Below are 141,410 nucleotides of genomic sequence, written 5' to 3'. Positions count from 1 at the left end.
ATGTCACATATCTCAAAGCGCCATCATCACCTTTCTTCGAATTTCTTTTTCTAACTGGAAAGCCTACGCTATAAGCATAACTTTTGTAAAATTCAAATAATTCATTAACATCATTAAACTTCATCCCAACTTCCGGGATAATCTGACTATCTTGTACTAAGGTTTCATCATTGTGTACATCAAGATTTTCTATGACAAGCAATTTGTCAGGGACTTCATAACATTCATCTTCTTCATTAGTGTTGACGTACGAGAACCGTCAACCAGAGTTCGAGAACCCACAATGCGATAACAGGTGCCGAAGAGTAAGGAACAGAAGCAAAAGAACAAACAAAAAGCACACAAGATTTTTACGTGGTTCGGCCCGAATGATGCCTAGTCCACGACTGTTCTCTGGTTATTCCGGCAGAGTCACAGTATGTAATTCAATCATCCATCCTCTTACAGTGGCGTATCCTTCTCTATAAATAGAATCGTGTTATTTACAATTCGAATCAGTTCTAAGTATGGAATGAGTCTATTCCGTTGATGGCGTTTTCCTTATCGGCTTCGGAATATCAGGGATAGGTTCCTTGTCTTCAGGGATTTGAATTACTTCTGATAGGCAGGTGTATATCGCTTCTGATTATCTCGCGGTCTTCTAGCTATTCTAATCTTTGGCGCGTCTTTCGGCGAAGCTGAAGTCGTGATGTTGTGATGCTGGGATGTTGTTTTGAGCGAGCTCGCTATCTTCAAGCGACCTGACTTTTTACCGTGAGACTCTTCATTGGTGGTTCTCGATCTCTGGGCTTAGTGATTAGTGGTTAATTTTGTAAAAATTTTGTTATAATTATACCCTTCTTTTGATCTTAAAAATGGTTTAAATTAGATATTAATATATATTTTATGGTTATATGCAAGTTTAAATTGAAAAATGAATGAAATGAAATTTTAAAGTAAAATTTAATAATAATAATAATAATATATAAAATTATATATAATACATATACATCATTATATGCATGCATGTAATATATATATAATATAATCTAATATATATATATGTGTGCCATGTGTAATACATATATATAATATATAATTTATTAATAACATTAAATTATTTTTTTTTTAGGCATGAAGAATTCAAGCCCATGAAGATTTAAAGTCCATGAAGACATCAAATCCATGAAGAAATCAAACCCATGAAGAAATCAAGCCCATGAAGATTTAAAGTCCATGAAGACATCAAATCCATGAAGAAATCAAGCCCATGAAAAATTCAAATCCATGAAGAATTCAAGCCCATGAAGAATTAAGGCCCAATTTGAGCAACCCATGGAAGATATTATTTGGAGAAGGCCCAAGGATTATTTTTAATCCTAATAAAGATTAAAAAACCAATTTATAGAAATCTATTTTTATTTTTTATGTGAGAGCTTTATTAGGTATGTTTTTTAGCTAAAATCCATTTAACTATTAGGTGGATATTATAGCTAAAATCCATTTAACTTTATGAGTGCTTTATTAGGTATGTATTTTAGCTAAAATCCATTTAATATTAGGTGTGTATTATAGCTAAAATCCATTTAACTTTAAGTGTGTGAGTGCCCATTAGATATAATTATGTCTAATTGAATAATTGAAATTGTGTGGTTTGTATTGCATCTTGTGGCCTATAAATAGCTCACTTGATTGCATTTGTAAGTGTGATTATTATTCTTGAATCAAAGTTTAGTTATTTCCTTAGAATTCTCTCTTTGAGAATTGCTTTTGTTCTCTCTCATTTTCTTTAGTATTTTCTCTTGTGATCTTACTACCTTCATTTCTTTCTTCTTTTAAATTCTTATGTCATTTATTATTACTTTATTATTCACCGCCTAAATGGACGGTTAGTTTATGCCTTTAAATTCTTGCAATTTTAATTCTTGTATTTTAATTGTTCACCGCCTAAATGGACGGTTAGTTTCTTGCCTTTAAATTCTTGCAATTTTAATTCTTGTATTTTAATTATCTACCGCCTAAATGGCCGGTTAGTTTCTTCTATTTTAATTCCTGTCATTTAAATTCTGTTATTTAAATTATGTCATTTAAATTGTTGTCAATTAATTTAATAGAGATGAGTAGCTAAATCTAATCTTGGGTTAAGGCAAGGACAGTGTCTAACGCCAATGATTCCCAAAGAAAGCTACGCTTTAAATGAGTAACATTGGTTTAAACTTCAATATGAGTGTGTTTTGATTATTGAAAAATCACTAGGTTTGGATTGGAGCGTAAGCCTAAGAGCTTTCATGTCATGCATGAGAGTTACTAGAACTGGAAACGCTATCATACCCAAACCCGGATGATTAATTTAGTTGTTTTGTGTATTAATTGTAATTGAATTTATGGTAGTTTCTTAAATTAGAATCCCGCATATCATGTATGGGGATTGCTTAAACTAGAGCTATCATTATCTTTAATTGCATTTAATAACAAATCCTCATATCTGAAATTAAATTAATGTTGCTAATCTTTTATGCTAATATTTGGGAATCAACGGGTTGGCACTGAAATTGTCTTAACTCAAGTACTTTCCAATTTCATATTCTCACGTTTAGTATTTATTTCAACTTCTGTCTTGCTTTATTTTCTAGTATTTGTTATCTAAAAAAAATCATAAAAAATCATGTTATCAATCCATCTAAATGCGTGTGCGTGTGTGTGACATTCTTTTTTTTCTTTTGCCATAAATAAATCTCTCAGTGGACGACCTGGACTTATCCAGAAAGTATAAATTTAAATTTGAACTACAACTGCACTCGTACACTGACGAGTATAAACCTCTCGCCTAAATAAATAAATAAAATATAAAATTTTTATTGTGTTTTGTTTTGTGTTTTAATTGCAGGGTGAGAGTGCAGTCAAATTTTGGCGCCGTTGCCGGGGAGATTGAGGCAAAAACAAAAACAAAAAAAAAAAAAAAGAGAAAGAAGAAGCATCTCCTGATAAATTCGGTAACTCTGTTTCTTTTTACTTTATTTTTGTTTGTCCATTGTGTATGATACTTAGGTCTGGTAGAACTGTAGAAAATCAATCGCTCATGTCTCAACACAATGAGAACATACCACTTGCACACAACATGTCTGCACGTGGTAGTGACCACGGTGACCCTGATCCCATTGATCAGGAGATGATCAGACCCCTCAGAGAGTATCTTCATCCTCCTAGGCAGACAACCCCCTCTTGTATTATTCTTCCCATCAACCACCATAGGTTTAACTTCAAACCTGGCACAATCCAATTGTTGCCAACTTTTCATGGCATGGATTCTGAAAATCCATATACTCATATGAAAGAATTTGAGGAAGTATGTAGCACTTGCATGGGCCATACAGTAAATGAGGATGTCATCAGATTAAAACTCTTTCCATTCTCACTGAAAGATAAGGCAAAAATATGGTTAAGCACTCTCTCACCTAGATCTATAGGAACTTGGAGAGAAATGCAAACAACTTTCTTAAAAAAATACTTCCCTGCCAACAGAACTGTTACTCTTCAAAGACAAATCATGAACTTTGCCTGTAAACCAAATGAGAATTTTGCTCAAGCGTGGGAAAGGTTTAAAGACCTTCTTCACACTTGTCCGCACCATGCTTTTGAGCAATGGAGAGTGGTCAGTTTCTTTCATGATTCACTCACTCCACAATTGAAAATGCTAGTTTCTACAATGTGCAATGGAGAATTCTATGAGAAGACTCCAGAAGAAGCTTTCCACTTCTTTGACACATTGGCTGAGAATACAAGAAACTGGGAAGTTGGTCCAACATCTGCTCTTGATTCAAGAGAAAATCCACAACCTAGAGGGAGATACCAACTAAGTGAGAGTGATGATTTAAATGCAAGACTAACTGCTTTAACAAAGAAAGTTGAAAACATGCAACCCAAAAAGGTGCAATCTGTTAATCAAGTGGAAGTAAAGTGTGTTGTGTGTGATGCAATAGATCATTCAACTGAAGAATGTCCTACCCTACCTGCTTTCAAGGAGGTATTGTATGGGCAGACTAATAACAATCATTCACACAACTTTGAGGGGAGACAAAATCAAAATCAGAGTGGAGCCTATTATGGGAATAATCAGAACTACAATTCATACCATCCCAATAATAGAAATCACCCCAATTTTTCTTGGAGAAATGATTTTGGAAATCATTCTCAACCTCCCTTCCCTGCACAACAGCACACTTTCCAACAAAATCAAGGTTCTTCATCCAATACTTACCAACCTCCTCATAGGAGATCTTTGGAAGATACCTTGCACCAGTTCATCCAAAGTCAAACAGGTATCAATAATCAGGTTGCTCAGCTTGTCAAAAATCAAGACCAAACAAATAGAGCTGTAGAAGACATTAGGAGCCAGTTGACCAAGATAACACAAACATTGAGTGTGAGAGAACCCGGAAGGTTTCCATCCCAAACTAATCCTAACCCAATTAGACAAACCAACCAGGTAGAAGCTTCAAATAGTGAAACCAACACTCATGAACAAGTGCAAGCAGTGACTGCCCTAAGAAGTGGAAGAATAATTGAGAAACCAACTGATCCTAGGATAAACCAACATGTTGATGAAGAAAAAGAACCAAAAGATTATGAATCCACCGTGGAAAAAAATGAAAAAAATGAAAAAAATGAAAAACAAAAAGAAAATGAGAAAGAAATTCAATACAGGCCCAAACCACCTTTTCCACAAAGGTTGAATCATTTGAAAAAAGAGCAACAAAATACAGATATATATGAAGTGTTTAAGCAAGTGAGAATCAACATCCCGCTGTTAGATGCAATCAAACAAACACCTTCATATGCAAAATTTTTGAAAGATTTGTGCACTGTCAAAAGAAAAACAAATGTGCATGAAAAGGCATTCTTGACTGAACAAGTCAGCGCCATTCTCCAATTGAAAACTCCTCCCAAATACAAAGACCCAGGCTGTCCAACCATTACATGCATCATAGGAAGTCAAAAGGTTGATCGAGCACTCTTGGATTTAGGAGCTAGTGTCAATTTGTTGCCATACAGTGTGTATCAACAGTTGGGATTAGGTGAGCTTAAACCTACTAGAGTGACCCTTCAGCTGGCTGATCGATCAGTCAAAGTTCCACGAGGAATTGTGGAGGATGTTCTGGTACAAATCGATAAGTTCTACTTTCCAGTAGACTTCATCGTTTTGGACACCCAGCCGCATCAGGGGCCTCAACCTCCTGTGCCAGTCATCTTAGGTCGACCATTCCTTGCCACATCAAATGCCATCATCAACTGTAGGAATGGTGTGTTAAAGCTATCTTTTGGGAACATGACTGTAGAAATGAATATCTTCAGGGTAGCCAAACATCAGGACACTGAGAGTGAAGTGGAGGAGGTAGACTTGATCCAAACACTGACCAATGACTATTTTGAAGAGTTCATGAGAAGACCCAAAGAAGGAAGTCAAGATTTTGAAGAAATAAAAGAAATGGAAGTCATAAGCAAAGAAAGTGAGAAGCCTACATGGATGCCTGGTTTAGAGCCATTAAGGAACTTGGACAGTAAGCTCATGGCTCCTGATAGCCATCAGTCCACGCCTGAGAGAAAGCCATTGCCCAGTGATTTGAAGTATGTCTTTCTAGGAGAAGGGGAAGCATTCCCAGTAGTGATCTCTTCAAGTTTGACACCTCAGCAAGAGCAACAACTGATAAAAGTTCTAAAAGCACACAGGAAGTCATTAGGATGGACCATTTCAGATTTGCAAGGTATTAGCCCTTTGATCTGTACTCATAAGATATTCTTGGAAGAAGGAGCAAAACCAGTTAGGCAAATGCAAAGGAGATTAAATCCCAACATGAAAGAAGTTGTCAGAAAAGAAGTGCTGAAGCTATTGGATGCTGGAATAATTTACCCAATCTCTGATTCTAAGTGGGTAAGTCCAACACAAGTAGTACCCAAAAAGTCTGGAGTCACTGTTGTAAAAAATGAGAACAATGAACTGATTCCCACACGCATCCAGACAGGATGGCGTATGTGCATTGATTATAGAAAGCTCAATTCTGTGACAAGGAAAGATCATTTTCCTTTGCCTTTCTTGGATCAAGTTCTGGAGAGAATAGCAGGTCAAGCCTACTATTGTTTCTTAGATGGGTACTCAGGGTACAATCAGATAGAAATTGCACTAGAAGATCAAGAGAAGACAACTTTCACATGTCCATTTGGGACATTTGCATACAGGCGCATGCCATTTGGGTTATGCAATGCTCCAGCCACCTTTCAAAGGTGTATGATGAGCATTTTCAGTGAAATGGTTGAGCAGATTGTTGAAGTATTTATGGATGACTTTTCTATTTATGGAAGTAACTTTGAGGCCTGTTTGGAGAATTTGAAAAAGGTTTTAGCAAGATGTGAGGAAACAAATCTGATACTCAATTGGGAAAAATGTCACTTCATGGTGAAACAGGGCATAGTCTTGGGGCACATCGTTTCATCTAGGGGGATGGAGGTAGACAGATCAAAAATTGAAACAATTCAAAAACTCCCCATCCCTAGGAATGTGAAAGACATCAGAAGTTTTTTGGGACATGCAGGGTTTTATAGGAGATTCATTGCTTCCTTTAGCACCATAACAAGACCCTTGTGCCATTTGTTGTCTCAAGATGTTCCGTTTGAATGGAGTCCTGCCTGTCAAAATGCTTTTGATAAATTGAAAGATGCACTCATTTCAGCACCTATCATTCAGTCCCCTGATTGGTCCCTCCCGTTTGAACTTATGTGCGATGCTAGTGATTACGCGGTAGGAGCTGTGTTAGGGCAGAGGAAGGATAAGAAACCTCATGTGATATACTATGCTAGCAAAACTCTTAATGAGGCACAAAAGAATTACACCACTACAGAGAAAGAGTTACTAGCAGTTGTCTTTGCCCTGGACAAGTTCCGATCTTACCTCGTAGGGTCACTAGTGATCATTTTTACTGATCACGCTGCTCTGAAGTATTTGTTCACAAAGCAAGATGCAAAACCCCGTCTGCTCCGATGGATCTTACTCCTGCAAGAGTTCAACATTGAAATCAGAGACAAGAAGGGAGTAGAAAATGTGGTGGCTGACCATTTGTCAAGGATTCCAAGTCAAGATCTCACACAATTTGATGAACCAATTCATGACAATTTCCCTGATGAGCAACTGTTTGAAGTGAATGTTATTCGTGCATCATCTGTTGTCCCTTGGTATGCTGACATTGCGAACTACCTGGCAACTGGTCTGATCCCAGACCATTGGAGTAAGCAAGATAGGCATAAATTTTTCAGAAAAGTCAGAACCTTCTTTTGGGATGAGCCCTACCTCTTCAAGTATTGTCCTGATCAAATCATCCGTAGATGCATACCCGATCATGAGCAACAAAGTGTCATCAATTTCTGTCATACTCTTGCATGTGGAGGCCATTTTTCTGTCAAGAAAACAGTTGCAAAAATTTTTCAGAGTGGATTTTATTGGCCGACATTGTTCAAGGATGTGTACAAGTTCTGTTCAAATTGTGATCGATGTCAAAGGTTAGGAAGTCTGTCAAGGAGAAACATGATGCCATTACATCCGATCCAAGTGTTAGAAGTTTTTGACTGTTGGGGTATGGATTTTATGGGCCCATTTGTCAATTCATTTGGTCATGAATATATCTTACTTGCTGTTGACTATGTGTCCAAATGGGTAGAAGCAATCCCGGCCAGAACAAATGACCATAGGACTGTCGTGAAATTTTTGAAAGAAAACATATTCAGTCGATTTGGGATGCCACGAGCAATCATCAGTGATGGGGGTTCCCATTTTTGTAATAAAGTTGTGGCAGGATTAATGAAGAAATATGGTGTACTGCATAAGGTTGCAACACCATACCATCCCCAAACCAATGGTCAAGCCGAGCTAGCCAATAGGGAGATTAAGCGCATATTGGAAAAGACTGTTGCTGCTAATCGTAAGGATTGGTCCTTAAGACTAGTAGACGCTCTTTGGGCATACAGGACAGCTTACAAAACAATTTTGGGAATGTCTCCCTATAGGCTAGTATACGGTAAATCTTGTCATCTGCCGGTGGAAATTGAGCATAAAGCATATTGGGCAATTCATAAGATCAACAAGAGTCTAACTGAAGCAGGCTTATCCAGAAAGCTCCAATTGAATGAACTTGAGGAAATTCGGAATGAAGCATTTGAAAATGCACGATTGGCCAAGGTTCGCATGAAAGAGTTACATGATCGGCACATCATTCGAAAAAGCTTTCAGGTAGGGCAACAGGTACTCTTGTACGATTCTCGATTGCATCTATTCCCAGGAAAATTGAAGTCTCGATGGGTCGGCCCTTTTGTAATCAAGTTCATCTCAGGATATGGGTCATTTGAGATAGAAAATCCGGAGTCAGGACAGCTTCTAACAGTCAATGGTCATAGGTTGAAACCATACCAGGGTAGTGTTGAGGAGAATGAAGGAGTTGTGGATTTGGATGATCCACCATCATCTGATGAATAAGGGAAGTTTCATGTCGTCTGGGAATCTGACGTTAAAAGACCACCTTTCCATTTAGGTTAAATGGATGTTTATAGATCTGAAAAAAAAAAATAATAATAAAAAAAAAAAATAATAATAATAATAATAAAGAAGTATATATATAAGTTGTTCATTTTCTGCATTACTTAATTAACTTTGATTCAAATAGTGTTTCTCTGTATGCAGTCTAAATAAAAATTTTTCCATACGAGTTCATGTATTGAAGACCGTCAGGTATGCCTATCTTCTATCCTTTTATTGCCGATTGAGGACAATGCGCAATTTAAGTTGGGGGGTAAGGTGTACTTATTGATTTATTAGTAAAATAATTTTGATTTATTAGTGAAATAATTTTGATTGACTTGATAATATTGTCTTGTGTGATATATATGATTTTATTGGGCCCCTACTAAAAAAAAAAAATAAAAAAAAAAATAATAAAAATTTACCACAAAAAAAAAAAAAATTAAAAAAAAAAAATTTGAATTGAGAGAGACAGAATTGACGCTGGTGGTAGCTATCTTTTCTTGGGCAGTGCAATCACACTGCCCTATAAAGGATAAGGCACACTGCCAAATGTTGAAAAATGAGGCACCAAGCGTTGAAAAAGAGACGCCAAGCCTGACCCTGTAATTGTGACATGTCTCGACTCGAGTGTAGAATAGTGATGACCGTTGCTCTATAAGAGACTCCATATCTGTATGAGGCAAGTCACCCTTCTTGAGCTCAATCTTCTCTCCTTTGTGTTATCCTCCGATCAGGTACTCTCATCCCTTTTGCAAAGTTTATAGTTCTTTACTTTCTTTTCAGTATAGTTATTTAAAAAAAAAAAAATGGATTTTTATCTCTCAAAAATTCACAAATACTATCCATCTCTCCCACAGAATGATTTGAAAAAGATTTATGCTGCTAGGTGTGAAAGACTTAGGCTGTTGATGCATAATAACATTCCTGAAGATATTCGTTGGCTGATCGAAGCAAAAGTTCGATTAGCTGGTGAAACTTCACCGAGTTTTAAGCACTTTCCAGGTTTAGGGAAGAGTAGTTTTTCGAAGAAAAGAAGAGCGAAAAGAGTGAATGGTTGTTACAAATGTGCTCGATGGACCTGTAACACACGATGCAAATCTGTGGGGTTTACGTCCATAAATCGAGAAGATAAAATTAGTTTCATAAAGGATGGACTGAGTAAGGAGTCTTTGGATGATATCCGATTGACTCTTGAGACGCATCCATGTGGAATAGTGCAAAGAGAACTTCTTGCTTTATGAACCCAGTTCAGAAGTGACCACCAACGCTATAGTCTTGGGAATCTGACTAAAAACGACCCTGTTTGCCAATCTATAAGAAAATTGGATGGGAAGCTTATCCCCGCTTCATAGAAAGTGTTTAAGCCGTTTCTGGACGTAAAACCAGAGGAAGATGTGAGCCACAATCACAACTACTTATACATACGCATGATTTTTGTTTGTATTTATTTCTTGTTGAATTGTTGTATAGCTACTTTTGATCGCTAAATCTCTTTCCAGGGCATACAAAAGGAACAAACATGGAAGGTCAGTTAGTTCGTCGAATCAAAACCATATGTGTACTTTGTGGCTCTCAACTTGGGAGTGATATTTGTTACGCACTTGCAGCAAGCGAACTAGGCAAAAAATTAGGAGAGAAAAAAATTAATTTGGTATATGGAGGGGGAAGTCGTGGATTGAATGGTTATGTTTCACAAGCTGTACATCTTGGAAATTCATCTGTGGTAGGTGTAATGCCATTCCCTTTAGCTGAACCACATATTTCTGGGATTACACGCGGTCAACTTATAGAAACGACTTCTATGTCTGAGCGTATGGCTTGTAAGATTTATCAGTCAGACGCCTTCATTGCTTTACCAGGAGGTTTTGGAACACTTGAAGAAATGTTTTGTATAATCTCCTGGGCCAAGAGTAATCTCCATACCAAACCAATTGGACTTTTAAATGTTAACCATTTTTTTGATGGGTTGCTCTCTTTTCTTGATCAGGCTGTGGATCAAAAGTTCATTTCTCTTTCAGCAAGAAAGATTCTCATTTCCGCATCCACCATTGATGAGCTGCTAGAAAAATTACACACTTATGTTCCACAGCACGATCCTTATGAGCCTTGGATAGACTGGTCTAAGGCAATTAGTAACAAGCGCCAAAGGGGTCCGATTAATTTAGATTTATCACTGTGAGAAATGCTCTTTATTAAGATGGCTGAGTAAGGAGTACTTTTTGTACTCTTGAGACGCATTTTAAGTATTGAACAACTTGCAGGATTTTTCTTGGTTGTGTTCTTAAAAAAAAAAAAAAAAAAAAAAAAAAAAAAACTGTGGAATGTTGTTAGGCAAAGTCTTTGATAAGATGGCTGAGTAAGGAGTACTTTTTGTACTCTTGAGACGCATTTTTTTTATCTTATGACTTGCATGGAATTTTTATTTTGGTGTGAAAATATAAATATATATATATATGGTATGCTCATTTGTTGTTTAAGTTTTAGCAGTTCACAGCAAATCTATGGACTTGTGGAGTTACAGGTATTCCTAACAACCCTAGTTTATTACTGCAATTCAAGTTGGGGGGTGTAAGGTCTAATTATGAATTATCTGGTTCATATTTAACTGTGAGTTTGCTATTGCTAGTTTGTAGTATTGTGTGATTTTGATTATCTTTATCTGCTCTTATTAAAAAAATAAAAAATAATAATAATAAAAAAAAAAAAAATTATGTGTTTTAAATAATGCTATTCCTAAAGCTTGAAGTTATGCACTGATAGCCGGTTAAGTTTGCAATACAAAACATGAATGCATTGATTTCTTATTTGAAAACGTATATGCATTAGAATAAGTAATTTGCATTCATCGGGGATTCAAAATTTAAAAATTAGTTATCGGTCATAAAGTCAAAGGTAACAGTAATTAGCTGATTAGTACACTGTATGATCTCTCAACAAAAGTGGAGACTATTACCCAAGTGAGTGTTTGAGCCTAATAACCGTTAATTCTGAGTGAAATAACACTTACTCTAAATATGTTTTATTGTTTATCTTATCTTTTCAATGGCTTCAAAACATCAATTCGCATTGAATGTCTAGTATGATAACGGATAAGTTTGACTGGTTTCAAACTCTGAATTAGATGACTGAGTATCATCGTTTTGTAGAAGCATGATAAGGGGATCAATTTCTTTCATTTTGAGCTTATTAAACCTTTTTCTTTCTTTAAATTAACCTCCTTTGGTAGCCCTTTTGAGCCATTTGTAGTACAACTTTCTTCGCTACCTTCGTTTTACCCAAAACAATATGAATTTTGACCAACCTGGTGTGTTTTTGGGAATTAATCTGTCTATCTATTTTCATATTTAAAGAGAAAGAAAAAGAGAAAAAGAGAGAAAAAAAAAAAAAAAAAGAGAGAAAAAAAAAAGAAAGAAAAAAAAAAGTGAAAAAAAATGGGGCAACTTCTCTTAGCTATTCAGCATAACTGCTTAAAAAAAAAAAAAAAAAAAAAATCCCGACACACACACTTTCCATAATCTACCTTTTCTTTGACAACCCGTATTAACCTCATAGCCCCATTACAACCCAGTCTGGTCCCATTTTATGCTATAAATCATGTGATCTCAGAATTCGAGTTTGGAGTAGGGAATCATGTTTAAATTCAGAAGTTACTCATCTAGAGCATTATTCCAATCATGAAGCTATATCAATTTCCTTGTTCTTTCATGAAAATACGTTCCTTGTATTTGGGATGACACTGAGTTTTGAACTTGTTCTGCATTTACTCTTATAACGGTGCACCCCCTTGTGTGTACACCTGAGAAATCCTTTTTATTGGAGGGAAAATCCATAGTGAGATTTGAGTCAAAACTTCAAGAGAGTAAGTCTGTGTGTTGGTCATCCTAATTGCTATTCCTGAGATTGTATGATCTTTAACCAAAAATCTGATTTAGAATGCTAAATTATTTATTCAATTTTATGCATTTCGATTTCAAATTTGAAATTTTTACATTCATACAGTTATTAAAACTTGGCATGTGTATAGTCTGATTGCTAAGGGACTAGCAATGTTTAAGTTGGGGGGTATGATTAGTGGTTAATTTTGTAAAAATTTTGTTATAATTATACCCTTCTTTTGATCTTAAAAATGGTTTAAATTAGATATTAATATATATTTTATGGTTATATGCAAGTTTAAATTGAAAAATGAATGAAATGAAATTTTAAAGTAAAATTTAATAATAATAATAATAATATATAAAATTATATATAATACATATACATCATTATATGCATGCATGTAATATATATATATAATATAATCTAATATATATATATGTGTGCCATGTGTAATACATATATATAATATATAATTTATTAATAACATTAAATTATTTTTTTTTTAGGCATGAAGAATTCAAGCCCATGAAGATTTAAAGTCCATGAAGACATCAAATCCATGAAGAAATCAAACCCATGAAGAAATCAAGCCCATGAAGATTTAAAGTCCATGAAGACATCAAATCCATGAAGAAATCAAGCCCATGAAAAATTCAAATCCATGAAGAATTCAAGCCCATGAAGAATTAAGGCCCAATTTGAGCAACCCATGGAAGATATTATTTGGAGAAGGCCCAAGGATTATTTTTAATCCTAATAAAGATTAAAAAACCAATTTATAGAAATCTATTTTTATTTTTTATGTGAGAGCTTTATTAGGTATGTTTTTTAGCTAAAATCCATTTAACTATTAGGTGGATATTATAGCTAAAATCCATTTAACTTTATGAGTGCTTTATTAGGTATGTATTTTAGCTAAAATCCATTTAATATTAGGTGTGTATTATAGCTAAAATCCATTTAACTTTAAGTGTGTGAGTGCCCATTAGATATAATTATGTCTAATTGAATAATTGAAATTGTGTGGTTTGTATTGCATCTTGTGGCCTATAAATAGCTCACTTGATTGCATTTGTAAGTGTGATTATTATTCTTGAATCAAAGTTTAGTTATTTCCTTAGAATTCTCTCTTTGAGAATTGCTTTTGTTCTCTCTCATTTTCTTTAGTATTTTCTCTTGTGATCTTACTACCTTCATTTCTTTCTTCTTTTAAATTCTTATGTCATTTATTATTACTTTATTATTCACCGCCTAAATGGACGGTTAGTTTATGCCTTTAAATTCTTGCAATTTTAATTCTTGTATTTTAATTGTTCACCGCCTAAATGGACGGTTAGTTTCTTGCCTTTAAATTCTTGCAATTTTAATTCTTGTATTTTAATTATCTACCGCCTAAATGGCCGGTTAGTTTCTTCTATTTTAATTCCTGTCATTTAAATTCTGTTATTTAAATTATGTCATTTAAATTGTTGTCAATTAATTTAATAGAGATGAGTAGCTAAATCTAATCTTGGGTTAAGGCAAGGACAGTGTCTAACGCCAATGATTCCCAAAGAAAGCTACGCTTTAAATGAGTAACATTGGTTTAAACTTCAATATGAGTGTGTTTTGATTATTGAAAAATCACTAGGTTTGGATTGGAGCGTAAGCCTAAGAGCTTTCATGTCATGCATGAGAGTTACTAGAACTGGAAACGCTATCATACCCAAACCCGGATGATTAATTTAGTTGTTTTGTGTATTAATTGTAATTGAATTTATGGTAGTTTCTTAAATTAGAATCCCGCATATCATGTATGGGGATTGCTTAAACTAGAGCTATCATTATCTTTAATTGCATTTAATAACAAATCCTCATATCTGAAATTAAATTAATGTTGCTAATCTTTTATGCTAATATTTGGGAATCAACGGGTTGGCACTGAAATTGTCTTAACTCAAGTACTTTCCAATTTCATATTCTCACGTTTAGTATTTATTTCAACTTCTGTCTTGCTTTATTTTCTAGTATTTGTTATCTAAAAAAAATCATAAAAAATCATGTTATCAATCCATCTAAATGCGTGTGCGTGTGTGTGACATTCTTTTTTTTCTTTTGCCATAAATAAATCTCTCAGTGGACGACCTGGACTTATCCAGAAAGTATAAATTTAAATTTGAACTACAATTGCACTCGTACACTGACGAGTATAAACCTCTCGCCTAAATAAATAAATAAAATATAAAATTTTTATTGTGTTTTGTTTTGTGTTTTAATTGCAGGGTGAGAGTGCAGTCACTTAGCGGGCCTCTAAGGAATTTCGACCGGCCTATTGGGCCTTGGGTATTTTGGGTTCGCCCTGCGGGACCGGGTCCAGCCTGTTAGCTGATTCCCGGAGATCGCCTATAACAATTAGGAAGTACGTTTCCTGGATTAGATAATATAAAATAATTTTACAAGCAATTCTTATATAGTGCATCTATGTGTTAATCTGATAAACATTTCTTTGAAATTAATTGGCTATGAAAAAAGAAAGATCATGGGATGTAAAATAACCAACATTATTACTTTTATCTGTAATGGCTATTGAGACACTGTATATTGTAAGTGATGACTTTGCTATCAACAGTGCTACAATTAGTCAAACCCAATATAATTGGCACCTAAACTTACATACATAAAAAAAAACATATTAACTTTTTCCCCCCAATATGAAAATAATTACATTACATGAATTTTAACTTTTCAAATACTAAATTTACACACCCAAATAGCAAAATTTGATCAGAATTACAAGAGAATCATATCTATATTTTTTGTTTTCAAAGAAACGAATGAGTGAGGCTTTCCTTGCAATATGAAACGGGTGACCGAGACTTTCCTTACAATAAGAAATAAGAAGTTAAAAAATAAATACATCACAAGAATTAAATGTTACATCAAGTACCATATGGTTGCCACCAATTGCAAAAGGAAAATTAAGAAGCTTTTGCCTATACAAAACAAAAAGCAGGACAACCACCCTCAAATTATACACAAAAGCATAGACTTCTGCCAGCAGGAATTTATATGACTTTAGACTTACAAATATTTATAGTTTCCTTTACTTAGCTAATACAAAGTAACAATCAAGCAATTTAGGAGTATAAACACAAAGTGTTGTTGGGTATGTATCAGCAAACACATAACTTCTCAACAAAAGCATACTAGTAACTTGGACTGCACTACTACGCAGATTTAAGTACGCGCTCTGGCGAGACAGAACCCACAAAATGAAGGCAGTAAAAGTAACTTAGATTAGCAGGGAAGAAGGCTCAAATGTAAGCAAATCAAACTTAGGGTTTTTTTTTCTTTTTCAGATTATGAAATTTACCTCCAGCAACGATCTCAGCTGTCGAACTGGAATCTCTCTTCTGAATAGTGAAGGCGAACGGCGAAAATGGGGAAGGCGACGACGACCGAAAAATCGAGAGGGTGGCGACGACAACAGAATGGGGCATTAACGGCGGGGCTGGGTCAAGAACGGGGTGACGGGTCACAGGGGAGGGAAGGGCATCGACAACGGGTCACGGGGGAGGGAGACGGAGAGGGGAGAGGGCGACAACGGCGACATGAACGGCGGAGGTGGGAGGCAAGGGGTCGCGGGGAGAGAGAGAGAGAGAAAGAGAAAAAAAAAAGGAGGGGAAGGGGGAAATTTCCAGGCGGGAGAAATTAGAGTGGGTGGGGTGGGGGAGGAGGGGTAGGGGGGCGTTAATGTCGAGAAATAAAAATTAAAAATTAAAAATAAATTAAAAAGTTTTCCTGTAAAACTCTTTGTAAGAGTTCCAGGACGTGTAGCATAATCCTTAGTTTTATAGATTTTGACACAGGATTGAAGTGACAATTCAACACTTATTGACGATTCAAATAAAAATGAACCATAAGCACTTAATTTTTTTTAAAGAAGAAATGGATTTTGGCCCATTTGCTCAAATAAAGAGGGAAGCCTATGAAACCTAAATCCTTAAACTCATTACCCTTTACCTTAGGGTTCCCATATATAAGGGATTTGTTCTCTTATTTGTGCCTTGTGTGTGATGGCCAATTGTGTTTTCCTCTTTTTATTTCTTCTTGGTCAATTATGCCTTGCCTCTTTCCTTGTATGGTCGATTCTTCGTGGGTTGTTTTCCGTCTTGATTCGACAATCCTTTTTTTGTTGAGTGTTACACTTTTCCTTGTTTGTCTTGGACGATTTGTCAATGGAGTGTATTTATAGGGATCGATCACCTCTTCTACAAAATGTGATTTCTTGGCCATTATTGAACCTATATCTTTGTGACTACTCTCCATTCTTTAGTGGATCCTACATTGTGTGGAAGCTTATGTGGCTTGAGCGAAGGGTGTCGATAGGTTAAGAGGCTTGGGGGTTAGAGGTTTTTGATTCTTGGGGGATTTGGGCTCCTTTGTGGCTTGATGTCCTTATTTTTTGAGTTACCTAATTGGTGTTGACGAACCCAGAACTAAACCTTAATCTATTGTCTTCGTGAGTGTCATTCATTGGTCAAAACAATGAGTTTACTTCAGGTTCTTTTTGTTGCTGTTATCAATTTACTCTTTTGATTTTGGTTATTGTGCACAAACCTTATTTTGTAGGTGCTTCTGCCCCAACATCTACTGACATCCACCGCATATATATATGATATATATTGCAATAGTAGGCGCACGGCTTGCTTTCCTTGTCTCGGCTCCAGTATGTATTGGATACATATAAATATGGAGGAGGCAGTAGTGAATGCGTCGGCAGCTCAGAGCGATGTCCGATCTTTTCCTCGTTGATTGTATCTTTGGGTATGGAAAAGAAATCTATTAAAAATAGTTGCAATTGTCAGACGCTCCAGGGACGGATAGAAGTTCGTGGTCAAAAAAATTAATAGTCGGTTGAATGGATGGTAACGTGGGGATTCGACGAATGGGTTCATAGTGATCGTTGTAAGAGACCAACATGGACAGCTAAATATAGCATCTCTGGTGTGACAAGAGTTGTCGGTAGCCGTGAGTGGATAGTTGTAGGCAGCTCATGGCAATAGTGATTTGTTCTTCGGCGGTACCAACAAGCAAGATTTGTCAGTATTGCTGTTGTGGTTTTTGACGAGTTTTTGGCAACTGTCCGACAAGAGTTTTCTAGAGATGAATTTATAACCGCGGCTCCTTTGTGATATGTCGCGGCCCTTTTGTTGAGACGATCTTAACATAGGTCCAATGAAGGGTTTTAGAGCGATTTACGAGTGTATTGATTTGGTCTCTTATGATTATGGGAGTGGCTTGGTTAACCAATGACAGGTATGGAAATGCAATTAGTGAGCTGGTATGCGATGGGATCATGGGAGCTCAATTGAGAGACCAAAGAGTTTAAGTCAAACCCAGAACATAAACAATTGGCATATTCTTTTTGCACGAGGTCTCATTTATTGTTTTCTACAATTTTATATTCTGTGGTTTTGTTTTATATGCTATAATTGTGTTATGTAAGGAGTTACTCAAGATTACGGCCCTTGCAAGGAGTTACTTGTTTCTGCTATTTGTTTATTTGATTTTTAAAAAAAATTTAAAAATCGATTTGTCTCCTTGTCGCTTAGCGTTTGTGCGTGCCTCTGGTGGGATATTTTCATCTACAACAATGATCGAACAGCTAGAAACTAAATATCATTAATGACTAAGTCAATGACTTAAAATCATAGAAAAAGTTGGCGGATGAGTGTCTTGAAAAGACTCTATAACTATTAAGTTAAAAAAAAAATCAAAATGATGGTAATAATAATGAAATAATAAGGTCATGTTTTTTTTTGTTCTTTTTGTTGTTTTTAGTTTTTAATTTTTTAAAATAGTAAAAATGTGTTATTTTTATATTTTTAAGAATAAGAATTTTTTTATAAAACAATAAATTCAAAATTTTAAAAAAAATTAAAATTTGAAGAGAATAATTCCTAAGCTTGTGGTTGTAGTTTTCATTGACTTACACAATATCCTCATATTCATGAAATCTTCAACCCAAACGTTTAAGGTTGGAAGAAGTTAAAGGATTTACATCACCTTTAGCTTATTGGGTACAATTGAGATTCTACTTTTGTTTTTAGCATTTACTAATATCGCAAGAATTTTAACATTATTGATATCCCACAATATTTTTTCTAATAGTGTGATTTTACAATGTTTAAGACTTTGTGTAAGTCAATATTTTCTTCATTAATCAGTCTTGACTTTATTTTTAAAATAAAATACAAGTCTAGCATATGTAATATTTAATTTTCAAATATAAGTGGGGCCTCCCATAAAAGATACCAAACAACAAGTTATATCTCTTTTAATCTATGTATCCTCATCTTAGTGACATGTAATTTAAGTTCGCACCAAAAACTTTAATAAAAAAATGAGTTCTTTATATTTATTTATTACAAGTTGAAAAAAATGATAATAATTCGAGATAGTAAGAATATTATTATCATAAATTTGCATTATGTGGTCTAAACATTTTTTTTTCTTTTTTCTTTTTTTATTATTATGTTAGGGGGCCTATAGGATGAGTCAGTCTCTAGAAGCAGTCAAAAAAACATTCTTTATTAGACTTAACTATAAGAAAGAAATAGTTATTGTTGTAATGGAGCGATACAAGTGACTTAGGTAGTCAATTAATATGGTTCTAAAGTGAACGCCAATAAAATGTTTGCATGTTCATCCACAAATGTGGTAAAATATTTTTTTATTAAATTAAAAGCAGAGATTGTAATTAGAATAATAGTTCTTATTGGGCTTGATCATAAGTATTTTTTGTAATTAGAGAATGTCCAATTTAAAATATAATTACTATTGAAAAGACAAGTTTGTTACCCTAATTTCAATAATATATCCCGTATTACATATAGTCAACCACTATATTAATCATGTCTTTTTCAATTTAGGCATTTATTTTTCTAAACCATAGGTTATCTTCTCTTTGACATGGGTATAAGAGACTCTTTCCAAGTAAGCTTGTTGAAGGAAAAAAAATAAGATGAGAAAAAATACAAGATGATCAAATCACATTCAAACATAAGGAATTTTTATGTGAAAAACCCTAAAAAGAAAAAATCACCACCGTAAGGACGATAGAGAAAAAATATTACTGTATAGTAAAATTTACGACTACAAAACTCAATATTCTCTCTCTAGACTCAAGTCCTAAATATACCAAATTCCTAACTCTTAGTGGTCTCTCACAAGTGAGTTGTTCTCCTTGACTAATAAGCCAACCATCCTATTTATAGACTAATTTATTTGTTCAACAAATAAATTAGAATTTCTCGCTAAAAATTCTAATAAAATTTCTATTATTGGCTGCAGGTCACTCACAATTAACAACTTTTTGGGTTGAAGGGTTAGTTCTATTACAATTTAGTTTTAGTATCAAAATATTTTATTTATTTATAAAATAATTATCACTCATTAATAAAATTATTTAAATGTTAAAACAAAATATAATAAATATAATATTACGTGAAACAAGATGCTTTTATATCTAATAAAGCATAGAGTATGGTATAAATGATAGCTGGAAAAATATAGCAACTGGGGGAGACAAATTGGCCCGTTTTATTCATTTATTCATAGAATCTAATGATGATGGTGGATTTGATAAATAATGGATAGAAAATGTTTCTATTCATTTTTATTCCTCAGTTTTATTCAACAAAATAGAAAAGGCGTTTCTGGGACTGGGGGTAAATGGGCCAGCACAAGACAAGGGATGGGACGGGCTAGGCCGGCCCAAAGTCAAGGATGCTACGGTCTGGGCTTATGTGGCCCATTTTACATCTCTAACCTAAGCCCGAATTCTCAACGGCGCCTCCACCTTACTCGTTTTGCCAGTTGAAGTTGGAACCCCGAAAAAAAGAAAATAAAAGCAAAGTATACGAATACTAAACCCCAAAACCCTAATTCCAGTACTATAAAAACCCTAATCTCAGCTTCTTCGACCACCTCCTATCTTCCGCTCCGCAGCAGATTCCATTTTTTTTCTTGGTCACGCTCTTTCTCACGCACGAAGATGAGACCTCCAAGAGGTACTGATTCCACTTGTTCTATGGGGGAAATTACGTATGTACTATGCTGGAAATTGTGTTGAATGTGTTTGGGGGCTTAACTCGTGTCAAACTGACGGATTTTGCAGGCCGCGGTGGAGGAAGGGGAAGAGGCGATGGAGGAGGCAGGGGGAGAGGAAGAGGAGGCTTCGGCGGCGGAGGGAGAGGCGATAGAGGCGGTGCGATGAGGGGACGTGGCGGAGGTGGAAGAGGCAGAGGACGGGGAGGTGGACGCGGAGGAATGAAGGGAGGGAGCAGGGTCGTGGTTGAGCCACATAGACACGAGGGAGTGTTCATTGCGAAGGGCAAAGAGGACGCGCTCTGCACTAAGAACATGGTCCCTGGAGAAGCTGTCTACAACGAAAAGCGGGTCTCTGTTCAGGTAGCCTGCTATTGGAATCTTTTATCACCTAGAATAATTTTTTTAATTTGTTTAGAAATGCCTTAAACGATTTGATGTATAATTTTTTTTTTTTTTTTGTGATATTGGGAAAATGTTACTTAAAGATCTCGGTATTGTATAGTTTATTAATTTTTTTTATTTTTTTTTCTCGTCATTTAGCTTTGGTTATGGTGTGAAGTGGGCGTTTGTGAAATTGACACGGAAATACTTTCCAAAGCGGGAACACAAATGATAAATCTGGTTCTGTAATTTATGTTACAGCTATGCAATATTTTTGCTATTGGGAATTGCTTATGTTCTTTTGGTATGCAATTCACATAACGGTATATTTATTTAGCTTACGCGGATGTGATTATTTTAGCCACTTGGAGTTGCTATATTTATTTTTTATTTAGTGGGATCAAGGCTTTATATACTCTTCACTTTTTGGGATTGACCTGATAATATCTTTCTGTTCTTTTCCCCTCAGAATGAAGATGGAACCAAGGTTGAGTACAGGGTGTGGAATCCTTTCCGCTCTAAGTTGGCAGCTGCTATCCTTGGTGGGGTTGATGAGATTTGGATTGTGAGTTTGTATTGTACTCTGTCTCATTTATTGTTATCAAGTATGACTTCTAGCCTTCAGTTTGGTACTTGGTTTGAATATATCATCTTCACTAATGAGAGCTGCGCTATTGTCCTTTTTTTTTTTTTCATTTGAAACCAAAGAAACCTGGTTCTCGGGTCCTGTACCTTGGAGCTGCTTCAGGAACCACTGTATCTCACGTGTCGGATCTTGTTGGGCCTGTAAGTAGTAAGGAAAATTAAGGGTCTATTTCTGATTTAATGTTTGATATTGACACTTATTTGATTATATCCCTCCCTCTTGTGTAGAATGGGGTGGTCTATGCAGTGGAATTTTCTCATAGAAGTGGTAGGGATTTGGTTAACATGGCAAAGAAGCGGACAAATGTTATTCCAATAATTGAAGATGCCAGACATCCAGCCAAGTATAGGATGTTGGTTGGTATGGTGGATGTGATATTCTCAGATGTTGCTCAGCCGGATCAGGTTTGCTTTTCTATGTCCTGTATTGTGTGCCTCCTCCTAAAGAGTTCTTAAAGCTGCATATGTTGAATTTTATGGCTGATTAAACTGGTTACCTAACATGTTTGCACCATGTACTTAATCTTATGGCAATATGTATTCACATTGTGTTGTTTTCCTAGAAGTGTAGTGTTTTGAAGGCATCTGTTTATGCCTACTACAATTGTAAGTGGCTTCCTTAAGGAGTGTTTATGATAAAATTTCTTTAATAGGGACGTTGTGGCATAGTTTAAATCACAGGAAGTCTATTTTCCATGGGGGATAAGACTATGCACATGACTTCCCAGATATTGGAATATCAGCTTTTGGCTTGTATTTTGGTCCTTTATTGAGCATGTTTTATTTTATTTTATTTTTTCCTGTTATTTCAGATGATGGGATCATGATGAACTTTTTTTATGCTTGAATTACTATTCTCGAAGATGGAAAGAGCCTTTCTATTTTATCTTAATTTGTTTTTAACTCATTTTTGGAATAATTTTCTGTTGTCATAAAGCATATGATGAGTTACTCGGATTCCCCTTCAAGACATCATGGGTGATGCAAAAGCCGAGATTCTGATGCTCTTAAAACCTGTTTTTGAAAGACATTTTGGTTGCTCTATTCTTTGTTTTTTAGTTGATCCAACAGTTTATGCAATATTTTTTCTTCATTTAAAAGTTTCTCAAATATATTTTTGTTTAATTTAGTATTTGAACTGTGATGGTAGTCCTTCAAATTATCTATAAATAGTAGTTTACTTATTCATTTGAAGGTGAGTCATAGTGCAACAGTAAGGATGCTCCATTGTGACCCAGAGGGCTATGTTCAAGTTAGGAAATAGCCCCTGCGCTGAGTAAGGGTAAGGTGGCGTACAATTGACCTTCCTCAAAGCCCATAATGGGTTCACCATAAGTTTACTTATTTATTTATTAATTTTGACTTGTTTGTGGGGTTCCTTTTTGAGGGAATAAAAGGAATTGTCTGGTTCTGATCACAAACTAAGAGATTTTAATTCTCTTTTTAAGGACTTAACAAAGTCTCAGGCGCAGATAACCTATAATGAATCTTTATAAGAGGTTTATTATCAGCACTTTATAAGGAAGTTTTATGCCTTCTCATCAATCACCATAGATAGTAATCTTCTTTTGAAGGAGTCAATAACTCTCTTTATTTTATTGGTCATCTTGATTTATACAAGTGGATGCTTATCTCTGCTGCCTATATTAAGTTTCTGTTTCCGACTTTGTAATGAATGTGAAAGGTATTGCATACAGGTGGGGTTCCATATGGAATCCTCATGTGGATTTCTGTAATTGAGGCAATTGTTTTGCACGGTAGTATTAAAATTACACAAGATCTCCTTGGGATTTCAGTAAATTCTTAGCGTTGTGCTTGTATTATCTCTTGCAGGCAAGGATCTTAGCCTTGAATGCGACATATTTCCTCAAAGCTGGGGGGCATTTTGTCATATCAATTAAGGTTTGTTTTTAAGATACCATATATATATATATATATATATATGGATTGTCCCTTACCGATTTAGTGGTAATACTCATTTATGGCTTTCTGTTAGTATGGGAGGGGAAAAATTTTGTATGGCAAAAATTTCCTGTGGTTTTTCTGCTGCTTTGGGTTTGTGAATTTCTCTCTTTATGTTCGAGATCTAGATTGTTTACATTAGTTCTCTTCCAGGCCAATTGCATTGATTCAACTGTGCCGGCAGAGGCAGTATTTGCTCAGGAGGTGAAAAAGCTGCAGGCGGAGCAATTCAAGCCTATTGAACAAGTAACCCTAGAACCTTTTGAACGCGACCATGCTTGTGTTGTTGGTGCTTATCGCGTTCCAAAGAAACAGAAAGCTGCTGCTGCTGCTGCCTCCTAAACGCTGCTGCTGCCACCAGCAGCTGATCCTGCCCTTCCACCAATCTTAATGCCTCTATGGATTTGTGGAGACCCATTCTAATGCAGGCATCAGGATTCTATTCATGCTCTTTTTTTTTTCCCCCCAGGTTTTCTAGGCTTACATTATTCGACACTAAACTTGTATTGCTTCAGTTCTAGCTTGAATCTCATTGCCAATGTGTGGATGTTAAGCTTTCTTAGTAATATGTACTTATGATCGCAATGTCGACTGTAGATGTTCTAACTGGGTACTAATTTCCCATGATCCTTATGGCCGCTTGCTTCACCGCTGAACCTTAACTGATCTCAAGAGATCAATGGTTTATCGTATTTTGTTTTTGGTGCATATGAAACAACTACAAATAGCCACACACAAAAGCGGTGGGAAGAATTAGATTCCCAACTTATACTTGTCATGGAGTAAATTGATCATTGCAAGAGCCACTTTAGATGACAGATAACCGTTGAGAGATGTTTTGGCGTTTTTGAGACATTTTTTATTTTGAAAATGTCAGATGGCCTGAAACATTTTTTAGGTTGTTTTTGTAATTGGCGAACCGTTTTGGGGGCATTCTCATCGTTGCCCCTGCTTGCTGTCATCATTTGACTTTTTCTTGCTTGCTCAATATTCGTGTCATCGTTGATTGAGTCTCTATCTTGTGGTGGTTGTTTCCTTTTGCGATCGTTCCTTTTCTTAATCGTTTCCTCGTGCACTCGTCATGATTGTTTCTTGTTGCTTAGTATTCGTGTTGCCATCGTCAAGTCTTGGTCTTTCGGTTGTCGTTCTCTCTTGCAGTTGTTCCCTTATGCCATCATTCCTTCTTGCACTCGTCGTCGATTGTTTCTTGTTGCTCGGTGCTTGTGTCGCTATTGATTGAGCCTCGATTCTCTTGCGATCACCGGTTGTTCCTTTTTGCCATTGTCGTTGATTTCTTAGTGCTTGGTGCTCTTGTTGTCGTCGATTTTGTAGCTCAATAGTTGGTGCTCTACTTAGCCGCTTGATGCTCAATTCGTCGTGACTGATTCCTACCTGTAATTGTAAGACTATAAGTTTGTAACTATAAGTTCACATTTTTTGCTTCTACTATGATGTTGCTGTCATTGTTACTTGTTATAAATTTATAATCTTTTATAGTGATGGTTTTTTTTTAGAATAGAGACAAATTTCTTGCTTATGGTTGGTGATACTTGATATTGAGGCTGTCCCTGTTATTTACTCCCCTCTTGTTCCATCTCTTCTACATAGATCATATGGTTCATTCAACTTCGAGTTCAAGATTTTGCAGTAGTTTTGTATCAAAAAATAAGGATGAATAAAATAGTTTGTTATGAAAATATGCGACTAGAATTGAGAAAATGAAAAAAGAAAGAGATAGTTGGAAGTGAACTTGTAACTTTTGTGGTTTACAAAAATTTAGGATATACACAAGAGTTAGGACTTATTTATTAAATATCAATGGAAGAGTGATTGTTTGTTGTAAAATGGTTAGTCTTGAAATTATAACTGAAATGAAAAAAGTTGAAAGAAAAGTTGTAAGGAGGCTGTCAAATTTACAACTTAAGCAAGTGTTTTTACCAATTAGTAGTGTTTTTTTGGGATCTTCTTTTTCTTTACATGAATCAAGAGTTAGAATAGTTAAAGAAAAGAAGAATAATTGATTCACCTATTATTGGAGCTTTTGATGTGTAAATTAGAATACAATTAGATGTTGAAATTGTTAGAATGTTCTATACTAAAGGTTTGTGTTTTAATCTTACTAAAAACTCATGTTATTTGAGTTCTTATTTATTTGCTATTACGTATCCATTAGGTAGTTATGTCTCCGACTTATAATAAGTTGATAACTACATTACTTCAGTAAGAAAAGATAAATATTGAAAAATTGTTGTAACCTATTAAAAGCACTTGGTTAAAAAAGGGAGTTAGCATTATTATTGGTGGTTGTAGTGACTCACAAGAAGGTCTTTGATTAATTTTATAGTTGTTTCTAAAAATGGTCCTATGTTTGTTAAAATTGTGAATTGTTCAGGTAAAGTAAAGAATAAATAATTTATTGTTAATTTAATAAAAGAGGTAATAGATGAAGTTAGTCACCAAAAAATTATACAAATCATTATTGATAATGTTACTAATTGTAAAGGAGGTAAGAAAATCATCAAAGGTATGTTTTCAGATATTTATTAAATTTCTTGTGTTGTCCATACACTTAATCTTGCTTTGAAGAATATATGTCAAACTAAGAATTTAAAAAGTAATCAAGAGACACATGATGAGTGTTATTGGATCACTTAAGTGCATGAAAATACTTTGATCATAAAAATCTTATAATGAATCATTTAATGAGATTGGCTATGTTCAATTGGTTTAATTCTTTGAAGTTGCTTGCATTTGATGACACTTGATTTGCTTTTATTGTTATCATGCTTAAAAGATTTAAATTTCTTAAACGTGCACTTAAAATAATGGTTATGAGTGATGGATAAGCACAATATCGAGATGATAACCAAGGAAAAGTTTGACTTGTTCGTGAATTGGTTGTGAATGAATATTTGTGAGGAAGAATTAATTATATTCTTGCTTTCATAACACCTATTTATGAGTTATGACATGATTAGAGTTTGTGATACAAACAAGCCATGCATTCATTTGGTTTATGAGAAGTAAGATTTTATGACTTTCAAAATGAAGAAAGTTATTTATGATCATAAAGGAAAGCTACCAAATAATTTTTCATCATTTATCATGTCATTTATCATATTCTTCTTTGTTTATTGGACAAAATATAGTACTCATTACATTGCATAGCTCATTCATTGAACCTAAGATCATTTTCAAATTCAATCTCTATTTCTTTCTAATTCATTACTTGGTATATTACTTATTTTTTATTTTTAAAATTTTATTAATTTTATCTTTTGAAGATATTATAGTGATAAATGGCTTCAAAAGAAAGAAGATAGAATACCCCCACACATATGGATGGAGAAGTTTCTAAAAAAAGAATTAAGTACTTTTTCTCAATGAAGATAGTGTGATTGTTAATAAAGAGTTTGTTGAGTTTTATCTTAAAAATGGGCTATTTAACTCCAAAAGGTACAGAAGATTTGGTCTTCAATTATAATATTTTTTGTCTTTTATCAATAAACACATCTCAATATTATGAAAGGAAGATAAAGATGTGGGATGTAGGTAAAGATGAATTTGAAAGTATAAAAAATGTAAGTGTTCTCGAGTTTGATAATCTGTTTGTAAATAAATCAGAGTTGAAGTATGTATTCTTTGGTAAAGATGTTAATGAATTCATAGAGAAAAAGAATGATAAATTAGATGAACTTTTATAAATTGTATTATATTTAATTTTATTTTCTAAATTTATTATTTGTGTTTAATTACCAAGTCATGAAACAATAATATAACTTTGTAAATATTGTTGATGATTATTTGAATGCATTGTGAATTTTATGTTTATATTTATTTGAATGCATTATGAAAGTTATATTTATTGTTTATATTTAATTATATTATGTTTGAACTATAAATTATATTTTTTTTAATTTACACTTTCCCCCGTTTTCCTGTAAGTTTCAGTCCAAGCTGCATTTGAGGTATATCTGTTGTGTTTGGCTCCGCTCCCCTTTACGCTGTTTTCCTTTTTAGTGCTAGACTGTTTTTTATCCAAGCTAGATGAGATGTAGTTTTTCCACTTTTTACTGGACAACAAGAGGACCCTCCCATCTGCCATCTCCATGTCCACCTAGAATTTCTCCCATTTTTTCAGCCAAATGGGAGCAAGGAACAAACAACAAACGTCTTTGTTTTTTTGACTTCTTTTATTGTTTTAAATTTTTTTGGAAAAGCAATAAACAAAAAATGCTCCTACTGGGTATTTTTGTTTCACCAAAGTGATAGTCCAAAAAAAAATAAAAAGAAATAGAAAGATGGTGTTTTATAGTGTTTGTTTTAGTCTTCTCCATTTTTCCCCTTGATTTTTTAAATATGTACGTAATTATGAATATTAAGTAGACATTGATATATATACATACATATGCAAAATAAATTATATAAATGAAGTTATTAAAGCTTCTCTATATGAAGAAAAAAATATAAAGACAAATTGGTTGGACTGCAAATGCAATGTCAAATGCCCAAAAAATTGAAACACATGCGTACTGTCAGAAGTGGGATTTGAACCCACGCCCTCTCACGAGGACCAGAACTTGAGTCTGGCGCCTTAGACCACTCGGCCATCCTGACGGGTTGCACATTGTGCAAATAATAATTTTATATGAATAATTATTAGTATTATTTTTTAATTTTCATTTAGTGCTGTCTAAAAGTGACCCTGTGGGCTGGGCTCCTCTCCGAAAAAGCCCACACAAGTACCAACGGTATGCAGTGGCATTACAGTAATTAAGCGAAAGCAACCCCAAAAGTGACCGTTGCGACCCCCCCGTCTTCTTTTGCATATAAGAGGACGCAATTTCAAGGCGTTCACAAAAAAGCACACTTCCCAGGACCAAGAGAAAGAAAGCCAAGAGAAATCTGCGAAAGAAAACGGACGATTATTGGGGAAAAGGCGAGAGCGACGTAAATATACTTCGAGCAAGCGGCAAAATTCACTCCTAATAGACAAGTTAATCGCCTGTGAGTTCACTTTCCTAAACCCTAGTAGTCCAATGTTTGGTTGCGAGGAAAATGTAGGTGAAAAGCATGTGTCTGTGAAGTTTATTCCCTTTTCCTTTCTGTTTCTCCGGTGGGAGAGTGGGCGGTAATTTGGTGTTTTTCTTGCCTTTTGTTATAACCAAGATCTCTGTTCGAAAGCCCCTTCTCCATCTCTGTTATTTTTCTCAAACCCTAAAGGTTTATTTGATTGTGCGTACGTAATCTCCTCCACCCCTCCGCCCCCTATTTCGGATTAAGAAAATCGATCCTTGGTAGTGCTTTTATATTTACATAAATGTTTCTTTTCTCTTTTAGGCAAACCCTAATTTTGTGTTTTCCTGCACTTGCTGGTAAATTATATTCTTGATTTTTTTTTTTTTTTTTTTTTTTTTGTGGTGGGATCATAAATATAGTTCATATGTGACCATATAAGCTGACAATTTTTACTTCTTTTCCTCGTTTTTTCGGCACGCCTCCTCTTTTTCTTGATTTCCTATTTTAGTAGTCGCGGTTTACTTTCTGTTGTTCTGGATACTTCGAGGGGGGCTTCTTCTTGGAATTATGAGTAATGGTTGATAAATAACTTTTTATGTGCTGTCGGATTTGATATACCATGCAGTAAATGTCTTGAAATAATGAACTGAAGATTAGATGTTTTCAATTCAACACAAAACTGTGTTACTTCGTATGGTTTTAAAGAATAAGTAGTAAACATTAACTTAAAATTGGTTTTTGGAGAATGCCCTGATCTGATGAAATATGGTTTTATTATCACTGGGACCTGATCTGAAGGGGTTTATTTGTTATGGTCGGTGTTTAATAATGTTTATTTTTGTCTGCTTCATGCATTGAGAATACACACATAAGAAGAATTTATAGTGATACTGGAATGTGAGTAAACAAAACCACACTGCCTTAGTGGATTCATCATATTAGAGAATGAAAAAGAGGCTGGTGCAGAGTGCCCAGTAGTTAATATAAAGTCAATATGAAAATATAGCTATGTAATCCATGGATTTAGAATTCTTATTAATGGTCTAGACTTTGTGACCATTGGCAAGCATTGGGCTCCACTGGAAGAGAAAGCAAATAGGTAAGAGGTTCTTAATTAACTTATAAATTGGCAGGAGTTGTGCTAGTATGTCTAACCTTGTTCTTAGTATCTTTTCTAGGTCAGTAGTTTTCATTTCGTTTTTATTTTGTTATGTTACTATAGCAGCGCCAAGTTATTGTGTTTGCTAATGGTTTGATGTTACTACTAGCTTTAAAGTTTATCTTTACGCCAACTTGTGTAATTTTGGAGTGGACAAACATTTGATTTCCGTTGATACCATCATGTTGATTGCTTATGCACGTCAGAATTCACCTCTTGTAGAAAATTGAACTGTTTTTTGCTAGGAAAAAAACATCAATGGCAGCTCAAGCTGGAAGGGCAATTCAAGACCAAAATCTAAATGTTCATCATGATGGTAAAAATTCCATCATTCCCTATCATTTTCAACGCCGTCTGTAGTTCCGATTACATGGTTGTCAGCATGGTTTAACTTGGTTAATGTCTCCTATTAGTGGCTCCTCTTGGAGTAAAGACCAGTTTCTCGAAGGCAGAGAAGAATGGAAAGCTTAGTGTAAGGAAAGCGCTGAATGATATATCAAACTCTGGGAGGCCTTCCTCTCTCCAGACTGCAAAGAAGCAAAACTGGAAGAATACAATCTCCGTCGGAGAAGGTATTGTTTCCTCTAAACTGCAATCTTCTTTGGGAGAGAAGATAACTGTCTCTAAGGCTGCAGAAACAGCTAAAGCTGGTGGTAGGAAAGCACTTGGGGACCTTACCAACTATGGGAAACAACATATTCACCAAGCATCGAAAAAGACGGGTAAGAAGCTGAGTGCTGTTGCTGAAGATCAAATTCTTCCCAACAACGTTGCAGAGGAAGGATTTCTGCATAATCATCAGGAATGTGTCAAAGCACAGCTGAAAGGCCCGAACATGAAATACTTTCTGGAGATAATTGGGCTGGATCAAGGTACTATAACGACCTTGTCATTGCCCGACAAATCTTTCTTCTCTCTCTCTTGCTTTTGAGAAACCCATGTTTGCTTATTTGCTGCTCCTTGCATTGTGGCACAGATAATACCATGCACGTGGCCTCTCCGCGGGTTTCCCCCTTGCCAGTAAAATTGAAGGTTAGTAACTCAGTACACATTTCATCCTCCATTCGTAATTCTTGTTTTCTCTGCCTTTTTCGGTTTAATCAAGCAAAATATGGATCACACGACCACGATAACTTTTTCTTCGTACTCTTTCAGCCGGAGAGTCCTCCCAGGTACTTGGAAATGGAAGAGATTTCAGAACTCCCATACGAAGACGAACATCGTTGGAAAAAGACTCCCCATGGAAGTCCAAAATCGCCTCAACCTCAGTGGAAGGCTGAATCGCCCAAATTCATGTTGATGAAGGCACCAAAACTGCAGAAGCACTGATGCTTCTTAGCGAGACGTTTTTTTTTTTGGCTGCTTGCTGGAATTATCCTATGATAATTCTTTTGTTGTGTAGTTGGTCCTTGGATAGAGCCAACAAGACCTGCTAGTTTTGTGTATTCAGCTATTTGCTTTTTACCCGCTTTTCTTAATGAACAAATCATAGTTAAAAGTGGATCTGGAATGATCTGGAATCTCGTGGATGATCAACATTATTGTCGGTATCTGGATCTGTTTTTCTAACATTGTTGTTATAATCTCGAGTCTTGGAGATTGTGTCTACAATAATGAAGACAAAAACAGATAATTGTTTTAATCTAAAATTGTTATACATGTAAAACAGTTGTAATTTTTTTATGTAAAAATATTCAGTAAGCTGCTTGTCATAAGTAAAATGAGAAAACAGGTAAGAGTTTCTTTGGGGGGAGTCCTTTTAATTAATGAAAATGTGTGTGTGTGTGTGGGAAAGAGAGAGAGAGAGAGAGATAGATTGACTGTTTTTAATTTGAATTGTATTTATTTTTTATAGTTTGGGCTGTGAAAACCAAAAATTAGTGGAGATATTTAAAATATTTTTATAGTTCAAATTATGAAAAATAAGTGCAATAAAGTAGTTAATTATTTTTAATGGGTTAGGCCTGGAAAAAAATTTGGTTAGATCCACCGAAGTGGGAAGCCTTAACCGGATGTGTGGTAACAGGTAAGCCCGAAGGCTGTTCCCGTCCCTGTCAGGGGAGATGCCAACCATCTCTCCTTCTACCGAACACGCTCTGCCTTGCTTGTCTATCTTCTTAAAAAGTGCTAAAGGGGTTTGCTATCTCGTCGATGTGGGATACCTAACAATCAAATAGATGAAATGAAAATAAATTAATAAATAAACTGGCCTAGCCTGTAGGCCATGGTGGGCCGACCCTTTAGCTGGTGGTTTATTTGACACATTTATTCATGACAATGTTGTTTTAAAATCGGGGTAATTGAGAGTTCGATAAATTTATTGTCCATAAAAAATTGACAACAAAAACTATTTAATTTGAATAAATTTGTTTCATATTATAAAAAATAATAATATTTAATCATCATTTATAATTTAAATTAATAATTAGGTAAATTTCAGACCATCAATTCTAAGTGTCAAAAAAAGTCATAAATATCATTGTCTGGGATGATTTTATAATAAGTTAGATTAAATCTCATTCTTGTCCAGAAATAATAATATGTTACATGACATAAGTTAACAAGGGGAGGGTTCAGGAGGACGCACCCGACATAAGCTAACAAAGGGGTTGAGGAGAGCACGCCCGCCCTCACTGGCTACATCAGGTAACATAACAATTCTCTCTTGCCTACTCCAAAATTAAATTGGTTCCAAGAATTATCAATCTCCCTACTATTTTGTTGATCCACTCTAATTGCATCTCGCCACGTCTCTGATCAAATCAAGTTGATTCTAAGAATTCTAAATCCCTGCCCGAAACATCACCAACCACCATTGGCCCTCTCTAATCAGAATAGAACCTTAGAAAGGCCGGATTAAATTTCATATCTACTGTTATAAAAATTTATTGGAAAACATTACACATGGAAGTCAATTAATTGCTCAAGGGTTAAGAAGCGGAGGAATCCAACTTGCCTGTATAACAAACGGGAATCTTTTTCAATGGAACTTGTGCTTGCAGGCAGAAATGGGAAAATTTTAACAGTCGTGTCACCTTAACATTTTACATTGCATCTTCACAAGAAATAATTGGGCCAATTAATTCACATGGTTTGACTAGAGTATATTAGTATACAAGAAAAAAAAGATTGTTCCAGGATGATACTTCTTCAAATATCACGATTCACGCCTTGCATTCTGCCGCAAGGGTGCTTCTGCTGGGTTGTGCCGATGCTGTTGGCATTGCCCTTGTCCAATTATTTGCTCCTCGTGGTCTTCTTCTACATCTGAACTAGTAGATGGCTTTGCACCAGAAGCAATCAGGCTTTTGAACCAAGTGGCTTGGAATCTATTAGTCCCTCTATTGGAATTGCCTGGGGACTCGGGAGCGACAGCCGAGTTGGATGCAACCCCTGCAAGGAAACGGTACGCCACTTTGCTGGCCGACACAATCTCTGCTTTAGCTTGTCTGAACTGCAAATTTATCAGCACAACGACAAGATAAAACCATTCGCTTACGAACAGTGATATTAATATGCATGTTCAAGAGCAATGCCTGTACTGCAAAGAGAACTTCAAGTCCTGGATGCAATAGAAAAGCATGAACATCTCACCTTTAATGCTGTATTTCCTGCTATTTCCACGGCTGTATCACCCGCATGGGCAAACCGGTTTACCCAACCTGTTACTGAAGCTATGAGTACACACCTTCTACTTTGGAAAATGATGATGATAGAAGCATTCATGAATCAATCAAACTAAAAGAATTAGTTATATATTTGTTGTTTGCAGTTGCACAATAAGGAAAACCCAAAGTAAGGAATCATAAAATGGAAGACCTAAGCAACTTGATAATGTGTAATGATAGCAAATTTTTTAGGAACAGTAAGGATGATGATATGTTAATTCAACTTATAGTTAACTGTTTTGCAAATATAAAATAGAAAGAAAAGCACAATAAGGATGTCAATGGACGGCATAGAATGCAAATTACCAGGAATTTTAGGCACACCAAGTCTTTCACAGAACTCATCACAGAAGTGGTTGCAATTTTTTGATAACAAGTCATATGAGTATCCAGGCCATTCCCTAGTTAGTTCTCTCAGGATCTGATTAACCTTGAATATCGAAAAGTTTGTTTTCCCAAGAAAAATGCTTTCACGATGTGTATACATTGGATTCTTTCCAGCGGGACAACTAAAAACTCCCGAACCTTGTTCACAGTACCCAAATGACCATTCCTCATCTCCATATACCTGTCATCCATCATATATTTCATCAATTAAGACACAAGATCTCCAGATGAACTGAAATTAGAAGCAATGTATTACTGATAATATAGAATTACACATTGTATATAACATGGTTAATGAAGGTTGGCCTTCAGCCTCATTAAACGGTTAAAACAAATTAAACATGTGAACTTAAATAGACACACCACAATCCACAAATATAAAAAGTTTTTACTACTCTGCAGAAAACAAGTATAAATATGCAATGCTAACATTGTATGGCCAAATCAGGTAAACAGAACAGATGTTTCCTAGGGCTTTTGGTGAGTTCTTCTGACAATTGAGAATTTCCTAGGTCACTGCTAAAGTTTTCAGTATTTCAAATGTTAATTGCAACTGGTCGTTGGTGAATTTCCAACTGTTCTTTCATTTAAGGAACAACGATAATGTAAGTTCAATTTGATCAAAATTTTCTCATATTAAAGCAGATGCTAAAATAAGAGTAAATCAGAATAAGATCAGATGGTGTCGAACTCAGAAGCATGAATGTTCGTGTTGGTTCTTGTTCCTATGTCCAAATATATTAGACATGGATACTCGTCAAACATGCAAGAAACATGTCAAACAAACCAAAAGAGATATCCTAATTTCTATTTTTTTTTTTTTTTTTTTTTTGACATGTGTATGCAAACACACCTAAGGACATTTGCTGTTTTCAATAAAGTTTTTAAAACTTTTTTTAGCATAAAATTTACAAAAACAATAAGTTTTTTGGTAATGAATAAAAAACATGAAATGGATAAAGTTAAAACTACAACAATAATTATTATTTTATTTTTATATATTGAATGTTGAATGATGTTCATATTATCATTTTAGGAATTTAATTGTACCATTAGGTTAGATTAGTAATATTTATCAACAATAGAATGCTATCTTTATATTAGATTAATGATATTTCTCAATTTTGAGTATCTTTTGGTTGTTATATTCATAACCATTACTAGTAAAAATATACAAAAATATTATTGTTTTGCTTTATCCATAACCTTAATTTTCAAAACCAGTGTGTCCCATTTTTGTGTCTTGATGCTTCTTCGGTAATAGATACAATATCAGAAATATAATCATATGTGAAAGGTTTTTACTTCCCCAGTGTTATTCTAGCACCATACTCACAGGTAATGCTTTTGTTATTAGCAAAATATATACGTACATTAATAGAATGCATATAGGGGCCTGCCACCCCTGTACAAAATATAAAGATCCACACAAAATAAGAAGCCTTATACATCTTGCCGTCCAAGGACACTCCATTTGCTATTATATAGCAGCATACTAAAATGTGCATGTCATATAGCAGGTTGTGCAATATAACTAATGCTGCATATGCTCGCACTTGGCATCATGTTCTATTGTAGATACATAATTGAAGTGTTAAATATAAAAGAACACAGTGCAACAAAAGGGGAAGAGAATGGAGTTCTAATATCAATGTCTAGATAGATTGCATATACTGATAATGCATATAAGTTAACATTACCAAGAAAAACTGTTACTTCTCATTTTCTAAACCACATAATGATATCTGGTCAGCATTAGATCTATAAATAATAAAATTACAGCTAGGATTAACTCTTGGAAAGAATGTCATATATAAACAATTATATTAACCATAGCAGTCAGAAGAGGAGGAAAATGATGAAGTTTACAACAGAGATCACGTTATCTGAATCAAAGAGGATAAACAGATAAACCAGTTGCATACAAAACCCTACTAAACTCTCAATCAATGGCAATATTGTGAAGAATTGTTCAACAGGGAAGAGGCTCTTCCACATGCATAAGCACAAAGATGCATTATAATCATATACACGTGTATAATTTCAAACATGCACACAAAAATAGGAACCTATGATGCATTTTTTTGTAATGCTTTCAGACCCTCTGAACATCTAGAGATCCTAAAAAGGAAGCCAACTGTGTTATTCTTGCTAACTCCTGACCTCGATCCCTGTTCATGATGGCTTTAAACATTCCCTTGCTATTTTATTGGATCATTAGATCATCCCCTTACTCAGATAACCTACCCGCACTATCCTAAACTTAATCTGAACCACCTACAAGGACATAGCGTTCACAGATGGGCATTTCATTGAGAATTAAACTCCTACCTCCCTTTCATTAGAAACCAAAAAAGCCATACTCTACATTCCATTCTCATGGTCCAAAGGACAGTCTGATTGAGCTTCCCAAATGATGCAGTATGCAAGGAAGATCAATTCTGGAATGAAGACTGTAAAATTAGGTTAAAGAAAACCTCAAAAAGTTGAAATAGAATAAAAAGATGGCCGCCAACAAAGTCTCTTAAATGGTTATTTAATATTTATACTAGTTACAGCTACAATTAATCCTAATCCTTGATCACAAAGGAATCCTAGTCCTTGATCACAAGGAATCCATCCAATCTTAGGAATCTATCTATTTTAAGAGTCATACACTAGTCACATGACTACTTATTAAAGATAATAAATAAAAAGTATTCAAAACCTAATAACTTAAATATTAAGCATAATTAACCAAATAAAAAAAAAAAAAAAACTGCTCCTGCATCACCAAACTTTTTTCACAACATCTTGGATAGGCCAGAGTGCAGCAAGTAATAGGAAGCATGAAAAATGGCTTCCCAATTTTGTATACAGATGACAAAACTAATCAATAGTCGCGAAATAGGAAGATCATCTGGGTGGCATATAGATTTCATTGCTCAAATGAGTTGCATAATAAACTAATTCCATATTTTCTTGAACAAACTTCTTTTGTAACAGAACCCTAAATTAGGTAACCCCCTCTTTTCCAGAGAGTGCGCAAACTTCTCCTGGATGTAATATATACTTCATATAGATTCACTGAAAACAAAGAGAAGAGTAGACTGAGTAGATATTCAAAATCTGGGTAAAAATACAGAAAGAGGAGGCTTCATAAGTATCATAATCTAGCTTAAAAGAAAACATTGTATCAGATAGTCTTAAACCCACACCAGCTTCAGAAAATTAATCCACCCACATAAATGTGGATATCTATCAAAATAGTTAACAGTGGTTGCATTTAAACTATGCAGGTAGTGGATTATATGCACCTGAAATTAGATAGAATTTCAGGCAAGAACCTCAATGCAGCTGGACTTCATTGATACCAAATTTCAAATCCATCTTGGATTACATCTAATCACATTTAAAACCTTAGAGATTGTTCTCTTCGTATTTCAATTTTCAGTTATAAGTTTTGAATTCATTTTCAATTTTATGTTTTGAGTGTCTGTTTTGAGATTGTTGAAAACGCGTTCTTTTTCTCTATAGCATTTTTCGTGTTTTGAAAATTTTGAACGTGTTTGTGATAAAAACAGTTAAAACAACTTTTTATTGTTTTGAGTTTTATTTATAAAAATTTTCCTTGTTTTCGAAAATGCGTTTTTAAAATTATGAAAATAAACACATTTTTACTATTTTGAAAAACTGAAAACGGTTTGAAAACAGCAAAGAGAACAAGGTCTTAATTTTCTATCTCTAGCCAGAGATCCAAAAATCCTAAACCCAAAACAATTAATATTTGGTCTGCATTTCTGCTTGCTTGTTTAAAAGCAATCTCTGCCTGATGAACAGTTTCAGTACAATGTGCTCAAAAATGAAGTGAACTTAAAGTTTGTTGTCAGTTTTGATACAAAGAAGATATCAAACAAATGGAATCTTGGATTTCAGATGTCATGAAATGTAAGCCATATAATCTAGGTCAATATTTACTATAGACTATAGAGTTAATTTCCAAACTTGATCCTATGTCACTTGACTTCAAGATCAATTCTAACCATAAAAAGCCCTGAAAATAATAGTAAAATAATTGAAAAGAGAAAAAAAAAGGCATTGCATTATTTGTTGAGAACTTAAGGGCAAGGGTCCTCCTTACTACATCTCAAGGGCAATTGGCACAAGCAAAAAATTCCCCTAACATTTGTTATTTCTAAAGCCATGAAATTGTGAGATCAATTAAGTTATAAAAAAGGATCTGGAAACACCTGCTTTTTATACCATGCCAGCACCCTGCTTTTTCTTCAAACAAGTTGCACAACCCTTAAAAAGGTCCCAGCATTATGACCACCTAAGTTTGATAACTGTAAAACCCAAAAATCATGCAAATAAACCAGTGCTTATAAAGCATTCTCAGAGTTCACCATTGCTTCACTATGCTGAAACCATTATTTCTACTGACAAAAGAAAACAAAAACTAAAATAATATTATCTTTTTAGGATAACAAGTTTCCCCCCCCCCCCCCCCCCAAAAAAAAAAAAGTCTATTTCTTGAGTTTGGAATTCATGCAGCCTATTGATTTCTCATGAAGGGTTCTAGGGGCATCTCATTTCTTGACCGAGTCAAAATCTTACCATATCTACAAGTCAAATTAGTGATGATTTGAAAAGGACCACTATTAGCACATAAATTTTAGTCAAGCACAAAATGTCAAGTAAGTCAAGAGTATGAACATGCAAATAAGCTAATATGAATTTAAATTTTTGAATTTTGTGCAACACGTCTAGTGGGCATAAGACCTGTGATGATGAATGATGGTGATGATGCAACACCTCTGAAATGTCAAATATCCATGCACTTTTGCTAACTCTAGGGCACCAAAATCCTGCAGCCAATTTAGGCAGTAAACTTCTTGATTCTGTCTTGGCATATTCTGTGACATAACATGTCAATTTTGCTTAATTTGTTTTTGGCAAGTTTTGACCAAGAATGACCTAATTGAGTTTTACAAGGTGTTTGAAACATTTCGGCAAATTTCCAAAACCTGTTGTAACCTCATTGTGACTTCACTGACTTAACCATAGTCACAGATGCCATAAAATGTATACATTGGGTAATGTTCGCAGTGACTTCATTGCAGGCTTAGAATGATCAAGACATGCAACCGTGATCTTCTAAACTTTTTGGTGTCATATTTAAAAAGCAACCAATCAAAGAAATTAGCAGCTTTAGAATTTTCTAAATATGGGCACAGAATCCTAGAGTTGAGTTACACAAATAATATAGAACTTATAGAGAAAACACAAAGCTCATTTTGGAAGTCAAATCATTGATGTGCATCAATCTTCTTTGAGAGCTAAAGATCCAGAGGTGCAGTCTTACTCTTGGCCACACAGTTATCATTCTTCCAACAGACAGTTTTGGAGTCTTGTAGCAGCTGAACAAATTCTGATCCAAGTTTCAATTGCTGGAAGTGTCCAAAATTATTTAAGTGTCAACATCTGGGCTACTAAGGAATCATGGAGGAAGAATCCCACATTGACCAAGGAAACAGTGTTCTTGAAGAGCTCAACCCCAAGTCCAATGCTTCTAGGATCCATCTGTTTCATTGTCATGTTATAATCCTCCCATCTACTATATACCCTCCATATTTGCTAAATACGTTGGGTGTCAAATTCAGTGTCTCTAAAGGCTTTGAAAGAGTATGGGCAATTCATTGCCTAAAAATTTTTAAGCACACCTTGTCCCTTGACCAGACAAAAAATTTACCATCTCACTAGGCAACTACTGCAACCCTCGAAAATCCCTGAGGTGAATACTTGTCCTCATTTACCAATTATGAGGGCCCCAAAGCTGTGCAAGCAATTTAGTGCTTATAAAGGGTTCTAGCACCTTGTTTCTTGTAGCCCCACGGTTCAAGAATTACATTCAGAGTTGGCATACTATATTGTTAATCGCACTCCTAAGTCCCAACTCACTGAAAAAAGCTGAAAAGGAGAACTTAGGATGCGGAAATGGGAGTTCTCGAGAAGGAAAAAGTTAGAATTAAGAGGATCCTTGATGAATTTTAAGTTGTTAGATGAGAAAGAGGGTAGGGCCTTCTAGCTGGAGGAGCCTGAAAGGGTGTTGAGGCAGGTAAGAACAATGAAATGTCATGTACTAATGAGATAGGGGGGTGCTATTGTAATTACAATATACTAAAGGTAGGAAGTAGCATATTAGAAAGTATGCAGTAGGGAGTTGTATTTTGTTTGTTACTGCATTAGGCAGCTGGTACATTCCCAGCAACAGTAAGCGGTTACCGCACATGGGAAGGGATGGGGTCAGCTATATATACGAGCTGATCATTCCCAATCATTAGGCAATGAATGAATATTCTCTGAATTTCTAAACACACACACACACACTCTCTCTCTCTCCTTCCTAAACTCTTTTGCTCTCCCTCTCGAATCATTCAAGCGATCGAGTAATTTCTAGTAAGACCTTTGGGAGCTGACAATTTGGTATCAAAGCAGTGCTCTTGGGCGTCGATCGAATTGTGAGAAATTATTACCATGGCTAATGGAACGAGGATGAAACAAATGGAGTCCCAGTTGTAGCAAGTGACCGCAACAATGACGGAGATGCAAACAAGAATGGGGACTCTCGAATCCTTTGTTGGAGCAGGGGTTGATGCTTGCATTGATCAGGCGATGGAGATGTGGTGGGGGGAGAACCAGGAACAGAGTGCTCTGCTTCGGAAGCAGATGCACCAGTTCATGAGGATGTTCGCATCCCAACAACCAGTAAGACTCTCACTTGAGTTTCCTCACAGGGAGAGGTTGGAGCCTATTCTTCCCGAAACAGGAATGGAGCACCGACCAGTGGAGACATCGGAGTTTGGGTTTGAAGCTAAAGTGACGGGAGAAAATATACGGGAGAGGAGGCCAGGAGCTCAAGCTAATCGTACTCTCGCCTCGTGCGCCTCAAGTCTCAGGATCCAGGACCCTTTGCGCCTCGATGCTCCTATCGCCTTTCAAAACTATGAGTAGACTACAGAGAGTGCAAGATTGCAAGAAATGACCATTCAGGCACTGTTGAAGAAGCAGAGGAGTCAAGTGAAAGGAGTGATCACAGGGGGTTAGCAGTCTGAAAATAGGGCAGTAGGAAAGGAGGTAAGGCACAGTAGCAAAGGTGTCTTGGCATTACCCCCTGCAGCCCCTAATCCAACAAAGGGAGGGAGGTTAATAGAACAAAGGCATCAAGCAACCCTATGCTATAGATGTGGAGATAGATACTTCCAAGGACATAGGTGCAGGCGCCAACTCTTGTTACTGGAAGGGGAAGATAACGAAGAAGAAGTAGCAAAAGAAAACTCTGAGGTTGAGGGGGAGGATAAAGGAGAGATCTCCCTACATGCATTAAAGGGATTGGCACACAATAAGATTATTAAGGTGGAAGGAAGAGCCCACAATTGTCCCTTAAGTACTCATCGATAGTGGGAGTACCCATAGTTTTTTGGATGAAACCATGGAAAAGAAGTTGGGGTATGAGGTCTCAAATTCTTACCCTCTTTCAGTAACAGTGGCAAACAGTAATAAGGTTTTAAGTCAGTTAACATGCTTGGGGTTTTGTTGGGAGATGAATGGAGAATAATTCGTGGCAGATTTGAGATTATTGAAGTTGGAGGGATGTGATGCGATGCTTGGAGTGGACTGGATGAGAGGGGTGAGCCCTATTAGCTTTGATTTCAATAAAATAAAGGTGACATTTGAGAAAGACGGGAAGAGAAGGATTATAACTGGCAACCAAGAATCGAGAGTGTGCAAGATGATATCAGGGAAGAGGCTACAAAGAATGCTCAAAAGCAAGTTCTCCCAAGTGGCACAACAATTCTCCATCCATGCCTTAGAACCCACCAAGGGAAGGCAAGAGCAAGAAAGAGAATTGGCTATAACTATGAGCAGCCACTCACATGATTAGTGGAAGATACACAAAACTAACTCTCTCAACATGCTTTTAATTGAGTTTAGGGACCTCTTTTCCAAGCCTAACTCCCTGCCACCTAAGAGACCCTATGACCACACTATCAACCTTAAACCCAACTTTGAGCCAATTAATGTGAGATCCTACTGTTACCCACCTAAACAGAAAACCGAAATCGAAAAGCTGATTAAAGACATGTTGCAAAAATCGATCATCCAACCTAGTCATAGCCCATTTGCATCACCTGTATTGCTTGTCAAAAAAAATAATGGTTCATGGAGATTTTGTGTGGACTATCGTCAACTCAATGCCATAACCATCAAAGACAAGTTTCCCATACCCATTGTGGAAGACTTACTTGACGAATTGAAACATGCATCCGTTTTTACTAAGCTAGACCTCAAATCAGGGTATCATCAAATTCAGATGGAGCCCCAAGACATTCCTAAAACAGCTTTTAAAACTCACCAAGGGCACTACGAATTCAAGGTAATGCCCTTTGGACTCACCAACACCCCAGCTACCTTTCAGGTGTTGATGAACCAAATCTTTGGACCCTATTTGCATAAATTTATTCTAGTCTTTTTTATGATATTCTAATTTACAGCCCCTCATTTGCCAAGTACCTAGACCACTTGAAAACCACCTTTGAGGTCCTTAGACTCAATAAATTGCATGTTAAGGAGTCCAAGTGTGCCTTTGCACAAAGACATGTGGAGTATTTAAGTCATATCATATCTAATGCCGGGGTAAGCATTGACCCTAGCAAGGTAATAGCAATGGTGAACTGGCCAAGGCCTCAGAATGTTAAGGGTTTAAGGGGATTCTTGAGGTTGACCGGTTATTATCGTCGATTTGTCAAAGATTACGGAGTAATCAACCGACCATTAATAGAACTACTGAAGAAGAATGGGTTTCAATGGAATGATAAGGCAGAGAAGGCCTTCTGTAAGCTTAAGCAGGCAATGAGTGAGGTGCCAACCTTAGAGCTACCAGATTTCGACAAGCCATTCATCTTGGAGACGGATGCTAGTGCTAATGGAATTGGGGTCGTGTTGGTTCAAGAGGGCAGACCTCTGGCCTTTCTTAGCTAGGCATTAGCTCCTCAACATCTCAGGTTGAGCATATATGAGAAGGAACTTCTTGTAGTACGGATGGCTATAGACAAGTGGAGACATTACTTAGAAGGGAACAAGTTTGTGATCAAAACAAACCACGAGAGCTTGAAGTTTTTACTATAGCAGCAGTTGCATACACAGTTGCAGTGTAAGGGGATGACCAAATTAATGGAATTGGATTATGTAATCCAATACCGAAAGGGGAAGGAAAATATGGCTACAGATGCATTATCTAGGTGCCATGAAGAAGGAAACTCTGTTGCCCTTACAATAGTAGTTCCAGATTGGTATCGAGAAGTGACCTCAAGCTATGAGACCGATGAGAACATTTAGGAGCTTCTACATCAACTAGTGGTGGATCCTAATGCCAGGCAGGGATATACCTTAACCAATGGCCTTATCAAGTACCAAGGAAGGCTGGTGGTGATAAGGAAGGATGAGAGTTTGAAGAGGAAGATTTTGGAGGCACTGCACAATTCACCGATGGGAGGACACTCATGCATAGTTAATACTTATCACAGGGTCAAATAGCTCTTCCATTGGCCAGGGTTAAAAAGGTATGTGATGGTTGTGATGTTTGTAAAAGGTGCAAATCAAAAACAGTGGCCACTCCAAGGTTGTTATAGCCCTTGTATGTACCAGGAGGACCTTGGGAAAGTATCTCAATGGATTTCATTGAGGGCTTACCCAAGTCAGAAGGGCGAGACTACATTATGGTCATAGTGGATAGGTTTACGAAGTACGCCCATTTCATAGACCTGACCCATCCCTACACAGCTCAAGAGATAGCCAAGGTGTTCTTGAATCAGATGGTAAAATTACACGGAGTCCCTAAAGCGATAGTGTCCAACCAGGACAAGATCTTTACCAGCCTACCGTGGAAGGAATTGATGAGCTTAACTCAACATGTCAACAGCCTATCACTCGGAGTCTAATGGCTAGACCAAAAGAGTAAACCAATGCTTAGAGACATATTTGCGTTGTGCTTGTTTCTTACAGCAAAGGACTTGGCATAAGTGGCCTGCGCTGGCTCAGTGGTGGTATAACTCCAACTACCACAACTCTATCAAAAGATCCCCTTTTGAAGCCTTGTATGGGTATAAACCACCCTTGCTACTAGAATTGGGAAGCTCCTTTACAATAACAGCCCATGCCTACCTACAGTAAAGGCAATAGGCCTTTCAGGTGCTCAAAACGGAATTGGCCAATTCCAGTAACCGTATGAAACAATTTGCTGATAGAAGGAGAAGTGAAAAAGAATTTCAGGAGGGAGACTTGGTATATTTGAAGCTTAAGCCAGGCCATCTGAAAGCCCTGCTTCAGAAGGCCAGCTCAAAGCTCAACCCGAAGTTCTATGGCCCGTTTCCAATTTTAGCACGAGTGGGAAGTGTGGCCTATTGACTACAGATACTGGAAAACTCCAACATACATCCGGTCTTCTATATATCACTCCTCAAGAAGGCAGCAAGAGCGCAACCAATCAACCCAGCTCTACCCTCATTTCCAAATTCTAATGGCAATGCAAGGGAGCCTAAGGCTATAATTGATAGAAGGGTCATCTACAGGCAAGGGGCTCCAATCGTTCAAGTTCTTGTCCAATGGTCTAACCTCCATCTCAACAACAACACTTGGGAATATCTCCTAGATGTTCTCAAGCAATTTCCTCAAGCAGCAGGTCTTCTCAACATTTCTTGAGGACAATAAAATTTTGAAGGGAAGGGTAATTGTCATGTATGTCATGACACAAGAAATAATAGAAGGGCATCATTGTAATAAGGGTGCAATGGTTTGTTAGGATATTTTTACAAGTTAGAGCACATGGGTGCTATTAGGATGCTGTTAAAAATTAGTTAACTAGCTACTATGCCTATAAAAAGGCCCATTGTAAGAGGAGAGGATATGCATGAATTGATGAAATGAAATTCTGATTTCTCTCTACAATTCTTTTCCATTCTCCCTCTCATTTCTTCCTACTTTCTCCCTAATTCTTCTCTGTTTCTTCCCCGAATTCCTTCCAATTCCTTCTAAGACCCTAGCTAAATCCTAGGGTCATGACAATGTACTAACGAGATAGGGGGGTTGCTATTGTAATTGCAATATACCAAAGGTAGGAAGTAGCATATTAGAAAGTATGCAGTAGAGAGTTGTATTTTGTTTGTTACCGCATTGGGCAGCTGGTACATTCCCAGCAACGGTAAGTGGTTACCACACATGGGAAGGTATGGGATCAATTATATATAAGAGCTCATCATTCCCCATCATTAGGCAATGAATGAATATTCTCTGAATTTCTAAACTCTCTCTCTCCCCTTCCTAAACTCTTCTGCTCTCTCTCTCTCTCTCTCTCTCTCTCTCTCTATCATTCAAGCAATCGAGTAATTTCCAGTCAGACCTTCGGGAGCTGACATGAAATTGATAGGCTTTTGGTCTATGAAGGAATTAGTCGGAAACACAAATCTGAGACATTGTAAATCATAAAAGGGGAAAGAATAAGTTCTTACAAATAACCAAATTTTAATATGAGACTGAATCAAATTAGAAAGTTGGTTATTAGTGGAGAGGAAGTGTTCAAGGAATATAACATTTGAAATTGTGGAGTTTGATTATCAGGTTCAAAGTGTTCAATGAGGATACATAGCAATCAATGAAAATAACAACCGACGCTTAAGCTTATTCTAACGATTACTCATAGTATGTATGCTTTCGGTAACATATTTACATCTCAGACTAGCTAAAAACACTAGAAACTAAGTGCCGAACATCAAAAGCTCTTAAATGTTGACCTGATATGAACAGTGCTATAAAACAGAGTACACGAATCAACATGAAAAATTCAAACACTTGAAATTTTTTTCCCATTTTTTTTGGGTACAAAACACTTAAATTTTTCAATCAACAAGCGAACCGCTGCCCTAACTTGTCATTCGTGAACTACTTAAAACTTCCTGACCATCAAAGTGAACACCACAACATCAGAGACCGATTAACGAATTAAAACCCTAGATCTCGCGTTTTATTCAATATTTCGAGGCTTTCGCATACACATAAGCAGATGCATGTGTATTCCGTTTGTGTGTACATACAGAGAGAGAGAGAGAGAGAGAGAGAGAGACCTGAACAGCGCTGTGGAAGATGCCGCCGAGGCCGATACGATCTTTGAAGATCTTGTTGATGTTAACAATGGTGTTGTTGGTCTTATCTGAACCACTATTCGTCACGTCGTATATGTGGAGCATCACCTCCATCCTCTTCCAAATCTTAATTATCCGCCTCCTCTCTCTCTCTCACACACACGCGCGCGCGCGCACACCGAAACTGATCCAACAAACCCTAAACCTCTCCGTGTCTCTATATACACACTCGGGACTCGCTTCGTCTCAGTTGGCTGTGACGAAGAAATTAATACAATTCAAATCAAGAAACGGCACAATAGTTGATTATAATCAATGTCAGCCATTCGCCTTCTTTAATTGCCTTGTCGAGGGCCCTCAAAATGCTCAAATTTGGCTTTCCCGTAGATCTTACACGATGTGCCGTTTGGTTTGAACTTCCAAGGCGAGGATGGGGCTTGTTTTGTTGGGGGAAATTACGGAAACGGCGGAAGCGATGATGACACCGCGATTTGTTGGATAAATGCGGGCCCACGAAGTCATGCGCGTTCATCATCATCCAACCAACGGCTAAAAAAAAGTTACCCTGAAGTCGCCGTGCAATGAATATTCTGTTCATTGGATCCATTATTCAAAATTTGGAAAATTCAACAAAGACTTGACCTAAATAAAAAAATAATACTATAAATCATAATTGACGATGGTATGATCAATTCTATAATGTCTCTAAAGTAGAGATGAAAATATTATATGTCAAGAAAAAAAATAATATCTCTTAAGAGTCATTCTTGAAGGTACAAAAAATTTTGTTAAGATATATTTTAGTAATTATAAAATAGTGAATTTGATATTTTATTGACGTATTTGTTTAATTAAATATTCAAAAAATAAGAATGGTTAAATCATTGGACTAAATATTCTCCCAATAGAGGAATCAAAATTCATGGGATAAGAGGATGTTATTTAATTCATGGAATTATTTATAGTGATCATTAAATAAAAAAATATATTTAACAAGTATAATGATAGAGTGATTGAGAAAAAAATAATATATAGAGATAAATGAAATAATAAAATTCATTACTAAGCTCTATAATCTATAATTTTAAGTCAAGCTTGAATATAAGAAATGTCAATTTATTATAAATATAAGCGTCGGTGATGTTAAGTTGAAATTTTAAAATTAATTTCAAAATAAGTTGAAATATATTGGCTAATCATCCAAAAAGTGCTATGGGCCCTAGTGTTGGGCTAGATGCCCGTGTATGGGGTTGGACTTGACTGAAATAAAATAAGTGAGGGTCAGCCTAGTTGGCCCAACGTCATTGCTCCACAAGAGTCATAAGTCCTATCAATGTTCCTGTGGCCCCCTTCTGTGAGCCGTTCGGTAGGCCCGTCAGGTTTTGTAGAACGACTCATACTTTATATACAAATGACTAACCTTCATTTTACTTTATTTATCTCTTCATTTTCATATAACCTTAATATCCTTTTATGATCTGCATTAAGTCATTACATTGTCGTCGTGTTCAAGAGTTAATAAAGGTTTTTGTATTATTAGTCCAAATGATTCGATTCAATAAAAGTTACATATATTTTTATAGAATAATTATGTTTTTTATGTCGTGACAAGTTAAACGAATAATTTTTAAAATTTTTATAATCTTGATAATATAAAAAATATATAATTACTATATTTTTTGTTTTTGTCGAGTAGATTATGTGAAAAAATATTGAGAAATTGTCCTTAGATATGTGTTGCTAATAAAGTGTATAAATTTAGATACGTATAAGTTATATATATATTTTATTTATTATCATTAAAAAATATATTAAAATGGTGTTTTTATCATCAGAGTAAATAAGACACTTTGGATGAAGAGTAATATATATTTATATTTACATATTACAAAATAAAAAAAAACACAGAGAATCATAATTTAAAATAAGATCTTTCTCTTTTTAGTCTATCGTTGTTAACATATAAAAATATTCACACGCACACCTATAGTATTCCAACTCAAAACTGCAAGGTGTGCTAGGCCTAAGCATTACTTGAAAAATCTAAACAAACAAATGTGAGTTTTATAATCCATCATGCCAACTATTAATGTGTACAAATATTTATATATTTTTAATAATACATTTGTCATTGCGTGGGGGACTGATAATAAATAACTCTTTTATAATTTTTAAAAGTTTTTGATATTTCTTATGATATATCTTACAGTTTCATTTTGAACTTATCCTCAGTGTACTCTATAAAATTATTAGATAAGGAGAAAATGTGATAAGTATTATAGATACTTTCAACGTATTTATTAAATTTATATAATAATTTTTGAAAAAACTTACGCGATCTCTCATCTTCTCATTTTAAGATAAATTTATTCGACCTTTCTTATCAAATAAATTTATCTGTCTCTTTCAAGATAAGGCTCAATTACTTATATGCCCTTTATAGAATAGTTAATGCCATTTAATGTATTTTAAATATTTAAATTTATTAAAAAAACTTATTTATTTAATGTATTTCTAAATTGTTATATGTTTTGACAATTTTTAAAATTTAAATGATATTATTCATTTTATTGATTTTTAAAATTTAAATCTTTCTCTCTATATATTTTACTAACTAATATAATTTATTTCACCAATTTTTAAATTATTTTATTTAATTTTATATTTTATTATCATTTCACCAATTTGTAATTCTAATAATAATTATTTCTACTTTTTAACTCTTTTCAAATTTATTTTTGAACATGAATTTAGAAAATAAAATATTATTTTTAATTTAATTTTTAATTTAATTTTTAATTTTTTTGACAATTCATATCAATCATAAAATAGTATTTTAATTATAAATTTAATAATAGGGATATTTTGGTAAAAAAAACTCTTATATTGGTACTTATAATATGCATTAACAAACACATAAAAAGAAAAAATACAATTGTCAATGGATTCCAAAAAATTTAACAAATACTCTGATAAAAATCTTTGAATGCTTTCCATTATCTTGATCATTTCATATCTTGATTCAGAATATATTTCAAGCTTATCTTGATACCTCTTAACTTACTTATTTTAACAAATACCCCCTTAATATAAATAAATTATATTAAAAAATAATTATTTTACAATATTTTATACATACACACATATCCATGTATCAACGTATATTTAGACAAAAACATTCACACATATATATTAGGCATTACACAAGTCTTGTCTAATAATTTTTATACAAAATGTGTTATTCTCCTTCCTTATTATTGCTATGAGTATTTATTCTAAACATTAACTTAAAATGAGTATATTTATTTGATATCTTAATTTTAAGTGGAAACCATCATCTCTAAGATTGTATATTCATTATTATATATCTTAATTTCTTTCACCAAGTTTCTTCCATCGTTAATGCTCTTAGTTTTGGAGTGCGATTTTGTTCACCCCTTTAACGAGAGTGACCATCACCCTCACTGTTTTTGTGAGGGTGAAAAATAATGAAACGGTAATTAAAAATTATTTTATGATGTTTCGTTACTTTTCACCCTCACAAAAAATAATGAGGGTGATGGTCACACCGTTAAAAGGGTAAACAAAATGGCTCTATCATTCCACAACAATTTAGCCAGAGCGAAGGCAAGCTCAACTACTTTAAAAAGTGTTGACATGTCAATCAATGGATTTATTGGTCACGTGTACATTCACACGCTTCTTGCAAATGATGTGCAAAAATTATAGATTTTTTTTATTACTTTTTATAATATTACCCATGGCATTTCTATATTTTAACTTATAGTTAGTGCATAATATAATAAATTGAGATTACCAAAAATTTGGGACAAGGCCACCGCAAGACACATGTAATGTGAATATTAAAGACTCAATTAAGTACACTATAAATTAATATTTATATAAATCAATAAAAATTAAAATAATATTAAGAGTCATTGATAATAATATTATTAATTATGTGATATCTCTTTATTAGAGGAGATTAAAGAGATAATGTGTTATTTTTTTTCATTTAATAAGAATATAATACATAATTAATAATACTAAATCTTAGCATTACTCAAAAAATTAAGTAGTGATGGCAAAAAAACTGAATTATCATTTTAGCCCGCGACCACGTCGGGTCGAGGGTAATTGGCCGGCTGATCTAAATTCCCCTGAATCGCCAATTGATTCAGGCTAGAACGGTCGCTTTTCAAAAGACACAACCATCAACTTGGGCGGGAAAATCCCTCACTTTCAGATAGCCATTTGCTCAAAACTCTTCCCACCGTTGACTCAAGTTCTCTCACTGGCCCAGTGCGATTCGTCTCCGAGAAGAATAATGTCTAAATTCGAATACCCTCGTCTCCCTCGGGCCGAAATCATCGCATTTCTGGCCGACGCCCAGATCGCCGCCATCTCCGATGCCGATCTCGCCAAACCCCACCCGGATTTCATCCTGAATCTCTACACAAAAATCTTAATCTACCTCGATTCTCTCCAGTACTCCTCAATTTCTTCAATTCCACCACCTCCCTCGGTTTGATATGCGATTTTTCTCACTCCATGTCTTCTGCATTCTGCAGGGAAGATCATGGGCAAATCGACTTCGCTGCTTTGGAACGGCTCGATAACCCTGACCTCCACGTCGACTCGGTCCGGACCATGAATCTTTTCAGAAAGATTAAGGAGGTTCTGGCTGTTGTCGAGTGCCCCAAGAAATTTTGCCTAAAGGATCTGATCAAGCCCGACTCGGATAGGACAGAGTTGTTCCTTAGTTCTATTCTCAATTTCTGTATTTATAGGTACCTTCTTTGCTCCTCAATTGGGCTGGTTTCTGTTCGATATTGTTACCACTTTGGTGGATCAACTCAGTTAATACTCATTCTCTTGTTGATTTGTGAGTGCCGTAAATGTACGGATTTAGCCCATTCGGTTAGGGTTTTTACCTTTTCATTTCTCTGGGTTTAGTTGTTACTTGTTTTTGGAACCCGAAATAAAGGAAATTCTGGCTGTTTAGTTGCGTTTTAACTTTTATTTTTTGTTTTCAGTTCAAAATAACTGCTTAGACTTTAAACATACAATTAATTTCATATTCTGTCAGAATGATTTTCGTGACAAAATGAAATATTTCTTTTTTTATTGTTCAACTATGGTTGTTTTAAGAGAAAATTTTCAAATCAGTTTTTGAAATTACTTAAACAACCTCTTCTTCTTGGTTCTTATGTAATTTTCATTTATTGAGCAAACCATTTTTAAGAGAAAAATAAATTTGTTTCCAGAAATTGGTCAATCTTTTTGTAGACAGTTGGGAATCGCTTTCCAAGCATGTTCTTGAGTTTATCCTATCATCGGGTTGCATAGAAGTTGTGTTGAGCTTATTGGGATTGGTTGAGAAAATAAAATGAGCTTTAAAAGCACGAGCCCCATTTACACTTTTCATATATATAGCAATTTGAGTTAAACCCAAGAAATTTAACCAAAATATGTTTAAATTTGCTACACATAAATACAATGAGGTTAACCTTTGTTTCTGCACATAATAAAGAATGAGAGCTGATCTAAGCATTCTTCTATCAAACTGAACAGGGAGCATAGCTTTGGTTCATTTTACACTCCTAGTTAGTGCAGGGATAAATGATTTATATTCAGGATAATGATATTGTTGATAGCAAAGTGTGTGCCTGAGCATCCTCTCATAAGTATGTAAGGGTGTTCCTTTTTTTTGAAAAAAGAAATGCATGCACATAGATGAAGCTGGAAGTTGGATTCCTTAATGTAATTACGCTGTTTTTAATGTTTTAGAGAGACAAAAATGAATCTCCTGAGACCAATGGTGGAAGATCTGTCCCTTCTTGATGAGCAAAGGCAAGAGTTGGAAAGCAGGGTTTCACAGGTATCTCTGGGAGTATAACTGGCATGACAAAAATAAGCATTATTTTGTTTAATATTTGTTATAAAGTTACTTTTCCATCTATTTTGCAGCTGAATGCGGAGATTGCTCAGCTCAATGAATCAAGAGAACAGGAATTGCCTCTTGCTCAGGATGTAGATGCTAAAGTCAAAGAACTATGCCAGACCATTCCAGGCCTTAACAATCAACAAATGTCCTTGAAAGCTTCAATAAGAAAAATGAAGGATAAGGCTAAAGAAATGGATGAGAAGGTGTGCTTCTGGTCCATTAGTACTTCTCATTTTGCCTTGGCTCTTTAAAACTGGCTGGGATATTTCCTGAAAATTTGTTTAAAATAAAAACAGAAGACAGTTACTGCTATGTTAGTCAACCATATTGTTAAAGTACTTTGTATACAGTAGTTTATATTATAGCTTGGTAGTTTGCTGTGTGTTTTTAATTTAAGCTGCCTTAGCGCGTTTTAGTATGTTGCTGTAAAGCTTTAGCTGTTTTCTATATAAACAGCAAAGCTATCTGTTTGTTGGTGGTGGATTATTTTGAAATCTGAATTACGAAGTTAGTACAATTTTTCTCTCCTCTTGTTTGCTTATCTCTTCTCTTCTTTAGTCGATCTTCTCTCCTAGGGTTTCTGATATTTTACACATATGAGCAGGAAAATTGAAAGTTGTGCATAAATTATTATGTATTTGTGTATGGACCAACCCTCATCTCATCCTAGTTGGGGAGAGCTATGTTGATGGGCTGCATTGTTTTCTTTTTATGAAGATGGTATTAGGAAAAAATACTAGGTCATAATTTGTTGCAGGGGTTAAGCAACTTTAAGCCCCACAACCAACATGCCTGCCTTAGGTCTAACCAATTGATACAGCCTACGCAATGTCTTGGGGAATTTGATCACTTGGGCATGGATTCAAGTTGTGGCACCAGCTTCTTTAGCAAGAGTAAGGATGCAAAGAAAAAAGATTCTCCACCAAATCTCGCGAAGTGGGGAGCCCGGTGCATTGGGGATGTCCCTTGATCACTTGGAAGCATTAATGAAATGCACCTATCAAAAATTAGACATTTGATTCATTATGGAGTGATGGTAAAGTTGCTCTCTCGTGATTGAGCAATCACGAGTTGAGTTGTTTAACAATCTTTTGCAAAGCAAGGGCAAGACTGTACAAAAATGACCTTTGCAATGCTGTAAACCTTGTTTAGAGGGGATGCATTTCTATTTGGTCATACTATAGGCTTTTGTAGTTTCTTGTCAAAGAATAATACCATTTATTTAGTGCCTTTCCTATACCTTCATAGCCTTGTGATATGAATTTGGTCTTAATATTCCTCATCTGCTCAAATAACTCCTGTTGTAAATTGAATGGTATAGTTATTCTTGTGACTTTGCTTAGCCTTTTACAGAGCTTTTGGTGTGAATTGTTAGTCACAGGTGAGCCTCATCCTCTATTTTATGTTAGTGATCACATTGCCCTATTACTCTTGCGGAAAGTTTCACTGTAGCATTTTTCCTAGCAAAAATTAAATGTTTTTTTTGGCTGATGATGAGAACTTGCAACTACTACCCCGTGGGTGTGCACGCTAAAAAAAAGTAATGATGTCTGTAGCCATTTCAATCTCCTCATTGTCAAGAGTTATTTCTTTTTATACAAGTATTGACAATTTGAACTCTAAAGGAATTGTGGTCTTACAGGCTTCTTAGAGATTTTAGTATTAGCACTTATGAAAAAATAAAGGTAATAATATCTGCGGTTTTTCAGTCTCCTCATTGTGTGAGAGTTATTTCTTTTTATTTAAGTACTGATAATTTGAAATTGTAAAGAACTATGTTTAAAGGCTCCTTGGAAATCTTAGTGTTGGCAGTTTTTCCCTATAACTCGATGCTAAAGAGTTATTACCTTTTCTTGGCCAATTGGTACTGTTTAGGAAAGGACAAGCTAATGTAATTTATAGGTTTAAAAATCTCCGAATTATAAAAGCGGTGCTCAATTATAGACATTCCAGCAGAGATATCTGCTGAACTTAAAAATTAAAAAGATATTCTGGCAGCAAATTTGTACGTGTTTCCCAAGTCAAGTTAGTTGTATCTCGATATATGTTTGTGGATGCTATAGTTATTCTCTCTCTAAATCCATCTCAACATGCATTTATTTTAATGATCCTTGAGGCCTTTAAAGGTAAGAACTGGAGAGTGCTTAAAAGAAGTTACGAGATGGGTCTTTGCCCAAAGACTGGTTACTTGTGTATTCTGAGTTTAACGAAATTGAAATCTAACACCCCCCCCCCCCCCAAAAAAAAAAAGAAAAAGGTTTTGCATCTGACGAGTCCTTGACTAATATCTAGCCTGGTATCTTTTACTTAGTTCCAGTGTTCTAAAACTCGGCCTAGGCGGCCACTGCCGCCTAGGCGGCGCTGAGGCGCTAGGCGGACACAGACCGTCGCGATTATGGCCTAATCGGCCCCCTTAGGGGTCGGCTTGGCTAATTGGTACCGGGCGGCGCCTAGTTGGCTAAGGTGGCCGCCTAGCCGCGTGAACCGCCTGACCGATTAGGGTTTTTGTTTCCCCTTACCTCGTCGATTTCCCCTTCTCTCTCTTGCACACCACTGCCGACTGTCTCTTGTCGAGTCGCCGTCGCCGCTTGCCCTTTCTGTCAAAGCCTCTCTCGTCGCATGCCACTGCCGTCTCTTGCGGAGTCGTCGTCGCCGCTTTCCATTTCTGTTAGCCTTTTCGTCTCATGCTGCTGCTGCTGCCGACCTTCATTCCACTCTGCTTTCCAACTCTCTCTCTCGTCTTCCTCACTCCTCACCTTGCGATAAGCAATAAGCAAGCAGCAAGAACGCTTGCTGCTTGCTGTTGCCTTGCCCTTTTTTCTTTTTGTTATTTAATTTATTGTTTATGTTAATATTTATTAATGTGTGAATTTGTTATTTGAATATTTATTATTGTTTTAAATATTTTAATATTTGTAACTTGTGAGCAAACAAGTTAAATGTTATTTATATTTTAATATTTGTTAATGTTATTTAATATTTATAACAACTTCTTGTTGCTGCATCTTGCTATTGTTGGCTCTTGGCAAACAACAATTTATTTTCTCAAGCTTAATTTCATTATTTCACTTGTTATTTCAACTTTAATTTATTTAAAAATAACATCAAAATGTTTAAAAATAAAAATAAAAACAATTTTTCTAGGCCCCGGCTAGGCGCCCCAGGCGCTAGGCCCCAGTCGGGCGCCCGACTAGCGCCTAGCGCGTTTTAGAACACTGCTCAGTTCTGAATTATTTTGCTCCTTGATTTGGTAGACCTGGTAGACCAGACTGCAGTTGCTTGGTTTCTTAAATTGTATGATTGGATAGACTTTCTTTATGGTTTTGCTTGATGACTAATCATTTTGTGTATGTTTATGCCTGAACCAGAAAATTTATTCTATTTATGCTTTTCCTCCCTAGATTTCCCATGCAGAGTTTGCGTTGGTGCAAAGTGTTCAAGAAAATGCCAGTTTACGCTCTAAAATTGTACAGTCACCAGATAAGCTGCAGGTACTTTTTCTTCTTTTTGTTTGTGTTTCATTAAGATATAGATACTCATGTGCTCCCAGGTTCTCTTCTAGCATATAGAAACATGCATGGGAGTGAAGCTTGGGTAATTTATGATTCAATACGTATAATGTTGGAATATTTGGGTATGGGTGTGTAAATGTATAGGCGCTAGACATTTTTAAACCCTTAATATTAGGATATTGGGATGTGTATAAAAAACTTGGCTATTGACACTTGCATGCATGGTGAACATTTTGACATAGTGTATATATTAAGGATTCTTTGAGGGATGGTCTAATGAACGTTTTTGAGGATGCGTTAAGATTATAAGCTAGCGTGTGTGCTTAAGGAATATTCCCTACGGGAGTTTAATGTGTAATGAGTTGCTGGTGAGTTGGATGGAAGGCAATTGGGAGTTATGTTAGATTTTAAGTACACACAGACTGTTGGAACTAAAAAGGAGAGAGTTAGATAGTCACTAGACTACTATTGAGGGGGCCAATAGAGAGGACAAAGTAGGGCCCTGATGGCTGTGGATCCTTCTTTATAATGGAAGAGGTTGGATCAAAATGTTCACAAAGGATAATCGGCAATTGATCATGGCTTGATGAAATAGTTGTGTACTGGCACCATCTCTTTGAGTGGGAAGTGGGTGTGATGGTAGGGGCAATCCATCTTTTGGTTGGACTCTCTCTCCTTCTCTCTCTCTGGTGACTTGCGAAAATGATGAGGGAAGAGTTAGGCTTTGGAATGAAACTTGCTATTGCTTCCAATATGAGTCCCTGGAAGTCCCATATAAATGGAGGCCTATGGGACATAGGCTCCAACATACAAGTCTTAGGTAGGACTATCAATGAAGGGGATTGAATCTAGATTCAATTTGGATCCAAACCTGCAAAAGTCAATTCATGTACATGCAGACTTGATCTTTAGATCCAACAGATTCATTTATAATTGCTTCAAATTTGGATCAAATCCAATAGGATTTGATATTAAATTGAGTCCATTTTATAAATACCTTGTTATAAAGACATGCTCCTAACCATTATTATTGTTTGGAAAAATGTTTATGCATAAAAAATTATGTAAAAAGATGTTTTATGTTAAAAAAGAGCACTAAAAAATTGACAATGTCTTGTATGTATGAATGTGACTTTTTTGGGTCAAAATAATAATATGTTAGATTTTGTCTCAAAAACAAAAAATGATTTACCAATTTTTTTTAGGTAAGTCCATTTCTTACATATTGATGTAAAATGTTTTTTCTTTTTAAATCTACTTCATTTTGCTACTCAAACACTGATAAATAAGTAAAATATTTAACAAAAAGCAGTTTACCTCAAAACAAATGGATCCTTTATTTAGAGAGTTTTTTCATTCTAAGTATATGGATATAAATGGCTACATCATTTTATATGAAATTTTAGTATAAAAATTCTGTTTATATAGTATTACTATCGTTTTTATCTTCTATTTTTTCCCTAAAACTTTCTTTTTAACATTTAGATGTTGATGGTTGGGAGGATGCCTGATCACGAAAACGGGGGTCAAGTTTCTAACTTGAGTCCAAGTGTGAATGGATTTGTATTGGATCGTTTTCTTATCAGATCCAAATCCATTGGATTCAAGTTGTTCGCATTTGGACTGGATCGTTTTATTATCAGATCCAAATCTTTTGGATTCAAGTTGGATCCGGCCCAAATCTAGACCATTGACAGGCCTAGACTTAGGATGCTGAATCTTCTTGGTAGTTCAATATCAGCTTTTGAAGTTCATCTTGACATTGTGGAGGCAACATAATTAGTAACCTCTGCATGGTAGAGGTACAAATGCTTAGTTAGAATGTTTTGTTGGCCAGGCCATGGACGTGCCTTTAGCATTCTTGTTTGGATCTTTAGTGAGAAATTGAGTTATAGGCAGAGAATAACACTGATACAGCTGAAAATGTGCCATAAGTGTTGTTTCACGATGGATATGGGGCGATCGGACAAGGAGTTCTATTATGAAGCCAAGGATATGCCTCAACTTTTCGAGGTTTGGATGGAGAGTTCTGCCGGCTAAGCTAAGAAGGTGTCCCAAACATTTTTCAACAACTGCCCATGGGTAGGTAACCATGTGTACTACCTTAAACAAGTCGTGATCCCTCTGGAAAGATTATGGAGTTCAACAGGCACCTTATGAGGCTGGCACTTGGAGGGACATCACTGGCTCAATTTTTAGAGGAGAAATTAAGACAATTAACATGCCACATTACTGTATGATAGGGGTTGTTATTAAAGGAACCCAAGACAAAATACTTGGTTTGTAGTTATCCTTATTTATCACAGAACATTTGAGTTGTAGTCCATTTACAAGAATTTGATGAGAATTTCTTGATCAATGCACTTAACAATAATCTTCCTATCCATATTTTATTTCTTTACTTCTTCAATGGCCCTTCTTCCAATTCCCAATTTTTTTTCTGGCAGAGATCCTTGGATGAGAAGAAAGTAGCTCGAGTTGAGGCAAAAAATGCTGAAAGAACAGCAATGCAAGCTTTTCAGGAGAAGACTGCAATTCTTGAGGTTTATACAAAGGTATTTTAAGGTTTATACCATGGTATTTTGTTGAAGCTTACAATTTGGAATTTTACTGACGTTTCTTGAATGATCTTCATTGTACTTTTTCAAAACCATGACCTCTTTTCATGCTTTTCTTAGTTATTTGTGAGCTCATCCTGCATCTTGAATGACAACTCTTCCTATCCACCTCTAAAGGGTAAAATGATATATGAATATTACACAAATCAAATTGGGAAAACATCATGCTTATATGCACCACTACATCTTTAGTTGGAACTGTTACTGACGATCTATTTTCTTTGCTTCCAACACCTCAGGCTTGCAAGAAACTGTCCAAGAACCTTTCTCAGATGCAGGCTATACAAGAACAGGTTACATGATAGCTATCTGCTCATTGCTCTATGCTTCCATGCCTGTGTTTGAATATTTATTTAGGATATGCTCTTTAGTTTTTTCACTAATTTGTACTTTCTTGCTTTAATATAAGTGATTTTGATCTTATTTTCGTAATGTTGTTCATTTCTGTTGTTTTCTTTATATTGCAAACCTGTAATCCTAAAATGCTGGTGTACTTGCTTGGGAGGTGCTTGGCTGGTTTGGCACCGCAAGACGAAGCACTAGCTAGCAGCTTCTCCTGTGACAGTGCAAGTACTTGATACCCAATACAACATCACAAGCCTTAATCCAACTAACTTGACCACTTCTACAAATGACAATGGGTTGCCCATTTATCTATTTACATACTTGTTTTAACAAATTTTCAAATAAATCTTATGCCTATATCTCAATTTTATTACTTTTTTTAATTTTAAATGGGTAATTGGGGGACACATTGGGGGACCCATTGTCATCAGTAACAACACTATGTCAATCCAAGATATTTCTTGAACGCGTGTTTATTGAATTTAATGGTCTCGCTTGGGACAAGCTAGAAGATTTCCTTTTTATTCAATGAAATTCCTGAGGGTTCTTGTACCAGATTTTGTGAAATTCCTGGCAAGCAAGTAGTTGCATTGATGGATTTATTTGAATTTCTTCTGGGACTTGCAACAGGTGACCTCTGCCAAAGCAATTGAAAAGGATGTTAAGGTTTTGAAAGTTAAGCACAGTGATGAAGGAATGTTAGACAAGTCACTCGAGGCTAAGCTTGTTGAACGCCAAGGAAAAGGTATCCTCTCTCTCTCTCTCCCTCTTTCTTTCTCTCCACTTGGACTTGTTGCCCTTGCAATTTCTTCCAGAGCCTAAAATTAGGAAATTGTCGTATCAGTGGAACAGTTGGATGAATTAAGAAAGCAATCAGAAAAGGAAAGAGATTTCAGGTGTGAGGAGGCCACCAAGGAACTCAACAATGTGAAGTTGGAAGTGGGATTGAAGAGGCGCGATTTAGAGTCGAGGCAGACAAAGGTTGAAGCTGTGGTTGCAGAGGTAGTGTTCTTAGTTTGAATTCTCGACAACATTAATTTTGGTCACATCAGAACTATCTCGAGTTGATTTCTGTCTATATATTAGGCTGATAATATCAGAATGAAGATCAACTCAGTAAAAGAGTCCGGCGCAGCCAAACGACAAGAACTTGGTCGTAAATGCGAAGAGATTGTGGGACAGGTGAGCTTTCCTGGATGTTTATTGTTTACTATGACCATGCATTTCTACGTTGTGATATTAAAATTAGGCTTCCACACTTAAGCCGCTGTAGATTGAAGGCTTGAAACTTTTGACAACATTCAAGACTCAGCATTTTATTTCTGATTTTTAACTGTCCATACATACCGAAAGTACTTGCCGAGATTCATTGAATCTACTCCAATGCTTTAATACCAAAGTATATGTTCAAATTGGAGTACGCTGTTATCAGTTTTTGGCGCAATGAATCAATCACAGAGATGCAATTCCTCTTTTCATCATTTCGTGTCTCTCTCAATCTGCGATAAATTGTGAAACTGAAAATGGAATTGTATTCTGGTTGTAGTTCTACGAGTACTCAAACTCCGTTGGAAGGTTGCTGCCGAGGATTGAAGCAGAGCCTGGACTTCAACATTGAGGGTCTGATCTTCCAACCTTCAGCAAGCACAGGGGACTCCAATGTTCAAAATCTTGGGTACTTTCGGATAGGAAATTGACAGATCCATAACCTTTCACATGCGTGTTCAATATGAAAAATTATTTTCTTATCTTGAAAAACTGGAAAAAGTTTTCAAAATGGTGGGTTTTTCTTTTATTTTTAATTAGATATGGAAGAAAGAAAGGGGGAGAGGAGAGGAGATAATTAAAGAGTAAAATGGTCAAATTTATCCTCCGTAATAACATGAGAGGTCTGTGATTTTTCGAAACAGAAATGTCGTCGCTTTAGATTGTGTGTCTGTGTTTTTTTTTTACTATTTTTAATTTGTTTTGAGTTTTAATTTTTTAAAACACTAAAAATATGTTTTTTTGTTGTTTTCAAAAATGTATTTTTGAAAATAAGAATATTTTTTGTAAAAAAATTCAAAATAACATTTTGTTGTTATGGATGGTTTTTAGACAAAACACATTAAAAATACCAAAAACAACCAAAATGTGGAAACACAGCGCTCGTGCTCCCCCTCTCCCCAAGTTTGGCAGGAATTATTCTACATTACTCGATGTGTTTACAGACGGGCTTATCGAATGGGGTCAAAAAGACTCAAATGCCCTCGCCCAGTCTTCGCCTATCTCATTTCTCCCTTTTTCCATGGTCACGTGCTCAGCCCTTGCCTCCTTCTCCCCCTTCTTGCATGGCTACGTGATTGCCATACCTCGCCTCGTCTTGTCGTCAGCGAGGATATGATGCTGGCGGCGAGGCGTGGTAGTTGAGCGACCATGGAAGAAGGGAGAGATGATGGAGGTGAGGGTTGGGCGTGCGACCATGGGAGAAGGGAGAAATGAGAGAGGTGAGGGTTGGGTGTGCGACCATGGGAGAAGGGAGAAATGAGAGAGGCGAGGGTTGGGCTGGGCAGTGGTATTTTTTGTAAATTTGTATTTTGCGCGATGATATTTTGGTCTTTTCAACTTTATTCTTTAAGTCTTTCGGTGAGGCTTTTTGACCCTATAGTAGAACTCATTTGATAGACCCCATCTCTCATCTTTTCTCCAAAATCTTGCAAATGCAAAAATACAACATTGTCGTCAACAATATCTGCCACTATCATCGCGATCACTGTCGTCAACCGTGCTCGCATTGGTCGTGTGAGTTGTCGTTGACTGCCCATTGTCATTCTTCTTACATCGCATCTGACATCATCGCTTCCTCTTTGTTTGACTTCAGACTAACCATCGTGCCAGCCATTGCTCATGATTGTCAATTGACAACCCCAGCCATTGCCCATCGCCATCGACGAACAACCTTAGCCATTGTTGCCGTTCGAATTGCAGCCTCCTCTTCATCGATCGTTATTTTCTTATGCTGTGGCTCCTTAGCTTTTGTGTCTTGAATGATTTTGTGATTTGATTTTTTTTTGTTTTGTTTTATTTGAATACTAATATTAATAGGATTTTTCTGTATTAATTTTTTTAATGATTTATAATTTATTAATAATTGTTTGTAATTTATTTTGAATTAAATTTATTAAATAAAATATTATAAAATAATATTTTTCAAAATTTTAAACCAAATGCGTTTTCTAGTTTTTTATTTTAAAAAATAATTTTTTAAAATGACAAAAAATATATATTTTAAAAATTTCAAAATAGACATTTAAAATATAAAATTAAAAATAAATTTAAAACTCAAAATAAAAAAATTAAAATAAGAAAAGAATATCACTTTTTTTTGCCTTATCCATAGATGTTTTATTTAATTTATCTTAATTTTTAAGCGTAGAAATTAAATATATAAAAATAAATTTTAGTTAAAATATTTTTACAAAATAATGTTTTTAAATTGAAATCAAAAGAACAGAACAAGTAAACAACTTGGAAATTATCGAGAGTACGTGTGCCATGTTTGGGGGAGAGGTAGGTATACATAATAGAATAAAATGTAAGGATAAATAAAAAAAATATAAATAAATGTAATATAATTTTATTTAAATGGACACGAATACAACCCTTTTTCGAGATATTCTTATTACTTGGCTGTACAGTCATCCAATCATCATCATAAATTTAAATTCACTCAACAATTAAAATTTAATCACGTCGTTCAAAAAATTTTAATTGGATTATATTGGGAAAATCTGGGAAGACATAACCGACCAAATATTTAGCGTTAAAGTGTATCAATTAAATATTTTTTTGGAAGTTAGACGGTGGACCAATAAAGAGAAGGCCCTGGAAACGGAAAGATTCGAAGCGCAAAGCAAATGAAATGAAAATTAAAATTTGGAGACGAGTAGAAGACTCCAGAACCCGCAGCGCAAGCAACGACTTCCCTCCCATTCCCATTCCCATTTCAATTTCCCGTTATTTTGCTGCTGGAAATGCGAAGAAGCTCCTAGAACACATTCGCCATTCCCTCCACTATATATATATATATATATATATATATCCCCGCCTGCTTCGTCTTCGTCTCAAATTAGATCGTGAGTTCCTCCTGATTCTCGAGATTATCGTCTAGCGAATTCACTCTCTCTTTCTTTCTCTCTCTCTCTGTCTCTCTCTGCTTCTGTAAGATACCGAGAATCGTCAATGGCGGATGTTCAGATGGCCGAGGCTGAGACCTTCGCCTTCCAGGCGGAGATCAATCAGCTCCTCAGTCTCATCATCAATACCTTTTACAGCAACAAGGAGATCTTTCTTCGCGAGCTAATCAGCAATTCATCCGACGTATGTACAGACTCTCTCTCTCTCTCTCTGGCAATTATTGATGCAGAGTTTTTTTTTTTAATCTTTTTAATACGAGTTCAGAAGCATTATTTGAATTTGAAATCATTAGAATTATGTTTCAGAAACAGGACTGGGAACTATATAACTGGAATGGTAAAGACGTATATAAAATGGGCCTTCCGAAGAATAAAATTGATTTGAAACCGTATGCACTTGTAATGGTTCTGGGATTTAATTTTTGATTTGCTGTAGGCATTGGATAAGATCCGATTCGAGAGCTTGACAGATAAGAGCAAGCTTGATGCACAACCAGAGCTCTTCATTAGGCTCGTCCCTGACAAGGCTAACAAGACACTCTCTATAATCGACAGCGGCATCGGAATGACTAAAGCAGGTGATAAACAAGGGAAATTTAAGCCCTGAAACTTCAACTGTCTGATTCAGATATGGAATAATTGCGTAGAACTACTGGCATTTTTGTAATATGTTGACGCTGATAATCTGTGAATGAATTGCTGGGTCAGATTTGGTGAACAATCTGGGGACAATTGCAAGGTCGGGGACAAAGGAATTTATGGAGGCGCTGCAAGCTGGGGCCGATGTAAGCATGATTGGGCAATTTGGTGTGGGGTTCTACTCAGCTTACCTTGTTGCTGAGAAGGTCGTGGTGACCACAAAGCACAATGACGACGAGCAATACATCTGGGAATCGCAGGCAGGCGGCTCATTCACTGTCACTAGGGATGTCAATGGCGACCAGTTAGGCAGAGGAACCAAGATCACTCTCTTCCTGAAGGAAGATCAGGTAATATTTCTGTTCAACTTTGCTATTGAACTCCTTAAAATTGAAGACAAGAAAATAAAGTTAAACTCGAACAGATTATGAACATAAACACAAGAAAATAAACCTTAAACCTTGAACGTAAACACAAAAAAAATAAAGAGATTATTTTTTAAAACAATAATTGTGCACAGATAAACAGAGGCCTAGGTGTCATCCAAAGAGGAAAAGAAAACAGGGACTTTGTAGTTCCTAGCTGAGGGCAGAAGATGAAGGTTACAATTTCCGACCCATGTTATTGGAAATAAAGTGAGTTTGAAAACCTAACATCATAGGTTGTGAGGGCTTTTGGGGAATTAAATCTTATTTTGAGTTCAATGCAGTGGAAGAGCTCAATTTTGTAATAAAAGTTTTTATTGTTTTTAATTTATTTTTAGTTTTTAATTTTTTAAAATAATAAAAACGTAATTTCTTTGTTATTTTTAAAAATAAAATAATAAAAAATTATTTTGAGTATTTTTATTCAAAATAAATTTTAAATTTTAAATATATATATTTATTTATTTATATTTTATTATTATAATAAAAAAATTACAAAATATATTAATTTTAAAATATGTATATTTTTTTAATAATATACTAATATTAAATATTTTTAATTTATTAAATAATTAAATTTATTGAATAAAATATTATTAAAAATTTATTTTTAAAATTTTTAAAAAATGTGTTTTTTAATTTTTTATTTTAAAAATAATTTTTTAAAATAATAAAGAGAATGTATTTTTAATATTTTAAAAATAAATTATTAAAATAGAAAATTAAAATTAAAATAAAAAATAAAAATTAAAGAACGCAGCTTAAACTTTTTATTTATCAAAGTAGTATAGTAGATAACAAGTAGGTTCTGTTCTGTGCAGTTGGAGTACTTGGAGGAGAGGAGGATCAAAGACCTTGTGAAGAAGCACTCGGAGTTCATCAGCTACCCTATTTACCTCTGGACTGAGAAAACAACAGAGAAGGAGATCAGTGATGATGAAGATGACGAACCCAAGAAGGAAGAAGAGGGTGCAGTAGAAGAGGTTGATGAGGATAAAGAAAAAGACAAGCCCAAGAAGAAGAAGGTGAAAGAGGTAACTCATGAGTGGCAACTCATCAACAAGCAGAAACCCATTTGGTTGCGCAAGCCAGAGGAGATCACCAAGGAGGAATATGCTTCCTTCTATAAGAGTTTGACAAATGACTGGGAAGATCACCTCGCTGTGAAGCACTTCTCTGTTGAGGGCCAGCTTGAATTCAAGGCCATTCTCTTTGTTCCGAGGAGAGCTCCTTTTGATCTCTTTGACACCCGGAAGAAGATGAACAACATCAAGCTCTATGTTCGGAGAGTGTTCATCATGGACAACTGCGAGGAGCTCATTCCAGAGTATCTTGGATTTGTCAAAGGTGTTGTTGACTCTGATGATTTGCCTCTGAACATTTCCCGTGAGATGCTGCAGCAGAACAAGATCCTCAAGGTGATGAGGAAGAACCTTGTGAAGAAATGCATTGAGATGTTCAATGAGATTGCAGAGAACAAAGAGGATTACAACAAGTTCTATGATGCTTTCTCGAAGAATTTGAAGTTGGGTATCCACGAGGACAGCCAGAACAGAGCAAAACTCGCAGAGCTGCTCAGATATCACTCAACCAAGAGTGGTGAGGAAATGACTAGCCTCAAGGACTATGTCACACGAATGAAGGAGGGGCAGAAGGACATATACTACATTACTGGTGAAAGCAAGAAAGCTGTTGAGAACTCGCCATTCTTGGAGCGGCTCAAGAAGAAGGACTATGAGGTGTTGTTTATGGTTGATGCCATTGATGAGTACGCTGTTGGGCAGCTGAAGGAATACGACGGGAAGAAACTTGTTTCTGCTACCAAGGAAGGTTTGAGGCTCGATGATGAGAGTGAGGAGGAGAAGAAGAAAAAGGAAGAGAAGAAGAAGTCTTTTGAGAACCTGTGCAAGACCATAAAGGACATTCTTGGAGACAAGGTTGAGAAGGTGGTGGTGTCTGATAGGATTGTGGATTCTCCATGCTGTTTGGTGACTGGAGAGTATGGCTGGACGGCCAATATGGAGAGGATCATGAAGGCCCAGGCGCTGAGGGACAGCAGCATGAGCTCTTACATGTCCAGCAAGAAGACAATGGAGATCAATCCTGACAATGGGATCATGGAGGAGCTAAGGAAGAGAGCTGAGGCCGACAAGAACGACAAGTCGGTGAAGGATCTGGTGATGCTGCTGTTCGAGACGGCCCTCCTGACTTCTGGGTTCAGCCTGGATGATCCAAACACCTTTGCTGCAAGGATCCACAGGATGCTGAAATTGGGTCTGAGCATTGATGAAGGTGAAGAAGGTGGTGAGGATACTGAGATGCCGGCTTTGGAAGAGGAAGGTAACGAAGAGAGCAAGATGGAGGAAGTTGACTGAGAAAGGGAAAACCTTAATTAAGTCGTTGCAACAGCGGCATATTTCATCGACTTCTGTGTTTTTGTCTCTGTTGATGTTTCAGTCTGGTCTTTTCTTAACTCTTGAGTCTTACCGCATCTGGGCACAAGTCTCCATGCTGACCATTTTGTATCCTACATGACAGTTAAATTTTCGTTGGATCTGGTTTTCACCCGTTTGGAACAGAATATAAAATAATACATGTTATGGAAATGCAATTAGATGTCTCTTTTTCTACAAAGAAAATAAAGTAGATTGAAAAGCCATCCTGTCAATCTCCATAGCCGTTTTGCCTTAATACTGCTAATTCATCATAATGATTCAGTGTGCGAAAATACCCTTCGATTTAGATGTTAGATTAGATACTTTTTCCCATCAAACTCCACAAAAATTTATCATTTCCCCTTTTGTCCTAAAACCTGTTTCAGAAATCAAGGACCATAGCGGTCGAATAATTGAAGAAAACAGTCCGGTGTGGCATGCATCAATCATTGCTATGATTCCAAAAAAGAGAACAAACAGAATCAGAAATGAATCAGAACATTTCGGTTGCATTCTTTGTTTTCAAGTTATTTTTAATTTTTAATTTTTTAAAATAATAAAAATATATTTTTTTATTATTTTTAAAAATAAAAAAATTATAAAAAACTCAAAATAATAAAAAAATTATTTTGAGTATTTTCATTCAAAATAAATTTAAAAATCAAAATATATTTATTTATTTATTTATATTTTATTATTATAATAAAAAAATATTACAAAAGTCATTGACTTTAAAATATAAATATTTTTTTAATAATGTATAAATATTAAATATTTTTAATTTATTAAATAATTAAATTTATTAAATAAAATATTATTAAAAAATTATTTTCAAAATTTAAAAAAAAACGTATTTTTTAATTTTCTGTTTTGAGAAATAAATTTTTAAAATGATAAAAAAAATATGTTTTCAATTTTCTAAAAATAAACTACCAAAACAAAAAACTGAATTCAAAATTCAAAACTAAAGAAAACTCAACTTTTCTTTCTTTTTGGGGGGGGGGGACATTGAACATACTGTGACCCAAATTACGATCCAATATTGCGTTTAAAAAGCAAAAACCAAATAGACGAGGTTTGTTTAATGATTAAACAAATAAATTTTAAGGTTTGATGTCCTAACATGCCAAAACCGTATAAAATGGAAAAGATAAATGGATTCATGAAAAGCTTGAACTAGGCGGTGGTGCTCCATAGCCTCCACCTCCGCGCCCAAAGCCAGGCCTTCCCCCACCAGATCCCTGCAAAGCAATTGGGTAAGTTACAAACTGAAGAACAGTTGTCCTGCGTGTTCAAAGGCATGAAAGAACCTTGATCTGATGCTGGGAAAAATTTAAAAATATTTGCATCATATGTGCTCAAGGAATACATACAAACTTGATAATGCCGGACTAGCACAAGACATGTTTTATTTATTTTTTCTTTTTTCTTTGAAAATTAAATAGGAGGTACATAAAATAGAATCCTAAGAAAAAGGATAGAAGTTCAGTCAAATAGACAATCCTAAACGCCAGAATGTCAATGTCTAGCACATAGAATAAACAAACCATGCACATCATACAGTGAAACAAGAAATAAGACATCATCAAGGCATGTTTACCATGACAATCTCCAGTCACATACAAGCTTGTGCAAAAATAAATGCCGTCACAGATTCTAGTGGGAATAATAGGGCAAAATCACAAAGTTCAAAACGTAGAATCTATTCATGGCATGCCTGCCAAATCATGATTAAAATCCAGATGTGTTATTAACCAAATAATCAATTCTGATTTGTGAGGGCTAGAACAAAAAAATAGTTCCAAATTACTGAAATAGATGCAACATGGAACATTGTGGTTGAAAGAGTTTCTAAAACAAGTTACCCTATATCCTGATCCATAAGAAGTAAATTAAGAAGACAATTTCAAAATATGCAGACACTAAGGTTGAAATTTACAAACGCAATTTCTCAATTTGTAAAATATCTCCAAAGTTCTCTTAATGGCTATGTAATCCACAACATAAAAGTTTCAGCATTGGCATTAAGCTGTCACATGTCATAATTATGCTAGTTTAGATAAAACTTGAAAATAATCGCCATAACAAACAATCAAAGCCCAAGGGTTGAGGAATTCAATGTGCATTTACCTGTTGACAAGGTTAATGCATAATTTGTAATTTTGTAGATAACAAACACTTGATAAACAAAGACATATCTATGTCAATTCGCTGACAGCAAAACTTGATCAGGGTGGAGAAATTACCCTAAATGAAGGCTGAAATTCAGCAGGAGCTCCTCCCTTCTCACCTCCAAACTCACCAGGAGGTCCTCGGGGAGGGCCCCCACGATATCCATCCCGGTCACCAAATCTTGGTCTGTCACCATCAAACCTTGGTGGGCCCCTACAGATTCAACAACAGCTTGATCTTAGTAGAACAAAAATTTGCAACAAATCCAACAACTTACCATAATACCAGTACTAGATACATACAGAAACATAAAAAGACATTGCATAGGGACTTTTTAACGGTAACAATGTATTGCTTAACACCCCTACTGAAAGAGTTACAGATTGACCCAAGCATCACAATCCAAATTTGGGCAAACACTCAGAACATTTGATGTAAACCCAGAAACTCATCTTCATTAATCACATTATCTTGTTCCTAACCTCAATTGATTAAAATATTTTGTAATCACGGTCTCTCTCAACTTTTCAAAGTATAGTAATTCAGTGATGGAAAATAGGTTCATATAAAGATACATTTCGTCCAAAATACCTGTTCCCTATTCAATGCACAAGTTCATGACAACATATTCATTTTCAAAGGATACAAACTTAAATATAAAGACTCCAATTTTGGAGCTAACATGTGTAAAAGTGATACTGTTTCATACGTCAGATCTCCATGCAATTAGCAGAAACTTGTTCCTTAAAGCGGCTACTGGTATTTGCACATTTATTACATTAAGTGGAACCTACCGTCAACTAACAGTACTATATTAGTATAGAAATTAAGATGTGGATTCGGAATTACCGGGGACGATCGCCTGAAGGGCCCATTGGACGACCTAGTGGCCTTGCCGACTTCTTCAAGGTAGCAGGCACAATCTCGGACGGAAGATTGAGGTAAGTCCTAAGGAATTCTATGCCGTCATTGGTGAGGTACCAGTAATAATGCATCCAAGCGAAAGTCTCACGCACGTACTCCTTGGATTTGAAGCTCTGCATCAGCTTTATCACCTGCAGATTTGGCACATCGATCTCCGGATGCTTCGCGAGGTTGAAGTCCTTCTTCGCATAGCAAACGCCCTCTGCACAAATCGAACATCAGACTCGAAAACACAGTAACACAAGCGAAGTTGTATGGATAGATTGTGCGCGAAAGAAGAACCTTGGAAGAGGTATTTGCAGATCTCTCTGCGATTCTTCTCCGGGATTATCTGAGTACAAAATTGAACGGAGCTGTTAAATGAGGGGATAAAGTGTAAAAGTACAAAATGATTCCAGAGAGAAAATGAACGCGAGAAGTTACCATGGTTGCTGTGAGAAGCTGAGAGAGCAATCCAGTTGCAGCAGAAGCAGAGAAGGAGAATGGCTGCAAAAGCCTAGTTAGAAGAAGATGGTTTATATAGCTTAGGTTATGGTTTAAATGGGCCTATGGATAGAAGATGGGCTTTTCGTTGGACTAGATCCATCAAGACTGGTCCAGACAGGATCTGCAAGCCTATTCCGGACTGAGTTTCACAGTCTGTTCGCTTGGCCCAATCAAATTGCCTAAAATTAAAGGGTGTTGATTGGGATTGGACGGAACCAGTTCTAAATCGGATCAGAGATTAAATTTTTCCAAAAAGTCGAACTAAAAATGGGACTAAATTGGTCCTAACTAATACATTTTTTTTCCATATTAAATATACAACTTAAAAAATAAACAATTATATATAACATTTAAATAAAAAATTTCATCTAAAAAAACATCTAAACAAGAATTAACATAATTCTAACTCCAAAGAATATTATTAATATTTAATATTATTTACTATTATAAATTATAATTATAAATACATAATAATTAATAATAAAAAACCAAAAAACCCGCCCAAAAATTTATTAGTATTTGTATAACAATTTATTTTCTAGTACAAAATCAACTATTCTATGAAAACCAACAAAAATAAAAAAAAATGTCTAAAAATTTCTTTAATTCTATATTTATATAACTATTTATTTTTTTAGAAAAAGCATGCTTGCATATTATGCATATTGGTTACCCAATTCCTTTCTCTCTCAGTGTTCATATAGTAGATTTCCTCCTGTTAGCCTTAGCGGTTGGAACTGTAAAAGCTTAAATTAATCAAAAACCTCCAAACAAAATTATTCTCACTTTGATTCAAGTTACATTTAACTTTTTCATTTTTATTTGATGGTCCTCAATATTAAAATTTTATGACTTTTAACTATCTCCCATATTTGTCTTTGATCAAAAACTTTACTCACCAATCACTTGTATCCTATTTCTTTATCGTAAGGAGATTATATAGAAAGATGGTTGAAAGGAAATACTAATAGCGCAATCCTTTGTATTTATTTACAAAGAAAGAAAAAAAGTGAGAAATTACAGAGGAGGCCATTGAAATATAAGCTATTTATGAAACTGTGTGTTTTCCCAGCTTTTCATATGATTTCCCTGAGACCTGCATATAAAATAAAATAATGTTTATTCATCAAGGAAACACTCATGAATGTTAAGACGGAAGGTCACCTCTTTTTAAATAGTTAGTTGCACCTATTCACTGCTAACCAATCAAAATGAGAACTAGTGACAAAATATTGATTTAGCAGGCATCACTAAATTCAAATGGCAGTACCCATTTTGGTGCAGCTTAAGTTCATTGAAAAGACGGTGAAGTTTCATTTAATGAAGTGATGATTTTATCACATTTGAACAATAGAATAAATTGCTCTCAATTAAGAGTGAAACATTATTTGTACTGTAAATGTGGACATACCTTGTGTGAGGATGGAGAAGTGCGAAAGGGAGATCCAGTTGTTCCAGGTGAAGAACTTGGGATAGGTTTTTCAGGGGATGCAGAGAGAGTTGGCCTTATAAATGGTGATTGAATATATGGGGAATCGGGTGAACGCAGTGTGGGAGTATGATGATAGGAAGAAACTGGTGTCTGATGACTCGAAGAAAGAGGAGACGCCAGGGGAGTTCGCCAAGGCATCTCAGGTGGTGTTTTGGGAGATCTTGAGAATGACTTCATTGGCGGTAGCATGTTAATTCTAATTCTGAAATAAAATTATTATCATTAGTTTTTGTGATATTAGTTACAAGAATCTTACATAAGATAAAATTAAGATAGAAATAATTGGCGAGTTAAAATTCATGTAATTAGCTCCATATAGAAGGATAAAGGTTTTGCAGGTTGGGGAAATGGAATATGGTGCCATGGGACCTTCATAACTTACTTCTTGTGAACATCAACATAACCATCAGTTTCATCCAATATCTCTTCCTTCAAAAGAAAGCAAGAATATTAGGTTTGATAAACTAAAAAAAAAACAAATATAACCAACCATAGTCAAGTAGGCATGATATTCATATCACCGACCTGTAATAGTTCCTCCAAGACATCTTCCATGGTGATGATACCAATGACTTCTTCCTCTTGATTTGAGTGGAGAGTTTCCCAAACTTTTGATGCTGAAGTTGTTGGACTTTGAGTCTCAATGTCATTAGGAGTTATAGAGGACGCGTATCTACTATTATTTTGAATTCCTATCAAATGAGAGTAAAGATCAAAATATATTTAGCATATCTTGGTATCTCATTGGATTAGATTTTGGTTAAAAGGGGACTGAAAAATGCATGTTCAAAGTATTCGAAAACATCCAAACAGATTACCATTTTCATCAGCTCGTTTTTGTATCCAAGAAGTAGAGTCGATGTTTGTCTTGAACCTATCATTTTTGGCTATTGATATTTCTGCAAAGTCCTTTGTATTATGCTTACTCTTAACAACAACAGCCATGTGGCTTTGCCCCTTCTGAAATTGACAGAGTATTTCATACAGAGGAACACTATCGAGGACCCTTACAACAACAAATTAAATGAAGATCAGGTCTTTTGTCCTTTTACCATGCTTTCTAGTGGAGATAGACATGCTACTGTAAGGATTGAGGAACATGATCATTTAAAAATTCAAATTCAAATTCAAAATAAAAAATGTTGCTGTAACGAGACAATTGTTCCAATATACAATTAAATCGTATATAGAATTCATAAATGAAATTTCATACCGAGGAATTCTCCTGATAGTAAGATTCCTGATTGGTGTTTCATCTTCAAACCGACATTTGATTAAATTCTTTACCTAAAATAGAAAAATTTTGTAATAGTTGTATGAGATTAATACTGCTCAAGAGAAACACATTTTATAGGGAAGACAAATAAGCTTTCTTCATGATGCAAGCTTATACATAAATTAAGAAAATTTTACACCAAATGCTTTAAGAAGAGGAGGAAAAACATTATATTGAATTAAGATTAGAGAAGATGTTACTGAATTTTCACATTTTGCATTCTGGGTGCCAAAAGTGCAAACCATCATAAACCTGAAGAATATTTACAGGTTATTTCATGCTTACCAAAATAAGACCTATAATATTTGACGTGCTTTCTGAATGTACAGGCACTCGACTATGCCCCTTTCTGAGTATCAAGTTCATCGTATCGCTGAGGATTTAATGAGTAGAGAATAATTTAATGTTCTCTCTATATATATGCATATCAAGGGAAAATAAGGTAAGACACTAGAGAACAAGTTAATTTGTATCATACTCATCCAGTACAGAGTTTAGATCGAGGGAAAATATTTCCGAGATGGGTGTCATAGCATCCTTAGCCGTCTTCTGTGTTAAATCTAAAGCTCCAGAGATAATGGTGGTTTCCTCGTGAGTCAGCTCTCCACCTTTCCCTGCCTGATGCAGAACGTATGTATGGATGTTAATATTGAATAATCATTCAGCTGCCGAGGCCTTATGCATCGATGGCAAGCTCACGAATATAAAGAAAATAGTTACTAACCTCATGCCCATGCATATCCACCAATGTCTTGAGTTCTGCCCGTCGCAGAAGTGCAGAATGCCCCTTTCCAAGGAGCAAATCCAACAGCTTTCACAACATGAACATAAATTCCGCATTGTTTATACGTGTAAAAGATAAAATGAATCCTTAGGCAGGCAGTTATTCTTTTCCGTACACAGAATGGTTTTACCTTACTAATTGGGTACGATAGAGGGAATACAACAATGACAAGCAGCCGGACTAATGGTGATAGTTTTGCGCCGACACTGAGTCCATACTTAGAACACACAGCCTGAGGGATAATCTGTCCAGAGAAACAAAGGAGAAGAGGAAAACAAAACAAACAAACAAAAAAATCAATTTTGTTGAGGTATCAGAAATTAGATATATCAAAACATGGACTGTTTGTGCAAGAAATTAATTACCATTACCTCGCCAAATGCCAGTATGAGGGTTACTGATATCAATATAGCACCCCAAGCTGGTAGAAGCGCATCTACGAAAATGGGCAGAGCCTTATTGAAAAAAGAAAAATTGCATCAATGTATTTGGGTATTAATCAATTGCCAAAAAATATACCAAAAACAACGTAACGTACCTCCATGGCCAAAGAATTGCATATGAGGAGGGTACATAGGAGCCGGTGTTGATTCTTAACGATGGGTAGTATCTTCTCTGCCATCAGGAATTTAGAACAGAAATGAGAACATCACTGGTAATAGCATCAAGCACAGATTGATAAAATTCAATGAAACAGATGAGAGTAAAGAAAAATGACCAACCGGCATTCTTCCTGTCTTGAGGCTGGCCAGCCTTGACGAGGATCTCAAGATCAACAAGGCTGAGGGACATGAGTCCCAGGGTAAGGCCTGACATGAGACCAGCAAAAGCTACCAGGGCCACACATATGAGTAGATACACCCAGAACATGGACTCACAACATGGCACATCATTTGCAGCCATCGTGCTGTTATGAACTGACCGATGATTGGAAAAGGAAATACAGGATGAAACAAAAACGGTTAAAGATGGAGTGCCACAAAGGCAGTCGTGATAAATATACTAGAGGCGTGTGGACAAGTAAAGTTCCAGGACCAGGAGTCAGAAGCTCACCAGCTTCCCAAAACAGTCAAGTTATTGCAGGCTCAACTATGACTGGAAAAGGAAACACAGGCTGCAACAGAAACGGATAAGATGGAGCGCAACAAAGGAAGTCGGAATAAATAGACTGGAGGCGTGTGGACAAGTAGCTGGAGTCACAAGAGATTCAACTGCTAAAAGCAGTTAAGTCATTCCATAATAATAAGTAGTTTATTCCATTAAAGGGAGATTACAAACTAGAAAGTTAGAACATATTACAAATTTTATGTTACCACACACATAATCGAATCCAACAGGGTGTTAAATTGCAGTTAAAACACGGAAAAGACTAACTTCTCCCGCTACCAACCCGTAAACAACCCTGTTAGAGGGGCCATAAACAACTCTGTTAGAAGGGAATGGCTTTCCAAGTCCCTCAGAGCCAGTTAGCCAAACATTTGTCAGTTTTCGTCGTGTGCCCTTCGAATGGAAGAATCTGTACGATCAAATTATCTGTGGGGGTGCGCGCCCCTTGTGTTCGTCTATTAGCTTCACCTATAACTCTGTTTGGCACTCATCTCATTTACCTTTTTCTTCCACCGTTCATAGGAGATAACATTCTATACCTAATGGAAATCAGCTTGATCAATAATGCTTCATCAAATCCATATATTATTATGGAAGTGGGGGGAGCAGTTGGAACTCAGGAATATATGCAAAAAAACGAAATCCCACCAGATCCTTTCTTCCTGGACATATGCGGCCAAAGTGCAGCTGATGCTGCAAATTACTCAAATCACATTTCATTCGACCTGTATAGCTGGCAAATGCACGATTAACAATTTCCTTTTGCTCAAAACTGCATGGTTTAAGATTTCTTAAAAAAAAAAAAGGTTTGGATGAGTAAACAAACAGAGTGTGATCTGTCTGTCATTAACAATTGAAATGTTGGATATAGCATTCAGGCCAACCTACTAAAACAATTAAAAAAGGTGCTCAAAGCAACATGGGTTGATATATTTAATGTAAAGCAAATCGTTGTGCCTAGTTGAACCTAAAAGTAGAAATCACTTTCAAAACCTGTTTAGTTTTTGTTTACTACATTTAAAAGCACACGAAAGCATTTAAAGCAAGGTTAGATTAATTGTTTACTACATTTAAATGCACACGAAAGCATTTAGATTAATCTATGGTTATGCTTTTTTACTACACATGGATGGACATCAAAGCAATTAAATGATGATTAGAGACAGATACCTACTTACTAACAAGTAAAATTGCTTTTAATGAGATGGGATCCTATCTAGGATGGAACACCAATACAAGCTGTAACACAACCCAGCATTTGATTTTATACTTTTTGTTTTCCTCTGGTTTATGAAGATTTCACAGCTTTTACATTTTTAGTTTATTACACTGCTTCCATCATCCTTACTCCAAAAAGAGTATTTCTAAAGTGGGTTAATGAACTAGGCATTCCAATTAAGGCCCCCGTCAAAGCCTTAAAGCAACTGACTTCAAAATGACACTATTGTTCAGCACCTAGGTTATCTAATTTGTTTCTGACTGGATTCTTCCTAATAAGGTTGTAACATGCTTGAAAGATTAAAATAGTTGTCTTATGAGAGGAAGACTAAGAAAAGCTTACAAGAGAGTAAATGAAATGGAACAAGTATCTAGTAAAAGAGATATAAAAAGGCAAAGAAAAATTTTGTAAGAGACATTGAGATACATTATTACTTATAAACACCTTACAAAAGATATGACTATAGATAGAAATAATTAGTGAGCTAAAATTCATGTAATCGATTCCACGTAATGAGATAAAAGTTCAGTATGCTATTATTATTGGTTTAGGTGGGCATGATTAGTATTTAAGCACAGTGACAAACACAGAATATATTTATACATTCAAATCTGATGGTCAAATTACACCGATAACATATCATTCTTCAATGCCAACCATGAGAGTTTTGGAAACAATGGTACTATGTTTTGAAGATTCCCAACTAACTGTGATATATGTTCTGAAGTCTTCATCTTCTCATTAGAAAAATCACCGAGTTTTTCTCCAGAGATGCTGAATTTATAAGGTCGAAGAAAGTCAGGTCCACTCCAAGCAGCACAGCAATCTCGGATTAAAAAGAGGTTGAGTTCATAAAAAGAGGTTGAGTGCATGCATTAATCAAGTACATTGCTGAGATTAAAACACGTGCCCTCCCTACAAATTCTTACGATTAAGAGTATAAGGAAGTAACACATCTAATGCAGAGAAGAACACTGAAGGCCTGATTGGTGGAAGCTAACGACTGGAAGGGCATGCTTTCCATTTTCCATTGCCTTCCTCATTAGATAAATCCATTCAAAGTGGGGACAGACATTAAAAACTGACGATCTGAATTCTAAATTAATAATCAAAATAATATTTCCTATCACATTCCCACTATTTGTTGGAAATCAAGTGATGTCATACAGGCCCTAATTTGTATATTTATGTGCTTCATTACGAAGATTGGTCACACTAAAAGGCCAGTGCAAATGTTTTGTCATTATATTTTACCATTCTTGTTATTATCTCCATAAAAGAAGATTTTGTTACTCATTTTAGCCTGTAATAGTCTAGTTTGGAAGAATGTCCTGTGTGAACTTACCTGAAGGACAGAGAGCTGTTAAACTAAAAATCTGACCACTTTTTAAAAGTCACTGCATGTAAGCTGATCTAATTTGGGTAGATTATGCCATTTAAACATTATTATTTCAATTTGATTAGAAAAAGCAAACAAAAATAAGGCTCAGGCAATGCTTTCCTAACAACTTTAAAACAAAGACACATCAATCATTGACTTTTTTAAGAAGTAATACATGCAAATCATAATCTTGTTTGTAACTTCTCGTAATGAAAATAAATATAAGGAAATAGAGGCAGCTGTGCACCAGTTAGGGCGTTCTCCCATGTGGCAATATCACAAACAAGATCACAAGCAGGTTGGCTAAGCATTGCACTGTAGAAGAATTCTAGGTCCAACTCATTGCTCCAAATAAGAAACTTTTACAAAGTACAAAAAATAGCTCATCCGACTTGAACATGCCCTTACTTTCAGGAGCCCTGCCCCTATCCGTATAATGGCAACATACCCAGTGGGCTTTATGCAGTCATTTCACTACCACGTCACAAAGTTGATCCAGTTGTGCAAATGCAACCAAGTTTATTCAATTAACTGATTTCACTATGCCTCCAGGATATCAAAGTTCCAGATGGCAAACCTTTGGTCATACCTTCAACTGACTCGAATTGCCTAACTCCCCACGAACTATTTAGTAACTTGCACTCTTTCCAATCGTTTTCGTGCATGCTAACCCTAGAAGATCATCCTATCCACTAATCTCCATCTGTGCTCTTCCTTATACCCAATTCTTATTAATTCAGCAATATCCCCCTCAACCAAGAGATATTCCTTAATGATAACAGCATTACCGACTGTCTTCAACGAAGGGCTTCTGAGAATTAAGATGCAAAACCAACGAAGTTTGCTGTTCCCATGGGTACAAAACTAATAAATTTGATTCTGTCAACAGCTATTATTTGACTGTAAGATTCCTAACTGTCTCATTCACCGCCAAGCACCAGAAATCCTCAAATAAGTCTTCGCTACTAGGGGAGCTGCCTAAAATGCCAACTAAGTGAATTACCAATTAGAGTATGTACTTAGGTTACCTTCCACTCCTTAACATATAAATAAAAAGAAGTGATGAGTTTAAAGATGCTAAAAAATTAATTACCGAGTCTAGTCAAATTCCATTGAGTTGGCATCTTTACCTGTGGTTGTGGAATGCAAAAAGAACGGAAACAATCACATCAAAGCTCCGGCTTTTCTTCTGCGTGTGGGTTAATAGTAAAGCAAAGTTAGATGTGCCTCAATATTATAGATAAACAACACCTGCTCTAGGCCCCATATCACACGGGTTTGCCCAGTAGTTCTGGCCTTGAGTTAAATATATGAACCAATTCTTTAGAAGCTGCAATAATCAATAGAATAACACAACGCAATATTTGGACTAGAATTCCAGTTAATCAAATCATGTTGCCACTACTGAAGTTCACTAAGATCATTCCCAATTCCTTTCCATCAACAAATTCTTCTGCGTAATAAAAGGGCTGTGATAACCTCCCAAAATTTTGTCTTATTCGCTAAAAGGAAACAAGGGTCAGAATCAAAAGCAAATGGCACCTACAAGGGAAAAAGGAGAGAGATGCATGAACACCGCAAAAAACAAGGTATCCAACAACCAATACGCAGGACTATCCAGTTCCTTCCACTTTGATACAGTGTAGCAACTTGCATGTCGCTTATTATAAAGAATAAAAGGGTAACAAAAACCAGTCCTTGTTAAGAACACATTTTTCACAATTTTTTTGATCAAGTCAAAGCCTAAAGACAACACATGTTAACATATAATTAGAATTGCTCCTCCGCACGACCTATCTTCGTCTCTTCAGATAAAGCGCCACGACTGTTTCCAATGCCATTTCCTTTCAAAACAAAGCATGTATATCTGTACTCCAAGAGGGCACAATTTTTCTAAAACTTCACCCAATTTCGACTAATCACATATTCTGGTACTTCGAGCTTCGTTTCTGAACGCCGATAATCTGCCCGGAATGGAGTTGTTCGCCATAGCATCGCAAATCGCGGTACGGTAAGAGTTATTTCCTTTAATTTTTGACGTAAATTCCGTCGATGGCCATACACCAACGAGCAAGTAGCTCTATAATATTACAGTCACGGGAGATTTTCTCGTTTCTGCGTCTCCTGGAAAGTGCGAGTTCCACTAACGGTGCCTTCCTGCCGTTCCGACATTTTCTCCACGACCAAACAGCAAATAGGCCGCCCTTTCTTCGGCTAGAAAGTAAAAATACTATAAACAATATTTGTTTTCTGTAATTTTATATTGTAGTCAGAAGAGCAATTAAATTACTGGAAACATAACATTCTTTTTTGTTTGCAATGAAGTCTTCTAAATGTAATTCTTGGGGCAAATTCATATTTTTGTGCATCTATTTTTACGTTTATTTTTGTATAATTATTTAAATTTTTTATTATTTTAATTATATATTTATACTTATATTTTTATGTTAATTTAATTCTTATATTTTGAGTTTTTTTTCATGTGATAATTTGAATTTTATAAGTTATTTTAATTACATATCTACTTATATTTTTAAGTCAATTTAACTCTTATAATTTGACGTATAAAAAAATAAATTAATACATCTCATTTTACATTTTTATTTTATACATCAAAGTCCAAAATTTAAATTGATTCAAAAAAATAAGTATATAAGTATAATCGATATAATAAAAAATTTAAGTTATAAGAAGAAAAAAATTTAAATATAAAGATTAAATTGATTAAAAAAATATAAATTTAAGAATAATTTTTTTTTTAAAATTTATAAAAAAGTGAAAGCACAAAAATAAAAATATGAATTTAACCATAAATTTGTGATGAAATGAACGTATGCCATGGCCGATGGCTGTTCTACCCATATGACATGGGTTGCCAAAAGTCAAGTGCTTCTAAGTAATAAAATTGTTTTTTTCAGACTTCTTGGTGAGTAGCAAACTATTTTCTTGATGTGAAGGAGAACATATTTGGATTTTTTTTTTTTTGCTGCGGAAAAGATGTTAAACTTGAAAAATAAAATTATTTTTACAAAGCACTTTTCTAAAAATAATTCTTTTTCAGTTATTATTATTTCGAAACAAATCAAACAAAATCAAATAGGCTCATTGTGGTTGAAAGGGTTTCTAAAATAAGTTTTCCTTATTAAAAAGACAACTTCAAAATATGCAGAGACACTAAGGTTGAAATTTAAAAAAGTAATTAATTTCTCAATTTGTAAAATATTTCCAAAGTTTTCTTAATGGCTATGTAAACCACAGCATAAAAGTTTCAGCATCGGTACTAAGTTGTCACATGTCATAATTATGCCAGTTTAGATAAAACTTGAAAATAATCACCATAACAAACAATCAAAGCCCAGGGGTTGAGGAATTCAATGTTCATTTACCTGTTGATAAGGAAAATGCATAAATTGTAATTTTGTAGACAACAAACACTAGATAAACAAAGACATATCTACGTAAATTCGGTGACAGCAAAACTTGATCAGGGTGGAGAAATTACCCTAAAATGAAGGCTGAAATTCAGCAGGAGCTCCTCCCTTGTCACCTCCAAACTCACCAGGAGCAGGAGGTCCTCGAGGAGGGCCCCCGCGATATCCATCCCGGTCACCAAACCTTGGTCTCTGTCACCTTCAAACCTTGGCGGGCCCCTGCGGATTCAACAGCAGTTTGATCTTAAAATTTGCAACAAATCCAACAACTCACCATAATACCAGTACTAGATACATACAGAAACATGAAGCGGAACCTATATACCGTCAACTAACAGTACCATATTAGTATAGAAATTAAGATGTGGATTCAGAATTACCGGGGACGATCGCCTGAATGGCCGATTGGACGACCTAGTGGCCTTGCCGACTTCTTCAAGGTAGCAGGCACAATCTCAGACGGAAGATTGAGGTAAGTCCTACGGAATTCTATGCCGTCTTTGGTGAGGTACCAGTAATTGAAATGAAAATAAAAAAAATATATATATATATATATTTAAAAAAAAATAGGTATAAATAATTCCGAAATGGGCCATTTCGGAAACGGTTCGGAAGTGTTTCACTGGCAGTAATAATGCATCCAAGCGAAAGTTTCATAAGATCTTGGTAAAGAATGAAGTAGTACCAGGGCTTTGTCCTCATCTTCGTACTTTACCTCAATGTTTTCAAGGGTCAGACAGCTTATTGAACTCATCGATATGCTCCTACAATTTTTGTCCGTCATTCATTTTGAATGTAAAGAATTTGACTTCAAATACAACCTGCTTGAGAGGGATTTAGTCATGTGTAGGCTTTCCAATTTAAGCCAAATTTTTATTGTTGTCTTCATCTTTGACACCTCTCAGAACTTTATCTCATAGACTTAAGATCATGGTGTTATAGGCATTCTTGATTATTTCTTTCTTCTTTTATGTAGTATAGACTGCAAGCATCTTGGCCTCCCATTCGAGTGCCTCCTCCAGTCCAAGATTTCCAAGCAAAGCCCGCATCTTCATTTTCCATAACACAAAATCATTCTGACCAACAAACTTTTCAATATCATACTTTGTTGTGGATGATGTTGATGCCATTTCCACGGACCAGGACTTCTGATTATGACCCTTGATGTCGGTTCTTATTTTCTTGCTATTTAACCTGGGCTCTAATACCACGTTGTTGGATACGAAGACACTCGGATAGGATACACTCACAATCACACACACAAACTGAATAAACACATGAACAGAACAATAAGAACAGATCACACAAGGCATGAATTTTATCCTGGCTTAGATCATCAAATTCTAATGATCCTACGTCCAACCTTAAACTGAGAGCAAGATTTTACTATCTTGAAACAATAAGTACAACAGTTCAATAACGCAATCACTCCAGGATTACAAAAAACTATCTCGTCTTGTCTTTTCTCTCAGCACTAGCTAAAAAATGTTACTCTACTTTGAATGAATACCAACCTTCTATTTATAATACATAGAGGCGGATTTATAGAGAAATAAAGCAAGTTAGTTACAGTTAGTTGTCGTTGAGACTAACTGTCACACTAACGACTTGAAGCTACCATTTGCTCGTATACTTATCTGTAACATAATAGGCCTTAGACTATCTTAATGCAAACTTAAGTCAACATATATAACTATTTATTTATTTAGAAAAAGCATGCTTGCATAATATGCATACTGGTGACCCAATTCCTTTCTCTCTAAGTGTTCATATGGTAGACTTCCTCCAGTTAGCCTTAGTCAGTCAAAAAATGGTTGGAATGTAAAAGCTTAAATTGATCAAAAACCTCAAAACAAAGTTATTCTATCACTTTGATTCAAGGTACATTTGACTTTGTCATTTCTATTTTCTCGTCCTCAATATCAAAATTTTATGGGTTTTAACTATCTCCCATATTTGTGTTTGATCAAAAACTCCATTCACTAATTAATCACTTGTATCCTATTAATTTCTTCAACACAATGAGATTATATAGAAGGATGGTTGAAAGGAAGTACCAATAGTGCAGTCCTTTATTAAGAGTATTTACAAAGAAAGAAAAAAGTGAGAAATTACAAAGGAGGCCATTGAAATATAAGCTATCTATGAAACAGTGTGTTTTCCCAACTTTTCGTATGATTTCCTTGAGACCTGCATATAAAATAAAATAATGTTTATTCATTAAGGAAACACTCATGAATGTTAGACCGGAGGTCACCTCTTTTTAAATAGTTAGTTGCACTTATTCACTGCTAACCAATCAAAACAATCAAAATGAGAACCAGCGGCAAAACATTGATTTAGCAGGCATCACCAAATTCAAATGGCAGTACCCATTTTGGTGCAGCTTAAGCTCATTGAAAAGACAGTGAAGTTTCATTTAATGAAGTGATGATCTTAGCAACAACAAAATAAATTGCTCTCAATTAAGAATGAAACATTATTTGTACTGTAAATGTAAACATACCTTGTGTGAGGATGGAGAAGTGTGAAAGGGAGATCCATTTGTTCCAGGTGGAGAACTTGGCATAGGTTTTGCAGGGGATGCAGAGAGAGTTGGCCTTATAAATGGTGATTGAATATATGGGGAAATAGGTGAACGCAATAAAGGAGTATGACGATAAGAAGGAACTGGTGTCTGATGACTTGAAGAAAGCGGAGATGCCAAGGGAGTTCGCCAGGGCATCTCATGTGGTGTTTTGGGAGATCTTGAGCATCTCATGTGGTGTTTTCTAAAAAAAAATTATTATCATTAGTTTTTGTGATATTAGTTACAAGGATCTTACATAAGATAAAATTAAGACAAAAATAACTGGCGAGTTAGAATTCATGAAATCAGCCCCAAATAGAAGAAGAAAGGTTTTGTAGGTCGGCAAAATGGAATATAGTGCCATGGGAACTTCATAACTTACTTCTCGTGAACATCAACATAACCATCAGTTTCATCCAATATCTCTTCCTTCAAAAGAAAACAAGAATATTAGGTTTGATAAACTAAAAAAAAAAAAAAAATATAGCCAACCATAGTCAAGTAGGCATGATATTCATATCACTTACCTGTAATAGTTCCTCCAAGACATCTTCCATGGTGATGATACCAATGACTTCTTCCTCTTGATTTGAGTGAAGAGTTTCCCAAACTTTTGATGTTAAAGTTGTCAGACTTTGACTCTCAATGTCACTAGAAGTCACAGAGGACGCGTATCTGCTAATATTCTGAATTCCTACTGTATGAGAACAAAGATCAAAATATATTTAGAGTTTCTCAATATCCCATTGGACTAGATTTTTGTTATAAGGGGATCGAAAAATGCATGTTCAAAGCACTAGAAAACATCCAAATAGATTACCATTTTCATCAGCTCGTTTTTGTATCCAAGAAGTAGAGTTGATGTTTGTCTTGAACCTATCATTTTTTGTTGTTGATATTTCTGCAGAATCATTTGTATTATACTTACTCTTAACAACAACAGCCATGTGACTTTGCCCCTTCCGAAATTGATTGAGCATTTCATATAGTGGAACACTATCGAGGATCCTTACAACAACAAATTAAATGAAGATCAGGAAGGGGATATCAAAATCAACAAAAATTTCTTCTTCTTTTGTCCTTTTACTATGCTTTCTAGCCGAGATAGACATGTTGTTGTGAGAATTGAGGAACATTATCATTTAAAAATTCAAATTCAAATACAAAGTTTTGAAAGCTAAAATGTTGCACTAACCAGATAATTATTTTAACATACAATTAAATCTTATATAGAATTTGTAAATGAAATTTCATACCAGGGAATTCTCCTGATGATAGTAAGATTCCTAATTGATGTTTCATCTTCAGGACGACATTTGATTAAATTCTTTACCTAAAATAGAAAAAAATTGTAATAGTTGCATGAGATTAATATTGCCTCCAGAAAAACACGTTTTATAGAGAAAACAAATAAGCTTTCTCCATGGTACAAACTTGTACATAAATTAAGAAAATTTTACACCAGATGCTTTAAGAAGAGAAGGAAAAACATTATACTGAATTTGAAAAATAAAAAAACTGTTGGAAGTTTTATGAGAGGAATGCACTTCCATAATCTCATAATTCATTAATCCAAGGGATACAATATATATTACACAATCTCCTAAGAAATATCCTAAAATATAGGAATAGGTTACAATAACATATTCCATATTAGTATTTATTCGAATTAGGACTTCCTTATCTGGTTTTGAAGCAGCTTTATCCTTAATTTCCTTTATCTTCTTAGCTTGAACTCTTCTTAATCCTTTCCCATATTAATCTTCATCTTCTTCTCTTCTTATCTTCTTATCTTCTCGTTTATGGCTTGAAATTTCTCATTTATCTTCTCTATCACTCCCCCTCGAGGTGGTGAATAGATATCTATCATTCTCGGCTTGCCTCAAATGGATTCAAACCTTTGCTTCTACATTACTTTAGTGAGAATATCTGGCTCTTAAAACTCAGTAAAATTATAAGCAAGACTTATATCTTCTCTATCAATTTCTTGCTTGACAAAATGTTGGCCAATTCTTACATGTTTTATCTGGTCATGTTATATTAGATTATTCATAATACTAATTGCCGACTTACTGTTACTATAGAGCCTTTTTGGAGAGGATACTGGTATGTGTAGGTCTTCCATCATTTTTTTCACCCAAATTACCTCACACATGCCTTGAGTAATAGCTCTATATTCTGTTTCCGCATTGCTACGTGCCACTACTAGTTGCTTCTTCTTCTCCATGTCACCAAATTATCCCATAGTTTAGTGCAATACTAGGATGTATATATGTTGTTTTCAATAGAACAAGCCCAATTAGCATCTACATATGAAATAATCCCTCTATCTTGGCTTTTCTTAAACAAGAGTCCTTTTGTAGGTGTACCTTTGAGGTACCTGAGGATGTGACGTGCTACCTCAAAATATCTTCTTGCAGGTGAATACATGAGCTAACTAACTATGCTTACAATATATGTAATGTCAGGATGTGTGAGTGATAAATAGATTAACTTACCCACCAAGCATTGATATCTTCCTTTGTCCACTTGGTACTCTCTTTAGCTGTCTTCTTTATTTTTCCAAATAGGTTCCAATGGAGTACTAATAGGTTTACACCCGAGTTTACCAATTTCTTTAGCAAATTTATTGTGTACTTCATTTGGGATATGAAAATTCATTCCTTACTTCTAGCTACTTCCATCCCGAGGAAGTATCTCAATTCTCCCAAGTCTTTTACTTCAAATACAATCCTTAGTTGCCATTTTCAATTTCCAGAATGTTATCCCATGTGATGATAATGTCATCCACATATACAATAAGGATTGTTCTCCTTACATCTGCTTTAAGTTTTATGAATAGGGTTTGGTCTGCCTACCCTTGTTTCCATCCCAACTTAGTTAGAGTAACACTAAATCTCTTGAATTAGGCCCTTTGAGACTACTTGAGACCATATAGTAACTTCTTTAATTGGCATACCTTCCTTTTTGTGTTATCTATCTCAAAACCCTGGGGTATCTTCATATAAATCTCTTCTTCTAACTCCCTATTTAAGAATGCATTCTTGATATCCAGCTGGTGCAATTTCTAATCTAGATTGATAGCCAATGAAAGTAATACCCGAATAGAATTAAGCTTGGCTATCGAAGCAAAAGTTTTCTCATAATCAAGTCCTTGGATTTGGGTAAACCCTTGGGCTACTAGTCTAGCCTTGTACCTATCTATGCTTCCATTTAACTTGTACTTCATTGTAAAAACCCATTTGCTACCAACAATTTTATTCCCATCAGGTAGTCTAACAATATCCCAAGTTTCATTAGTTTCTAAAGCCTGCATTTCATCCATAACTACTGCCTTGCATTTCTTATCTTGTAATGCATGATATATATCTCTAAGGATCACTATATCATCAATGATAACAGTGAAGGCCTTGAACTGAGAAGATAGATTTGAATACCCCAAATAATTTGAAATAGGGTGTTTGGTACAAGAACTCACCCCTTTCCTTAGTGTTATTGGGATATCTAGATCATCAAACCTATTAGATGTCATCATTTCCACATTATCATTATCTTTAGAGTTTGGACATATCTCTAGATTAGACAATAGGTTTGGCTGAGGGTTACAAGGCCTTATAGAATACACCAAGGATGGTTTGTCAGAAGCTGGATCATCTTAAATTTTGTTTTCTTGATTTGCCCTTGGATTAGGCACTAAGGTTTGAGTTGGGGGAACTAATTCAGTGGCAAGAGGAGGTTCAGGAGCCAAAGTCATGGAATGTAGGGAAGTAGGATGAGAGATAGGAGGTGAACTCATAGGTAGAGACAATGAGGATTCCCAATATTCCCTTGCACTAGGTATGTTTTCCTGCATAGGAAGGGAGTGAAAAAATGGTTGGTGCTCAAGGAAAGAAACATCACAAGATACTGTGAAGCGTCGTGTAGAAGGAGATAGCATTTGTATCCTTGTTGAGTGGGAGGATAGCCAACAAATATGCATTTGAGAACTTTAGGTTCAAGTTTGGATTGAGAATGTTGATACTCATATACAAACACAGTGCACCCAAAAATTTTTGGTGACAGAGAGTTTATGACTCTAGTGTGATGGGGATAAAAGTCAAGAAGGACACTCAGGGAGGTTTAAAATGCAAAGACCTTGGAGGGAACTTGATTAATAAGATAAGAGAATGTAAGAATTGTTTCTTCCTAGTAAGCATTAGGAATTGAATTGGTGAACATGATTGCCCTTGCAGTCTCAAGAAGATGGCGATTTTTTCTTTCTAGCACCCCATTTTGTTGGGGGGTTGTAAGAGCATGAACTTTGGTGAATAATGTCATGCTTAGTTAGATAATTATTGAAGTCATTGGAAAAGTATTCTCGACCATTATATGAACGTAAAACATGGATTGAGGATTGAAAGACATTGTTTATCATTTGATGAAACCTTTTAAAAACAACATAGGCTTCATATTTGTCTTTTATTAAGAACACCCAACTAACCCTTATATGGTCATCTATAAATGTGATGAACCAACGAGTGTTAGTTAAGCTAGGAGTCCTTCTTAGTCACCAAATATCACTATGAACCAAATAGAAAGGCTTTGAAGGTTTATATATATGAGTTGGATGAGAACTTTTGGTTTGTTTAGCAATGATACATTTTTCACAATGAAAAGAATGGCTCTTTTTATCAATGAAAAGAGAGGGATACAAAACTTTGAGATAATTGAAACTAGGGTACCCTAAACGTTGGTGGCATAACATAATCTCAGAATCTAAAATAGTAGACAAAGAGGATTGAATTTGTGACTTAGATCCAAGGGACTGATCAAGCCTTGAGATATAATAGAGGCCTCATTTTTCCTCAGCACTACCAATCATCTTCCCTGGATATAGGTCTTGAAATTTACAATAGGAAGGAAAAAATGTCACCAAACAATTCATGTCTTTAGTTTGTTTACTCACTGACAACAAGTTACACTTTAGATCAGGTACATATAAAATTGATTCCAAAATTAAGTCTGCCACATTAGCTATACCTTCCCCTCGAGCCATAAATGTAGTACTATCAGCCATTAAGATAGTTATACCTTGATCACAAGGTTCATAGGCTGATGGTACTTTGAGTGATTTGGTCATGTGATTTGAAGCACCTATGTCTCTTATCCAACAATCTATAGGGAATCTGAATGAGATTAGAGAGTGTCTAGATGTACCTTGTTTAGCAACAAACACTACCAAGTTAGGGTCTTCTATGGTCTCAGGTTTGGTCACCTTAGTCTAGCTTAACAGTTATTGTAAAACCTCCAACTGATCTGTAGATAAAATCAAGTTAGTTGATTTTTCAATCTCAGCTTCTCCCTTATAGGCTGCTTGATTCACCTTCCTCTGATTCTTAGGCTTCTAATTTGCTGGTTTTTCATGAAATTTCCAACAAGTTTCCTTCGTGTGATATGGCTTATTGCAGTGGTCACACTATGGTTTGTTTTTCTGGGACTTTTTTCTAGATGTATTAGGTGTTTTCATCCTTAAGGAGACCAATGTTGATGTTTGTAAGTGTACATCAGAATTGGACATTCTTGATGAATTTAACATTATCTTCTTTGTGTTTTCTTCTCGCCTGACTTCTACAAAAACTTCCCTTATTGATGGAAAAGGTTTGGTTCGAAGTAATCGCAATCTAACTTCATCAAGGTTGGAGTTAAGGCCATTCAAAAATTCAAGCACTCTATTTTTCTATCATCTTATCATATTTCTTCCCATCTTCAGAACACTCCCACTTAATCTCATGGAATAGATCCATTTCATGTCACAATTCGATTAGAGTATTGTAATATTCAAAACCAAACTATTACCTTGCCTTGTTGTCCGAATGGTAGATCGAATCTAGAAGCATTGGGTAGTATTTTCCATGTCTGAATAGATTTCTTGCATAGCTTCCCAAATCTCTTGGGTTATCTTGTAGAAAAGGTAAGTTCTTCCAATCTTTGGCTCTATGGAATTGACCAATCATGCCATTACAATAGAGTTTTTTGCCTCCCACATACCATAAGTTGTCGAGTCTGTGTTAGGCTTAGAAACTGCCCCTGTCAAATATCCAACCCTGCTTTTTCCCAAGGCTACTAGAAAAACTGACTGGGATCATTCTCTAAAGTTGGCTCCATTCAATTTATGCTGAGTAATCTAAAGGGAATGACTGTCAAGAGTAATTGGAGTTGATGGAACTTGAGTATTCCTCATTGAATGAGATATGGTGGTAGATGCTTCACTTGCTGATTGAGTTTCAGCCATAACGTGAGCTTAAAGGAGTCTATCGATTGTAGGGAGAAAATGAACTTTTGCCACGGAACTATGGCTTTTGATACCATGAAAAATAAAAAAATGTTGAAAGTTTTATGAGAGAAATATGCTTCCATAATCTCATTGGTCTTAGGGATACAATATATATACACACAATCTCCTAAGAAATTTCCTAAAATATAAGAATAAATTACTAACAACATATTCCACATTAGTATTTATTTGAATTAAGACTTTTGTATCTGGTTTTGAAACAGCTTTATCCTTCATTTTCTTTATCTTCTTTGTTCGAACTCTTCTTAATCATTTCCCATATTAATCTTTATCTTCTTCTGTTCTTATCTTCTCATTTATGGCTTGAAATTTCACCTTTATCTTCTCTAACAGAATTAAGATTTGGGAAGATGTTATTGAATTTTCACATTCTGCATTTTGGGTGCCAAAAGTGCAAACCAACATAAACCTGAAAAATATTTACAGGTTATTTCATGCTTACCAAAATAAGACCTATAATATTTGACGTGCTTCCTGAATGTACAGGCACCCGACTATGTCCCTTTTTGAGTATCAAGTTCATCGTATCGCTGAGAATTTAACGAGTAGAGTATGGTTTAATGTTCTCTATATATGCAGATCAAGGGAAAATAAGGTAAGACACTAGGGAACAAGTTAATTTGTATCATACTCATCCAGTACAGAGTTTAGATCGAGGGAAAATATTTCCGCGATGGGTGTCATAGCATCCTTAGCCGTCTTCTGTGTTAAATCTAAAGCTCCACAGATAATGGTGGTTTCCTCGCGAGTCAGCTCTCCACCTTTGCCTGACTGATGGAGAACGTATGTATGGATGTTAATATTGAATAATCATTCAGCTGCCGAGGCCTTATGCATCGATGGCAAGCTCACGAATATAAAGAAAATAGTTACTAACCTCGTGCCCATGCATATCTACCAGTGTCTTGAGTTCTGCCCGTCGCAGAAGTGCAGAATGCCCCTTTCCAAGGAGCAAATCCAACAGCTTTCACAACATGAACATAAATTCCGCATTGTTTATACGTGTAAAAGATAAAATGAATCCTTAGGCAGGCAGTTATTGTTTTCCGTACACAGAATGGTTTTACCTTACTAATTGGGTACGATAGAGGGAATACAACAATGACAAGCAGCCGGACTAATGGTGATAGTTTTGCGCCGACACTGAGTCCATACTTAGAACACAAAGCCTGAGGGATAATCTGTCCAGAGAAACAAAGGAGAAGAGGAAAACAAAACAAACAAACAAAAAAATCTATTTTGTTGAGGTATCAGAAATTAGATATATCCCAACATGCACGGACTGTTTGTGCAAGAAATTAATTACCATTACCTCGCCAAATGCCAGTATGAGGGTTACTGATATCAATATAGCACCCCAAGCTGGTAGAAGCGCATCTACGAAAATGGGCAGAGCCTTATTGAAAAAAGAAAAATTGCATCAATGTATTTGGGTTGGGTATTAATCAATTGCCAAAAAATATACCAAAACCAACGTAACGTACCTCCATGGCCAAGGAATTGCATATGAGGAGGGTACATAGGAGCCGGTGTTGATTCTTAACGATGGGTAGAATTTTCTCTGCCATCAGGAATTTGTAACAGAAATGAGAACATCACTGGTAATAGCATCAACCATAGATTGATAAAATTCAATGAAACGGATGAGAGTAAAGAAAAATGACCAACCGGCATTCTTCCTGTCTTGAGGCTGGCCAGCCTTGACGAGGATCTCAAGATCAACAAGGCTGAGGGACATGAGTCCCAGGGTAAGGCCTGACATGAGACCAGCAAAAGCTACCAGGGCCGCACAAATGAGTAGATACACCCAGAACATGGTCTCACAGCACGGCACATCATTTGCAGCCATCGTGCTGTTATGAACTGACCGATGATTGGAAAAGGTTATACAGGATGAAACAAAAACGGTTAAAGATGGATTGCCACAAAGGAAGTGGGGATAAATATACTAGAGGCGTGTGGACAACTAAAGTTCCAGGACCAGGAGTCACAAGAGCACCAGCTTCCCAAAACAGTCAAGTTATTGCAGGCTCAACTATGACGAAAAGGAAACGCAGGCTACAACAAAAACTGATAAGATGGAGAGCAACAAAAGAAGTTGGAATAAATAGACTGGAGGCGTGTGACAAGTAGCAGGAGTCACAAGAGATTCAACTGCAAAAAGCAGTTAAGTCATTACGTAATGACAAGTAGTTTATACCATTGAAGATAGATTACGACCTAGAAAGCTAGAACATATTACAAATTTTATGTTACCACGCACATAATTGAATCCAACAGGGTGTTAAATTGCAGTTAAAACACGGAAAAGACTAACTTTTCCCGCTACCAACCCGTAAACAACCCTGTTAGAGGGGCCATAAACAACTCTGTTAGAAGGGAATGGCTTTCCAAGTCCCTCAGAGCCAGTTAGCCAAACATTTGTAAGTTTTCATCGTGTTGCATTCGAATGGAGGAATCTGTATGATCAAATCATCTCTGTGGGTGTGCGCGCGCCCGTGTGTTCGTCTATTAGCTTCACCTATAACTCTGTTTGGCACTCATTTCATTTACCTATTTCTTCCACCGTTCATAGGAGATAACATTCTATAAGTAATGGAAATCAGCTTGGTCAATAATGCTTCATCAAATCCATATATTATTATGGACGTGGGGGGAGCAGTTGGAACTCAGGAATATATGCAAAAGAACGAAATCCAACTAGATCCTTTCTTACCAGACATATGCGGCCAAAGTACAGCTGATGCTACAAATTACTGAAATCACATTTCATTCGACATGCATAACTGGCAAATGCATGATTAACAATTTCCTTTTGCTCAAAACTGCATGGTTTAAGATTTCTTCAAAAAAAAAAAAGTTTGGATGAGCAAACAAGCAGTGTGATCTGTCATTAATAATTGACATGTTTGATATAGCATTCAGGCCAACTTACTAAAACAATTAAAAATGGTGCTCAAAGCGACATGGGTTGATATATTTAATGTAAAGCGAATCGTTGTGCCTAGTTGAACCTAAAAGTGGAAATCACTTTCAGAACCTGTGTAGTATTTGTTTACTACATTTAAATGCACGCGAAAGCAATTAAAGCAAGGTTATGCAATTTGTTTCTGACAGGATTCTTCCTAATAAGGTTATAACATGCATGAAAGATCAAAATAGTTCTGTCTTATGAGATGAAGACTAAGAAAATCTCTTGTAAAGAGAGTAAATGAAATGGAACAAGTATCTAGTAAAACAGATATAAAAGGACATAAAAATTTTGTAGGACATTTTGATACGTTATTAGTTATAAATGCCTTACAAAAGATACAACTACAGATAAAAATAATTAGTGAGCTAAAATTCATGTAATCGATTCCAAATAATGAGATAAAAGTTTGGTGTGCTATTATTATTGGTTTAGGTGGGCATGATTAGTATTTAAGCACCGTTAACAACACGGAACTTTCTAAGACCACATAAAGCCCAAACAAATGGAAATTCATTGAAGAATATATTTATACATTCAAATCTGAGGGTCAAATTACACCGATAATATATCATTCTTCAATGCCAACCATGAGAGATTCGGAAACAATGGTACTATGTTTTGAAGATTCCCAACTAACTGTGGTATATGTTCTGAAGTCTTCATCCTCTCATTAGAAAAATCACCGAGTTTTTCTCCAGAGATGCTGAATTTATAAGGTCGAAGAAAGTCAGGCCCACTCCAAGCAGCACAGCAATCTCGGACATGATGAGACCTCCTGTAAGCCTTCTCCATCCAAATTTGTTAATATGGCTTTTGCACAACCTGCAAATGCATAAAAAGAGGTTGAGTTCATGCATTAATCAAGTACATTGCTGAGATTAAAACACGTGACCTCCCTACAAATTCTTACGATTAAGAGTATAAGGAAGTAACGAATCTATTGCAGAGAAGAACACTGAAGGCCTGATCGGTGGAAGCTAACGACCGGAATGCTGGAATGGCATGCTTTCCATTTTCTATTGCCTTCCTGATTTGGTAAATCCATTCTAAGTGGGGACAGACATTAAAAACCGACGATCTGAATTCTAAATTAAAAATCAAAATCATATTTCCTATCACATTCCCACTATTTGTTGGAAATGAAGTGACGTCAAACGGGCCCTAATTTGTATATTTCTGTGCTTCATTATGAAGAAGATTGGTCACACTAAAAGGCCAGCGCAAATGTTTTGTCATTATATTTTACCATTCTTGTTATCATCTCCATAAAAGAAGATTTTGTCACTCAATTTAGCTTGTAATAGTCTAGTTTAGCAGAATGTCCTGTGTGAATTTAATTACCAGAAGGACAGAGAGCTGTTAAACTAAAAATCTGACCACTTTCTTGAAAGTCAATGCATGTAAACTGATCTAATTTGGGTTGTTCATGTCATTTAAACATTATTATTTCAATTTGATTAGAGAAAGCAAAGAAAAATAAGACTCAGCCAATGCATTCCTAACAACTTTAAAACAAAGACACATCAATCATTGACTATTTTAAGAAGTAATACATGCAAATCATAATCTTGTTTGTAACTTCTCGTAATGATAATAAATATAAGGAAATAGAGGCAGCTGTGCACCAGTTAGGACGTTCTCCCATGTGGCAATATCACAAACAAGATCACGAGCAGATTGGCTAAGCATTGCACTGTAGAAGAATTCTAGGTCCAACTCACTACTCCAAATAAGAAACTTTTTCAAAGTACAAAAAATAGCTCCTCCGACTTGCACATGCCCTCACTTTCAGGAGCCCTGCCCCTATCCGTATAATGGAAACATACCCAGTGGGCTTTATGCTCATTTCACTACCACGTCACAAAATTGATCCAGTTGTGCAAATGCAACCAAGTTTATTCGATTAACTGCTTTCACTATGCCTCCAGGATATCAAAGTTCCAGATGGCAAACCTTTTGTCATACCTTCAACTGACTCGAATTGCCTAACTCCACACGAACTATTTAGTAACTTGCACTCTTTCCAATCGTTTTCGTGCATGCTAACCCTAGAAGATCATCCTATCCACTAACCTCCATCTGTGCTCTTCCTTATACCGGATTCTTATTAATTCAGCAATATACTCCTCAAGCAAGAGATATTCCTTAATGATAACAGCATTACCGACTATCTTCAGTGAAGGGGTTCTGAGAATTAAGATGCAAAACCAACCAATTTTGCTGTTCCCGTGTGTACAAAACTAAGACCTTCTTGGTAAATTTGATTCTGTCAACAGCTATTATTTGACTGTAAGATTCCTAACTGCCTCATTCACGGCCAAGCACCAGAAATCCTCAAATAAGTCTTTGCTACTAGGGGAGCTGCCTAAAATGCCAACTAAATGAATTACCAATTAGAGTATGTACTTGGACTACCTTCCACTCCTTTACATATAAAGAAAAAGACAAGTGAGTTTAAAGACGCTAAAAAATTAATTACCGAGTCTAGTCAAATTCCAGTTAATCAAATCATGTTGCCACTACTGAAGTTCACTAAGATCATTCCCAATTCCTTTCCATCAACAAATTTTTCTGCGTAATAAAAGGGCTGTGATAACCTCCCAAAATTTTGTCTTATTCCCTAAAAGGAAACAAAGGTCAGAATCAAAAGCAAATGGCACCTACAAGGGAAAAAGGAGAGATATGCATGAACACCGCAAAAAACAAGGTATCCAACAACCAATACGCAGGACTATCCAGTTCCTTCCACTTTGATACAGTGTAGCAACTTGCATGTCGCTTATTATAAAGAATAAAAGGGTAACAAAAACCAGTCCTTGTTAAGAACACATTTTTCACAATTTTTTTGATCAAGTCAAAGCCTAAAGACAACACATGTTAACATATAATTAGAATTGCTCCTCCGCACGACCTATCTTCGTGTCTTCAGATAAAGCGCCACGAATGTTTCCAATGCCATTTCCTTTCAAAACAAAGCATGTATATCTGTACTCCAAGAGGGCACAAATTTTCTAAAACCTCACCCAATTTCGACTAATCACATATTCTGGTACTTTGAGCTTCGTTTCTGAACGCCGATAATCTGCCCGGAATGGAGTTCGCCATAGCATCGCAAATCGCGGTACGGTAAGAGTTATTTCCTTTAATTTTTGACGTAAATTCCGCCCTTTCTTCGGCTAGAAAGTAAAAATACATTAAACAATATTTGTTTTCTGTAATTTTATATTGTAGTCGGAAGAGCAATTAAATTACTGCAAGCATAACATTATTTTTGGTTTGAAATGAAGTCTTCTAATTAAATGTAATTCTTGGGCCAAATTCATATTTTTGTGCATAAACTTTTACGTTCTTTCATATAATTATTTATTTTTTTATTATTTTAATTATTTTTATATTTATATTTTTAAATTAAATTAATTTTTATATTTTAACATGTAAAAAAATAAATTAAATTAATACATCTCACTTTATCTTTTTATTTTATACATCAAAATATAAAAATTAAATTAATTTAAAAGTATAATTTAAAAATACAAATTCGAAAATAAAAAATTTTAAAATATCACAAAGAAATATATATTTAGCAGTAATTTTGTGATGAAATGAATGCATGCCGTGGCCACTGGCCGGTCTACCCATATGACATAGAAGTAAATAAAATTGTTTTTTCAGACTTCTTAGTGTGAGTAGCAAACAATGTTTTTGTATGATACCCAAAAACTATTTTCTTGATGTGAAGGAAGGAGAACATATTTGGATCCTTTCTTTTTTTTTTTTTTTGCTGCGGAAAAGATGTTGAATAAAATTATTTTTAAATTGAGTAAATTTTTTCTTACAAAGCACTATTCTAAAAAATGATTCTTTTTCTGTTATTATTCCAAAACAAATCAAACATGCTGTCATGTCGATGGTGACGTTTTTCCTCCTCGCATTATTTTTAATTGAGTTCGGGTAAATTTTCGATAAAACTTCTTGATCTTTTAATTCTGAAACTTTTTAAATTTTAAAATTCACTTAATTAATTATTAAATTATAAAAAAATTAGCAAAACCACCTCTCAACAAAATTCAAGAAGTGTCAGTGATTACTTTCAGATGAAGCACCTCACCTTCCAAATCCAAAACATACATCAAGCTGATAAAATCAAGAAATTGGGCTGCAAATTCAGGATTAAACAAAAAAAAAAAAAAAAAGAGGAGATTTTCAGAGCTTAGACAAATGCATCAGCTGGGGCAGAGGGGGTGTGATTCTACCTCGTGTATTCTTCTCAGCCAGTGAGGGTACAACAAGCCATTCGATTCCAGTTGAACTGAAAATCAGATGTTGAGACATCAGTCACAACACAGTTTTGTGAGCCTCCATCCTCTTTTGCAGCTTCTGATGGGTCTCGGGGAACAGTAGATCATCCAGTTGTCGCTCGGCGCTATACTCTGAAGTTGCCTGCAAATTCGATTTAGCAAATTATTCGCAATTGGACCTGGATTGCAGCCACGAGCAGATTCCATTTTGGAATCCTTCACTGATTGCTAACGTTGAAAGTAATATAGTCAAGTTCATGTCATGTACAAAGCTAATATTAATATTGGCTAGCTGAAGGGTAGAGGGCATTCAAGTGTGTAAAACAAAGAATTGAGGAAACAAGCTTATTGCTCAAGGGGGCAAACCAAAAATGTAATGATTGTTTCTTTCAGGGCTGGTTCCAGATGCCATATAGCAAGAATACTTTTGGCCTTCTGGAGTTAAGAAATCCTGTTCATGGAGAACTCTTAAGTAGAAATTGCAATGTAACAAATGCCAAGCGCAGAGTTCTTCTTCTTTTAAACATGTTTGGTTAAATATGCTCCCAAATAAATTGCTGAATAATGTGGACGGAGACTCAAAACACAATGATGTAACAAGGAAGAACTATCCGTCAATCGGAAACCTATCTTATCTTTGAAAGAATGCAATTTGTCTGCAACTTCCAGTCTAATTTTTAAGTGCTTTTTTTTTTTTTTTTATGTAATAGCATGATTAAGAAAATTACTAACAAAAAGTTTTGGTCCAATATACTGAAAGGGCTTCAGTTTTGTTATTTTTACTTTTTCTTTTGTACTTTTTAGGTCCAAAAAGCTTGTTTTTTTAAGCAAGGAAAAAAAAGCTAAAGAAAATGGTGCAAAACAAGCTCTTGGTAAACGACCATAAAAGAACATCCCATATGACTTGCCATTTTTTTATAAGCATATAACAGCTAGAGAGTTATCTGCATGCTAGCCATGCTTCCACTTAGGAATTAATTTCAGGGAATTCGCTGTTCATTTTGGACACTGTCAAAGCTTGTCCAGCAAGTGTGAATGGCTTACACTAGTTAAATTATTCATTTATTGAGTTAGTAACTGATTTATTAATTTGTTTTGGATGCTGAGGCTTGTAACCAAAAGTTCAAACATATAGGGCCTATCAGTGCCCAACAAGGTTTGAATTCCCTCTATTCCCAACTCAAGAGCCAAATAGTATGCTAATTTGGCTTTAAACTTTGAAATTAAAATAAATTAAGGAAGGTTTGAAATTAAGACTTGATATGTTTTTGTGGTTGTTGAAGGAAAAGTTAGGCTCTGAAGCCACTAAAGCATGGAAATGACTCAATAAGTTTTTTATAGCTACTGCCAGCTCAGAATGAGGGATAGACAGGGAAGTAGAACTTTTAGAGAACAGGAGGATATAGGACAGATAGATACCCTTGCATTAAATGTAAACCTCAATGTTTGTACTTGTGTCCCCGAGCAAATTCTCAAGTCAAAACCAAGGGTGTCTATACCAATTAGTGCTGCTTCCTGTCAATAGGAGCAACAAATATTAGACAAGTGAAAAATCAACCAATCAAAATGCCCACTGAAAAAAATAAAACGAATAAATCAAAACAGCTACATGCCTTATAACCCCTTTTTTCCTATCAAAGTTAGTTGTTAATGCGCCATTTGGGTATGGTAACTATTCAAAAGGTTCAACTATATCACAAGCTAATTTACTTTTTTTTCTTTTATTTGCACAAGCAGTAGAAACAAAAGTTGTTTTACAATGTTCCGCGATTTTTAACACAAAATTAAGGATCATATAAAGAATCAATTTTGAATAAATCCAACAACCGAGTTTTACATTACGTGGCATCCACTTAAATTTGAAAGAAAAAGCCACAAGTTCCATTATTTTACCAGATTAAACACATTAACATAATTTCAGAAAATTTATTTATCAAGTCTGTTACCTCTGCTTGAATACCCTTGCATCTCCAACAGAGTGATTTGAGGGCTTGTGTGGTCTTTTCTCCACCGGCTTTAAGACGAGATACAATCTTGGCAGCTGAATGTGCAATGGAATCAGGTTTAGCTTTTGTAAAATCTTCTTCAACAATTGTCTGCAGAAGAATTGAATCAATAAAACTTTTTAACTGAGTTTTACACACATGGAGCCAAGCAACCTTCTAAATGATTTACAACCCCCCCCTCCCACCCCACCCCCAAACCAAAAGAGAGAAGAGTAAAAAAGGAAGCAACCAGCATTATTACTCGGGAAAGGGGAAAATTTCTTCCACCACATGACAGTACTGCAAGAAGCAAATATGTCAAAGCACATGATGCACCCATTTGCAACGCTCATAATTGGTTATTTCTTTCTTAATTATTCCATATTGCAGCAAATAATTGCCAATTGCTTGACAAGTTTAATTTACAAAAGCATATAATGCAATCAGTAGCTATATTTAAGATACAAATCGTTTAAATCTGCTTGACCTACCAACTAAGATTAATGCTGAAAAGATTACATTTCCATCCTGATTAAATTGAGTTTCCTACACTGACATAAACAGTTAATGTAGTTCATTTAGGTACCTAAACTTTTTTGTCACTGAAATGAGAGGCCCCCAAAATGCTCTGGCTTTCAGATTTAGCAATGCAAAAATGAAAGCTAGTTTTAGATATACCATGCATGACTAATGCCCTATTTTGAACCTGAAAAGCATACCTGATGTCCATGTGCTGAAACCAACTGGATTTTAATCATCTCTAGCTTGTATAATGAAGTCCTATTTCCAAGACTTTCACACTCCAATTCTTCTGCCCAAGTCAAGTTGCCTTGAGATGACTCTGGCCCATGTCTGTGTCCATTAATGATGCTGAGGTCACTTACTGTGTCTTCTAAATTTTTATCAACCTCATTTAAGCTGGCACCATGAGATTCATAGGTAGATTTGGATAAATGCTTCTTTATGGCAGAAAGTTCTTCAACTAAGGCTGGTCTTAGAAGGCCTTGAATTACAAGGCCCACAGGAGGCTGATCCATAAAATCTACCGGATCATCTGCAACAACCTAAGGAATATTAAAAAGTTTAGACATGTTAAAGCCACGAAGAATTTACTATTGCAGTGCTTCAGATGGAAAGAAAAGACATAAAGACAAAAACAAGAGAAGTTGGGAAAAATTTCAAGATTCTTGACACATGTAATTATGATAAGGTGATACTCAAACCACTTAAAAAGTTTACCTCTGCCAACTTTTTCGCAAAATACAATGGATGAGAAGAATGCATGGTCTCCAATTTTGTCCAGTCTCCAAGTGATTCATCAGAAACCCCCTGATCTTCCTTGCCTTCAAGAATGGAGATCCAACCCTACAAATGAAACTAAGTTGGGCAACAGTAAACCTAAAAGTTAACAAGATTGAAAAGGATAACACTAAATTGAAGAGAAGCTACCTTATCATAATCATCACTCTCACCCCCTTCAGTGCCATCATCATCTTCATCATTAACATCACTATCTTCAGCATCAAGTTCGTCTATACCAAAATCAATTTCTGATAAACCCGAGAATTCGATCTCACTAGGAGTTTCTGCAGTATCCAGGCCTATAATGACTTGCTGCATGGTTTGCAAAATAAGTAACGAATGTGAAAATTAGGTAATGCTTGGACGCACACCTCATTATCCATACATATGATTATCATTACATGTTTCTTGTTTTCTTTAATAATGTTAATCAAATCAACTCCACTCTTTTCTCTAGGTTTGCCCAGTTTCAAACAGTGGATTGATGATAAGTAAATGAAAGTCAACTCCTTTGCAAAACGCCCTATTTGGTGGCCCCAAGTAGCTTGCAAACATGCTCCATGCTTGCTTATTAGGTTAAGCAAAATACAAAACCAAACAAAAGAAAATTCAGGACTTACCTAGTTCAATGTGATCTAAAGTGACAATAGATTATTGATCAAAGGAGGAGAACGAGATTTAGTGGATAAATCAAATTCAATTAAACAATTGCAGTGAGGTACTTATTGAAAAGACATGAGAATATTGGCATAAAAGGGATCAAGCAAACTAACTAAAGGGATTTAACTGTAAAATTGTAAGAAGCAAGTAGCGATTATGCAAATACCACACATGCAAATACTAGGCAAAAAATATCTCACAAAGAGGGTCACAAGAAATTGTATGGTCATTGATGCTTGACCTTTGATTCTGAGTACTAATACATCTTTGCTTTTTGCAAATATTAGTTAGGATAAGGAACTCATTCATATGGGAAAACTTGTACTGGTGGCTGCAAATGGAGAATGTTAAGATTGTAAAAAGATTTGATTTTTTAAAAAAAAAAGAAAGAAATCTGCAAAAAGGCAGTGTAGGACAATTTTGAGTCAGCCCTATACTGTGAGCATTCATAAATGGTGAGAAGCAGATAAATCGCTGTCACCTCAAGTCACATTTAACCTTCTGCATATTGAAACAAATAAAAATGAGAAGAAAAAATCCAGCAGAATAACAAACCATATGGTAAAAGGACATTGACACAATTAGGCTGAATAGGATATAAAAAATAATAATGCTGTTGCGATATAATGGCTTATTGAGTAGCATTTTGCTTGGCTTTTGTGTCAAATGACAAAAAGACAAAGGTGCATTATACAACATAAAAATAAAATAAGACTGAAGAAGGAAGCTCGTTTAACGCAACATCTAGATTATGCTTGTGTAACTTAGTTTGCTCACATACCACAAGGTTATCATCAGCAGTTAGAGATTGCAGAATGTCTTCTTCATTTTTAACCTGAAAATAAATATCTGACAAGAGGCCAAAGCATATAACAATTCATAAATAAATGAAGCATCTGATCACAACAGAGGAAGTCAAATAATATAATGACAACCTGAAATACTTAAACTTACTGCCACATTCATCAGTCACATACGGCAAATCAGGCCAGTAAATATTCTCATCAACTTCATCATTAAAAAAACCTGAAAACATTACTGTTGCTTTGCTGTTTACCTGAAAATGAAAAGACAGGAAATGTAAGATAAGCATACTCGAACCTGAGGATTGATAAAATGGTGTGGTTGCAACTATAGGCTCAGATGACAATTTGAAAAATAAAATTCAAGGAAAAAAAAAAGTGAACAGCTCTATTTTAATGTCTTTTAGCAGGAGGCTCATGGGGAAAGTTAGGAATGTAATTCTGCAAGAAGTTTTTATCCTTTTAACTTACAAGTTGCCTTGTATCCCTTTTGCAATGGGTAAATTGATGAAAGGTTTAACTGCGACAGGAAGAAATATGTTCAATAGTTACACATATTACATCCATTCAACTATTTCCTTTGAAAGTTCAGTAAATATTTGCAAGTTCTAAGAAAAGTAGACATTGGACTAATTCCAGGAGTAGCAAGTGCCACTTGTGTTTCAATTGATAAATTTTGGCAAAATAGGAGTTTGATAACCAAGCATTCAGTGATCCAATGATGATCTTCCATATCACATCCCATGAGCCCAGAAAGTAAATTCTCCTTAATCCATAAAAATAGGTTCACTTGGAATTCATTCTTCCACAATGACGGTCCTAGTAATACCTCAATAATGGTCCTAGTAGTTTCAGCTGGTGTAAGCCTGGCTTCTCCGCTCTGCATTGAATCAGATTCTGCAATGTCCTCAAATGGATGATAATGCAAAGGCTTCACATTCTGCTTTGTAGGACTCCAACTCGCCCCTGACGGCCCCTCAGCAGAAGCTCTAACTCTGTTCTTGACAAAATTGTTCCTTCCCATGTAAGAACCCTGAGCTAGTCTCTGGAATTTATTCCTGCAGGTCAAATTTTTACCAAACTTCTTGACTCCTATTCAATGAAAGCCCAAATTTGGAAAAAACAAAAACAACCCCCACTGCTTGGGTCCAAACGTACCCCATTTTAAATGACAAAATTTGAAATGCAAATGACATAATTTAAAATCTCTCTATCCAAACCAATGTTATTCCTTTCCTAAGAACAACCCGAAGTAGGTATTAGGCGAACTGTTCGCCATAGCAGTTTTTTTCACGAATTTTATTAAACTAAGCAACAACCTGTTGCCAGAGTTTTTCACGTTCGAACACAGAGAAGTTCCGTTTGCCTTTTCTTTTTCCAAATTCCCGTTATTTCACTCCCTAGACCAGCGAAAGGAAAAACTAGCCATGAAAGTGAAACAATATATACCCTTGGCTAATGCACTTTCTCTAATTTGTAAATGATAACGATAACAGTGCAAACTACGCAAGTAACTATTTTCCTTAAGATTTTCCTTGGGTTTTAAATCAAAGCGCATGGAAGAAGTGGAAGTAGTACCAAGGTATGAAGACGCTGCCGAAGCGAGAAATCCGGCGGGAGACGGCGGCGTCAAAGCTGCAGGCGGAGAACCGGAGGTCGGTGACGGGCTCGATCACAAGCATTTTTGTGCGGGTTCCAGTTTATCCGATGAGACCTTTCTTCGGCTTTTCGTCGAGGACTAGACGCTCTGTGCGGCATCCTTCTAATATAATTTCGTTTCTTTTTCTTTGAAACTGGGTAGAAAATTAAATGAAGGCCAAAAGAATTTAAAAAAAAAAAAATACCCTCTCTCTCTCTCTCTCTCTCTTTATATTTTAATATTAACTATTTTAGTCCTATATTACATTATCTTTGAAAAAAATTAAATACTCCTAAAATTATACAAATTTCTTAGCAATTTATTGATAAAAAATATCAATATAATTTTTAAAATGTAAAAAATATATTATTATTATTATTATTTAGTGAAATTTAGAAATTCTACACCCTACTCTTATATTTGTGTGAAGAGAATGTGGATGGTGTGTTTAGCCTGCCTTAGTCGCTGTTTTTTGGAATTTTAGAGTTGAATTTACTTCATACTCTTACTATATTTTTGTTAATGGTGTCCTTGTTGGGCCTTTGGCTTGCATTATTGCACCATCTAAAAATCAACCACTCACGATGAAACTTGCAATCTCAAGTCTAAATTTCATTAAATTTTTTGTCAGTTATATCATTTTTTACGTAAATTTTATCTAATTTACTTTTAACATTAAAAAGAAAAAGAAAAATCAATGGATCTCTATAGTTATATTTTTTAAAGTTATTTTAATTTTAATATAACGTCATAAACATTTAGACTGTTGATTTAACGAAAAAAAGACTTGGAAGAGAAAATTAATCATAAAAACTTTAAACGCTAAATATAAACCAGAATGGATCAAACATTTAGTTGACCCAAACCAAGATTCCCGTGAAACTTGCCCTATTTCCTAAGGCCAATCACAAAAAACTACCGCGTTGGCAGGATGCCCTTTCGCCTACAGATAAGGAAAACTGAAATAAGGAAGAAAATGTGCTAAAATACAAAAGAATAAGACGAAGAACAAGAAGAGAAAAGAAAGAAAAGAGACTGGCACTTAAATTGCTGACATAGGGTTGGTTAAAACCCAGAAGTTGTAGTATCAATAACAGGAGATTTCACCATGTCTACACAAGCAACTTTTGATCGAAGTATTGCTATGGTGGTACTATTGGGTTTAGGGTGTTTTTTCAAGAAAAAACAAAAAGGACTAAAATTTTTTTTTTCTGTCAATGACGAGAGAGAAAGAGAGAGGTGTTTTACTCCTCATCAGATCCTGATGAGCCTTCTGAACTGGACTTGCTGTCTTTCCCTTGCGCGGTGCCTTTGGCAGGAGCAGCTTTTTTATTCTTATCATTCTGTTTATCCTCGTCGTCTTCACTGTACTCGCTCTCGTAATCATCGTATTCCTCTTCTTCAATCTCCTCTTCCTCTTCGACACCATCCTCCGGAGCAGCTCCCTCCTCAGCCACATAGCCGCCCCGAGTGCCCACTCGAGTCCGTTTCAGAACTTTCACCTTCAAGCTTGTTTTTTTGTCACAACCTATCCAGGAATCACACAACAAGTAACATGTCAAATTGTAGTTTCCCTCTGCAGGTGCCTGGAATTTGCCCATCACTAGTCTTGACCCGCTCTTCACCCTTTCTACTGCTTCTCTAACGGCTGTACTAGTTTCCTTTGGAGTTGCGCCAGCCCCTTCCATTGTCTCCTCTATTGCTTTCGAAGCAGCAGTTATAGCTGTAGCTTCGTCCATGAACCCAAACTTCTGGGAAAACCAGACATTATTTGAGTTGGGATCTGCAAGCAGAAACCAGAAACTTTCTTCCTTGGGAAATGGATAGTAAGGGGCGTGAGGGAGGGCACCAATCAAGCCATTGGAACGTTTCAGCGTCACCCAAGTATGAATTGTGACAATATCACCCTCTTGTATGCCCTCCTCCCCTTCAGTCTCGCAAGTAACTTCAAGTGTCAAGGCAGGCATCATTTCAAGAACCTTCTCCACATCCTGCACTTCAGCAACAGAGAAGCCAACTACTTGAATAAGCAGCTCAGACCGTTCTTCAAGAGTCATATCCTGTAGCTCCTGAAATGTCCGCACCTTCTGCAGAAAAGAGAAGGCAAGACTGAAAACAGAGGAAAAAGGAAGAATGGGGTAAAAAAGGTGCAGCAAGGCTTTGTCTAATTAGTATAGCCAATCGAGCTAACTCTTGTCTTCTAGTCTCAGTAAAAGGATGCAGCTTGAAGACTAAGAAAGAGTACGTACTTACAGATGGGTAGAAATTTTTTAGACCTAAAACTTTTGAATTTTCCATCTTCCGTGATACTAAAGATTTAATGAACTTTTTGTCTTCCATCAAGATAGCAAATCGTAGGAAACTTTAAATAATATTAAGATCACAATAAATAACAATATAGCATGCACGTTTTCCTACCTCACCCTGACTGCATGAAATTAAATTACAGGCTCCGCTTAAGAGAATCCTGTTGTGTATATTATGCATATTCTCCCACATTTCCCATCATCAATTTCTCTAATTCCCTAACAAATTACAGTACAAATATTCTGATTAATCTCATTGTAAGTAGATGAAAATGGGGCACTATCTATATATTTGCCAGAAAGCAATTATGTACAAGTTTGTACAAGCAGAAAGCACAGCCAAATCTTGTCTTCATGTCTTATCTCTCATGTTGTGTACAGGAGCTACTCCAATCATTTTGAATTTTTAAATTTAAAATATATGATATAGATACAAAATTGCCCGTTTGCTCTTCTCTAGCAATTTATTTTCTTTATCTACTCTGAAATTCCTTCCCCCACCTCCCCACCCCTTTTGGTTTGCAGTAGGGACAAGGTTCTTCCAAAAAGAGTGCTACTGAACCAACTGGACTGATAACATTACCTCCAACCAGCCTGTGTAAGCCAGATGGCATATTGTACTCTTTTAATAGTCACATTAACACACAGGATTTCATCCACTCACCTTGCGGGCTAGCTTTTTCATGATAGCCTCACTAAAATAAGGCAGCTGCAGAAAAGGTGCAATGCCTTCACTAGATCCCCCAACTGCCTTCCTTGCACTGAGAGGAACAGCCTGCATCATTACAAACAGTGACAGAAAATTGAAGACTAGCAGCGGATAAAGAAATCCAAGTTTCAGTAAGGCAGGCAACACAAAGCAAAGGAAAACATCTAACATTTCACAGGCATTTTTGTGCCTATTAAACATAAAACTAAGATTGAACTGTGTCCAATGGAAGCAACATCAACTAAGATTTGTTTAGACCCAACTTTGCAAAATTTGAATACTAATAAGTGTGACAAGTGGTTCAACATGTCTCAAGTAGATTGAGCAGGTTTTCCTCATTTATTGATCATTAACTGCTTCCCTCACATATACCCCAAACAGATCCAGGCCTGATAAGCCCCACCTCTCTCTCCAATAATTTTTATTGACCTCCAAACTGTACATCCAACTTCTAAAGAGCATTTGTACTCATTTCTTGGGAGCCTTCACTCTTCCTAATCATTTGTAATAAGATTTTACTGTCCTGAGAGGATTCTTTTGTGCGAAGTTCATATTATAAATTTGGTTAGTTCATTTGTGTTTTATATTCACTTTCCATTCCATCAAGCTGATAACAAATACAGGGTGGGGTAACAGCATGAAATAAAGTTCAAACCCTAGAATTAAGTAAATATGACCTGGCAGTCTATAAAAGAAAGCATAAAAAACCAGAAACAGTGTGCTGTCGTATGTGGTGCATTCAGGAATCATATGTTTGCCACCAGCATTACTTCATATTTCAAGGAGTGGAGAACGTGAACCGTGTAATAGCAAATAAATTTTGACCCCTTCTATTATGGACTTTAGAGTTCATATACTTCCAGTAAATAGAAGTTCTCAGTACAGACCTGGATAATAGCTTGAGAAAGCTCAAGAACACCAATTGCAGGTCTTAGCCAACCATGCCCCTGAGCAGTGCGTGGTATAATTGCCATCTGCATATAGGCTAACACATTAGTAACCCTAGAGACAAGCACCAGGATCCACAGGCCTCGAACAAATGTAAGAAAAAAAGAAAAGCCAATTTTGAAATCCAATGCTTTTATTCAACATAAATGGAATTTTTGGTTCACTAAATTATTTAATGTGATCCTTAAATTAAAAAGGATGTCAGATGAGTGGAGGAGAGCACCTTAGTGGCTATTTACAAGAATAAAAAAGATGTTCAAAATTGTAGAGAAACCAAGTTAATGAGCCACACTATGAAAGTTTGGGGGAGAGTGATTGAGCAAGGATTAAGAAGAAAAACCAAGGCATCTAAAAACCAATTTGGTTTCATGCCTGGTAGGTCAAGAATGGAAACCATATATTTGGTGAGGAGCCTAATGGAAAGGTATAGAGATAAACAAAAGGATCTAGATATGGTGCTTATAGATCTAGAAAAAGCTTATGAGAAAGTTCTTCAAGAAAGTCTTATAGATGGTTTTAGAGAAGAAAGGAGCCTGAACTGAAAATAAGTTACAAAAAACACGGACCATGGAGCATCAATGTGTCAGAACATATGCATTAAGTCATTACTTGTTTGCCCTAGTAGTGGATGAACGCACTAAACATGTTCAAGCATAGGTGGCATAGCATATTTTATTTGTGGATGACATAGTGTTGGTGGATGAGACAAAAGAAGGTATGCATATTAAGCTCGAGATATAGAGAAACATTTTAGAATCTGAAGGTCTTAGGTTTAGTAAAGTGAACCTGAATGTACAAAATGCAAGTTTAGTAAAATTATAAGTGTGGATGATATTGTGGTAAAATTGGATGATCAAATCATACCAATTAGAGACCAATTTAGATATTTTGGATCAATCACCCAAAAAAGATGGCAAGATTAATGAGGATGTTACTCATAGAATTAAAATGGTTAGGATGGAAAGTGCATCTAGCATTTTATGTGATAGTAAGATTCCATTAAAGCTGAAAAGAAAATTTTAAAAGGCAGCTATAAAAACTAGGATTGTTATATGGCATAAAATGTTGGATGGCAAAGTACCAACATGAGCAAAATATGAGCATAACCAAGATGAGGATACTAAGATGGATGTGTGGCCATATAAGAAAAATAAAATCAGAAATGAGGTTATTTGTAAAAAAAGTCAAAGTGGCTCCTATGGAAGATAATCTACAAGAGACACGATTAAGATGGTTTGGTCATGTAAGAAGACTAATAAAAGCTCTTGTGCGGAGAGTTGATGGAATGAGACAAGTAAATAGCAAGAGAGGTAGAGGAAGACCAAAAAAAGAATTGGCAGAAAATGCTTAGGTTTGATATTAAATATATGGCCTTACAAGAGAAAAGGCAATGAAAGGAATGACTGAGAATCTAAAATTCACGTAGCCAACTCCATATAGTCAAATAAAGGCTTAATCTGTTGTTGTTGCCAAACTAATAAGAATGTATTAAAATAAAAGAGGCACATATTTGGGATTGATGACCTCAGGAGTCTATGCAATTTATACGAGAGATTAGTTGCGCAACCATGTTATGCAAATAGCATCTTTCATTATTTGTGCAAACCTGAAGGTTTTCACTTTAATTCCTTATGATGAGACAGAATAACTTATCTTTGACAAGACACAGAACATACACAATAGAGGAAAGTCAATAAATCAAAATACTAATAAATTTCTGAGAGAAGATATATGGATTTACTATGACATTAAGTGTCACATTAAGAAAATAAATTTTGCAAAATCGTTCTCGAGACTTATCCTCTCTTATGCTTGAATGTTAAGAGAACCAACTTATATAGAGCCAGCATAATATAGAAATATGGGTCATGGGAATATGAGAACATGTATGAAACCAATGGAAGAAAATTGGGGCAGGAACACACTTCATTACCCGGAAAATAATACATAATTTCTCATCTTATGGTACTAAAACTCTCAACTTTGGAGATCGTTCAACCAAAAAATACATTTCATTTCACGATCTTGTCATCAGTATAGAAGTGCCATTGCTTTGGAGTGAAACTTCAAAGATAAAGATAAAGTGTCCAGCATTGCAAAATGCCACAACCGACCAGTCCATTATCATTAAAAAGTTAAAAGGCTGAAAGTTAGGTATACATGCACACACTGCCAAAAATTACCTTCATCAGCTCTTCAAGGAGCCGAGGTGCTAGTTCGAGTACACGTTTGAAGTCACGCTGCAATTCTGGCGACAAAGCATCCGTTTCACGAGTTAACTGGGCTTGAATCAGCAATTGTGTCTGAATAGAAGACACAGGAAGTAAGAACCTCAAGTTTGTTATACAAATAATTTGCATACTACTTGTGAAAAATGTTCATAATAGATCCACAAACCAGTATTCTTAATGGGAAAAAAGAACACTAATTTTGAACAATGAAGGGAGGGGGGAGTAGGGAGAGGGGTGGAAAACTAAACAACAAACGGGATATGTTTTTCCAGTTAATTGCATTGCTTTTCATCAAACTATACCTTAACAAGTGCAGGATGCTGCTTCCAAAACTTTGCCTGCTCTTGTTTAATATTTTTAAGGTCCAAATTCAACTCACTTCTGACTAAAAGAAACAATTTCTGCAGCGGTTCACCATCAGTCCTACGAACTGGAATCTCCATGTACTCTGCGGCCTTAATGAAGACATCCATAACTTTGCTGTAAAATCAAGTATCCCAGAAAATAAAAATAAGCCACAATGGATAACCAGTGACAGAAAAGCCTATCAATATGACAACTTCAATTATTTTTCAGGTAAGATAAGTACACAAAAGTGAGAAAATAAAATCTAAAAAACCATTCTTTTAGATCAATGAAGCAATAACAAGAAGTAAAACATTGCAACTTCACTTGGCAATTGATATAAAAATCCAAATACAGATGTAATACACACATTAACTGACACATCCACATCAAATTGTTATTTCTGAGAAACACGTCTCAAAATGTAAGATATCAACAAGGCCCTTCTATTTATAGCAGAACATGAAAATGAAGGCATGCTACTATTAACAAGATAACATAAAACTGTGTGTAAACAAGATATCTTAAAAATAGAGTACATGTATGTACAAGTACATGCACAAATTCAAATGGCTTCTTTTAGTTGGAGTACCAGCCATGAGAAGATTATCTGAAAGACCAAATATTCAAGAATAAACATTATACCTTGGAGCCAAAGAAGGTTTCATAAAGTAGTAATAGGCTGAAAGAGTTTGGTGCATGACATAGTTTCCAGTATATTTTGATGATCGTGATAGGTATACAACAGCTATCACCAATGGTAACAGAATACAGATGCCAACAATCCAAAGTAACAGTATCCCACCAGATGCTCCATCAATGTTCAGCAGAAACTGAGGAAGAGCTATTCCCATTTGAAACCCCTGTATCAATATTTATACCTCAGTTACAACTTAAAATATGACAACATGATGGCTTGGCTGAAGAAGTAAAGGTAGGGTACCTGTCTACCGTCTGGATGGCCGTACTTCTCAAAATTCTCACGGGAAACTGGATCTGTCAGAGCCTGATAGGCCTTAGATATGGACTCCACAAAATAGTTGTGGGCCGCTGGAAAGTAAATAAAAGAAAAAATAAGCAACTACTGCTAGTAACTACAGGGTATTCAGACATCAATTACACATTAATTTAAAATAAACACAGCCCCGTAAACTTAAAGCTAGAACACCTTCAACCTGGATCTGGATTTTTATCGGGATGGTATTGAATGGAGAGCCTTCTATATGCCTTCTTTATTTCTGAATCAGAAGCTCCAGGTTCTAATCCAAGGATGCTAAATGGCTCAAATACTTGAATCTGAATTGAAATAAAAGAAATATTCCCCAGTCAAATGCAACTGTAGACATCTACAGCCCGTTTGGAAACCTATATTCCAATTCCAGAGCTTTAATTAATTCTTGTTTTTGGAATTAAAAAAGAAAGTATAAGAATTAGAATTCCATTTACCTTCAAACTCTGGAATTAGAATCCCAATCAAAGTTGGTCGGAATTAGTAAATAAAGAATTTGAATTCTCAGGCACTACGTATTTATTTATTTCCACAAATACCCCTCTCCCGTGCTTTTTGTAATATTTCTACTCTTTTCACTCTTCCTTTTTCTTATATTATTCTTCTCCTTCCCTTCTCCATATTTGTGTGTCATACAACCAAAAGCCTATATAAAAGGTATGCATGAAGACATGAAGGTTCTTTGTTTGTGATGTAATATAAATTTGTGTTTAATTTTTACATTGTTATTATCAGTGTTTTGGCTTTAATTGTTTTGTGCAACTGAGTAGTGTGATTATCAATAAATTCAACTTTGCTAGATTTGCATTGCTAGATCCGTGTATTTTATGAGATTATTTATCTGATGTGTACACTTGAAACCCCCATGGGTTTCCAATCACAAATAAATTTGTATCCCTGGACTTAAGTATTAGAAGTTGTAAATTCAGATAATATAAGTTTGTGAATTCTATTTACTGCTAATAGGAACTTGTGATAAAGTACTTGTTGAAATCATATTTTTAGTATTATTTTAGTTAGTTTTCTTTTTTTGCTATAACATTTTTAAATGTTATAATTATAGACACGATGGCAATGTAATCTTATTTTTGGTACTTACTATCTTAATTAAATTTTTTTCTAATAATAGAATAGTAGTTAACTCACTGTTATTAATATGGCAGAGAACATTTAAAAATTAAAATAAATTATTTAATATTATATATTAACTTTTTATTTTGAATGAGTTTTGAGGGTAATATGGTCAAACTACTTATTTAGTTCTGTTTCCATATTGGTTCCAAACATAGGAATTGGGATTCGATTATAATTTTTTGTGTTTTATTCCAAACAAAATAATTAGAATTCCAATTCTGTTGGAATCATTAAAACTATGTAATTAGACTTCCAATTCCATTGGAATTGGTTCCAAACGAGCTGCTAAGGAGATAAAGTATGAAGACTTTATCCAAAGCAAATTCAACACTTCAAAATGAGCAGAAAGTATAACTTTGAAGTAAACTGGAAAATCACATGGTGAAGCCTCCATTATAACAACAATATCAAGAATATTTACCTCACGACTTATATGTTTAATGTAGTACACCAGTATGCCCATGACAACCCAAAGCAGTACAAGTGTCAAGTTACTACATGTTGAGAAGTTTGAGATCTGCAAAAGTTAAAAGTATGAATGAAGATAAGATCAATGCATAATCACAAAAATGGTATCACTTCACCAATATGATCAAAAGAATAAGAATAAATTTAATTTTAAACAGAGGGACCTACCCGTTTAAAAATTGATTTGCGGTACTTTCCTGACCTAGAGCATACTGAACACTCACAATGTATGCTTTTTGTTTTCTTGGACGCAGCACGGCAAAGTTTCATTATTGTATAAGGTAGTAAAGGCAGAGCAATAATTGTCAAAATGAAAATTGGGAACAATGCACTATTTTCTTCTGAAGCAGCCATTGGAGTTTATGTCTAGAACTCTTGTATGTAATATTAATTTTCCCTGCAAACCAAGCACAAACAGTTAGTGTCTGGTTGTGACAGGGTCATAACTGCTTATGTAATAATAATTTTCCCTGCAAATCAACCACAACTAGTGTCTGGTTGCAACAGGGTCATAACTGCAAGGGCATCACATCAAGTTGATTGTGAAAGATTACCAGGACCAATATCTTAAGCAATTCAGCAAGAGAATGTAAATATTGTATTTCCAACTGTCACATTATACTATTTTATTCTTCTTACAAAACATGATAATTTAACATTAACAATGAAATTTACCCAATTTATAATGTAAAAAAAATAAATTTTTGATAAGAGCCCAGCCCACCTAAATATGACCCATGCTTCAGCCCACCCCATGTTGTTGCAGCCCATCCCAATCATGCAGCCCTTCTCCCTCCCTCGCTGCCCTTCTGCAAACCGCCAAACCCTTCTCCCCCTGCCCTTCTGCAAACCCTTCTTCCTCCCTCGCTCCGTCCGTCGCCGGTCGCTCGCTCGCCCTCGCTCTTGCTCACCCTCGGCTCCTCGATCGCCCTCGCTGCCTCTCTCTCGCTCTCGCTCACTGCCTCTCTCTCGCCCTCGCTGTTGCTCGCTAGCTCTCTAGTTCTCGCTCGCTGCGACAGTGCGGCTAACACCCAGATCTGTTTCATCCGAACCCGGATCTGTGCAACCGGTATGTTTTCTCTTCTGTGATTCTCTCAATTGATAGTTAAATCTAGATATTGCTTGCGATTTTTATGCTTTTCGACCATATTTTTCTACCTGTTTATGCTTGATTTGTTTGCCCTCGGTCGCTCGCTGTCGCTCGTTGCGGCAATTTGTGAGGGGCGGGCGTGGGCCCCATGGAAGTGGAGTGTGGACCCACACCCCCAACCCCCCTCCCCCCAACGTTAATGTAGAGGTGTCAAAAGGGCCGGGCTTTGGCTCGGCCCATTACTGTTCAAACGGGCCGGGCTGGGCCAAAGAAATTAGCCCCACGGCCTGGCCCGTGGCCCGTTGGGCCCTTATGGGCCAGTAAAGCCCTTATTCATTTTTTTTTTAATTTTGTTATTCTTTAGTAATTATTGATATTGGATACTAAAAAATTTAATTTCGCAATATATATAAATAATAACCATCAATTTATTTAAAATTTTTAAGTTAAATTTTTTATATATTTAAATTATAAATAAACATTATCCTTTTTATATGTACATTATTTTTCATATCAATTCACAAGAAAAATTATAAGGCATATAGAATTTTGAAATATAAAATAATGAAATAATATTTAAAACTTAAGAATTAAGATAGAAAATATTTTAAAAAGAATAAAATTAATTTTTATATATGTATTATTTTGATATTTATATATGTATATATTATATGTATTATTTTTAAAAAAAATATTTAAAAAAAAAAAGGGCCCGGCCCGGCCCTCTAGCCCATGGGCCCAGCCCGGTCCGGCCCCTTTGTAGGGGGGCCGTGGGTCGGGCCGGGCCCTATCCATGGCAAAAGGGCCCAGGCCCAACCCGGCCCTTTTAAAAAGCCCGTGGGCGTTAATGTCTGGATCCGCCACTGCTTCGGCTCGTTCCAGCTCTCTCTCTCTCCCCCCCCGCCCGCCCGTGCGGCTGCGTCTCAGGCGTCGCACAGAGCCAAACTTCCACTCTTTCTCCCTCTTTCATTCTCTCTCAAGAACAACTCTGTAAATCATTGATTTCGTAAAATCCAACCGTCTGATATTGGATCCGACCGTATTTTCACTGTAAAATTGGCCCCGGTCTACAAGGAGGCAAGTCTTTTAGTTTTATCAGCAGTTATTTCCAGCATAGATCTATGATATATACGTATATACGCGCAGTTTAGGTTTGGCCAAAATTTTAAGGTTAGATCTACTGAGATTCGGCCGTTGGATTCTACTGATTTTTGGGTATGCTGGTCGATGGGGATAAGGGTGTCGGGTGGTTAACTTTGATCGTCGGAAACCGCCGGCCACGGTGGCCAGTGATGGCTGATAGTGCGTTTTTCAGTTCTGGCCGAAAATTAAAAACCAATCTACAGAAATCCAGCTATTAAATTTGGCCCACTTTTGTATGTTAATCCCTCGACTTAGTGTTTCTAATGGTAGTCTCTCATCATGGGAATCTCCAGCCAGCGGCCACTGGTGGCGGCTGTTGTGGCTGGTTTAGGCTATTTTTGGGGTTAGCCTAGTTGGCAAGGCCCAGGCGGTTCATGGGCTAGCCCATTGTGAGGGGAAAGGAGATGAGAATGGGTCCCGTCCAATCCCCTTCTCCTCCTTTTCCTAAACCTCTTCCAAACAAAAGGATGCTCCCTCCATCCCCTCAATCCAAACATAGCCTTAGAGAATAAGATAATGCCAACCTGTTAGATAGCATGAACCTCTGCAACTTTTGGCGTGATATTCATTTCTCATTACAATGAAAAATCAAGCACCCTAATTAAAGAAAAATAAGTGAAATTGAATAGCATTGAGGAAATGTGGGGCATTTTTCTCTTCATCTTATTCCATAACACCATGTGATTCCCAAAGAATAAACATTGATGTAGGAAAATAATAATTGTGCTTGTTACAAGGTTACGTCTCATCTCCAATTGGAAATAACATACAATTCTCAAATACCACTAACCTACATTTACATAGAGTATTCTTTACAACAGGTAGTGCAAAACATGTTAGCAAGGCAAAATTGAACATTCTAAATCTCAAGGGAGTTAAGTAGCTATGAGTCTTTAGAGTCAATTTTCTCCATTGACATTTATTGATACATATCATGAATTAAAAGAAAAGTGATCACTTGGGGGGGGGGGGGGGGTGTTCCTTCAATCTAATCAATAGCATGCTGGATTTTGCAAGTAAGAACATGAGTAAAGCACAACTATAACCCATGATTTCCATGCAAGCGAATAACACACTTTGAAATTTGATACAGTATCGAACTAAGTATGACCATTCTTTTAACGTATCTACAGCAAATAATGCATTAGCATCCAATTGCTCAATCCTTTAGTGCTTTAGCACCTTGACTTGACTTGAAGTTGATATTGAATGGTATTAAACCAGATCCATAAGAAAACTGATGGATACTGATAGAATACCCGTGTAAATAACTCTATCAGAGCTGCAGATCATTTTCTTTGTATCTTTTATTGTAGTGAAAAAATTCCAAATCGAGACATTAAACCCACTACAAAACCCCAACAATAACAGAGCACGGAAAACTAATATCACATCTTGTATTGAAATTGCCAAAAAAAAAAAGGACATATTACAATTTACATCAAATTTGGCTGATACGGACCTTCATGAGAAATCGTTAATCCAATATTGTCACTCAAATCAAACATGCACGAATACGTATATCAAATGAATGCATCCGAGATCGAATTACTTACTAATGGTAAAGGATGCTGTAGATTGGCTTCCTATTGGATATTCAGGCTGGGCTGGCTGGAGGGACGTGAAAGGTTCCAGAGAAGTTTACGAGTGAGGGAAAATCTTGGAAAGGGGGCTTTTCTCGATTGCTATGCTTCAGATCTAATTAATAACAAATAAAATAAATAAAAATAATTTAAAATATAGTTTTCCTTGTACTTCCCTGTTTTCCTATTTTGACCCCTGTTAGGATCGTGGCAATGTGAACTGACAGAGGATAGAATTGTCCATGCAATTCTATGAAAACGTCAATTATAAACATTCAATAATAAAGCACACAAATAGACATATATGCCAGAGAAAGAGGCTTTAGAGAGGACTGGTGGTGCTTCACTGTGTCACCAAGAAGATTCGCAGCCATGTTTATTCAAAGATTCAGAGAAAAATTAAGTTGTCAAATTAATGTATGTGTACTGAAGTGGAAAACCGATCTCTAAGACTTGGATGGAAGATCAGTATCAAACTGTAAGCCAGATTTCCTAGAATAAGAGAAGAAAGACGAGCAACCTCAAATGTCATCAAATTCTAGTGTGGGAAAAGGAGTTGAAAGGCTCGAAAGTGATAGAGTAGGAGACTTACTGTCAGTTCTCAGGTAAGAGCTCTAGATGTCATGGAAGACTGAAGCGCTGGTTCACCAGTCGAGACAAGAAGCCCTGGATGCTTTCATTGCATTCAATTTACAGTATTTTTTCTCTTTTCTCTTTCAATTTACAGTATTTTTTCTCTTTCATCGCCACTGCCTATCCAATGAGACACAATTTTTATACAAAATATTATATGCATAATGTGAGACAAAGCAACCCTAAACAGAGACCAAGATGATACAAAAATTGGTCTGTAATTATAATTTTCAGTAATTATAAATTTTTAGTACAAAAATTACCACAAAGCAACCCTAAACATCTATATATAAATGAGAAGTTTTCTGTAAAATTATAAATTTTTAGAAGAAAAATTGCCCAAGATGGCGACGAAAGCTTACCGTGGACAAAGATAGCGACGAGGATGAACAGCGGTCTGCAAGTCGGAATCGGAGGTCGACTTCGGCGGAGATGGCGAACACGAATATCGCTCGCTGAAACAGAGACCAAGATCACTCGCTGAAACAGAGAAAAAGATCGCTTCCGGTGGACGAAGACTCCAGATCGATGGTCGAAGACCAAGATCGCTCACTGAAACAGAGAGAAAAACCAAGATCGGTGGATGAATACCAAGATCGCTCGTCGGATCTAAATAAATAAGAACAGAACGAGGACGGAAACGTTACCGTGGAAGAAGATGAAGATACGCTGGTGGTGTGAAACTCGAAATCAAAGGTGGTCTTCCGCGGAGATGGCGACGAAAACGAAGTCGGAGCTGGAGTTTTGTGGAGATGGCGACGAAGCTCAAGTCGAAGATGGATGGCGATGGATGGCGATGGATGGCGAGTTACAGGAAGTCGGAGATGGTCTTCTTCGGAGGTGGATGGCGACTCACAAGAAGTCGGAGATGGCGACGAAGCCCAAGTAGGAGCTCGACTTCGGCGGTGGATGGCGACGAAGAGGAAGGGGACGAAGGCGGCTCGAGTGGGAGAGGAAACCCTAGAGAAATCGAGGTGGACAGGGACGAAGGCGGCTCGAATGGGAGAGGAAACCCTAGAGAAATCGAGTGGAGGGTGCGAATGTGTTGTGCCTCACGTGAGCGAAAATGGAAACTTAATTTCGCTGGAAAATAAGTGTAATCAAACCTTACAAAAGTTAAAATTTAAATAAAAAATTATCATTTTCTATGAAAATTAAGTGCAATCAAACAGCGCAGAGACACTTCATATAATTTATTTTTATAAATTTAAATTTAATTACTTTAGCCCAAAATAGCCCACATATAAATTTGCCTCGAGTCCAAGGGACTTCAGAGGTTTAGTCACACACACAGCAAAGAGATAAAAGAGAGAGGATGAAGATGAATTTTAAAATTTTTGAACTATCATTTTTAATATTTTAATATCAAAATATGACGATAAAATTTGAGTGTCAGAGAGAGGATGAAAGTGAATTTTAAAATTTTTGAACTGTCATTTTTAATATTTTAATATCAAAATATCACGATAAAATTTGGGTGTCATAGAATAGCATTTCTCAATTAATTTTAAAAGATAATTTGTAATTATGTTTGCATATATATGATTAAAAATTGAGTAACAACAGCATAGTCACTGTCATGGTCATAAAAATAAAAAAAAAATCATCAATTATAATTATAGCTTCTAATATTTATAACGGTAACTGATAATTGTATATATATATATATAATTGTTATGTATAACAGAGTGTTTGTTTGTAAATTATTAATTTAAATATATACGTTTTATAAAATAATTTAAATTTATTTACAATCATGTTTAACAAAAAAAATATAATATTCAAATATATTATAATAATAATAATATTCAAAGAATCAGTAAAATCATTTTCACAAAATGTATAAAACCAATTTATTATTTCTAAACTTCTTAAAGAAAATTATAATTTAATTGTATAATCACTAGTTTAAGTGTGTATTTTAAGTTTTGACGGTCAATTTAGTGTATTTTTGTGTGTTGGTTGTCCATTTTTTGCTTTAATCAAATTTTTGTATATTTGTTCAATTTTGTTTTAATTGTGCAGCTTATTAAAATAGTTATAGATAAAAGCTGCATATATAATTAATCTGTAGATTAATTATATGTGCAGTTTAAAAAAATAGCAGCTGGTATACTTTACTTGGCAAATATATATGTAGCAGCTGGCAATCGATCCAATAGTTTAAAAATAAATACATAATTTTACTATTTACTTTTAAATATATTTATTATGTATGAGAATAAAATGTCACTGAACACATTTAATTTAACAAGTATTAAAAAATAAATATATTCATAATATAATAAACAATAGTTACACCACTGTACCGAATAATAAATTTAAATTAACTCAATTAAACTCAGATTAGAAACGTTATTTTTTCTCAATACATTAACTTTAACAATACTAGCAACTATTAAAATTATTTGTTTTAGTTCAAATAATTTTTTATTCATATAAAAATAATATTTATTTATTTATAAGTATCCAATTAAGTCAATATTATACGTTTATACTTAATTAATTATCTAACTCTAAGTCAATGTTAATTGGCTTAAAAATATTAAATTTTTATCAAAGTAAAATAAGATAATATTAAATCAAATGGAACAAGAAACATGCATTTAAAGGATACATTTTTCAATTAAGAGGAGAAAAATGTCATGTCTCTGAATATAATAAAACATTATGAAGATTTCATAAAGTGGTATCTCATTGATAATTTAATTATTTTGAAAAGAAGTCTCATTAGTCCACACCTAAGTTATATTGGTAGAGTTTATGAAATTAAATTATCTAAATATTAGAGGCATACAAATATAAAAATATTATTAAAAATTAAACTTTTATATTTTTGTAGAAGTCAAAGATGATGTCTCAAAACATAATATAAATTATTTATTGGAAATTAACAAAAAGCAATATTCTAAAGTTGAAAATATTTTTTCTGAGCATAATCAATCCGGCCAAAGAGAGCAATGCTACCGGAGATGAAACTTCCGATGTGAATCTCTCTCTGTCTCTCTCAACAGGGAATCAACCTTTCGGCTCTTCAATGGCTTCCCATCCTCACCACCACAGCAATCACAACCCAATCCACAACTTCTCCAGCTTCACGCAATTCACAGCCTCCAAGACCTTCCTTCCTCTCCCGTTCGTCGGCTCGCCCCCACAACTCTCGTCCTCGTCCGAGTCGGCTCAGGCCGACTCGCCGTCGTCGCTCAAGGGCATGCCGTCGAGCTCCGGTTCCGGGTTTCCGTCGACGGTGCGGATTTCGCGGCTGAGTTCGGCCGGGAACAGTGGCCCGGCCTTCGTGGGGCAGGTTTTCAGCATGTGTGACCTCTCTGGAACTGGGCTTATGGCTGTTTCCACCCACTTCGACATTCCATTTATCTCCAAAAGGTAAAACCCCTTTCTTTAATTTTCAAGTTAATTTTCGTTTGAGTTGTGTTTGGTGTGTAAGAATTGGAGAATTGAATTCCTTAAGATAGATGAAGCTGTGTTTGGACCTCGTGGAAGGGAAAGAGAAAAGAAGAGGGGACAGAAGTTGGAGAGGAAGTAGATACTATATTTGATTGGTTTTGCAAAGAGAAATGGAGGTGAACTAACTGTTTAATTTTGAAAGGGGAAGGGGAAAAGTAAATAGACTAGAGAAAGTAAGACTGAAGGGAAGGGAAGGGAAGACAATGCTAATTTGATTTCCTTCCATTTGATTTTTCACCATAAAACCCACCTCAGAACTCAAGGTAATGTTAAGTTGATTTGCTTCCTTGTCTTCTTTCCTGAAGTTGGGATATCACTCAGGCCTAGAAAAATTCTTCTTGGTTTACCTAAAATGTTTGTATGAACTATAATTGTGATGAACAAAGACGTTCTTCCATTTGCTCCAAAGTAAACCACGTGAAGTTTTCTTCGAAGGAATAATAGAAATGAAAGCAATTATCAAGAGATAGGGGCAGACCTAGGATTCTACAGATGGGGCAAATTTTGCATAAAACCATGCATACATTTTTTACCCTAATTTATAATCAGAAGAAGTTAGTAATGAAAGCTTAAACATCTATCTGCAACATATGAGTTTTAATTATTGTAATTTTCTAAGTCTATTATTTCAAGAAATGATAGAAAAGGATAACTTTTTAAGATAACAGCTACAGAAGCTGCATATTAATGTAAGTTCCGTGAGTAAAAAAATTCAGTGGAAGAAGTTTTACAAGCATTTTAATTGAATAGACAAAAATATACATGAAAATAGCAAAAATTGGACATCTCAGTGTAGGGAAGTGTGAAGTGCCCCACCTTGTCCCTAAGTACATCCGCCCTTGTCAAGGGAGAAAACTCAGACATCACTATATGGTTCTTAAAGAGGCGAGGAGGTTCCAGCAGGATAATAACTGTGCCGTTTGTAGAAATCTACCTAGTAGATTGACTTACCTAATGGAAGTATAGTGATCCTCTAACTCCGAGGAGGGTTTAATTCGCTAATGTGGGAGCTGGCCTTGTAACATGTATAGGCAGTGATGTGTTTCTGAGATTGATAATCTTTTGCTTCTCTCATCCGGTGGGGTGCTTGCTTATCTAGAGATGTTTCCATTCAATTGGAGAAACCTGTTCCTCTTGCTTTTTTGTTTTCTCAACAATGAAATAGGCCATCCTTGAATCTTGGAACTACAAAGTGGCATTTTCCCCTCAGCTAGGGGGGCAAGGAGTTTGATTAATTATTTACTTAGAATAATATTGTCCAAAATATTTGCTTCCATGCCCTCCATTATTAATAGTTAATGATGGCTTTCATGACGCTCGATTGTGACTCCTATGGCCTCGAGAGATCTTTTGTTTCGTTGTGTTGACAATGAAGCCAGTGACTTTCATTATGTTGTGATGGTTTGAGATATTTTTTGGCGAAAGCTTTTGGTGAAGATTCAAAGATGTTGTAGCTATTATTCCTGTCGGGTGCTGATGTGATGAATGTTGATGTTTTCAAGGTGGGTCAATGAAGGATGCCGTGGTGGCAATGATGATGATTATCTGATTGCTGAATGATAAATTGATGCAAAAAATATTAAAGTAGAGGCTTACAAAAATTGTGTGTTTAATGTGTTGAACAAGGTTGGTTGTGAACTGATGGTAGATGAGGCTGATAGTTACTAGTTGCGGTGGGTTTGAGGAATGGATTGAAGTTAGGCTCGGATACAAATTAAAGCAGGAACAGCAGAATTAGCAACAAGCACAAGAACAATGAACTCAATTGGACAAACTCAAATGAATATCAAGAATACATCTGAAGGGGATTGAGGAATGAAAGCTTCTTACGGTGCAGCTGCGAAAATGATATATTTCCTTTTGCTATATCTGATATTAGAAAATCAAACTCCACTTAATTTAGAATCAAGATGTTGTTTAATACTGATCACCAGTGTGAGATAACATTCAATGGAGTCCACAACAGAATATATATGGACCAAATGCATATCTGAATATGGATCATACAAGTCTTACCTCCCCCTTGCTGCAATGATAATGTATTCTACATATGCACAACTGTATGTTTATTTTTTATAATTAATTTATTATTATTTTATTATGCAGTTAGTATCTTTACTCCTCTTTTTGGGTTGAAATGATAATGTTAAATGCATAATGCTACTTTGGCTAATTCTCTTTATATATAGAACACCTGAATGGCTTAAGAAGATATTTTCAGCAGTTACTAAGAGCGAGAGGAACGGGCCTGTCTTCCGCTTTTTCTTTGATCTAGGTGATGCAGGTATCCACAGTACCTTCACGTGTTTTTATTGACTGCATTACTTTTTGACTTTTGGGAAACAAGTTTCTCTATGTAGCCAACCATAGTTTTAAATGGTTGTGCCATCAAGTTGACATAGTAATTCTGTGTACATGGTATCCTTTTGTTTGGTAGAAGTTGATAACATAAATGCTCGTTACCTAAGTTGAAGGCTGTTCTATACAGATTCCCATGTTCATTTGATTTTTGGAATTATTGTCACCAGTAATTAATTGAAGTCTTATGCTTGGATTCATTTTTTCTGTGTTCTTTATAAATGGCTTGAGTTTTGATTTTCCTTTTGGTGAAGTGCCAAATAACCCACTATACTTGGCTTTGAGGCCAATTTGGCTATTGTACTTTGAGAAGAGTCAAATAAGCCATTGTACTTTTAGACTTTGGGCATTTTGCCAGTGTACTTTAAAAGGTGTCAAATAAGCCATTGTACTTTTAGTTTTGGGCCACATTAACCATTATGGTTGAATTTTTTAAACTCCATCCAATGATGTTTTAATTCTATTAACAACATTAACTCTATCCCCAATCAAAATAACCCCATAGTCGTAAATTCAAATTTGAAGAACCCCACACAGTTGCAATTTGTGTATTTTTAAAGTACAACGATTAATTTCACCCCAAATCTTAAAGTACTGTGGCTTATTTGACCCATTTTTAAAGGACCGCGGCTTATTTGGCACTTCACACTTTTCCTTTTGTTCCTTTTAGATTTCTTTGCCTAAGATCGGAATCTTACCTGGTTATACTTGTTATAGAAGGGGTATCTGATGTATAACTGATTATGTTTTTCAGTTTCTTATGTCAAACGGTTGAATATTCCAAGTGGCGTGGTTGGTGCTTGTCGTCTTGATTTAGCATATGAACACTTCAAGGTATGGCTTGCTCCAGCACAATGGTTTCTGTTTCAGTTTCATATTTAAGTAAAAGTGTTGAATTTCTACATGAATTTCTGCCTACACACATACACAATTGTCATGGCAATTCTAGATGCATGACTTGGTTAATATATCATTGTTTGAGGTGTATGGCCTTTAAGATTGTTTAGATATAATTGTCATCTTGTATAGCCATATTTTCATTAGTTGGCATGCCTGTTCTTTTTACCACATATTAATTCTTCCCTCTGTTACTAATATAAGGAAGGAAGAAGTAATTGTGATAATTTTTCACATGGATTAGCCATTAGTTAACGTGAGAAAATTATGCCTTTTTATTGAAGTTTATCTCTTATATATTATTATTCTCCTTTGCACGTTTTTATGTTTGGAAGGAGGATAATCCATGTCTCTCTCTCTCTAAATTTTTCTGAAGAAACTTTTTTATTTTTATTTTTATTTTGACTAAATTTTTGCACCTTCTACCTTTACTTCTATATGAGGGAGAGCCTTGGTAACAATGATAAGATTACTCCTTTGTGACTAGAAGGTCATTGGATTGAAGTTATGGAAATAGTGTCTTTTTAAAGCAATGGTAAGACTACATTAAAAAAAAAAAAAAGGGTCTCCTAATCCTTGCAAAGCTGGGAGCCTTGTGCATGAGGGCTGTCCTACGTTTACTCTTGTATGCATACAGGTTTATAAAGTCTGCCTATGCGTGCTTAGTGTTCAGTTCTCATAGAAATATTATCTATCTTAGATGAAGAAAGAGGACTGCATTAGATAGTTGACAACCTGTCATAAAGGTTTTCATATCAACATATGAACATCGAACTAGTAAGGGAACATATGTTAGCTTTATGGTTTAACCGAAGGTATGAACTTATTTCAAAAATGGAGATATAGAATTCATTTAACAAACTCAAAAACTATTGGGATAAGACTTTGCATGGAAGAGTGTGCTAATGTGGTGCACCCACATATCTTGAATTTTATGATTTATGAATAAATGAATGCTTGATTTATAACATGATTAGTTGTTTTAATTAAAATATGGATGCTAAGGTGTATGTGTGGCTAGATTTATTTTCCCAAGGAAACATGCAATTTAAGAAATTAGAGGTTGCCTGTGTTCAAACAAGATGCAAGTTCCTTGGTCAATTTGTTCTTCAGCTGTAAAAAACAAGATGATTCAACCATTCAAGCTGAGGGTGATACAAGTATGAGGAAAGGCTATGAAGGAGGTAGGCTGTGGTATGATGAAAAATATGCAGTTCTATATGAAATCTGCACCTGGGGCAGGTAAGAGTAGAATGGGCTTAAAAGGTATTTGTGTCAAATGATTGGAACAACGTTTTCCCCTTTTAAACTTTTCTTCTTGAATAGGTACAGATATTTTTGTTAACAAAACTTGCTTACTGTTTCTATTGGCACTTTTTTAGGTGATGAAATATTTGATATATTTTGAGCTGATCCCTTGATTTCTTAATATTCTTGTTATATTGCTCAAATTTATCTTGTGGACCTTTCTCTGCGCCTTTTTTTATGTTTCACCTTTTTAATGCAGGAGAAACCTCACTTGTTCCAGTTTGTTCCCAATGAGAAACAAGTAAGTTTAAAATGATGGCGCTTTTTAGGCATAAGCATATTTCTATAATAGTTTTCTGTTCATGCAGGTCAAGGAAGCTAATAAACTTCTCAAGACAATGCCCCAAAATGGTGCAAGGAAGAAGGTTGATGGTGTACCTGTTTTCAGTTCTCAAAACTTAGATATTGCAATTGCAACAACAGATGGGATTAAGTGGTATATGAATCTATTCCATCTCATACACTTTGATTTCCTAATTCCTGTTATTGTTCATACCAAACATCTGTGACTTCCACTGTTTCTTATTGCTCGTGTTAGGTATACTCCATATTTTTTTGATAAAGGCATGTTAGATAAGATTCTTGAAGAATCTACTGATCAGCATTTCCATGCATTAATTCAAACTCGGAACTTTCAACGTCGCCGAGATGTTATTGATGATAGTTTGGCCTCAGAAATGATTGAAGAGACCGCAGAGAGCACGTGGGAACCGCCAGAGGTACTAAAAAAACACGCATCAGTCAAAAAGATAGGTCCAGATTCAGGAATGCTGGGATTTATTTGTGTGTGTGTGCATTCTTTCTTTTGGACACAAGTTGACTATGATTGGGCATTGTTTGGATTTATTTGCTCAGGCTCATGCTCTTTACTTATTTCTCCCAGGCACCTATTGAGTTATTTTGCTGGCTTTCTTTTCTTTTTGTGTGGGGTGGGTGGGTGGGTTTGCGATAATAGATTTTAGATAGACAATGCTGGCATGCATGCAGATCCACTTCTTTATCAGTCTTGGTCATTTGGGTTCTTTCTTTCATTTTCACCTTACTTTCCTTGTCTTGTTCCTGTGACTGCTCTTTTGTGGAGGGAGGGTGTTATATCCACAAAGTTTGATTTCATCCTAGAACTATTAACTTGTTGCAGGGCAAAGGGTTCCAATCATTCTATGTTTTGTGCCTCTATGTGCACCGCTTTGTGAGCCTCTTTGAGTGTGTGAATATATAGAATCTGACACCTTATGTGTTGCCTTTTTCTGAAAATACTGACCATGAAAATCTGGAGCCTTTGGTGTTTTCAACTTACCCTGTTTCTCTTCTTTTAGGTTCAGGAAGTGCTGGATGAAATGGGCCACCCTGCAATACCTTTGAGTGTCATATCAAAGGCTGCTGAAATTCAGCTTCTCTATGCTGTGGATAAAGTACTTCTTGGGAATAGGTGGTTGCGTAAAGCTACTGGAATTCAGCCAAAATTTCCTTACATGGTTGATTCATTTGAACGCAGGTATCCTATGTCAATCTCAATTTCCCATGTTTTTAGCTTCTCATGGTACTTTCTTTGAGCCCGAGCAGTATTGGGTTTTGGTTCTTTTTAATGTAATAGATACCTTGGTTCCTTCACCCTTCATACCTTTGAAGCTTGATAGAATGAAATAGGCTTATTTTACATGTCTCTGGACCCAATATCCCCGATCACAGATCTCACCCATGTCTTGATCCATCCAAGACCTGGGTTCTGATCCATTTACTTGGAATTGATTAACTGTTTCATTTCAGACAAATTCTTTGCCCTTCAAATTTTTTTATTTCCTTTCTACTGTCTTCTGCTTTGTCCCTCTGTCCAAACAATCTCAACCCCAACTGACTCATCTCAAATCAAAAACTAAGCAGAGACTTCACAATTCACACAAGAAAGTGTATGAATCAACCATACAAGTGGGTTTCCCTCTAAAAAAATGTTCCCCATAATATAGGGCTTACATTAGCCTTTAGATAAAACTATATCCATAATTGTTAGATTATTTATCCTTGATATATGTTTATATAACATACTATATATTTAATTTTAAATGGTTCAGGTCCTAATCAGGTCAGAACTAATAAATCCTTGTATGAATCATTTATTATATCTGTAATCAGATTTGGAACTAGGTTTTGTAATTGGATATATTTAGTTTAGACTCACGTAAATGGATTGGAACTATATCAGCTCTGGGTCCAGACCTGATCCGTTGACTGGCCTAGAATGAAAGGCTTGATCTGCGTGATGTGTCTATTTAATTTATTAGCTTACATAGAAGCTCATCTCGGCAAGTGTTGACCTTCTGGTTAATTGACACTTGTTTTATTTTCATTGCTTTGCTAAACAAAGCAGGTTTTAGGCAGTTAAAAAGTTGGAGCAAAGTGAGCCAAGTTCTATTGAAGACAGAGATAACAGCCACCACATTGTGGAAATTACACTGAGTTTCAATGTTAGCGTTTGTTAGTTGATGTAGTTAACTGAGATTGTTAAATAATTATTCTGACCACCTGAGATTAAGGCTTGATATGTTTGTTGTTGTAATAAGAAAAATTACCTAAAGATTTAATTTAGTCATACATTTTCATTTATCAGTAAAGAAGTCAACAAAAATGAAAAAAATGCAAATTGCTTCACAATTCTTATCTGTCAATAAAAGATCAACAAAAACTGTATCTCAAGTAGAAAACTTCAATTTATTAATAAAGTAGTCAACCAAATAAACAAATGTGAAAGTCACTTTACCATTGACTCCACAAATCCCCCCCTGTGGCACAACCTTAATGATGACCCTCATTGTCCATATCTCATTCTTCACCATCATCTCCACAAATTCCCAGCCCGGCAGAATGCTCAATGATTATCCCACAACTGCCCCCTTCCTTATTGTGCATATCTCTTTCTATCTATGAAACCAGAAAACCCCCTATCCTCACTCTATTTCTCTTTGTGAAACTCATCACCACCTATGTAGCAATTGCATCCAAGTCCACCATAGCCCATTCTCTCACTTATCTGTCGCCTTGAACTCCTCCTTTCCACTTCCATTAACTCATCTTAATACCACTCCCACTGCCAAAACACGTTGTAGCTTCCCCCCCCCCCCCCCCCCCCCACCCCCCCAAAAAAATAAAAATAAATAAATAAATAAATAATAATAATAAAGTTAAACTGGCAGTGTTTTAATATGCCTTTTTTCAGGGAAGCTGGTGATGAATTTTGTGTGGTTGTAAGGGTTTATTATGTAATTTAGTGATGGGATTAGGGGGTATGGTTGGGCGTAGGTCATTAGTGGCCTTTGGGGCTTTGGGTGGCAGGACCCTGATGGGGTGGGGTGGTTGGGCTGGGGACTTAAGTGGCAAAGTGGTGGTTTGGGGCCTTGGGTGGCAAGATCTCTTTTAGGGGTGGGAATGGGGGCTAAGCAATATGGAGTTAGGTGCTGAGGATCAATTATGATGAGTGGTTGGGTGGAAATTGGTCGTGCTAGTTGTGGACCTTGCATTGGTGGTTCGCCAAGAGAAAAGGGGGGAGGGGTGTCAGCTGGTTGGAATAGTGATGGCAAGGAAGAACGTGGAAGTTAGGCCATTGGTGGTGATTGGCCGAGAGAGAAGAGAGGGATGAAAGGAGAAGTGGTAAGCCAGGTGACAGTGGGTTTGGGGTGGTATCATGCCTGTGATGGTGGCGGCAATGAGAAAGAGAAAGGTTGGAAGGCTGGGATGACGTAGAGTGGAAGATACAGAGGTTGGGATGAAGTGATGATTGCCAAATGGAACTAAAAAATTGGCAATTAGAAATTAATAAATATATTTAAGTTGGTTTTTGTGTTAATTATGTTTGTAATGGTAGAATAGATCAGGAAATTAACAAAATTCAAGGCTTCACTTAATCAAACATTAGTTAGTTTGACTAATATTGTAGCATGAGGAGGCCATCGGCTACACAAACTTAAAAGGCAAGGGATGGTGTAAATTTCACTGTATAAATGCTTCTGTCATGCTTTTCAAGAAAGTTCTATGGCATGATGGTGTAATTTGCCCTATAGTTATTTAATTGGGTTGAATAGTTATGCAATTTATCTTTGAAGCGTGTTTGTGGAGATGTCTTGGTAGCTCCAATTCCTTAAGTATATTGCAATAGTGACAATCGACTGCATTCTAAAGTTTAGCTGGTCCACCTCACTGATGAAATGGGATATTTGTCAGCTACGAAAGAGCGAGGTTGAAAGTAGGCTGTTGAAGCTTGGTTTGAAAACTTGAGGAGTTTCAAAATGTATTCAAGTTAGTTTGTTTAACTTTTGAGCCAATTGCAAATGAGTTTTATCAAAAATGCTATTGAGTAGCTTGATTCTTTTTTTTTTTTTCCCTAGTTTTAAACTCCTCAAGCCAAGTTTGAGCCAAGCTTATTAAACTGTGAGATCCAGCAAGCGTTCAAGCTTGGATTATTTGGATAACAAGTACAGCTTGACAAGCTTTTAATAAGCTGACAGAAATTTGAGTTGAAGTAGTTTGGTTTGCTTTTACATTGATACGTATTATTGCATTCCTGCAATGCCTTTCAACATTTGGTATGAATTGGGTGTGTAGGACTGCAGCTTCCTTGCTGAGAGCTTCCGAGTCCTCCAGAACTTTAGCTAATTCAGAATCAGAAAACACTAACCATCTTCAGCACCATGGCATTTCAGAGCTCACATCAACAGAGAGCATTCGACCCCAGCAAGAACGAGGACGAAGTTTCCGGCTACCTTTCAGAGATTGGTTTATGGGCCTATTGTCAAAACGATGGCAGAAGCCCCTATCAGATGAAAGGTAGGCTCCTTTATTACCTGTGCAAGTGAGGCATTCTTCAAATTTATCCTGCTTCATGCTAATTACACCCCTCTTGTTACCGCAGAGTGGAAGCTGCATCTGGGGAACACATGAAACAAGAGGTACAGCAAAGCCCTCTTCTTCCAAAGATAACAATGGTTGGCATCTCAACTGGAGACACGGGGCAGATGAGCAAGGCGACTTTGAAGAAGACAATGGAGAATCTAACAAGAGAGCTAGAACAGACCGACCAAGGAAACGCAGATGGCGATGGTAGCAATGAGCTGAGATGCGAAGACAGGGATCCTCTCTTTGTGGCAAACGTGGGCGATTACTACTCAAATGCAGCAAGAACAGGTTCAGCTCCATGGGTCCGGGGCGGGATTAGTTGATCAATTTCATGTTAACAGAAATTGCTTCATTTGCAGGATTTAGTATATTGTTGTGATTAAATTCACTAATAATTAATCGGTGGTAAAAGATGTAGAATAACGTGCTAATGCATCAGTTATTTGACAGGCATTCGATTGGATTCTCTCTCTTGAATGCTTTGCTTCACAGTTGAATGTAGATATTTACAGTGTATTTGAACGATTTTCTCTTCTCCATGCACCAGCACCAGCATATTTGTAGTATTTCAGACGTTGACTTGACTTGACTTGACTTTAGCTCGTCTTTCACGTTTACCGCGTAGACTTGAAAACCCTTCATGTCTTGGGGCCGGGTTGATACAAATATTTTTTCAGTTTATTTTAGTGTCAAGTTCATAATTCATAGTATATTTTTTCTTAAAAAATTAAAAAAAAGAAAAAGAAATCTCTCACCATCACTGTCAATTTTAGGGTTTAGACAATCAATTGAGAAAAAAAAAAAAAGAAGGTATAAAGAGACATGGAGAAAAAAAATAGAGAAATTACAGATATTATTAAAAATTATTGAAAAGCGCTCTCAAAACTTAATTAGAGTTAATTATTGACAAGATCATAATTCTTATATAAGACTACTTGGTATATTCGTTTTTAAGTAACTTTGAACATATTAAAAATATACTTTATCCACTCCGTATATATCTTTAATTAGGTTTTTTGTATTATAAATTTAGGCAGGCACCTTATATAATAATAATATTAAACTAATGATATATGGTCACAGCCACAGGCCCACGACCGTTTTGTTTAATTATTTTTAAGTAACCTCGAGCATATTAAAAATACTTTATCCATTCCATATATTTCTCCAATTAGGTTCTTGTATTATAAATTTAAGCAGGCATATTATGTAATATTAAACTAATGATGTATGGTAAAAAAAATTATTCCAATTATATATAATTGTTTCAATATTTCTATGCGTTGGATATTACTAATTGGATTACGTTAATGTAAGACAATTTAAACGATTTAATTTTTTTTTTCAATTTATTTGATTTGAACATCTATTCGATTGAATTAGTTCAATTTTAGAAAAAAATCAATATGTGTAATTTGAATAATTTGATTCATTCAATTACATCTATATCTAATTGAAAATAATTTCCAGTTAAATGTGGATGCTAGTTAGATATAGATGTAATCGAATTAATTGAATTATTTAAATTAAACATATCAAATTTTTTCTAAAATCGAATAAATTTAATCAAATATATATTCAAATCAAACAAATTAAAAAATAAATAAAAATTAAAAAAATCGAACAATTTATATTGCCCGATACTAACGTAGTTTAGTCAATAATGGACTTAAAACTCCCATTCAATTAAACTTTTCATTTCGTCTCCCCGAATTAAATTATGTCAAATCTTTTTGAGTAATTTAATCAAATCAAATATATTTTTATTTAATAGATATAATTAAAAAAGACATGTATAAATTTTGTTATAAATAAATAAATAAATAAATGATTAATTATGATTATAATTGTAATTATGAAAGTAACTGTAATTTTAAGTGAGATAAGAATTAATAATTTATAATAATATTAAAAAAATAAATATTATATGTATATATGTGGGGATAATGGTGGGGAGGGGGCCCGCGTCGGGCTGTATAAGAATGCCCAACGCGGGGCAACGTATCAATTCTCAAATAAATATTGTATTTTCTTAATTTGATTTATTTCCAACTTTTAAGCATGGACCGGGGTTTACCATTCTAGAGTGTTCGTCGCTTCGAGCCCTTCTCTTTTTCTCTCTCTATCTCTCTCCCCTCCATTATTATATCTTTGTTAGCACCGCAGGTCAAGCAATTAATCGATCCATCTCTTTTTCTTTCTGATCGAAGTGTTTTTGAATCGTTTCGTCTCTCCAGAGTTCTTGTGTCGATTCCTGTAATGGCGTCAGATCTGGAAATTAGGGCTAAGGAGGCGTTCATCGACGACCACTTCGAACTGGCCGTTGACCTCTACTCCCAGGCTATCGTTGTGAGCCCTAACAACGCTGAGCTCTTGGCCGACCGCGCCCAGGCCAACATCAAACTCCAAAACTTCACTGGTACCTCTGTATCTCACTTTCTATGTGTGCGTGTGTGTGCGTGTGCGCGTGCTGTCGACAAGTCTGCACCTTTCACTAATTTTCATGTCTCTTTGTTCCGTGTTTCCTTTAGTTTCTTTGAGTATATAAGATGATTTGAACTAGTTAAAGTAATCCTAGCTATTAGGCTTAAATACGGATAAAAGTTCCTAGTTTTGGTAGTTTGCCGTCTTTTGCTTTTTTGAATGGACGTACTGAATCTGTTGAATATGGCCATGGGGAGAGATGGTTGCAAAGCTAGAGTTCGTGTGGTGAACCTGGATTAAACTTGCGTTGTTGTTGTTGGCATACTGAATCTGTTGCTTATGCCGTCCTTTTTTCTGTTGTCGTAAAATCATTCTGATGCTTACTGTGGGTTTGATGAGGGATAACAGGAAAACAAGAGCACCAATATTTATGTTGCTTGTTTTTTCTTTTTCCCGAACCTGTGATGATTGCACCAAGTTTCACCGACTCTTTTAGCTCAATGTTCTTACATGTAGAAAATCTGTTTGTTGAATGTATGAGATTTTTCCATCAAGGCAGTTGCCTGGTGTCGGGCTCATTTTAGCACAGATAAATGTTTCATTGGGGCTGAGATAATAGGCATTCCTTATCTAGTAGTTTTTTTTATTCTTTGAATTAACACACCATAACCATTACTTTCACGTGTTTTTCCATACATTGTAAGAAGTCAATTAATTCCAATAACCTAAGCAAACACTCTTATCTGCTGCCGACACGTGCTAGTTTTATGTGTTTAAACAATAAATTCATTCTAGTAATTAATTTGGTTCTGATATGAAAAAGGGGAAAAAAAAAATTCACAGGCCCAAATCATAGATGAGATGAATTTACCACTTAAATGCCATTTGTGGTTGGCTGCCGTTTGTTTCGGAAATTGAAATAAGAGAAAATTAATACCAGAGCGGGAATGGAAAGAGAAGTTGGTTTTGGCATCAGGAAACAAATGTGATTTGGGAATGAATGCTTTACAGGCAATGGAAGGAATATGACAAAAGTGGAGGTTAATTTATAGGAGAATGCCAAGCAAAACCAAAAACTAAGGCTCCATTTGTTTTGTGTTTAGGCTAAAAAATATGTTTCTTTAGAAAAATTGTACTTTTAGATTTCTTTGTACATAATAAAGATGAAACTTTTACAAATTTTAGATCTTTGGTTTCTATTCTTTTTTTTTTTTCTCAGAAAAAATTCTGAATGAAATGGTCGTGACCAATGAATGTCCAATCAGTTTGTCAACCAGTATACTTCAGAAATTAAATTTAACCAGATATATCAGAACTTTGATAAACTTGTTTGACTTTAATCCAATCAGTTCGTCAATTCCTTGCTTATTTGATGATAAAAAAGTATCATTTTGGTTTTTGACTTAAAGGTGGGTAATTGAGGAACTGAACTTGTTCGTTTTCTGATCTTCATTTTCATTTTTTTTTTTTAACAAGCAAAGAGAGAAGTTATTTTTTAGCACATAAAAGTGAACAGCTGTCTCTCATAGACAGCTTGTCTTTCTACTTTCCCTTCAATTTTAGTACTAACAATTTCACTGTGAAAAATAAGTGGAGCAATTTCTTTATTTTGTGGGCACTGTTGAGAGAGTTTGGATTGAATAGATATTCTCTCTTATTTATTCCATGAGTATGAAACCCTATATATACAAGAAGTATGCTAATAAATCTCCTAAAAACTAGGAGTGGATAACAACCTAATAAGTAGGAACAATAATCATCTATAATTTACAGATTTATACAAAATATGAAAACTTAAACTTGATTTATCTTCTTCGGCTTCATGCTTCCTTATCTTCTCATCATTAACCGCCACTCCTTATCTTCTAAATGATAAGGTTCTTTATCCGTAACAGGCACTAGGCCCTCCAACTAGATCAGAAAAGAGTATTTCTTGAAACTTTCTAATGAAAGTATAGAAATAAGTTTTATATTGGGACGACTTAATAACTCTGAGGAGGATGAGAATTACAAGAATTACACGCTCTATAAATGTATTTGTGCAAAAAAAAAAAAAAGAAGAAGAAGAAGAAAACTGCTATAAAAAAAATCGTGCATAGTTAACTAGTTGGACTAGATAGTATCTTGATAAAAATATGGAATTACTTGGTAGAAGAAGTACTTTTTGATTAATGAAACTATTTAATGCGACCCTTTGAGCAAAAAGGATGTCAGATGAGTGGAGAAAGAGCATTTTGGTGCTTATTTATAAGAATGAACATGATGGTCTGAGTTAAGATTGATTACAGAGGGATGAAGTGAATAAGCCACCTTATGAAACTTTGGAAGAGGGTAATTTAACAAAGGTAAAGGAGAGACTAAAGTCTTTGAAAATTAATTTGGTTTATGCCTGATAAGTCAACAATTGACGTTATTTACTCATGGAGACGTCTAATGGAATGGTTTAGAGATAAGCAGAAAGTTGCATATATTATTTATAGACTGGAAAAAGCATATAACATAAATCTTAGAAAAGTCTTGTGAAAGGTGTTGGATAACATGAAGGGATCTGGATTGCTTATATGCTTATATATAGGCTATTAAGTACATGTATTTCAATGAAAAATGTGCATTAGGAATTGTAGAGGAGATACTGAGGGTTTTCAGTTATAATTGGATTACATAAAGGATCTGCATTGGGCCCTTTCTTCTTTGCTCTTGTGATGGGTGAACTCACATGTACAATAAATGAGCATGCCTAAAACGAGGATGTGATGGTAGATGCATGTCCATACAAAAGAGGATGAGATGAAAATTGAAGTTGAAATGTGAGAAGATGAGTGGGTGAAATTGAGGAAGTGTGTAGCAAAAGAGGGAGATGAAGGTCAAAGAGAATTTGGTAGGAAACCCTTAAAATATGACATTGGATATATTGGCTTTATTGAGTATATGACCATAGATAGAGATGGATGGAGGTCTAGAATTCATATAGAAAACCTCAGTAAGATTAAGGCTTGCTGTCGTTGTCATTTAATTGCTTGGTGGAGACTTATTCTTTTATTTTTGCTAATGGTGTAATTCTTAACCTGTAGTATGAGAGAACTCTTGAACATCTTTCTGAGTTAAGATTTCATTTCTTATTCTTGTCATTTTAATTTTTCTTTTGGAAGATTCACATTTTACATTTGGCCACCTAGTTATTTTCTTATGCTTGACATTCTTACTTTTCTTTTGGAAATTTTTCCTTTTGCATTTGGGCCCGGCCTTATATTTTGAAGTTCTTTTGAGAATATTCAGTTGACATCAGACTATCTCCACCTGTAACAATTATATTCATATCGATTTTCATTTTGTGAGCAGAGGCTGTTGCTGATGCCAACAGAGCAATTGAATTGGACCCTTCTTTGGCCAAAGCATACTTGCGTAAAGCGTGAGTATCCATTTACTGGATTAGACATCTTTTAATGTTTGTTTTTTGTAACTTATTTTGTTGATTTATTACCATATACAATTTTTTGTAGTATATATGATGTATTGGTGGCAGAACCTCAAGGAGTATATGTGCGTGTAGACCATATTTCCTATATGTGATATCTTTTTTGCCCAAGGCTTTGACATGTGTATTCCCTTGTGTATCTAAAGTGTATTTGGTTAGAAAATGTAAAAAAGGTACTTTTGAACACATCACAATTGGCAGGGGTCTGCTGGTTGAAATTTGTCTAGTATGGGTGTGGGAATTTACAGGCTTCAAAATGTAATATTTAGTTGATTCGTATATTTTTACAATTATGGAGTTTTAAAAGTTTAAGAAACTCCCTTCTGTCTATCAATTATGTTGATTGGTGTTACTGGTCATCACTGTCCCTCTTTTGCTCTTTTGATGATTTATATTTTCAATTAATTTTGTAGACTGATACGAGTTTCTTTTTAGTGATTGATGTAAGCACTGCTGTAATGCTGAGATGGGATGCTGATTATCTGCACATGCTCTGTTAGCTATTCATTTTCTAGGAGGAACTTATGGACCTGTTAATGTATATAGTGGAGGGTAAATTACAGATGCTGGTCAGGTTTTTTGTAAGCCATGATGTGGTCACTATGGAATTGACTTGGCAATTGGGCATACTTTCTCTAGTAGAAGTAGATTATTTGATCTAGAAGATATCATCATTCATGTCATTGCCCTGCATTCATATTTTAAATCCTAGGGTTTTTGGTTAAAATATCTTTCTACACTTTATCTTACTGAACTTCTCTTTTTTTATCACACAGCATGGCCTGTATCAAGCTGGAAGAGTATCAGACTGCTAAAACTGCCTTAGAAGCAGGTGCTTCTTTAGTACCAGGAGATTCAAGATTCACTAAGATGATCAAAGAATGTGAGGAACACATTGCAGGTACTTATTTGCCTGTGACTAAATTTTATGGTGATCAATTAGGACAATTAAATGGTATTTAGCCAAAATCTGTGGAATTGAAGCAAACTTTGGAACCCTCCTGCTGGAGTCTAGGCAGAACCACAGGAACAATAAAAAGAGATGGTTAACAGATAACATCCTTCTGCTTTTTGCTAGGCATTGGCTTGTTTCAATGGTATGTTCTGTTTCCAGTGGAGGATAATGTGTGCTTGAATGAGTCATCATTTCACCATGTGTGCATGTCTATCACGCATTGTTACCAGTTGAGAAAAGCAAAATTTATATGATTAAGCAATAGATAATACTAAAATGTTGAAGTGTATGTCAGTTCCATTCAGAATTGTTTTCAAGTTTGATTAGGCATCAGCATTAGATGTGCCTACAATGTGTGTGTTTGGTGGTTAGTAACCTGGATATAACCTTCCTCAAGCAAGTTCAGAAAGTTCTTAGTTATCTTGTTGGGCAGGAAAACCTTGACAAATATCTGTGACAACTTAGATGCATGTTTGGGTTATATGAATGTCATGTGGGGATTTCCAATGTGACCTGGGTCTCCATCCTCCGAATCAAGCCATATGTTTAGTAATGATAGGCCAACAGTGTACCGGACCTACCAAAGACGCCACAAGCAGCAAGCATGAAGGATAGAATAGTGAATTAACACATGCGGGTGTAACAACTAGCATGTGTGCAGGGGGGGTAGAGTTGTAATCCCGCATGCTGAGGGAATAATCAGCATGTGCAGGGGAATTCGGTTAGAGAGGAGCAAGGGAGAGGTATATATAGCGTAGAAGGAGAGAGAGAGAGCAGGCTGATTTTGGGAGGAAATTCAGGAGAGTGAGGGCCTCTCGAATGCCCTGATTTGTTCTTGTTTTGCTTGTAATTTTGTAAAGCAATTGATATTGGATCAAGGTATTGGATAATCCTTGGGTACTCCATCAGTTTAGTGTTGTAAGGTGATGCATGGGCAACTAAAATCCCCATCCCCCCTTCTCTCTCTCTCTCTCTCTCTCTCTCGCCCTTTTTCATGTCTTTGTATGCCATAAGGATTTGTTTTTACTTCCCATTTAATCCCTTTGCACCTAAGTAAGGTAAACTTGATCTTGATGGGAATAAAATCAACTCAATAAGAAAAAGGATCTGGCTAACTCATTCACTTCTCCACTCTGAGTTGGCTGGAAAATTTGGATTCCAATGTTGTCATTGATTGCAACATACAAAATCAAATACTAAAGGTGATATGAAACATGGAGCATTTTCAATAGTTATGCTCTTGGACAATTATGTGCTTCAGTTATTTTCCTTCTCTTAGGTGGATTGTCCAACCAATGTGTATAAATTTAGAGACTTTTGATTGTTTTGGTTGGATAGGTATGACATATTAGTTTAGGAAGGATGTATAAGAATACCATTGTAGATAAGAAAGTGAAGGGCAACTCAACTTCTTATTTGGCTTTTTAATCTGATTGGTGGATTTTGGATACTGAATCAGAGGAAAATGGCGAGTTACCAAGGCAGTCATTGGAGAAACCTCCTGTTGAATTGACAGACAAAATTGTTGAAATTTCAGAAGATGCTCAACCAGCAGCACCATCATCCAAACCAAAATACAGGTAGTGGCTACTTTCTGTTCCTTTTGTTTGCAAGTTTTATAATTCATGATAGGAATATGCTGAATTATTCCAGTTGCTTATGTGGAATTCTCATGATGCTCGGAAGCCATCTTACTTCAACAGTTTATTTGATGCCTTAGGTCAAACTGTCAAACTGTCAAACTGCGAGTTTCTCATTAAAAAATCGGATGGTTTCACAATATGATGCATGACACAATTGTGTACTATAGGTGTGGATAGTGTTAATCCAGTGATATTCTCCCTGCAGGCATGAATTTTACCAGAAACCCGAGGAAGTGGTTGTTACTATATTTGCAAAGGGCGTACTACCAGAAAATGTTTCTGTCGACTACGGTGAACAAATAGTATGTTCACGTTACTCAATATTTGTTTGATTATCTATTTACTCTGTGTGGATCATAATTTGTTTGTTTGAACTTCTGGTAGAAATATGTGCTAATTATATGCATCCATTTCTTTTTTCTCTCCCTCTCTTTTCTTTGTTTGGATGCCTCACAGCTTAGTGTCACCATTGATGTTCCTGGTCAAGATACCTACAATTTTCAGCCTCGTTTATTTGGAAAGGTAATGCACAAATGTCATGTTGTTGTATATTTGTTCTTGTTTGGATCCTGTTGGATCAGGTATATATTCAATTGGACAAGTTGTTGAGGACAGTATTCTTTTGCAGATTTAAAACCAGTGAAATGAGGAAAAGATGTCCATGTAGTTATTTGCAATACATCATTGTTTGGAATGCTGGTCTAATTGATCTTGAATATAGTTCTGTTTTATGCATTGGTTGGAGTTGACTGTTGATAGCAGCCTTTCCCTTTGTTTTGTGTTGCATTTTAAACAGATAATACCGGAAAAATGCACGTTTGTAGTCTTGTCTACAAAGATTGAAATTCGCCTAGCCAAAGCTGAGGCCATACAGTGGACTTCTCTTGAATTCAACAAGGAAAATGCTCTTGTACAGAGGGTAAATATATCATCGGGTAGGTTTTTGTACTTACAAGTTGAATCTTCATAGCTCTAAGTGGAGATTAACACAACTATTATTGATTAATCAACTGGTGCTGCTTGTTTTACATGGTTGATGACATTTAGGGCAACTTGTATGGCACTGAAATGTATGATTATTTCACTTCAAAAAAAAAATTCTCAAAAGGTGGACCCAAAAATTTTGGTGTGGGGGCCTTGGGGTGGGGGTGTGGTTCGAGTTAAAAAAAAATAAAATTTCCGAGTATGGTCCAAAGCAAATATTTTTTTTTTTTTTGGGTAACGCCTCATCACGAGTGCCCTCATCTAGTGGCCCCAAAGTACGGTGAAGGAGTTAAATCAGGGAATTTGGTGGCCCTTGGTTTCGATCCTAGAACAACACTTGACCATGACAGAGTAGGCTCCAAATGGGATCGCCAGAACCACCAGGCTTATGCCCCTGGGGGCTCAAAGCAAAACAAAATTTAATAGGCAGGAAAGTAGTTCTTATAAACAATTCTTGAAATACTATATTAAGTGGGAAAAGAATTTCATAATTTTTTTTTTTTTTTTGGGGGGGGGGGGGGGTGGCTTGGTCCTTGCTGTTTAATTCTGCTAGTGCTGTTTAATTCTGCTAGTGCATTTTACTGTTTCTCCTGGTATAGAAAACTGCTATTACTTGTATCAATTTCCATTGTTTTGGATCCAATTTGGTTATGATTAGATATTCTCAGGTTTTGAAACCAAAATGTCTTGGGAGAACACAGTTGATGTGTTGTTGTATAAACTATTTTGTGGAGATTTATTTAAAACATCCCAGTTTAATAAATAAAGATATGTTGTTTTTGCTAATTTAAGAATTTTTTTCATTGTTTTTGCTTCTACAACAACGAAAACTAAAAACAGAGACCACAAGCAAAGATGCTATCATATCTCATGAGAAAATTAAGTATTATCTAGTCTTTTTGCATTCGTAAAACTGTAAATGGATGGAGCTTTGGGTTTGTGTTCTGTTTCTATTGGACTTGAATGATGGGGTTAGCACATCTTAATTGTGCATATGGGCTGCAGCCATGAATTCAACAGAATGATTTCTTTAGTTTGGTTATCTTGGTACATTGAGCCAGTGCTGGTTTATGAAATCAAATGCTTGTACCCTGATTATATTTGTCTTAAGGATTTTAATTTTGAAATTATCTCTTTCATATATATGCTTTCATTAACTTTCTACCAATTGGGTGCTTCTGCCTTTTGTAGTTACTCAAAGGCCTGCATACCCTTCCTCAAAGCCAACAAGAGATTGGGATAAAATGGAAGCCCAAATGAAAAAGGAGGTATATCTGAAACCTTTTGGTCTTTTCATGTTTGTCTAAGTTCGTATCCCTAAATAGTTGGACTTTTATGGTTTAGTTTGGATTCATTACTGGTTTGCATATCAGGAGAAAGAGGAAAAGTTGGATGGAGATGCAGCTTTGAACAAATTTTTCCGGGACATATATCAAGATGCTGACGAGGACACAAGAAGAGCCATGAAAAAATCTTTTGTAAGTCCAAAAATCACTTCATATTGGATTGGGATATTCATTATTGATGACTCGCGTTTAACTTTGCTAAAAACATACTGAAATCGCAGAAGTTGAGGAAACATAACCTTGTTGAGAATAACATGTTCAGGGAAAATGAAAATCAGGGAACTTAGGGCCTGTGGTCCTGATATTTGTAGTTTGGTTCTGAAATAACTAGGAAAACGTGCTTGGTGAGATAGTTTCTAAAACTGTGAGAAAATTTGTTCCAAAATATCCCTATTTTAGGGAAGAGAAATGTTTTAACCAGTTCATAAAATAGATTTTATGTGGAAACAATGGCGTTTGTGAAGTTATCATTATTGTTTCTTCATCTGATTTTCCTACAGGTTGAATCGAATGGGACAGTGCTCTCAACAAACTGGAAAGAAGTGGGGTCGAAGGTGGTGGAAGGAAGCCCTCCAGACGGCATGGAGTTGAAGAAATGGGAAATTTAGACTTTTGGCTCCCGCCTGGAAAGTAACTGTAATTTGGGCTGTGGAAATTTTGTTTGCGTTTTAGTCTGTTTATGGTGTGTTCTAGAACCCAAATTTCTATCATATGCAGACCTTCAAAGTGTGTGGTGTGTGGATGGTCCTTTGTCTAGTCCCCTAGATGGTGTGTTCTAATGGGTCGTTCGCTAATGATGTTTTGTACTGTTTTTTGTGTTCCTGTTTGAATAATTTTTCAGAACATTTTATTATTTGTTTGTGTTAAAATTTATATTATAGACTAGTAAATCCTAAGCACTAAGAATGTATTCACTTAGGTTATCTTCAATCCATTTTTTTATCTTATTTTTTTTTATATTATAAATAAATCACTTTATTTTTAACTCGTCTTATAAGCTGTGTTCCAACTTATACACTATTCTTCTCTTTATTTTTTATTTTATTTTATTTATTTATTTTTTAAATTTTAATTTTATTTATGTTATTTTATTTGTAATTTCTAAATATATATAAAATTAATAATTAAATACATAAATTAATAACTAAATATATATAAATAAAATTAATAATTAAATATATAAATCAGTAATTAAATACACAAATTTTCAAACAATTTCACAATTTTT

The 141,410-nt window shown here is 35.6% G+C and overlaps 11 protein-coding genes and 3 non-coding genes across 28 annotated transcripts; 7 read left to right on the top strand and 7 right to left on the bottom strand.

The window, feature by feature from the left end:
* Positions 1–20,308: 20,308 nt before the first annotated feature.
* LOC127798210 (rRNA 2'-O-methyltransferase fibrillarin 2-like) lies at positions 20,309–24,165 on the top strand. The gene is made up of 7 exons (XM_052331600.1): positions 20,309–20,475; positions 20,583–20,875; positions 21,366–21,461; positions 21,605–21,682; positions 21,770–21,946; positions 23,375–23,443; positions 23,657–24,165. The coding sequence occupies exons 1-7, from the start codon at positions 20,460–20,462 to the stop codon at positions 23,843–23,845; spliced, it is 918 nt and encodes a 305-aa protein (XP_052187560.1). The 5' UTR covers positions 20,309–20,459; the 3' UTR covers positions 23,846–24,165.
* On the top strand, positions 22,476–22,547 carry LOC127798579 (small nucleolar RNA snoR60). The gene has a single exon (XR_008022442.1). It is a non-coding gene; the product is annotated as a small nucleolar RNA snoR60 (small nucleolar RNA).
* A 3,871-nt stretch (positions 24,166–28,036) lies between the features above and the next one.
* TRNAL-CAA (transfer RNA leucine (anticodon CAA)) lies at positions 28,037–28,120 on the bottom strand. Its single transcript has one exon. It is a non-coding gene; the product is annotated as a tRNA-Leu (tRNA).
* Positions 28,121–28,342: 222 nt separating this feature from the next.
* On the top strand, positions 28,343–31,189 carry LOC127796235 (protein PATRONUS 2-like). Of its 3 annotated transcripts, XM_052328281.1 has the most exons (6): positions 28,343–28,510; positions 29,927–29,997; positions 30,095–30,253; positions 30,317–30,553; positions 30,658–30,713; positions 30,837–31,189. In XM_052328281.1, the coding sequence occupies exons 2-6, from the start codon at positions 29,940–29,942 to the stop codon at positions 31,008–31,010; spliced, it is 684 nt and encodes a 227-aa protein (XP_052184241.1). In that variant the 5' UTR covers positions 28,343–28,510; positions 29,927–29,939; the 3' UTR covers positions 31,011–31,189. The 3 variants fall into 3 exon arrangements, with proteins under 3 accessions (XP_052184241.1, XP_052184239.1, XP_052184240.1); XM_052328279.1 differs by having other exon boundaries at positions 30,095–30,553; XM_052328280.1 differs by having other exon boundaries at positions 28,350–28,510; positions 29,904–29,997; positions 30,095–30,553.
* A 460-nt stretch (positions 31,190–31,649) lies between these two features.
* Positions 31,650–31,774, bottom strand: LOC127798581 (U6atac minor spliceosomal RNA). Its single transcript, XR_008022444.1, has one exon. It is a non-coding gene; the product is annotated as a U6atac minor spliceosomal RNA (small nuclear RNA).
* A 903-nt stretch (positions 31,775–32,677) lies between these two features.
* On the bottom strand, positions 32,678–46,373 carry LOC127798010 (uncharacterized). Its single transcript, XM_052331283.1, has 4 exons — positions 45,895–46,373; positions 33,656–33,917; positions 33,276–33,343; positions 32,678–33,135 (listed from the first exon to the last, which is right to left on the bottom strand). The coding sequence occupies exons 1-4, from the start codon at positions 46,024–46,026 to the stop codon at positions 32,839–32,841; spliced, it is 759 nt and encodes a 252-aa protein (XP_052187243.1). The 5' UTR covers positions 46,027–46,373; the 3' UTR covers positions 32,678–32,838.
* A 3,711-nt stretch (positions 46,374–50,084) lies between these two features.
* LOC127796515 (kinetochore protein NUF2 homolog) lies at positions 50,085–60,232 on the top strand. The gene is made up of 11 exons (XM_052328678.1): positions 50,085–50,400; positions 50,484–50,702; positions 51,703–51,793; positions 51,883–52,062; positions 55,261–55,350; positions 57,819–57,926; positions 58,229–58,282; positions 58,965–59,079; positions 59,179–59,336; positions 59,421–59,516; positions 59,881–60,232. Exons 1-11 carry the CDS (start codon positions 50,240–50,242, stop codon positions 59,950–59,952), a joined length of 1,344 nt encoding a protein of 447 aa, XP_052184638.1. The 5' UTR covers positions 50,085–50,239; the 3' UTR covers positions 59,953–60,232.
* Positions 60,233–62,312: 2,080 nt separating this feature from the next.
* Positions 62,313–66,184, top strand: LOC127798350 (heat shock protein 83). Its single transcript, XM_052331865.1, has 4 exons — positions 62,313–62,693; positions 62,946–63,087; positions 63,218–63,498; positions 64,395–66,184. Exons 1-4 carry the CDS (start codon positions 62,556–62,558, stop codon positions 65,946–65,948), a joined length of 2,115 nt encoding a protein of 704 aa, XP_052187825.1. The 5' UTR covers positions 62,313–62,555; the 3' UTR covers positions 65,949–66,184.
* Positions 66,185–66,969: 785 nt separating this feature from the next.
* LOC127797708 (40S ribosomal protein S10-1-like) lies at positions 66,970–70,387 on the bottom strand. Its single transcript, XM_052330828.1, has 5 exons — positions 69,528–70,387; positions 69,387–69,435; positions 69,030–69,306; positions 68,255–68,393; positions 66,970–67,249 (listed from the first exon to the last, which is right to left on the bottom strand). The coding sequence occupies exons 1-5, from the start codon at positions 69,528–69,530 to the stop codon at positions 67,169–67,171; spliced, it is 549 nt and encodes a 182-aa protein (XP_052186788.1). The 5' UTR covers positions 69,531–70,387; the 3' UTR covers positions 66,970–67,168.
* LOC127797707 (DUF21 domain-containing protein At5g52790-like) lies at positions 68,255–91,743 on the bottom strand. Of its 11 annotated transcripts, none has more exons than XM_052330825.1 (15): positions 74,533–74,873; positions 74,196–74,256; positions 73,865–74,059; positions 73,681–73,757; positions 73,514–73,597; positions 73,273–73,386; positions 73,083–73,169; positions 72,837–72,976; positions 72,644–72,731; positions 72,296–72,369; positions 71,901–72,088; positions 71,608–71,774; positions 71,465–71,511; positions 71,002–71,284; positions 70,542–70,686 (listed from the first exon to the last, which is right to left on the bottom strand). In XM_052330825.1, exons 3-15 carry the CDS (start codon positions 74,043–74,045, stop codon positions 70,639–70,641), a joined length of 1,578 nt encoding a protein of 525 aa, XP_052186785.1. In that variant the 5' UTR covers positions 74,046–74,059; positions 74,196–74,256; positions 74,533–74,873; the 3' UTR covers positions 70,542–70,638. The 11 variants fall into 11 exon arrangements, 9 of the variants coding, with proteins under 9 accessions (XP_052186785.1, XP_052186780.1, XP_052186784.1 ...); XR_008022267.1 differs by lacking the exons at positions 70,542–70,686; positions 71,002–71,284; positions 71,465–71,511; ... (10 more) ...; positions 74,196–74,256; positions 74,533–74,873 and adding exons at positions 78,462–79,063; positions 80,352–80,499; positions 80,661–82,470; ... (10 more) ...; positions 90,668–90,744; positions 90,852–91,489; XR_008022266.1 differs by lacking the exons at positions 70,542–70,686; positions 71,002–71,284; positions 71,465–71,511; ... (10 more) ...; positions 74,196–74,256; positions 74,533–74,873 and adding exons at positions 68,255–68,393; positions 80,661–82,470; positions 82,787–83,051; ... (9 more) ...; positions 90,668–90,744; positions 90,852–91,489.
* Positions 91,744–96,209: 4,466 nt separating this feature from the next.
* Positions 96,210–102,969, bottom strand: LOC127798507 (uncharacterized protein At3g49140-like). 2 transcript variants are annotated; one of them, XR_008022407.1, is made up of 10 exons: positions 102,784–102,969; positions 102,035–102,263; positions 101,357–101,459; positions 101,184–101,251; positions 99,890–100,054; positions 99,680–99,805; positions 99,160–99,504; positions 98,402–98,496; positions 97,875–97,970; positions 96,210–96,597 (listed from the first exon to the last, which is right to left on the bottom strand). XR_008022407.1 is itself a non-coding variant. In XM_052332118.1 (10 exons), the coding sequence occupies exons 1-10, from the start codon at positions 102,885–102,887 to the stop codon at positions 96,493–96,495; spliced, it is 1,491 nt and encodes a 496-aa protein (XP_052188078.1). In that variant the 5' UTR covers positions 102,888–102,965; the 3' UTR covers positions 96,214–96,492. The 2 variants fall into 2 exon arrangements, 1 of the variants encoding a protein (XP_052188078.1); XM_052332118.1 differs by having other exon boundaries at positions 96,214–96,597; positions 98,402–98,551; positions 102,784–102,965.
* An 897-nt stretch (positions 102,970–103,866) lies between these two features.
* LOC127797195 (dnaJ protein ERDJ2A-like) lies at positions 103,867–117,508 on the bottom strand. Of its 2 annotated transcripts, XM_052329827.1 has the most exons (13): positions 117,091–117,508; positions 116,806–116,995; positions 115,784–115,925; positions 112,163–112,391; positions 111,948–112,043; positions 110,559–110,679; positions 110,327–110,433; positions 110,029–110,246; positions 109,341–109,518; positions 108,991–109,110; positions 106,747–106,833; positions 105,815–105,925; positions 103,867–104,931 (listed from the first exon to the last, which is right to left on the bottom strand). In XM_052329827.1, the coding sequence occupies exons 4-13, from the start codon at positions 112,346–112,348 to the stop codon at positions 104,089–104,091; spliced, it is 2,067 nt and encodes a 688-aa protein (XP_052185787.1). In that variant the 5' UTR covers positions 112,349–112,391; positions 115,784–115,925; positions 116,806–116,995; positions 117,091–117,508; the 3' UTR covers positions 103,867–104,088. The 2 variants fall into 2 exon arrangements, with proteins under 2 accessions (XP_052185787.1, XP_052185786.1); XM_052329826.1 differs by lacking the exon at positions 115,784–115,925 and having other exon boundaries at positions 117,091–117,507.
* Positions 117,509–119,368: 1,860 nt separating this feature from the next.
* Positions 119,369–129,880, top strand: LOC127798008 (uncharacterized). Its single transcript, XM_052331282.1, has 9 exons — positions 119,369–119,827; positions 122,098–122,192; positions 123,021–123,100; positions 124,671–124,712; positions 124,780–124,907; positions 125,010–125,190; positions 125,788–125,966; positions 129,065–129,286; positions 129,372–129,880. Exons 1-9 carry the CDS (start codon positions 119,481–119,483, stop codon positions 129,676–129,678), a joined length of 1,581 nt encoding a protein of 526 aa, XP_052187242.1. The 5' UTR covers positions 119,369–119,480; the 3' UTR covers positions 129,679–129,880.
* Positions 129,881–131,421: 1,541 nt separating this feature from the next.
* Positions 131,422–141,035, top strand: LOC127797220 (protein SGT1 homolog). Its single transcript, XM_052329908.1, has 10 exons — positions 131,422–131,774; positions 135,119–135,188; positions 136,031–136,155; positions 137,669–137,789; positions 138,058–138,154; positions 138,309–138,374; positions 138,649–138,787; positions 140,028–140,104; positions 140,210–140,314; positions 140,683–141,035. Exons 1-10 carry the CDS (start codon positions 131,615–131,617, stop codon positions 140,788–140,790), a joined length of 1,068 nt encoding a protein of 355 aa, XP_052185868.1. The 5' UTR covers positions 131,422–131,614; the 3' UTR covers positions 140,791–141,035.
* The last annotated feature ends 375 nt before the right edge of the window (positions 141,036–141,410 follow it).

Source organism: Diospyros lotus, chromosome 3, assembly GCF_014633365.1.
Source record: "Diospyros lotus cultivar Yz01 chromosome 3, ASM1463336v1, whole genome shotgun sequence".
NCBI lineage: Eukaryota > Viridiplantae > Streptophyta > Magnoliopsida > Ericales > Ebenaceae > Diospyros > Diospyros lotus.
Note: the sequence above shows the minus strand (reverse complement) of the source record. Positions and strands in the feature narration are given on the sequence as shown.

Coding starts and splice junctions, on each gene's coding strand:
- LOC127798010 (XM_052331283.1), bottom strand. CDS start 46,026: ATGGAGGTGATGCTCCACATATACGACGTGACGAATAGTGGTTCAGAT. Junction 33,918..45,894: donor TCTTCCACAGCGCTGTTCAG/GTCTCTCTCTCT, acceptor GATGGATGACAG/GTATATGGAGATGAGGAATG. Junction 33,136..33,275: donor CAGGAAATACAGCATTAAAG/GTGAGATGTTCA, acceptor ATAAATTTGCAG/TTCAGACAAGCTAAAGCAGA.
- LOC127797707 (XM_052330820.1), bottom strand. CDS start 91,032: ATGGCTGCAAATGATGTGCCGTGCTGTGAGACCATGTTCTGGGTGTAT. Junction 89,955..90,060: donor TAGATATGCATGGGCACGAG/GTTAGTAACTAT, acceptor GTTCTCCATCAG/TCAGGCAAAGGTGGAGAGCT. Junction 71,285..71,464: donor TATGTTGATGTTCACAAGAA/GTAAGTTATGAA, acceptor ATTTTATTTCAG/AATTAGAATTAACATGCTAC.
- LOC127798210 (XM_052331600.1), top strand. Junction 20,876..21,365: donor AAAAGCGGGTCTCTGTTCAG/GTAGCCTGCTAT, acceptor TTTTCCCCTCAG/AATGAAGATGGAACCAAGGT. Junction 23,444..23,656: donor ATTTTGTCATATCAATTAAG/GTTTGTTTTTAA, acceptor GTTCTCTTCCAG/GCCAATTGCATTGATTCAAC.
- LOC127797220 (XM_052329908.1), top strand. CDS start 131,615: ATGGCGTCAGATCTGGAAATTAGGGCTAAGGAGGCGTTCATCGACGAC. Junction 131,775..135,118: donor CAAACTCCAAAACTTCACTG/GTACCTCTGTAT, acceptor TTTTGTGAGCAG/AGGCTGTTGCTGATGCCAAC. Junction 136,156..137,668: donor ATGTGAGGAACACATTGCAG/GTACTTATTTGC, acceptor ATACTGAATCAG/AGGAAAATGGCGAGTTACCA.
- LOC127796235 (XM_052328279.1), top strand. CDS start 29,940: ATGGCAGCTCAAGCTGGAAGGGCAATTCAAGACCAAAATCTAAATGTT. Junction 29,998..30,094: donor TCTAAATGTTCATCATGATG/GTAAAAATTCCA, acceptor GTCTCCTATTAG/TGGCTCCTCTTGGAGTAAAG. Junction 30,554..30,657: donor GATAATTGGGCTGGATCAAG/GTACTATAACGA, acceptor ATTGTGGCACAG/ATAATACCATGCACGTGGCC.
- LOC127797195 (XM_052329827.1), bottom strand. CDS start 112,348: ATGGCTGCTTCAGAAGAAAATAGTGCATTGTTCCCAATTTTCATTTTG. Junction 109,519..110,028: donor AAACCTTCTTTGGCTCCAAG/GTATAATGTTTA, acceptor TTGATTTTACAG/CAAAGTTATGGATGTCTTCA. Junction 105,926..106,746: donor TTTCTCAAGCTATTATCCAG/GTCTGTACTGAG, acceptor GTAATGATGCAG/GCTGTTCCTCTCAGTGCAAG.
- LOC127796515 (XM_052328678.1), top strand. CDS start 50,240: ATGTCTAAATTCGAATACCCTCGTCTCCCTCGGGCCGAAATCATCGCA. Junction 50,401..50,483: donor ATCTACCTCGATTCTCTCCA/GTACTCCTCAAT, acceptor TGCATTCTGCAG/GGAAGATCATGGGCAAATCG. Junction 59,517..59,880: donor GCGAAGAGATTGTGGGACAG/GTGAGCTTTCCT, acceptor TTCTGGTTGTAG/TTCTACGAGTACTCAAACTC.
- LOC127797708 (XM_052330828.1), bottom strand. Junction 69,307..69,386: donor CTGCAAATACCTCTTCCAAG/GTTCTTCTTTCG, acceptor CGATTTGTGCAG/AGGGCGTTTGCTATGCGAAG. Junction 68,394..69,029: donor CCTTCAGGCGATCGTCCCCG/GTAATTCCGAAT, acceptor TTGAATCTGTAG/GGGCCCACCAAGGTTTGATG.
- LOC127798507 (XM_052332118.1), bottom strand. CDS start 102,887: ATGCTTGTGATCGAGCCCGTCACCGACCTCCGGTTCTCCGCCTGCAGC. Junction 101,252..101,356: donor TGTGACTGATGAATGTGGCA/GTAAGTTTAAGT, acceptor GCCTCTTGTCAG/ATATTTATTTTCAGGTTAAA. Junction 100,055..101,183: donor CTGCTGATGATAACCTTGTG/GTATGTGAGCAA, acceptor CAAACCATGCAG/CAAGTCATTATAGGCCTGGA.
- LOC127798350 (XM_052331865.1), top strand. CDS start 62,556: ATGGCGGATGTTCAGATGGCCGAGGCTGAGACCTTCGCCTTCCAGGCG. Junction 62,694..62,945: donor TAATCAGCAATTCATCCGAC/GTATGTACAGAC, acceptor GATTTGCTGTAG/GCATTGGATAAGATCCGATT. Junction 63,499..64,394: donor TCTTCCTGAAGGAAGATCAG/GTAATATTTCTG, acceptor TGTTCTGTGCAG/TTGGAGTACTTGGAGGAGAG.
- LOC127798008 (XM_052331282.1), top strand. CDS start 119,481: ATGGCTTCCCATCCTCACCACCACAGCAATCACAACCCAATCCACAAC. Junction 119,828..122,097: donor ATTCCATTTATCTCCAAAAG/GTAAAACCCCTT, acceptor CTTTATATATAG/AACACCTGAATGGCTTAAGA. Junction 125,191..125,787: donor GCACGTGGGAACCGCCAGAG/GTACTAAAAAAA, acceptor CTCTTCTTTTAG/GTTCAGGAAGTGCTGGATGA.